We start from the raw sequence: 129,068 nt of genomic DNA on the forward strand, positions 1-129,068 counted from the left end.
ATCTTCAGCCAGGCTCACCACCCTCCCACATGGCTCATTTATTTCCAACTCAAGCTTTCCTTGTGTCCTTCCTCCTTGAACCTTCCTGTCCCCAAACCCCCAGGGTCTGGTTCTAGCTCTGCCTCCTCCAACCCTTCTTCTCTGTTTTTCTCTTATAGCATTGACTGCCTATCTCATATCTGCATTTCACATGTTCAATTATCTATTTCTATCCATTTCTGTTCCACAACATGGTATTTCCGCCCCCCCCCCTTTCCCATCTGATAAGATCCTAAGCTTCTGGAGGACTGCAGAATGTTCTATGTTTTTCCATCCTGCCCTCCCCTAGCACCCAGAACAATATTGTCTAAATAATAGTTTTTTCTCTTCCTTTTCTTCCTCTTCTCTTTTTTTCTCCTAACAATAACAATTAACATCCGTAAAACACTTCACATAGTGCTCTCATGGACATTATACTCCATAAACTGCACAATACCCTTGTATCAATTACCATAAATATTTAATGGATTAAGAGGTCAAAAAAGGAAGGCATTTCTCATGAAGGAAATAACACCAGCAAATGTACAAGGGAGTAATGATCCTGGCATGAATGGAAGGCAGCGTGGGAACACAGCCTTACTGGAAAGGGAAGGCTGAACCCTATAGAAAATTTGGAAAATGAAGAATGAAGATAACAAAAAAAAACAGAAGAATAAATCCTGCCTGAACACTAATATGATTAGTAGTTAGGTGTGTTTAAGGTATGTTTATTTCTAGCCTTTTGGAGAAACTTTATTTTTTTTTTTTTTGCAAAGCTGAAATAAGTGTCCATAAAATTTTGTGTCCTACTTTTTTTCACTTAACATTCTAAGCACAGTTCCCTGATGTGACATAAAGGCCACTTGTAAAGGCATAATATTCCAGAGTGGCTGCATCCGCAGGTACTTGTCCATTTCTTTTTTTATTGGACACATTGTTTCCCATTTTATGCTATTATTAATGTAAGAAGCACAAATCTCTTGTGCAGAGAGAAGAAATGGAAGGAGATGGGTCCTTGGTGAAACCTCAAACTGTTCTGTGAAGGCTCACTTGAGCCTAAAGAGTCTCTGGACTTTCTAGTCACCTGAGCTAATCAAACTGATCCTTTATTGCTTAACCCAATTGAGCTGCATTTTCTCTGATTTGCAACCCACCTAATGCAAGGACTCCAAGGGCAGGACGGTGCTTGTCTGGCTCACTGTCGTAACCCTACCTCAATCCTCAGTCCAAGGCACGGAGTAGGAGCCTCATAAGTATGTGCAGAGAAAAGAATATGAACTCTTGCATGAATTATCCATTCTAATCCTCACTGTTGATCTCTAAGGATCTTGGTACTTTTATCAGTTTGAGCTTATCAACAAAAACATTACCTCTTCATATTTGCCACTAATAATGCCTCACATTTTGGCCTTCTTTAGTTTTTTAATTTAGAACTCTTATGTTTTTATGAACTAAATTATTTTTCTTCATGGCCTTTATTTCTGTTTTTTTAACTGAGACGCAATTGACATATACCTTCTTGACCTTTAATACTAAAATGCTAAATAGATCTCTCAGAGTAGATATTCAGTTGTATTTTCTTCTAGTTTTCCTACAGTTAAGGTGTAATATTTAATTTCTTTAATTTACCTAGAACTTATTCAGGTGTACTGTTTAAGGTTAGAATTCTTTTTTTGTTTTTCAAATTCTTAACCAATTGTTCAAATACCTTTTCCCGACTGAGTTGCAATGCTTCTTTTATCCTTTTTTAATGCTTCTATAAAATTGGGTCTACTTCTGCCTTGCAAGCATGTTAAATTGATGTGTAAGCTATGTAATGTTTCAGTATCCCCAAGGCTAATAATCCCCTAATTAAACTGTCTTCAAAATTTCCTTTGCCATCTCCCCTGTTTATTTTTCCAGATGAATTTTTTTTAATTTTATTTAATTTTTAAACTTTACATAATTGTATTAGTTTTGCCAAATATCAAAATGAATCCACCACAGGTATACATGTGTTCCCCATCCTGAACCCTCCTCCCTCCCCATACCATCCCTCTGGGTTGTCCCAGTGCACTAGCCCCAAGCATCCAGTATTGTGCATCGAACCTGGACTGGCATCTCGTTTCATACATGATATTTTACATGTTTCAATGCCATTCTCTCAAATCTTCCCACCCTCTCCCTCTCCCACAGAGTCCATAAGACTGTTCTATACAATACTGTCTCTTTTGCTGTCTCGTACACAGGGTTATTGTTACCATCTTTCTAAATTCCATATATATGCGTTAGTATACTGTATTGGTGTTTTTCCTTCTGGCTTACTTCACTCCAGATGAATTTTTAAAATAATTATATCCAATTCTAAAAGGACTCTATTGGAATTTTCATTATAATTACACAAAGCCTAAAAGTAAATTAAGGAAGAAATGACATTTTTACAATTTTAACTTTGGCATCTGGGAAAATTTTTCTTCATTAAGTTTCCCATATTTCTCAACAAAATATGGTCATTTTTCTCACATAGATCACTGACACTTCAAATAAAGTTCATTTCTTGGTATATTGTATCGAATATTTGTTATTTTAGATTGCTTTCTAATTGGGAAAAATACTTGTGCATGTAGGGAAACTTGCTAACTTGTCAAGACAGTCCCATTGACACTCAAATTGTCAACTCATCCTTTTGTTTCTTAGCCATCTGCCTGCAGGTACCACCCACATGTCTGAGTTCTGCCCTCTGGAGCTAGATGGAGTAAAACTGCACCTCCTTCTATGGGACAGATTTTCATCTCTTTGGAGACTGCTATCATATTTCCATCAGCCTTCTTTTGTCCTGACTAAATAAACCCATCTAGTAGGATGAAAATAGTACCTGGGAAAAATTCAGATGACAGTGGTGAGGAGAGTAGATTTGGGGTAGGTTGGGCTAGAGGTGAGGGGCCAGTAAGGACTGGTTTCTGTGGTAATCCAGGCTTACAGAGATGGGCTACAGGGACTTCCCTGGCAGTCCAGTGGTTAAGGCTCTGAGTTTCCAATGCAGGGGGCACAGGTTTGACCCCTGGTCAGGGAAATACAGTATCAATAAGATCCTGCATGGCATGCAGCATGACCAAAAAAGAGAGAAAGAGAGAGATGGGTGCAATGAGACTGTAAACACGAGAAAGGGAAAGTCTGGGATATTTCTCAATAGAGGAAACATTAGGACGTGTTGACAAACTAGATATAAGAGATAAAGAAATGGAAATAAGAGTCGAAAGTGGCTTTAAATTTCTAGTTTGAATCACTGAAGACAGTGATTCTGTCTATTAAGAGGAAGTACGAGAGTTGAAAAGGGAAGTCTGTTTCAAAGGAAGTCAGTTTCATTTCTGTTGACCCTGAAATTACAACATATCCAGGGACTCCCCTGATGGTCCAGTGGTTAGGACGTGACGCTCCCAATGCTGGGGCATGGGTTCGATCCCTGGTCAGGGAACTAAGATCTCATACACCACGTGGAGTGGTCAAAAAAAAAAGTACAATATATCCTAGGAGACAGCTCTATAGACTAGTTGTCCAATAGAAGACATACATATTTGTCTGTGACCCAGTGTTCCTGGCACAGAGTTTCTAACACCTTCATAAATTCCTGAGTGATAAAAGTACTGGGATCATCTTTTGCTCTAATGAGGAGACTTTGGATGGATTTCTGATTGGGGGCTGGTCACTAGAGAGCCTGAGCCATGATTAGAAACTTGGAATTCTCAGCTCCATCCCCCACTTATCCAGAGAGGGGAGAGGAACTAGAAATGGAATTCATAATTAATCATGCCTAGGTGAGGAAGAGTCCATAAAATCCCAACAGTATGAGATTCGGAGAACTTCCAGGTATGTGAACACATCCTTATATTAGGGAGGTGATGTACCTCAACTTCACAAAAACAAAAGCTCCTGCACTCAGGACCCTCCCAGACTTCACCCTATGAATCTCTTCACCTGGCTATTAATCTGCATCCTTTATTATATCTTTTTACAACCTGGTAAAGGTAAGTAGGTGTTTCCCTGAGTTCTGTGAGTCTCTCTAGCAAATTAATTGAACCTAAGGAGAGGGTTGTGGGAATCTCTGGTTCCCAGTCAAGTCAGGCAAAAATCCAGCTAGGGACCTGCTACTTACCTTTGGCATCTGATTTAGGGAGGGGCAGCCTCTTGCAATTTAGCCCTTAACCTTATCTCCAGGTAGATGGTATCAGAATTGAGCTAAACCCAGCTGGTGGTTGCTAAGAATTGCCTGTTGTGGGGGGCAGAAAACCCCACACACTTGGTGACCACAAGTGAAGTGGTCTGTGTATGTTGTAAAGAAGACACACAGGTGGAAAACTGAGTTTTTCCTGGTGGTTCAGTGGTTCAGAATCCACCTTGCAATGCAGGGGTTGCAGGTTCATTCCTGGTCAGGAAACTAAGATCCCACGTGCTGAGAAGCAAGTAAGCCCAGGCACGCAACTAGCAAGTCCATGCACCACAATGAAAGAAAGTGTAATAAAGATCATGTGTGCCACCACTAAGACTCAACACAGCCAAACAATTATTATAAAAACTGATTATATTATTGTTACATTATTTTATAACTAATAAATTATTATAAAAACTAATATTTTTCCTAAATATTAGTATTTTTCTGATTTTCCTCCATAATTATATATTTTACACAGCAGGCCAGTTCGAACACATAGAAATAGATATAAAACAGACATAAGGGTGCCCCAACTCCTGCAGACATGCACGAGTCTGGCCTGGAATACTAGTGAGAGGGAGGAAATGTGAGATGCGTAATCAGCACTGAATTGATAGATAAAGTCATGAGGACAAATGACTTCCTTCCCCTCAGCTTGTGAGGTCCTGAGGTCTAAGACTTGGAGACCAACACCCGGTCAGGAAATTAATTATCCTGCCATCATCTATCCTCAAGCCCATGTCCCAGAGGGCTCCAGAGGAAGAGAGATTCCAGGAGAAAAGGCCCACACATTTGAGAGTTCAAAGTGTAGGTCTCACTGCCAACCTGTAAGAGCACACAGAGCTAGAAATTTCTCACCTTTTGGAAAAAAAAAAAAAAAGATCTTCTTTAGCTTTAGCCTGGATAAGGATTTTCCTTGGAGAAAGGGGAGCAAGAGAATATTTAGGTCTCCAACTTTTGAGTTTCAAGGCCATGGTGCTTAGAACTGGGACAGGGAAGATATGAAATGATTTCTCTTTGCAAAGCTAGAGTCCTAAATCGAAGCATGGAAAAGAGGCCAAGGGCCCTAGGCGAACATCTGCTGTTGGGTCAGAGCCTGAACAAACTCAGGCCTGCGCTCCGCAACGCTTGGCTCTGAGGAACGAGGGAGCCCAGGGGATTAGCAGAGGCTCCACAAAAACCAGCAACACACATCAAAGCGCTGATTAGAGACACAGTATTACCCTCCTCAGTCAAGTTAAGTCGCTTTAAGCCACCTCATGTCAAAGCATCTTTCCAGGTGACATCGTCGAACATTTCATAATGCAAAGTTTTTTAAAACAGAGATGATAAGTCAATCAATTTTTGGTTTCAGGTACTTAGTTTAAAAAAAAAAGGCCCAATACACCATTTGGTTGAAATACCAGGTCCCGATCAGGCTTTTTTCTACCCAGGGAGGGGACAAATAAGGAGGTGGGAAGACAGGGGCAGTTATTCAGGAGGCAGGGAGCACTCTTCCAAGCTTTTCCCATGTTGGGATGATGCTCCCAGTTTACAGGGTGCTGCTGATGACGGCTGCGTGTCCGGGCAGCTCTCAGCACCCAGCTCAAAGAAACAGGCCATCATGGCAAAGATCCCAGAGAGTCAGACTCAATCTTCTGTCTACAACACATTCAGGGAGCACAGAGGAGTGGCTTACACATGACATAACACAGGCAATAAACAGGCTGCTGAAGTCAGGAGCAGCTTCTCACCACGCCCTTTCTCAGGCCTGGGCCTCTACCCGTTCTCCAGTCCCCATTCTCCATCTCTAATTGAAAAGGCTGCCAGCATATAAACTATCTTTCCCTTGCCTATTTCTCTTCCCATAGAACCTCCTTAGCCCCTGTTCCTTTTGGCAGTGGTACAACTGAACTTGGGGAAATGTACACCAGAAGTACTTTTTGGTCCCAGGAATCTCTTGGAGCTCTCTTTTCTTTTTTCCAGACATGGTGTGTAGCTTGCGGGATCTTAATTCCCCAACCAGGGATTGAACCCAGGCCCATGGCAGTGAAAACACAGAGTCCTAAGCACCAAACCACCAGGGAACTCCCGTTAGAGCTCTGTCTAGTTCTATTCCCCAGAACATTTCCAGGCCATTTCATTATCTGCAAGTCTAATCTCTGCTTGTCTCACCAAGTCCTTGAGGTTCAGTCCAGAGCTTCTCTTTCCTGTATGGCGGGCTCACTCACTCCATCTTCTTCCTCACTCCATCTTCTTCCAGCTCTGCAAGTCATCCTGGCACCTTAGGCGACCCCACCCTGCTTCCACCCTCTTAATATTCTGAAAACAAGCACAGTCTAGATACACCCATGCCAGGCAAGACGGCCAAAGAAGGAAGAGAACTCAGACTGCTCAAAGACAAACCCAGGTCTGGAATGGAAGGAGGTTTCCAGTGCATTCTGAAGGCTGAATGTGAATTAGCTGAGAAGCAAAGAGGGAAGAAAAGTCACAAGGGGAAAAGATTACACTTTTCTGACTGAAGGAGAAAGGGACCGAGAGAGGAATTGGGGCCAGAGACGAAGGGGGTTTCTAGTTCCTTTGGCACAGGGAAGATTCCTGTAAATTTAGCTATGTCCCCATTGGACCCTGCAGTCAGCTACATTTTTTTGGCAGAAAGAAAAAGATGATCATTGGATTAACTGAATGCAATACCTAGGGATGCCAAAACCTAAAGCCTCAAACAGCTGCAGTCAGCTTTTCATTTCTGCGAAGGATGTGGCGTTAGTCACCTCTCTCCAGTGCTGATTGGTAAATCTCTGTTTTGAGATTGGTAAAACTCTAAGTAATCACAGGACCTCTGTCTGCAAATAAATCTCTAAGTTTTGAGATCAGTAAATCTCTGAATAATCATGAGACCTCTGTCTGCAAGCAGCTCTTTTCCAACTGGCCAAGCTTAGGGATCCCACAAGGCCACCACCCCAGACGGGTCAGAGCAAAAGTTAGGGGCTACCTCCTACAGCAAGGACTCAGACCATGGAGCTGAGCTGCTTAACAGAGGCACTCTAACTCCTCTGAATGCCTCTAAGTCCCCAAATCATAGTACTGGGGATGTCTCCACACCTTCCAGATATGGGCAACAGGGGGCCCACCTGCAAGAAGCATTAGAATTATGTTCTTTCATCCTCCCCGAAAAGTGAAAAGAAACCACACCAGGAGCTCAAAGAGACACATTAACATAATTTATTAAACTCACCATACAAAGAATATGCCATGGGAAAGAGTATCAGAACTGGAAGGACCCATGGAAATTATCTGGTGCAACCCCCTCATTGTACAAACGGGAATGGTGTGAAGAACACCAGAACACCACAATGAACAAAGCTAGCATGGGAGCTCAGCCCCAACGCACAGAAACCACAGACTTAAGGCTTCTGGTTTTGAGCCAAGTAGAACCTAAAGAGACTTTATGTTTATTTTTCATTTTTTCTGTGTCCTAGAGTACCACATTCTGCTGCTTAACTCCTTCTTAAAGCTGCAGGAAGAGCCCTAAAGAAAACACAGACGAGTGACAGGTTCATTCAGAGCCGGGATAACAAACTGATGGTGGAGCACCAGGGCACAGCAGGGTTAAGAGAGGGATTCAATCCCTCCTGACTGCTGTCTTCCCCCAAACAACAGACATGCAAACCCTGATGGCCTCAGGGTAAATATTCTTGCCTTCCTGAGGTTTGGAGGAGGAAGGGAAAGGCAGCAGGTAGAGGAAAGAGAGGAAAAGACTTATAACGTCATTCTGAAATCGATGAGTCCGTTGAAAATGCTCCTTTCCCTCTGTCAAGTAAATCCAAACACCGCAAGAGAAGACTGCAGAACTCTGGGATTAAATCAGTTGTGAGATGGAAGGAAAAACACCAATAACTTAGCAAAATAAATACCAGAAGAGTTTCTTCGCTGAGATTGATGTAACCCAGTGAAAACAGTTTTTAGGCTCTGAGTCAAGAAGAATGAGGTGTATCTTGCACCTCCACTTAGGGGGAAACCCTAAGAGGTTCTGGGAGACTTCACAGCAGAGAGAAGTTGCCCATAACTGTCCGTGGCCTCACAGAACCTTTCTGCTCACAGCTACGCCTTGAAGGACATTTCCCCTCCCCCAAAGACAAGACCACCCGGTCAAAGTTGAGGTTCACTGACTCTGACCAGGCGATGACAGGTAGCCCCATAGTCTGTCTGCAGGAGGCCCTGCTCAGCATGGGCTGAGGGTGGAGCAAGTAGAAAAACAAACAGTTTGTTGTTAAGAACTGAGCTATGTTTATGGAAGGAACTCTGTTCCCCCAGGACTCCAGCTCCTAGGGCAGATCTCATCACCTCTCCCGACCTGACCCGCGGAGGGCCTGCTTCTGGGGCAGCTGAACTCCAATCTACAACAGAAGGGAGGCTCTGCTACAGAGAGAAATAGTAATTACGGGAACAAGGCTACTGCCCTGGCTCCTGCAGGCAGGGTACCAGCCTTCAGAGGCCACAGTGTCCAGAGGGGCGCTAGTCCTCTGTCTGCCCAGCGTACAGAACCATGAAGCCCGAGCCTGAGCACAGCCAGGGAGCAGTTGGGAAGTCAAAGTCAGGGCTGGCGGCCTCCAGGGGTGGTGGGCTCCTCCGCAGGCCAGAGGCGGCAGCAACGTCCATCTCCTCGGGCTCATGTTTCAACCACTCGGATGAGAGGCATGGGCTTTGGGCTGGGGGGCTTGGATATCCTGATGCTGAAAAGAAAGTCAGAAATGCTGAGTGCCCTGTCATGGCCCAGCCTTCCCAGAGCCCCCCCTCCGGCTTGCCTCCAGGTCCCACCCTGCAGGGCCCACTGATCTCTTGGTTCTAATGTCCTGAAACCATCACTGTCAGTGCTAAGCGGCCAGGGGACTGGTGCTTTTATCTCATGACAGGGGTGGGGAACACAGAGGGTGCAGCTGAACACCTAAGGAGCGGGATGACTGTGATTCCTGATTTTTTTTTTTCAAAGTTTTAGACCTTTCTATGAATCTCTCAGAAACAAAAAGCCCTCTCCCTAGATATATGCCCTTGCTATGTATGTGGGTGCTCAATCACATCCGACTCTGTGACCCCACAGACTGTCCCCCACCAAGCTCCTTTGTCCATGGAATTTTCCAGGCAAGAATACTAGAGTGGGTTTCTATTTCCTACTCCAGGGGATCTTCTTAACCCAGGGATCGAACCTGCGTCTCCTTGCACCTCCTGCATTAGCAGGCGGGTTCTTTATCACTGAACCACCTGGGAAGCTCCATATGCCCTTGCTACACAGTCATAATTTTTGCATCCAATTTTAGGGGTTCATATGCCTCTAGTGTTGTTCATGGGCCTCCCTGGGGTTGTGGTATCAGGCTCTACTCTAACCTGGTTAGAAAGTGGTTCAGGTGGAGAATGGGTCAGATGAGAGACGGAGAGAACGAAACTGGACTTTGAAGAGCCTCGTCCTGGCCTTGGTACTAAAGGTGTATTTCGTGTGGCTCTGCCCCTCCTTCCTTCACTTCCTACTGGGGCCCCGCTCCATGTGCACTCACTCACCTGCCCAGGTTCTCGGTCTTGGCCCGGTTCTGGGTGCTGAAGTTGCCATGACTGATTTGTTTTTCTATCAGGTGTTCCATCCGGTCGTGCATCTCTAAATTCTGTAACACAAGTTTACGAGATTGGAATTGGTCCTTCCGGTTTGCCGTGGGCCACATTTAACCAGCTCATCCTGGTCTCCACCTCTGGGTGCTGCTGTCACCCCACCCCCATTGGGCCTGCCACCACCAGGAAGCCCTCATCGTCACCACTCCAGGTTGCCCTCTCCTCCCAGTACTTGCTCCAGCCTCCTCCCCTGAGGATGTGTTCTCTCAATAACTATTAAACACTGATCATCTCCTGTACTCCCCCTCTATACATTTCCTACATATAATCTCCTAGAATCTGTTGAGATATTTACTCGCATTTGCTAATATGCTTTTCTATAAAGTATCCTTAGGTATATTTTTAATGGATTTTATCTCTAAATCTAGACTGCAGACTCCCTGGAGATAAACAACTCTGTCTCCTATTTCTTTTGATCTCCCCCTCTATCTGAGTCATCCTCACACAATGGCTGCAAAGCAATCTCAGGGAGTCAGCCAATGGACAGGAAGCCCTCTGAAGTACGGTGGACATCAGACCAAGAAGAATTCCTTAGCCAGTCGAGCCCATCACCTTAGCCATGGAGAAGACTCCATCTATAGGATGTGTTCTCCTTCAAGGCTCAGCTCCACTGTCAGCTCCTCTGCTAAGCCCACAGAATCAGAATGAAGGGCTGGCCTTCATGCTGCTGTGGCACAGGGGTGGCACCACAAGGACTATCCCTTCAGAGGGGGGACAGGTCTTACCATTGCCCGCAGTCCCTGAAGAGTCTCAGAAAACGTTCAGCCAGCAGAAAAGCTCGAGATCAACCAAACACCTCAAATACTCACTTCTGAGCAGCAGCAAGACACGACCAAGTCCCCTCCAGAATCTCCCCCTCCCCGTGTCCAGTTTCTTCTTCAAGAGTCTGTTCCCTTCCCAGGGCTGCCCGGAACACACACCTCGGCTTCCAGGTAGGCAATCTTCTCCTTGAGCTCCTGGATGGTGGTATCCTTGGACTGGATCACAGCTTTTGAATTCTGGAGCTGCAAAGATGGGGGAGACACTAGGGCTCACTCTGAAATGACTCATGACACACTCATCCAACTTTGCCCGGCTGCTGGGGGAGCGAGCGGAGACAAAGGGCAGAGTACTGCACCTCTCACGTGACTTCCTTAGCTTTTCAGTAAACATTAAACGCTTGATTATCCTGATTTGCGTGAGGGGGGTGAGGGGGAACACCACCCTCATAATCCAAAATAATGAATGGCTCAAAAACCATTTCATTTGCCTTTGGGAAACACAAATGATGTATTGGTTCAAGAAAGGGATACTGAATGCCAGACTATATGACAGTCCCTATTTTAGACGATGGGAAACAGCAGTGAACAAGACGGAAGAAATCCTAGCGCACATGGAGCTGGGAGGCCACAGCTATGCCCCCCCAACTAGGGGCTCTGAAATTCTCGGAACAATTCCACAAAACAGCACATTCTGACCACCGAAAGCTCAGGCAAGGAAAAGCAGAAAATGCATCATGAGGTGCAAAGGTTGAAAATCTACACACAGATAAATGAGTTTATTGGGACTTGATTACTCATTTACCAGCACTTTTTAACGTGCAAGGAAGACTAACCTTTTCCTTCTTTTCCCATGGAAAACCACAAGGCAAGTGACAAAAAAAGTAGGGGAAAGATGGAAGAAAAGCAAATCCCAATCACCCTAATTTAATAGGCAGACTTAAGTGTTTCATGGGACACTCAAGAATATAAGACAAGACACCCGGGAGAATAAGTAAATAAAGGTGTAGGCTTGACAGGAAAACAGGGCTAGACACAACGCAGAGACTCCCAGAGTGGCCCCCGGAGCAGGGGTCACCCACGTACCTGCTCTATCATTTGCCGGACTTTGCGCTGCTGGCTCTTGAGCATGTCATCCAAGTGGTGGATCTTCTCCCGCAACCCAGCCACTTCCTTTTCCAGGTTAGCAGCCCTGGGAATTAAGACCGAAAGGCTGAGGTAAGAGGAAAAGATGCTTTCTCCACCTGATCACAGTAAGGACCTTGAGCTCAGGGGGTTCCAATCAGGTGTGCTTGCTTCCACCCCAGCTCTGCTGCAAAGAGGAGGCAGTGGGAACATACATCATCAGAGGCATCTCTAGAGATCACCCAGTCCAAACAAGGGAACTGAGGCTCAGAAAGGTTAGAAAGGATAAATCATTCTGGATAGTTTCACCAGTAAAACTACAGCCAATAGGTAGATGTACCAAGGTAGCAGTTCTTATGTTATTTAATAACATAGGAAAGACATTCTCAGTATTAAAGTTGTCAGAAAGTGGACTGCCTCATGTCTAATGAGCTCCTTATTCCTGGAAAGATTCATGTACAAGCTGGGATTATGATACCCAAGACCATCAAGCTGTTAGCAGGGATTTTATACCAACAGGGAGATAAGATTTGAGGACCCTTAACGTGTCTTCACAGAAGTCTGGTTTGGTTTTGTTTTTCAGCTGTGCCGGGCTGTATGTGGGATTTTAGTCCCCTGACCAGGGATCAAACCCATGCCCAGTGCAGAGCACTGGGAGTGAGAAGTCATAACCACTGGACCACGAGGGAAGTCCCAAGTCTAAGTCTCTTGACTCCCAGACACTGCTGATTCCTTTGCATCTTCTAAGCAAACTGGGTCAAGATCTCCAAAGGTCAGGCGGCTGGGGAGAGTGCCCAGGCGTTCAGGGCATTTAAGAATTGCTGATACCCATTATTCTCTGGGTCTGCCTGAGGAAGCAGACAAGAGCCCATTGCTAGAAGATGGACAGCTCTAGGAGTGGGGAACAATGCAATCTGAGCCCAACTCACTCTTCCTAAGTTCAAACATTCTAAGTTCCCACCCTCAGCTCTGCAGTGCTCTATTCCTTGGTCTCCTTTTATTTAGAAAATCAGTGTTTCTGATGTGCAACTGTCACTTGCCATCCCCAAATCTCGGTTATCTGGTCTTCTTTATCTCTCCTGCTCCTTCCACTCAGGCTCCTGCCTGTGAGCATCTCCACCACAGGAGTGGTGAGGGAGTGCTGAGTAATTTAAAGCAATTCTGCTATGAAGTCTGAAAGAAGGTTACAATAAGATGTCTGTATTTACCATGTCAGGCAGGCCTAGACCAAGGTTATCCCAAAGGAGAGAAGATGACCCTAGCAGACCGAGGGGGTCCAAGAAGGCAAGGATTGTGTCTGTTCATCTTGGAATGACTTAGAAGGCCCTTCAGGTAATATCTGTTGAGCTTAGAAAGGTCCAGGTTTTTAATTATTTATTTGACTGCATCAAGTCTCAGTTGCAGCACTTGGGATCTTCAATCTTCATTGCAGCATGCGGGATCTTTAGTTGTGGCATGTGAAATCTTAGTTGCAGAATGTGCAATCTAGTTCTCCAATCAGGGATTGAACCTGGGCCCCCTGCATTGGGAGCGTGGAGTCTTAGCCACTAGGCCACCAGGGAAGTCCCCCAATATGCTAATGTTAAATTTGATTTACCATTTGTGATCTTCCCAGGTGGCGCAAGTGGTAAAGAACCCATCTGCCAATGCAGGAGATGTAAGAGATGTGGGTTCGAACCCTGCATCAGGAAGATTCCCCTGGAGAAGGGCATGGCAACCCACTCCAGTATTCTTGCCTGGAGAATCTCATGGACAAAGGAGCCTGGTGGGCTACAGTCCATGGGGTCACAAAGAGTCAGACACGACTGAGCAACTAACACTTTGTTTAGGGAGGAGTAGGCTGTGGTGCAATCTAGTAACACATCCAGTGTAACAACCTCAGAATCTCAGAATGACATGCCGCAACGGTAGACACTTCACCAGCTCCCGCCTGCCCCTGTCCATACAACCACAGAAGCCTTTTCTTCAGGGTATTGGAAAATGAGCGCCTCAGACATGGCAGCCTCCCCACAGTATCTCCCTGGGCAGGGCCCCACCCCGAGCAGGCACACAGTGAGTCAGAGCTGGAAGACCTGACATCAGCACCAGCTTCCTCCCCAGGTTGGCACCCTCTCCTCCCCACACCCCAACCTCACGGTGAGCCAGGGCCCTTACTTTTCTTGTTCTGTTTGGCAGTCAACGTTCTTACTCCGAAGTTCCTCCAGGGCTGTCTCCCCTTCCCTGACCTTCGCCAGTATGGCCTGATACTCCTGGTGGGCCAAAGGAAAGAAAATCTACAATGAGGAAACGGTGACGGTGTCTGTGTTCGGGGTAAGATGGGCACCAAGGGCTGCGACTCAGCCCCTGCGGGGCCTGGGACAGCTGCCAGGGAGCAGCAGGTCAAGCTGGTTTGATGGGGTTCTCTCCCCTGACAGGGATAACCCTTCCCACCCTCAGCACATAGAAACTTCTCAGCGTCGCCCAGCTGCCCAAAGGGAGAATCTGGCCCTGCATCAGCTGGGTCCACCTGCCAGCTCTGGCTACCAATCCCCAGGAAACTAGGCTGAGTGGCTCCTGAAGAACTGTCTTCAAAGGCCAAAGGGCAGCTCTACCAGAACCCACCTAAAAGGGAAATCAGTTCAAGTCAAGTTACCAAGGGCTAAGTTAGATAAAGAAAGACCTTCTCTGGGACTTCCCTGGTGGCCCAGTGGCTAAGACTCTGTGCTCCCAATGTAGGAGATCCAGGTTCGATACCTGGTTGGGGAACTAGATCCTGCATGCCACAACTAAAGATCCCACACGTTGCAATTAAGACCCAGCACAGCCAAATACATAAATAAAAGATTAAAAAAAAAAAAACCTTCCCATTCCTTAAGGGCTAAACAGTACTCCAAACAAAGCTGTGAAATGCGCTTTTCTGGAACCACTCAGAAAAGGAAGGTCTCTGCAACCATCTTAGTCAGTCCACCTGCACCTTCCAGCCCAGGAGTATGGGTGCTAAAGAGCAAGACCCCAGCAGTTACCGTCTCCATTCCCTGCAAGCGCCTCTGCAGCTCCCCGACTTCTGCCTCCTTCTGCTCCGCTCTGTCCTCCGCTCTCTGAAGGGCCACCTGACTCTGCTTGGCTTCTCTCTGGTACTGGCTGAGTGTGACCTGGGACACAGGATGGGGACTGTGTGAACTGTGTGGAAGGACAAACATGGATAAAAAGGAAAAAAACCAGGAATGTGGGTGCAGGGATGGGAGGAGGAGGCAACCCTGATGGGCACACCGTCGTCTCCCCATCACTGTTCCAGGACCACTAAGGAGACCAGCAGATTAACTCCACTCCCAAGGATAACTGTCACATAATCAGAGTGACACCTGGAACCCACAAGCTCCGCTTTCCAGATAGCTGACGTCTTCAGCATCCCCACCAGCCCTCCAGGGTCACCCAAGCTTAAACCAGTATTATGACTTTCTTCCTAATACAAAGAATCCAATGGAGGAATCTCTGTGTCCCTCCTTCTGTCTCCCACTCTTCCTCATCCTCACTTCCAACAATCTGGAAAGGCCAAAACAGCACCCAGAAGCGTTACTAGCACCAGGAAGAATTTTCCAATATGGAAAGGACAGAAGTGGAATTTAGAGTGAAAAAGTAAAATAAGAACTTGCCTCCTTTCCTCCTGTGTGCAATTTTGCCAACTCCTGATCATCTTTCAGCTCTCAGCTTAGACATCCCTTCTTCCAGGGAGCTGGAGCTCAGATGAGGTGTGTGTCCTTTGTGTGTCTACAGAGGACACACAAACTTTCCCTCTTCTGCACTGAGCAGATTTTGCCTGGTCGCTTGTGCGCACCCCCCAGGAGACCATCAGCTTCATGACAGCAGAGACGCTGGGCATCACTGCCTTTCCAGAGCTTAGCACAGCACTGAGCACACAGCCAGTGCTCTGCAACATCATGAATGGACTGGATGATCATCTAATCCAACCCTCTCCCTTCACAACTAAAGGAAAAATGACCTATTCAAGATTACACAGCCAGTAAATGACAGTAAACTCAGTTGCTTCATCATCAATTTCAATGCTTTCCAGGTACCCCACTCTGACTCTCCAATGAGAGACTAAAAAAGAATCGGGTAACCTCTGGAAAGCCTGGTAAAACGAAACACCAGCAACCAGTTTGTCTGGCTCCTCCCGAAGTCAGAATCAAGGAGAAGAAAGCAAAGCAAAGGATGATGTGTGATGGGACTTGTCCACATTGTACACAGCCCCATCCAGAGTAAATCCTTCATGACAGCCAGGAGCCAGTAGAACGGGAAACCCACGCTTCATGACAGGTTATCTTCATGGCAATAGACAATCTTGCCCTTCTTGCCCGCCAGCTTCAGAAAAACAGACCAGAGAGTCTAATCCACCGGGAGAAACTGAGAAAAGCCTTCCAATGTCCCATAATAGCCTGAAACAGGCCAGCCCCTTGGGCAGAAGTGTAAAAAGAAGGCCTCTCATTTCTGTACACAAACATTGCACCCCAGTTGCTGTGTGCTCGGAGCACAGCACCAATGGGCCACAGATGATCCTCACACACAGCTGTAAAATCACAAAGCAAAAAAGCCACACTCTGCTACATCGGCCCCACAGTTCCAGCCAGCCCTGCCCTAAGGGAACCCCTTAATCCTGAGAGGGTGTGGGGACCTACCCCAGTAGTGGGAGTAACCCAAGGAGCATCTCCTACTGTAGATCTGTGCCACATGTCATGGGGTTAAAGGGCAGCCCCTTGTAAGAAGCCATGAGTGTGTGGTTAACAGCAGTCAGAGGCCTTACAGCCTTGGGCTTTTACTGAGGATACTTTTGCTCAAGTTTTGAAACCCAGGGTTAGCAGAGCTCTCCCGTTTGCTGCCAAAACCAACTAGTACTTCACAGTGTTTCTCAATGTAGAAATTTCTTTCCAACATTTACAGCCTGGTCAGTGCTACAGCCTCAACCTCCCCTTCCTCCTGTTCTATTCTAGGAAAGTAAGAAAGGGTCACTGAACTGATTCATTATCGACTGAATTATCCAAACTGTAGAATCTGAAATAGATTCAATAAACTCCTTTACCACACAGCTACTTTGTTCTGAGACCAAATTAATCTTAGTATTACCCTGTTGTTGTTGTCGTTATTTAGTCACTAAATCGTGCTCAACTCTTTGCGACCCCATGGACTATAGCCCTCAGCTCCTCTGTCCGTGGGATTTCCTAGACAGGAATACTGGAGTGGGTTGCCATTTCCATTTCCAGGGGATCTTTCCAACCCAGGGGCTGAACCCCCTTCTCTTGGATTGGCAAATGGATTCTTTATCACTGAGCCACTGGGGACCCTAAGTCTAATTTATTTAGGATAGGAAAACCCACCTGTTAAACTGATGACTAAGAAAAATGTGGAATATTTATTATTTCTAAAACTCTTTCAAGTAATAAATATATTTACAAATATTACCTCACTCAATCAATGCACCAAACTTGCGAGGTATATTTCATGACCCTTTAAAAAAAAAATATGTCCTTATATATATGTTTTAATATCTTCAGAATCTTATTTTTCTGCATTTACTCTTTAATCCAATTGAATTCTATTTTTGTAAACAGTGACGTATTAAAGATCTATGTTGTTTATTTTTAATACTAGTTAATTAATTCCATTTTCATTTATTGAATATTCTCATCTATCTCTGTTGGTTTAAAAGGACACCTCCATCATATACTATATTCCTAAATAATCACAACTCATGACCCCTTTTTACAAAAGTTGAAACTGATGGTTAGGGAGGTTAAATTACCCAGATAAGACTTTAACTACTCTTGAGGCAGTTAATCACTCTCACTACCTTAGGTCCACACCCTCAAAACATCTCTCAAAAATCCTCTCTCTTTAGTCCATGGAAGAGAAGAGTTCAGGCTGGGAGTTCTCCTTCCGTCAGCCCCAGGCAAGCCTGGGCAGGGCAGAATCCTATCATTACTTATTTATGACTGATACGGAATGGTTCCTCTCACCCAGAGCACTAGGAAAACTGCTCTGCGTTCGTCTTGCGTACCTCATCTTTTACCCCAGGAATTTTCTGGAAAGCATGGAACACCTCACACACTTTCAATAGTTGAGGAAGGGGTTTTATAAATATAGACTTCTGTATTTTTAAAATCTTCTATAATAACCTTTTATAACAATAATTGAGATACTCAAGGTTACAGAGCTCTGGGTGGGGAGAAGGATGAATTTGAGATTAACAGATACACACTAACTATATATAAAACAGATAAACAAGGGCCTACTATATAGCACAGGAACATTCAATATCTTATAATAACCTATAATAGAAAAGAAGCTGAAAAAGAATATATATATGTGTGTGTGTGTGTAACTGAATCACTTTGCTGTACACTTAAAACACTATTGGGGAGCTTCCCTGGTGACTCAGACAGTAAAATCGTCTGCTTGCAATGCTGGAGACCCGACTTCAATCCCTGGGTGGGGAAGATCTGCTGGAGAAGGAAATGACAACGTACTCCAGTATTCTTGCCTAGAAAATTCCATGGATGGAGGAACCTCATAGGCTACTATCCACGGGGTCACAAAGAGTCAGACACGACTGAGTGACTTCGCTTTCACTTAAAACACTGTTAATAAATTATACTTCAATTAAAAAAAAAAAATCACAGAGCTCTGTGTAGTAAAGCCAAGACCTGATCTAAAGTTTCCTGATTCCACAGGCACATTTCTTCTTAAGACCACACCAATCCATCCATGCATCCCATTCACACTTAAGAGGCACCCACCTGATGCCTAGAATTGTCCCAGACACTGGGGACGCAGTGGTGAACTTTACAGCAACAATCCTTGCCTGCATGGCACATCCAGCCCAGCAGTTCTTCCCACGGATTGACAGAAAGGACTTCTGAATTACCTGCTCTCCTAAATCAGTGCCATTTCTCCACTCCAGTAGAGCAGAGACTCAAAAGCTGACCTTCAAACTATGGGCTAGCTTCGGACAGCAAAAACTATAAATATCCAAGAAAGGGCAAAGCTGACAGGAAGTGCCCCGGGCCACCAAACCCAGCCTTTCCAGTTGATTGATGGCACGCCAGCCAGGAGGAAATTCATCTGCACCTGCAGCCAGTGGCCCTGCCCTCAGGGCACTTTCTCCTCAAATCCCAAATCTCACCTTAAAAGCCGAACAGTCTGACTGGTGCTGCCGCTCAGCTTCCTGCAGCTTGACAAGCAAGTCCTGAACCGTCTTCCTCAAGCTCTCAACATCTTCATTTATATGGGTGTCCACCTATAGCCAGGAGAGGGACGAGAAGGTGAAGCCACTATGTGACTTGGTAAGACAAGGTCGCCCCATAATAAACACTTGTTAGACCGACTGGCCCAGACCACCCTCATGAAGGAATTTACATCGCATAAGGGAGTAAAGTTAGTCAGTCTTAGGCACCCAAGCATTCTAAGTTATTCATATGAAAACACACTCGTACCCTAAAGAACTCAACTAGCTTCCAATCCGGAGAAGGCAATGGCACCCCACTCCAGTACTCTTGCCTGGAAAATCCCATGGATGGAGGAGCCTGGTAGGCTGCAGTCCATGGGGTCGCTAGGAGTCGGACACGACTGAGCAACTTCACTTTCACTTTTCACTTTCATGCACTGGAGAAGGAAATGGCAACCCACTCCAGTGTTCTTGCCTGGAGAATCCCAGGGACGGGGAAGCCTGGTGGGCTGCCGTCTTTGGGGTCGCACAGAGCCGGACACGACTGAAGCGACTTAGCAGCAGCAGCTTCCAGTCACCTCAGTATTTTAGGACACACTACAGTAGCTTTTATATACTTGTCAATGGACTGATGACCAGGTATGTTTATGCCATCTTCACGTGTGTGTCCTACTTTTCCACCAGACTAGAGCCCTCTGAGAGCAGGGACCATGATCCTCTTTAGACTTCAGTCCCCAAGGGCAAGGGCTGTGCCATGCTGGTCAAGAGGGGCACAGCCCAAGAGCCATATCTTTTGTGGTTCTCTGTGCTGAGCACAGAGATCAGCAGATTAAGGGTTACTGACAGATGGGCAGCTTAGGGCAAAAGACCCAATGAATCCAGGAATCAGATGCGGTGTAGGAAAAGGTGTCTCATTGAGGTTACTGTCTCCCCCAGACACACCCAAACTGGGGGTGGTTAGGGCTGAGTTGGCGTGTAGGAGCTCGTCTCCATTTCTGCCACACTTCAGTTACCAGCTCCCTCGAGTCTGGCAGAAGAATCTCTCCCTGCCTTGCACAGTGGGAGGCAGCAGCACCTTCAAACCAGAGCACAGAGCTCAGCGGGGGAAGAGAGGACAGTGTCCCAGGCGGTGTGTTATCACTGAGTCCTGTGGGCCTTGCTTCTCTAACTGGGAAATGGAGAAGACTCCTTACCACACCCTGCCTTCAAGGCTGCCTCAAAACTAAGTCAGATAATATCTTGGAGCTTGGAAGAAGAAAGGCTGAACAGATAGTGCCAGGTGTTACTATAACTTGTTGCTAACAGCATATTTGCCAAATATGGTGACTCAGGGGAAGGAAAAAATCCAAACTGCACATCTAAAGTGAGTGGCTAGAATCACAACATTCCCAATCCAGCCATGAGTGACTTCCCTGGTGGTCCAGTGGCTAAGACTCTGTGCTCCCAATGCAGGGGCCCAGGTTTAATCCCTGGTCAGGGAACTAGATCTCACATGTCACAAGTAAGAGTTTGCATGCAGCAAATAAAGATCAAGACTTGGGGCAGCTAAAACAATTCATTAAAAAAAAGATTCATCCAAATGTCATTCTTGTAAGACTCTTTGATGACATGGAAAAATTTCATGATACAGTATGAAGAGAATAAAAGGGAGTTATACAATTTTACATGTAGGAGCTAAAGACAAGAAAACTGATTTTAACACAGCAATGTAAACAGAGCCCTAAAACATATGGTGTTGGATGAAAAAGGAAAAAACAAATAGAGCGCAAGTCTATTCTGAAAATTAAAAACATACTTAATAGGCATATTTAAATTATATATTAAATATGTTAGAGTGAGCACCTTTCGGTCAGGTAGACCAAAAAAAAAAAAAAAGCTGAAGCAGTGAGAGGCCTCTGTGGGCCCAGTGATGATAACGAGCCCTGAACTGAAGGGAAGGTCTGAGTCAGCTCTGCACTTGAGGGCCAAACACACCCAACACAAAAAATAACCGCCCAAGAAACAAGAACAAAGAACTGCTACAGATGGTCTAATCTCAATATCGTAAATATATATTTGCACTGAAGGGAAAACAAAGGCAAGTTCACCAAACTGATTTTTCTCTGGGTAGATTACAGTTGATATCTTTTTCTTCTTTCAACTTTTTCTATGTTTCTGAATTTCCCTAATTTTCTACAGTATGCATGTCTTGTATTATTACATAATCACAAAAAATATAACAACAAAAGTCATTTTTAAAAAAAGTATAGCCATGTGTTTGTCAATTATACTTTAATAAAGCTGGGGGGAGATTAAAAATACTATGTTGTTATTGAAAAGAATGAGACAGATTTGTATATCGTTGTTGTTTACTTGCTCAGTCATGTCCAGCTCTTTGCAACCCCGCGGACTGTAGCCTGCCAGGCTCCACTGTCCATGGGGCTTCCCAGGCAAGAGTACTGGAGTAGGGTGCCTTTTCCTTCTCCAGGGGATCTTCCCAACCCAAGGATCAAACCTGTGTCTCCTGCATTGCAGGCAGATTCTTTACCTCTGAGTCATTAGGGAAGCCCTAGATTTACATGTACTAACATGGAAAGTAGGCTACACTCTTCAGTTAAAAAAAAATTAAAAAACAAGAAGAAATAATGTATTATTTATCACAATCCCGTATTTGTAAAAAGCATGTGCATATTATATACATATATTTATATATATATATATATGATGCATGTCTATATATTAGTGTATACACATACACACACACACAAACACATATAGCTCTTAAATATGGATGCCTATGTACAGAAAAACACTCTAGAACTTTAAACTAGAAATATTAGAACTAATAGAACAGGCTAAATATTAGAATCAAGTGAAGAGCTTTTGAAAGTCCTAATGTAGAACTTCCCTGGGGGTCCAATGGTTAAGATTCCCTGCTTCCACTGAGGGGGTGAAGTTTTGATCCCTGGTCAGGAACTAAGATCCTGCATGCTACGTGGCATGCATGGTCAAAAAAAAATTTTTTAAGTCCCGATGCATAGGCCACATCTCAGATCCATCAAATTACAGTCTCTAGGGACAGCACACAGGTACTGCATCCTTTAAAGCTCCCAAGGCCATCATAATAACAAACGGTGAGCACTGCTCTAAAGGGACCCACCCATGGGAATTCCCTGACGGTCCAATTAGGACTCTGCACTTTCACTGAGGAGGGCGCAGGTTTGATCCCTGGTCAGAGAACGAAGATCCCATAAGCCATGCAGTACAGCCAAAAAAATAAATAAATAAAAGGACCTACCCACTTCTGTTAACCATGGGTATTTACAAGGAGTGGAACTGGGGAAGCAGAATTTCTGCTTCATATGTTTCTCCTTTGTTTGCATTTTTACAGCCAGTAAACATCACTTTCATATTTAGTGAGACAGAGAGAGCAAGCAATAAACAAAAAGATAAGGAAGGTGTATTTCCTGCCTCTTGGCTAACCAGTAGTTGCCACTACTTTCTCTGTTACCTACCTCGGGTGGGCTGCTATACGTGGTCAGGGGACCTTCACTAAGGCCATTTGGCTTTTCTAGCACCACCTGTTCAAAGAAAAATCAAATTGGTAGTGAAAATAGCTGTTGTTGTTTAGTCACTCAGTTATGGCCAACTCTTTGCGACCCCATGGACTGCAGCCCAGCAGGCTCCTCTGTCTATGGGATTCTCCAGGCAAGAATACTGGAGTGGGTTGCCATGTCCTCCCCTCCAGGGATATAGAGTAGTGTGTATGTGTGTAATCCCAAACTTCTAATGTATCCCTCTTCTCCTTTCCCCTTTTGTAACCATAAGTTTGTTCTATATGTCTGTGGGTCTATTTCTATTTTGTATATAAGTTTATTTGTATCACTTTTTAAAGATTCCATATAAACCATATTACGTGATATCTTGAAATATTATTTTTCTAAGAGTTCAAATCTTAGAAAGATTAAAAGGGAAAAGGAGGAGTGGGGGGAGAGGAAGAGGGAAAGAAAAAGAAGGGAGGAAAGAAAAGAAAAGACGTCTAGTGCTCTGTAGGAAAATGGAGAAAAGAGGGAGTGGAGAAACACGCACAGCCTTGAGAGAAAATACCTGAGCCTCATCAGGAGGAGGAAGGAAACCCCAGGCTAAAACCTTTCAGCAGACTGGAAAATGTGCCGGCCCATTCCCCGAAGCCCAGGAAACACAAGCAGCTGCCTGCCATAAACAGAGTTTCCCTTGCCCCTCGGGGATCCAGACAAGGTTTGACAAAACATAAATCAAACGGGGAAGCGGAGTTTGCTGCCTTTCTTTCCAACCCAAAGCCTAATTAGTCATCATATGACTGCTGGTTTATATAAACAAGGGCCCTGGACTTCTGGGCTCTGCGCACATTAGGCTCTTCAATCACAAAACAAAGCACCTCCCACCAGCCAGATGTGAGCTCAGGCAGTGAAAGTCTTACCTGGAGCCAAAGCAAAGTGAATTAGGGGGTGTCCACCACACAAGCCTGGCACGTGCCCAAGGTGAAGGGTAACTGTGCTGGCTCTAGGTCACTTGTTCCCCTTAGGAGAACGAAGGCAGGGGCTACTGGAGAAGAACCACCCCACCCAAACTGAAAGCAGACGAAGGAGACACTGCCCGGAATCTAAGAGAGGATGAGGGTGAACTCATGGAAGAGACAGTTCTGCTCTCCTGGGGATATTTCTATCCTCAAATTTTTGAAGGACTAAAAAGCAGGATCCCAGGATCATCCATGCCAAGAAGGATTCTCCAATCAGTGTGGTCCAACGAACATTTACTGATGACCTTGTGCATCCCTGGTGGCTCAGCTGGCAAAGAATCCGCCTGCAATGTGGGAGACCTGGGTTTGATCCCTGGGTTGGGAAGATCCCCTCGAGAAGGGAACAGCTACCCGCTCCAGTATTCTGGGCTGGAGAATTCCATGGACTGTACAGGCCATGGGGTTGCAAAGAGTCAGACATGACTGAGCTGTTTTCACTTTGTGCATCCCAGACCCTGGACTGGGGTGTGGGCACAGAGACGAGGGTGCGAGAATGAACTCTCACCTGGAGAAGCTTCCTGTGCTAGGGTAGAGATAGCTCTAGACACACACAGTAACAGGCCAGGACCAAGACTTCCAATTTATACCACAAGCATCACCAAATTAAGCAAGATCAACTTACAAGAAGTTTGGATTTATAGGGGGAAGGGACAAGATGGCTTGCCATTAATTGAATGATAATTTTATTGATATAAATTCAATTTCTTTTGTACATATTTTAGGGACAGGTGTGCTTATATATAGGCTGACATGTGTGAATACAAGTGTCTATCTTCTGGAGAGCCCTAACAAGGTGTGAATGCTCAGAGAAGCCAGCATCACCTGTATTCTCAACTTTCCCAGTACTGGCATTAGATTTGGTAACCAATGGGTGACCGGTAAATGGCACAACTCCACCTCCTCAGTTTGGACCCGACTGTGAACCATTTCTTATTACCTGTATCTCCTGTTTATGGACAGAATCTCCTGGATCTCTGTCAAGTTTGCTACTTATATCCTCCCGGAGCTTCTGCAAGCAGTTCCTGGCCTGGGAGGAGAGGGCAAGAGGCTTTAGCTTCGGGAAAGAGAGCACAACAACTCACCCACCTCTGCGCCCTTTCCCAGCCCATACTCTGATGAGTCAAGTACTGTTCTCAGGGCTGGCTGGGAAAGCAGAGACTCTACTCAAGTGGGGCTGGAGTCCAGTCTCTCCTACAGAAGCAACAAAATAATAAAAAAATCCTGTCTTGGTGTATTTAACTTTCCAGTTGGGGAGACACACAACCCAATGTGATATGTTACGGCCACAAGTGCCAAGAAGAAATACGAGACAGGTTAAGGCTTAAGGAAAGTGAGGAAGCAAGGCTGGCACTTTAGATAGGATGACTGGGGGACAGCGCTAGGTGTATGGTGCTTAATAAGTATTTATTGATTAATGGAAGGGTCAGAAATGATATTAACACATGAGGGGGCATGGTGGCACTTTGGAGATATGAAGGAAGCAGAAGGGAGAAAATCAGAACCTATGAAAGAAGGGAGGCAAAAAATGTGAGGTTTAGAGAAACGACTTTGGTCATTTCCACAAAGGGAAAGGGTGCCCACCTCCTGGATATACTGGACCTCACTCTTCAGCTGGTTAATATTCTTCTCATGGATCATCTTATCTCCAGACCTCCCCTTCAAGTACACCTGAAATAAGGAAAACAACACTAATTAAGAAATCTCCAGTGGAAGTAACCTAAATGTCCATTGACAGATGAACAGATACAAAAGATGTGGTACAGGAGCTTCCCTGGTGGCTCAGTGGTAAAGAATCTGCCTGCTAATTCAGGAGACACAGGTTTAATTCCTGATCCAGGACGATCCCACATGCCACGGAGCAACTAAGCTCGTGTGCCACAACTACTGAGCCTGTGCCCTAGAGCCCACGTGCCACAACTACTGAAGCCCTCACATACTAGAGCCTGTGCTTCACGACAAGAGAAGACACCGCAGTGAGAATCCCACGAACCACAGCTAGAGAGTAGCCCCTGCCTGCCACGACTAGAGAAAAGCCCAAGTAGCAACAAAGACCCAGCACAGCCAAAACTAAATAAATACACAAAAACTGGGGGGAAAAGGAGGTGGTAGGTACATACACACACACAATAAAATATGACTCAGTCATAAAAAAGAATGAAATAATGCCATTTGCAACAACATGGATGAACCCAGAGATTATCATACTAAATGGAATAAGCCAGAAAAATATCACATGAGATCACTTACATGTGAAAATTAGAAAAATAAAATGATACAAATGAATTTATATACAATATAGAAATTGACCTGCAGACAGAAAACAAACTTATGGTTAGCAAAGGAGAAGGGGGGAAGGATAAACTAGGAGGTTGGGATTAACATATATACACTAGTATATATAAAATGGATAAACAACAAGGACCTACGATACAGCACAGGGAGCTATGCTCAATATTTTGTAATAATCTATAAGGGAAACGAATCTGAAAAAGATATCTGTAACTGAATCACTTTGCTGAAACTAACACATCATTGTAAATCAGCTATACTTCAATAAAAATTTTAGAAAAAGAAAAGAAACCTCCAGTTAAATTAACTCCACACAGGTAGCCTCATACACTGCTGTTCTGTTCAGTGGCTCAGACGTGTCCGACCCTTACACTGCTGGTGGGAGGGTAAATTGTCACCGCCTTTCTGGGTGGTAATTTGGTGGTTCTGATCAGAAGACTTAAAACTATATTTACTCTTTGACCTATCAAAGCTATTTCTGGAAATTTATCCTAATGAAATAAATTGAGCTAAAAACTAGTATAGATACTTACATATATACATGTAAACTCATGAAAAGGGAATTGTAAAGGGGATTTACACATTTTTCTCTGTACACCATGCTTGACTTTTTTACAACTGAGAAAATATTTCTTTATTATTTATACTATAAAACATACACAAGTTAGTAATATATATACTTGACAAAATATCATTTATGGCTGCAAAAAGTAGAAATAGACAAAATGTTCAACAATAGGGGATTAAAGAAATTATAGGGTATGTGTATATTAGAATACTATGAAGTCATTTATGGATACAGAAGATATTATAAACTACCATTAAAGGGAGGCAAGCAAATTGTAGTATAAATATACAATACAATTTTTTAAAAATACAAACGTATAGGAAAATGTCTGAGAGGATACACAATAAAATGTTAACAATGATTATATTAATAGAATTGGGGGTGGTAATGTAATGGCCACGTAAAGGCCATGTAATGACTTTGAATAAAAAAAATTAATTGAAAGTATACAGGTTGGATAGGGTAAAACTATTCATAAATAACAAGATCATGCATACAGAATAACCTAAGGAATTCAATAAGAAACTGTTAGAACAAATAAATGAATTCAGCAAGGTTGTAGGATACAAGTACAATATATGAAAAAAAGTTATATTTCTATACACTATTAATAGCAATGAACAATCCAAAAGAAAAAAAATCTAGAAATAAATTTAACAAAGTTCAAAACCTGCATTCTTAAAATTATAGAACATAACAGAGGCAAGAAATTACAGAACAGGAAATAAGAGAAGACCTTAAAAAGTGAACAAACATCCTATTTTCATGGATTAGAAAACTTAATATTGCTAAGATGGCAATACTCCCCAAACTGAACTACAAATTCAACACAATTCTTATGAAGATCCAAGCTGGTTTCTTTGCAGAAACTGACAAACTAATCCTAAAATTCGTATGGAAATTACTACAAAGCTACAGAAGTCAAGACAGCATGGGGCTGATATAGGATAAACACATAGATCAATGGTATACAAAATGTCCAGAAGTAATAATTACATACTTTGATTTTTGTCAACTGATTTTTGACAAGTGTGCCAAGTAACAGTCTTTTCAACAACCGAGGCTGGTAAAAACAGACATCATGTGCAAAAAAATGAAGTAGAGTTCGTGCGGGACTCCGGAGCCGAGCGGGAGCGTCTGGGGGACGCTCGACCGAGTAGCCGAGGCACCGCGCGCGTCCCGCCGCCGCTTCCCGGCGACTCCTGCGCCGCCCAGGAGAGCGAGCTCTGAGCATCTTGTAGTGCGGCCACTCTTCGGGGTCAGGAGCGGGGAAACCGAGTGCAAGAAACCCCCGGACCCGAACTCAACCTCTTCCCACCGCGCGAATCATCATGACCCACTTCAACAAGGGCCCTTCCTATGGGCTTTCGGCCGAGGTCAAGAACAAGATTGCTTCCAAGTATGATCATCAGGCAGAAGAAGATCTCCGCAATTGGATAGAAGAGGTGACAGGCATGAGCATTGGCGCCAACTTCCAGCTGGGCTTGAAAGATGGCATTATCCTCTGCGAACTCATAAACAAGCTACAGCCAGGCTCAGTGAAGAAAGTCAATGAGTCCTCATTAAACTGGCCTCAGTTGGAGAATATCGGCAACTTTATTAAAGCTATTCAGGCTTATGGCATGAAGCCACATGACATATTTGAAGCAAATGATCTTTTTGAGAATGGAAACATGATCCAGGTTCAGACTACGTTGGTGGCCCTAGCAGGTCTGGCCAAAACAAAAGGATTCCATACAACCATTGACATTGGAGTTAAGTATGCAGAAAAACAAACAAGACGTTTTGATGAAGGAAAATTAAAAGCTCGCCAGAGTGTAATTGGTTTGCAGATGGGAACCAACAAATGCGCCAGCCAAGCAGGTATGACAGCCTATGGGACGAGGAGGCACCTTTATGATCCCAAAATGCAAACTGACAAACCTTTTGATCAGACCACAATTAGCCTGCAAATGGGCACCAACAAAGGAGCCAGCCAGGCGGGAATGTTAGCACCGGGTACCCGAAGAGACATCTACGATCAGAAGCTAACATTACAACCCGTGGACAACTCGATGATTTCCCTACAGATGGGTACCAACAAAGTCGCTTCCCAGAAAGGAATGAGTGTGTATGGGCTTGGGCGGCAAGTGTATGATCCCAAATACTGTGCTGCTCCCACAGAACCTGTCATTCACAACGGAAGCCAAGGAACAGGAACCAATGGGTCAGAAATCAGTGATAGTGATTATCAGGCAGAATACCCCAATGAATATCATGGCGAGTACCAAGATGACTACCCCAGAGATTACCAGTATGGTGACCAAGGCATTGATTATTAGATTCACAGAGGAGCTCAGTATTTAGCCCATTGTTTTTATTCAGTGAGAACCAAGCTAGCCTTGAGTAATTTTTATCTTGTCTTCCTAAAACACTATTATGCTTATTGTACCTAAAGGAACTATTGCCTTACATACATTCCTTTTTCCTTTTCCTGCCTCTTCCCTAAATAGTTGCCTTTTAGTGCTGTGACAGTTAAATCCTACAGCATAACCAATAACTCACATATGAAGTAAAAAGGAATACTGTGAAAGGGGAGTACTCTTGTACGGTCAATTCTTTCATTAAAAATCTATGCATTTTTACAGTCCTCTACTTAAACTGGTATTTTCAAACAATAGGAAGCTTTTTTTTTTTTTACAGTTTAGTATCTTGTTTCTACATGGAAGACTAAACATGCTTATAGCTAAATGTGGTCTTTGCCAACTAAATTTAAGATGCAGCGTTTTAGAAATTTACATATCAATGTTTCTACAGTATTGTTTGCTAATTTTTAAATAAAGTCCTGATCAGTGTGCAAAAAAAAAAAAAAAAGAAGTCACATCATACACAAAAATTAACCCAAATGGATCATAGACCTATGCATAAGAGCTAAAACTATAACTCTCTGAAGAAAGTATGGGGATAAGTCTTTGTGACCTTTGGTTAGGCAAAGTCTTCTTAGATACAATACCAAAAGCACAGTAACAATGTTCATAGCAGCACTGTTTATAATAGCCAGGACATGGAAGCAACCTAGATGTCTATCGGCAGATGAATGGATAAGAAAGCTATAGTACATATACACAATGGAGTATTACTCAGCCATTAAAAAGAATACATTTGAATCAGTTCTAATGAGGTGGATGAAACTGGAGCCTATTATACAGAGTGAAGTAAGCCAGAAGGAAAAACACCAATACAGTATACTAACGCATATATATGGAATTTAGAAAGATGGTAACAATAACCCTGTGTACGAGACAGCAAAAGAGACACTGATGTATAGAACAGTCTTATGGACTCTGTGGGAGAGGGAGAGGATGGGAAGATTTGGGAGAATGGCATTGAAACATGTAAAATATCATGTATGAAACGAGATGCCAGTCCAGGTTCAATGCACGATACTGGATGCTTGGGGCTAGTGCACTGGGACGACCCAGAGGGATGGTATGGGGAGGGAGGAGGGAGGAGGGTTCAGGACGGGGAACACATGTATACCTGTGGCGGATTCATTTTGATATTTGGCAAAACTAATACAATTATGTAAAGTTTTAAAAATAAAATTAAATTAAAAAAAATTAAAAAAAAAAGATTAGAACAACGTAATTAACAGAGAAATAGTTACTTGCTGCAAGTAGCATCAGACTCTTGCATTCTTACTGGATTTTTTTTTTAATGTTGCTGGAAATGACTTGCTGGACGTTATTAGCTTCCAGCTAAAGAGGGTTACGCATGAAAGCTCCAAGAAAAGCCAAAAAGTGATTAGGTGGCACAAGAATAATAAAATAAACACATAAGTACACAAATGCATATATACGTGGATACATACATACATAAAGGGATCAGATACTTCTCTGCTCTGTCCTTTACGAAAAGGGAGGAAAAATTAAAAAGATCATGCTGTATGCTAGAAATTAACAAAACACTGTCAATCAACTATATATACTTCAATAAAATAATTTTTAAAAAAAGCACAGTAACAAAAGAAAAAATATATATAAATTGGATTTCAACAAATTAAAAATTTTTGTTTCAAAGGACATCATCAAGAAAGAAAAAAAAAAAAAAAAACCACAGAATGGGAAAAAATTTAAAATTTTTTCCAGAACATTTATCTGATAAGCACTTACTATCTGGAATATATAAAAGAACACTTACACTGTAACAATTAAAGCACAATTGGATTTTTAAAGAGCAAAGGATTTGAATAAATATTTTTCCAACGAAGATATACAAACAGGCAATAAGCATATGAAAAGATGTCATTAGGGAAATGCAAATTAAAACCACCATAGGACACTACTTCACATCCACTAGGATGGCAATAATCAAAAAAAATGGATAATAACAAGTGTTAATGAGGATATACAGAAATTGAAACCCACATATATAACTGGTGGGAATACAAAATAGAGCAAATGCTTTGGAAAAATGTCTGGTAGTTTCTCAAAAGATTAAATATAAATATAGAATTACCATATGACCTAGCAATTTCACTACTGCTAGGTATATACCAAGAGAATTGAAAACACATGTTCACCTAAAAACTTGTACATGAATATTCAAAGCAGCATCATTCATAAAAGCCAGAGAGTAGAAACAACCCAAATGCCCATCAATTGATGAATGGGTAACAAAATATAATATATTCATTCAAGGGAATATGATTCAGCCATTAAAAGCAGTGAGTACTGATGTATGTTACAATATGGCTGATCCCTGAAAATACTCTGCTAAATGAAAGAAGCCAGACACAAAAGGCCACATGCTGTGTTGTGAGTCCATTTATATAAAATGTCTGAAGTGAAGTGAAGTCACTCAGTTGTGTCCGACTCTTTGCAACCCCATGGACTGTAGCCCACCAGGCTCCTCCGTCCATGCGATTCTCCAGGCAAGAATACTGGAGTGGGTTGCCATTTCCTTCTCCAGCGGATCTTTCCGACCCAGGATTGAACCCAGGTCTCCCATATTGCAGGCAGATGCTTTAACCTCTGAGCCACCAGGGAAGCCCATATGAAATGTCTGCTGCTGCTAAGTCACTTCAGCTGTGTCCGACTCTGTGCGACCCCATTGACTGCAGCCCACCAGGCTTCTCCGTCCATGGGATTCTCCAGGCAAGAACACTGGAGTGGGTTGCCATTTCCTTCTCCATATAAAATGTCTAGAAAGGACAAATCCATAGAGACAGAAGGTACTGATAGAACTGTGGTGATCACCAGGGGCTAGAAGGAGTGACTGAAAAAGTTCTGAAATTAGTAGTGGTGATGGCTGCACAACTCTATGAATATATCAAAAACTACTGAATTGTACACTTTAACTGAGTTAATTGTATGGTATGTGAATTACATCTCAAAAAGTTGTTTTTAGAAAAGAAACTTTTAATTTTTTTAAATTGTTTTAATTGCCTTAATTAAACAAAAATTATTTCAATTAAAAAAAAAAAATAAGTTCCGTAAACACACTTTTTACCTGTCTCCACAGTTTTCAGCAGCTGACATGAATACAGACAGTAGACAAGCACCTGGAAAGGCCATCTCATCCATTCCCCTGCCGAGTGCCAGGTGGCACTAGAGCCACCATAGCCTGATTGTGATCTCCTGGTGTTAATTAAGATCTTTCCAGGAGACAGACAGCCAAGAACTAGTATCACAGATCTGGTTCTTCCCAGTCAAACCACAAGGCCCTTTGGTGAAGGCAGCCATTTCCTCTCCTGTGTCTGCAGGGAGAAAGAGAGGAGGGAGAAACCATGAAAGTGAACTAAGCCTACCTTAATGATCTCTTCGTGTCCATCATTGGACTCCACCAGTTCTGAGGCCAGAGAATGACTAGTTGAGCGGCTGGACACCATGGCATAGGTCTTCCTGCCCGCCTGCCAGAGAGAGGGAAAGAAAAGTGGATCAGAAACCATACGACCAGCACTGAACTTCTGCCCCTCAACCAATGCAGAACTGCTGCTCAAAAGACTTGAAGGGTTAGTCCAATGTTTCCCTGCAAAAATTCATTTCAGAACCTCAACCCGAAGCCACAGGATGAATGCAGCAGCAGCAAGAACACAGGATGGGAGAATTAGTTGAAATTGCAGGTTAGTTTTAATTGTAATGGGGGCCTCTACATCCCCAAAGCAAGGCACGATGCTGAGGTCGGCTGGCTTTGTCTGAAAGGAGATGCTCCCAGGCAGCAGAGGAGACGGTTCCAGCCAGCACTGGGCTGAGGGGTCAGCAGCAAGGAAGGAGAACTGGCGGAGACGAGGAGGCCTCGCTCCACCAGCAATCTCGATACCTTCTGGGCTATGCGTTCAAGTTCATCTCCTGTCAGTTCACTCTGGAGAGTCAGCCTGAGCACGTCCACGCTGCCCTAATAATGACAATCACAGCAACAATAATCTCTCACTTTACAGTCTACTATCAGTACACATGCACTTTTGCCAGTCCTGTAGAGTGGGTTTTATTATTGCCATTTCATAGACAAGAAAAGCTGAGGTCAGAGAGGTACATCAGCTTGCCCAAGGTCAGTTCACTCTTGGGTGATGAGGATGTCTCCAGGGACTCTGACAGTGTTCTTCACACAGCACATTGTGTGCGTTCTCCTTTCCCCACTGTTCAGAAGGCATCCCTGGATTGGTCATCCCCAGTTCAGAACTTCTGCACCTGACATCCACCCAGGAAGTTACTGATTCCCTTTACAAGACTAGGATATCTTTCCTGAACCAAATCATAGGAAGGTACCTGAATCCAAACCCCTATTTCTATGAGCCACACAGAAATTATCCAGAAGAAAGCAGGCGATACAGTAGATCAGCCTAATTTCAAAGGAAGAAGCAGGTGTTCTTTCATAACTTAAAGAAGGTTTAAAAACCTTCTTTTCATTGTGAGGAAAATAGAAAACCTGAGGGGGAAAACATGCAAGAAGAGGGAAAAGTGGGGGGCTGGAGATCTGGGGAGATAACAACATTGAGAGAGGATCAGCAAGGCAGAATGCACCAAACCCTGCCACTAACCCGTGTAACACGTACAGGTAGACAAGAGGCTTAGCAACTCTGGATCCGTGTATCTCACTAGAAAAATAAGGGTTGAACTAAGTATCTCTAAGGCTCCTTCCATATTTGATATTATAACAGCATAAAGAGGAGTACATGCCTCTCGCAGCTAATGATGGGAAGATGGGTGCTGAACTAGCCAAGACAAAAGTGACTTTCAGGTCATCTGGTCATACCCTGCCATGAGGTCCAGAAGTATAAATATCATCTTACTCTTAACAGTTTTGAGGAATCCTCCTAACCTTTCAAATATCTGATGGAGCGACAGGAGGAAGAAAGAATGGAGCAGCAGCGGCGCTTTGCTGGAGCAGCTGTGAAGAGACACCCCACGTCCAAGGTAAGAGAAACCCCAGTAAGACGGTAGGCGCTGAGAGAGCGCATCAGAGGGCAGACAGACTGAAACCACAATCACAGACAACTAGCCAATCTGATCACACGGACCACAGTTTGTCAAACTCAAGGAAATTAAGCCATGCTGTGTGGGGCCACCCAAGATGGATGGGTCATGGTGGAGAGGTCTGACAGAATGTGGTCCACTGGAGAAGGGAATGGCAAACCACTTCAGTATTCTTGCCTTGAGAACCCCATGAACTAAGTATGAAAAGGCAAAATGATAGGATACTGAAAGAGGAACTCCCCAGGTCAGTAGGAGCCCAATATGCTACTGGAGATCAGTGGAGAAATAACTCCAGAAAGAAGGAAGGGATGGAGCCAAAGCAAAAACAATACCCAGTTGTGGATGTGACTGGTGATAGAAGCAAGGTCCGATGCTGTAAAGAGCAATATTGCATAGGAACCTGGAATGTCAGGTCCATGAATCAAGGCAATATGGAAGTGGTCAAACAGGAGATGGCAAGAGTGAACATCGAAATTCTAGGAATCAGCAAACTAAGTTGGACTGGAAAGGGTGAATTTAACTCAGATGACCATTATATCTACTACTGTGGGCAGGAATCCCTTAGAAGAAATGGAGTAGCCATCATAGTCAAAAGAGTCCAAAATGCAGTACTTGGATGCAATCTCAAAAATGACAGAATGATCTCTGTTCATTTCCAAGGCAAACCATTCAATAACACGGTAATCCAAGTCTATGCCCCGATCAGTAATGCTGAAGAAGCTGAAGTTGAATGGTTCTATGAAGACTTACAAGACCTTTTAGAACTAACACCCAAAAAAGATGTCCTTTTCATTATAGGGGACTGGAATGCAAAAGTAGGAAGTCAAGAAATACCTGGGGTAACAGGCAAATTTGGCCTTGGAGTACAGAATGAAGCAGGGCAAAGGCTAATAAGAGTTTTGCCAAGAGAATGCACTGGTCATAGCAAACACCCTCTTCCAACAACACAAGAGAAGACGCTACACATGGACATCACCAGATGGTCAACACCGAAATCAGAGTGATTATATTCTTTGCAACCAAAGGTGGAGAGGCTCTATACACTCAGCAAAAATAAGATCAGGAGCTGACTGTGGCTCAGATCATGAACTCCTTATTGCCAAATTCAGACTTAAACTGAAGAAAGTGGGGAAAACCACTAGATCATTCAGGTATGACCTAAATCAAATCCCTTATGATTATACAGTGGAAGTGAGAAAAAGATTTAAGGGACTAGATCTCATAGACAGAGTGCCTGATGAACTACGGACAGAGATTCATGACATTGTACAGGAGACAGGGATCAAGACCATCCCCAAGAAAAAGAAATGAGAAACAGCAAAATGGTTGTCTGAGGAGGCCTTACAAATAGCTGTGAAAAGAAGAAAAGCGAAAAGCAAAGGAGAAAAGGAAAGAAATACCCATTTGATGGAGAAGGCAATGGCACCACACTCCAGTACTCTTGCCTGGAAAATCCCATGGACAGAGGAGCCTGGTGGGCTGCAGTCCATGGGGTCGTGAAGAGTCAGACATGACTGAGCGACTTCACTTTCACTCTTCACTTTCACGCATTGGAGAAGGCAATGGCGACCCACTCCAGTGTTCTTGCCTGGAGGATCTCAGGGACGGGGGAGCCTGATGGGCTGCCGTCTATGGGGTCACACAGAGTCGGACATAACTGAAGTGACTTAGCAGCAGCAGCAGCAGCATACCCATTTGAATACAGAGTTCCAAAGAATAGCAAGGAGAGATAAGAAAGCCTTCTTCAGTGATCAATGCAAAGAAATAGAGGAAAACAACAGACTAGGAAAGACTAGAGGTCTCTTCAAGAAAATTAGAGATAACAGGGGAACATTTCATGTAAAGATGGGCTCAATAAAGGACAGAAATGGTATGGACCTAACAGAAGCTGAAGATATTAAGAAGAGGTGGCAAGAATACACAGAAGAACTGTACAAAAAAGATCTTCATGATCCAGATAATCACGATGGTGTGATCACTCACCTAGAGCCAGACATCCTGGAATGTGAAGTCAAGTGGGCCTTAGGAAGCATCACTACAAAGATAGTGGAGGTGATGGAATTCCAGTTGAGCTATTTCAAATCCTAAAAGATGATGCTGTGAAAGTGCTGCACTCAATATGCCAGCAAATTTGGAAAACTCAGCAGTGACCACAGGACTGGAAAAGGTCAGTTTTCATTCCAATCCCAAAGAAAGGCAATGCCAAAGAATGCTCAAACTACCACACAATTGCACTAATTTTACACGCTAGTAAAGTAATGCTCAAAATTCTCCAAGTCAGGCTTCAGCAATATGTGAACCGTGAACTTCCTGATATTCAAGCTGGTTTGAGAAAAGGCAGAGGAACCAGAGATCAAACTGCCAACATCCACTGGATCATGGAAAACGCAAGTGAGTTCCAGAAAAACATCTATTTCTGCTTTATTGACTATGCCAAAGCCTTTGACTGTGTGGATCACAATAAACTGTGGAAAATTCTGAAAGAGATGGGAATACCAGACCACCTGACTTGCCTCTTGAGAAACCTATATGCAGGTCAGGAAGCAACAGTTAGAACTGGACATGGAACAACAGACTGGTTCCAAATAAGAAAAGGAGTACGTCAAGGCTGTATATTGTCACTCTGCTTATTTAACTTATATGCAGAGTACATCATGAGAAATGCTGGGCTGGAAGAAGCACAAGCTGGAATCAAGATTGCCAGGAGAAATATCAATAACCTCAGATATGCAGATGACACCACCGTTATGGCAGAAAGTGAAGAAGAACTAAAGAACCTCTTGATGAAAGTGAAAGAAGAGAGTGAAAAAGTTGGCTTAAAGCTCAACATTCAGAAAACTAAGATCATGGCATCTAGTCCCATCACTTCATGGGAAATAGATGGGGAAACAGTAGAAACCGTGGCTGACTTTATATTTTTGGGGCTCCAAAATCACTGCAGATGGTGATTGCAGCCATGAAATTAAAAGACGCTTACTCCTTGGAAGGAAAGTTATGATCAACCTAGACAACATATTAAAAAGCAGAGACTACTTTGTCAACAAAGGTCCATCTAGTCAAGGCTATGGTTTTTCCTCTAGTCATGTATGGATGTGAGAGTTGGACTATAAAGAAAGCTGAGCACCAAAGAATTGATGCTTTTGAACTGTGGTGTTGGAGAAGACTCTTGAGAGTCCCTTGGACTGCAAGGAGATCCACCCAGTTCATCCTAAAGGAAATCAGTCCTGGGTGTTCATTGGAAGGACTGATGTTGAAGCTGAAACTCCAATATTTTGGCCACCTGATGCAAAGAGCTGACTCATTTGAAAAGACCCTGATGTTGGGAAAGATTGAGGGCAGGAGGAGAAGGGGACGACTGAGGATGAGATTGTTAGATGGCATCACCAACTCAATGGACATGAGTTTGGGTAAATTCTGGGAGTTGGTGATGGACAGGGAAGCATGGTGTGCTGTGGTTCATGGGGTCACAAAGAGTCAGACATGACTGAGCAAATGAACTTAACTGAACTCTTAACAGTTTTGAGGAATCCTCCTAACCTTCCAAATATCTGATGGAGTGACAGGAGGAAGAAAGAATAGACTCTGCCCAGAAAGCTGGGAGAAGCTTCTCTGGGAGGCAACAGATCTTCCTCCACAAGAAAGAACAAATGGGTGGAGAAGTAATCAGCCTCTGTAATCAGATACCCTGTGTTCACCCTATAAAATGGAAACACTACCATCCAACTACTAGCTTTTTTGTTTAAGATTAACTGAAAATATATGGAGGTTGTTCTCTGCCACTTAAGAGTGTATGCTTAGTCACTCAGTCATGTCTGACTCCTTGAGACCCCATGGACTGTAGCCTGCTAGGCTCCTCTGTCCATGGGATTCTCCAGACAAGAATACTGGAGTGGGTTGCTAGTTCCTTCTCCAGGTACCTTGCTAAACCAGGGATGGAGCCCAAGTCTCTTGTGTCTGCTGTACTGCAGGTAGATTCTTTACCAGCAGAGCCATTGGGAAAGCCACATAAGAGGTAAGTATTCAAATATTAGCCTCTTCCCAGTTCTTGGAACAAGCCCAAATACAAGAAAGTTTGAAGACACTCCCATATGGCCCTTAAGACTTACCAAACCTGGCAATGTAGCTAGCTTTTACAAAAACACTTGAGTGAGTGAGTGAAGTCGCTCAGTCATGTCCGACTCTTTGCAACCCCATGGACTGTAGTCTATCAGGCTCCTCCGTCCATGGGATTTCCCAGGCAATAGTATTGGAGTGGGTTGCCATTTCCTTCTCCAGAGTATCTTCCTGACCCAGGGATCAAACCCGGATCTCCCTCATTGTAGACAGACGCTTTACCATCTAAGCCACCACGGAAGTCCTTAATTCCTATCAAATAAAACCCAGACCCTTAGTGTGGCTTTTAAGGCTCTCTACAATCTGAGTCAATTCGCCTCTGCTGTCACTGGTCTTCACTGCCCCTGGTCCAAAATGCCCCATGCTTTCCTACTTTAGTAACTTCATTCTCTTAATTTCCTTTGCCTAACTGTTCTTTCTTCTTATTTTCACCAGGGGCACCTGTGAGTCCCTCAAGAGTTTGCATTCAACTGCCACATCTTCCATGACACTTCCCTACATCCTGCGGGAAACACATACTCTCTTCCCTGTGCTCCCTCTGCTTCACAAGGCCTCTGGTGGCAAGTGCCTCTCACTTATTTGTGAGCCATGTGATCTTCTGTTAACTCCTTGTGGGCAGCTGTCTGCCACAGCCCCTAACAAAGGTAAGCCTTATCTGAATGCGTAGTGAGTGTTCCACGACATCTAGGTCAAGAGAACATTACAAAAAAAGAAGAAATGATTTCAAAATAGCCAAGTGAAAGTGAAAGTCACTCACTTGTGTCCAACTTTGTGACCCCAAGGAGTATACAGTCCATGGAATTCTCCAGGCCAGAATACTGGAGTGGGTAGCCATTCCCTTCTCCAGGGGATTTTCCCAACCCAGGGATCGAACCCAGGTATCCTGCATTGCAGGCGGATTCTTTACCAACTCAACCACCAGTGAAGCCCAAAATAGCCAAAGTGGCTGCTAACTCTTTTCCGCAGTACACAGGCATGCACTTTGATTAAAGCATAGTCTCTGATGGTCCAATGGTTAGGATTTGATGCTTTCACTGCCACATCCTGGGTTCAGCCATGGCATTTTAACTGGAAGAGCACAGACTAGTCTGGATTTGGGCCTTGAGAGGTCATCTCCTCTATTTGTGTCATCAGAATCTCAGTTGGAGACAAGAAAGAAAGTTGAAGAAGTACTCAACTTGCTGAAAGAAATAATGGCTGAAAGACAAAGAAAACAAACAACAAACAAAAATAAAATAGCAGGCTTACCATACCAATAATTACACTAAATGTACACAGTCTAAATACATCACTTAAATACAGATTGGCAGGAATTCCCTGCTGGTCCGATGGTTAGGACTCCATACTTTCCCCCAGGCTAGACCCCTGACTGGGAAACTAAGATCCAGTAAGCTGTACAACCACAACCAAAAAATAAAAAGCAGGTTGGCAGAATAGATTTTTTAAAATGACTCATTACATGCTGTCTATAAGAAACATATTCAATACTTTAAATATAAAAATATAGACTGGTTGAAGTAAAAGAATGGGAAAAGATATATCATGCAAATATTAATCAAAGGAAAGCAGGAGTGCTATGTTAATATCAGATGAAGTAGATAGAAGTAGACTTCAGAGCAAAGAGAATTACCATAAATAGAAAACGACGTTACGTAATGTAATCCACACAGAAGACAGAGCAATCCCAAATGTATATTCACCAAACACCAAGCTGCAAAATATGTGAAACAAAACCTAATAGAACAAATCCACAATTATAGTTAGAGACTTCAATACCTATCCCTCAACAACTGACAGAGCAATTGGGGCGGGGGAAATTATCGAGAATATATAAGAACTCAACAACACCATCAACCAGCAAGATCTAATCAACATTTACAGAATACTCCACCCAACAGCAGCAGAATACACATTGTTTTCATGGATCTATGGAACACATACTAAGACAGACCATAATCTGGACTATGAAAAAGCTCAACAAATTTGAAAGAACTGAAATCATACAGAGGACGTTATATGACCACAATGGATTCAAACCAGAAATAAATAGCAGAAGGATAATGGGAAATTTTCCAAACACTAGGCAACTGAACAACATACTTCTAAATAATCTTTGGGTCAAAAAGACACTGTCAAAGGAAATTTTTAAAAATCGCTGAACTGAATGAAAATGAAAAACCAAAACATCAACATTTGTGGGATATAGCTAAAGTAGTTCTTTAGAGAGGGAAAGCAAGAGAAACTCCCTTTAAAGAGAGGGAAATTCATAGCACTAAATGTATGTATTAGATGAAAAGAAAGTCTCAAATCAATAATTTAAGCTCCCACTACAAGAATTTAGGGAAAAAAAAAACAAAACTCAAAGCAAGCAGGGAAAAGGCCTTAATAAAAATAAGAGCATGGATAAATAATATTTAACACAGAACAACAATAGAGAAAAACCAATGAAACAAAGAGCTATTCTTTGAAAGGATCAATGAAATTCATAACTTCAAATAAGACTGACAAAGAAGAAAACAGAGAGACATAAATACCAATATCAGGAATGAAACACAATATTTCTACAGAACTTGAAGGTATTAAAAGTATAAGGTAATACTATGAACAACTCTATGAGCATAAATTTGACAATTTAGAAAAATGAATCAATTATTCAAAAAAATATGAACTACTGAAGTTCTTCATCTAATATGATATAGGTAATATGAATAGCCTTATAACTATTAAGGAAATTTAAATCATAATTTTAAAATTCTCAGAGGAGCTCCATGGTGACCTAGTCATTAGGATTCCAGGCTTTCACTGCCATGGCCTGGGTTCAGTCCCTGGCTGGGGAACTGACATCCCACAAGCCATGTGGCAGAGCCAAAAAAAAAAAAAAATTCCCTAAGAAGAAATATCCAGGCCCAGATGACTCCACTGGAGAATTCTATGAAGTATTTTAAAAATTAGCACCAATACTATTTCTACATAATCTCATCCAGAAAATAAGAGGAAGGACACTTTCAAATTCATTTATGAAAGCTATTCTTATTGTGGCACCAAGACCAAAGACAATTTTGAAAAGAAAACAAAACCCAAAAAACTACAAACTAATATCTCTCATAAATACAAAGATTTTATTCCCTAACGTTTTGTTAGAACATGGGTAAAAGACATGAAAAGATATTTCACTGAAGAAAATATACGGGTGGCAAATAAGCATGTAAAAAGATGTTCAACATCATTAGTCATTAAAGAAAGGCAAATTAAAACCACAGTGAGATATCATTACACACCTATTAGAATGGCTAAAACAAAGACCACAGCACCAAATGCTGGCAAGGATGCAGAGAAACTGGATCACTCACACGTTGCTGGTGGGAATATAAAGTGACACAGCCACTCTGAAAAATAGTTTGGAATTTCTTTAAAAACTAAACATACAATCACCATATGACCCAGCAATTATACTCCTGGGCATTTATCACAAAGAAACGTAGACTTACGTTCACACAAAAAATTGCACACTTGAGGTGGAAGGTGGGAGGAAGGTTCAAGAGGCAGGGGACATATGTATACCAATGGCTGATTCATGTTATGTATGGCAGAAACCAACACAGTATTGTAAAGCAATTATCCTCCACTTAAAAATACATAAACATTTTTTAAAAACTTGCACGCTAATGCTTATAGCAGCTTTACTTGTAATACCCCAAAACCAGAAACAACCTGGATGCCCTTCAGTAAGTGAATGATTAAACATGGAATGCTTACTATTCAGCAATAAAAAGGAACTAATTACTGACGCATGCAACATCAATTTCCCAAGAATTAAGCTTAATGAAAGAAGCCAATCACAAAAGGTTACATACTATATGATTCCATGTATCTAATAGTCTTGAAAGGACAAAATTACAGAAACAGAGCACAGGCAAAGGGGTTCGAGAGTTAGGGAGAAGAAGGAGGTGGAAAGGAAGAGGGTGTGACTCTAAAATGGGAAGCTGAAGAATCTTTGTAGTGATGGAAACAGTCTATATCTTGGCTGTATTGATGTCACTATCCTGGTTGTGACAGTGCATTATGGTTTTGTAAGATGTTACCACTGAGGAATGCTGCTGCTGCTGCTGCTGCTAAGTCGCTTCAGTCGTGTCCAACTCTGTGCGACCCCATAGACGGCAGCCCACCAGGCTCCCCCATCCCTGGGATTCTCCAGGCAAGAACGCTGGAGTGGGCTGCCATTTCCTTCTCCAATGCATGAAAGTGAAAAGTCAAAGTGAAATGCTAAGTAAATGCAAAAGATCTCTATTATTTCTTTTAACTGCATGTGAATCTACAACTGTGTTAAAAAAATACCTACAGAGATAAAAATTAAAGAAATAATAAAGGAAATAAGTAATTATTATCCTACTACTCTAAAATAGCCACTATAAAATGCATTCCTTACAATTTTTTCTATGCACATTTTTGAAAGGCATACTACTATATACACTTATATACTTGCTTTCCCCCTTTAATATTTCATCATTAATTTTCATCACATTAAGCATCCACTCCAGTACTCTTGCCTGGAAAATCCCATGGATGGAGGAGCCTGGTAGCTGCAGTCCATGGGGTTGCAAAGAGTCGGACACGACTGAGCGACTTCACTTTCACTTTCATGCATTGGAGGAGGAAACGGCAACCCACTCCAGTGTTCTTGCCTGGAGAACCCCAGGGACGGTGGGGCCTGGTGGGCTGCCGCCTATGGGGTCATGCAGAGTCGGACACTATTGAAGTCGGACTTAGCAGCAGCAGCAGCAGTACTAATACTCCATGAATAGATCAGACTAATTTATTCAGCCTAACTGACCCACAACTTCAGTGTAGGATATGATCAACTTCTTTCATGTTATTTTTCATATACTTATTTTTTATTTTAGAAAGCATATTTTATTTCCATAGAATGAGATGATACATAACAAGGAGTACCCAAATCACCACCAGGTCTGTTGCCTGGTCCATTATCCCTCAAGCCCAGACTGATTTTCTACCTTCTTTGCAGAAAAAGAACAGCATTTAGAACAGTTAGACCTTGGCCCAAACATTAGCTCTGACTTTCATTTGTTGTGTGTATTAATTTTACTCTCCCTCAGCCTTACTTTACTAGCTGGTAAGATGGACAGTACAACATTTCAGTGAGAACACAGTGACTAATACACACAGACATACAAAAATGCCAGTTCCTCAAAATTTGACAATGCTCCTCTTTAAAATATTTTCCATAAGCATACAGGTTAAAATAAACATGCCTTGTTATGGGAGAAAATACATATTAATTCCTACTTCATACTATATATAAGCATTAATTCTGAGTGGATTGCAGATGTAAATGTGAAAAGCAGAAAAATAAAGGTTTTTAATTTTTTTTTGGCTGTGTTGGGTCTTAGTTGTGAAACATGGGATCTAGTTTCCTGACCAGGGATCAAACCCAGGCCCCCTGTATAGAGAGCAGTCTTAGCCACTGAACCATCAGGGAATTCCCAGAAAAATAAGGGTTTTTATAGAATATTTTTTTTGGATTCCCTAGTGGCTCAGATGATAAAGAGTCTGCCTGCAATGAGGGAGACCTGGGCTGGATCCTTGGGTCAGGAAGATCTCCTGGAGAAGGAAATGGCAACCCACTCCAGTATTCTTACCTGGAAAATCCCATGGACGGCAGGCTGTAGTCTATGGGGTCACAAAGAGTTGGACACAACTGAGCAACTTCACTTTCTATCTTTCAGAACATTTTTACGGCCTTGACAAAGGCAAAATTTTTCTTAAACACATCATAAAGTCCTTCTCGTAAAAAATTGATAAATTGGACTATATTAAAATTTTGAACTTTCATTCATCAGAAGGCACCATTAAGAGAGTGCATGACAACCCACAGAGTAGAAGATATCCATTCTATGAATATCTGACAAAGGATATTCAGAATACATTAAGAATTTCTGTAAGACAAAAAACAACATGATATCCTGGACTGAATCCTGGATCAGAAAAAGGATATTAGTGAAAAATCTGGTGAAATCCAATTAAAGTCTACAATTTAGTTAACCAGTATTATATCCATTAAAAATTTCTTAGTTATGACAAATGTGCCATGGTTATATAAGATGCTAGCATTGGAGAAAATTGAGTGAAGAGTATATGAGTATTAGCTTTGCAACTTTTCTGTAAACCTAAAATTATTTCAAAATAAAGAGCATATTTAAAGGAAGAAAGAAGGGAAGGGAGGGAACATGAGAGGGAGAGAGAGTGGTGCCCAACAGAAAAATGAGCAAAACACTTCAATAGAATCATCACATAAGAGGATATTCACATAGCCAATAAAACATATGAAAAGGGTTCTATTTCATTAGCCATGTCATCAAAGAACTAGGAACTAACCCCATAAGGCAATACCACAAAATACCCATCAGAATGAAGGGTTAAAAAAAAACAACCAAGTGTTAGGGGCTGTAGAACAATCAGAACTCTCATACACTGATGGAGGGTTTACTCATTATCACAATCAATCACAGTCACTTTGGAAGTATGTACCACAGATGAACACATGAGTGACACCCTCAGTCCAGTAGCTCAGTCGTGTCCGACTCTCTGCAACCCCGTGGACTGCAGCATGCCAGGCCTCCCTGTCCATCACCAACTCCCAGAGCTCACTCAAACTCACATCCATCGAGTCGGTGATGCCATCCAATCATCTTATCCTCTGTCGTCCCCTTCTCCTGCCTTCAATCCTATAAGCATCCTGCTGCTGCTGCTGCTAAGTTGCTTCAGTCATGTTCGACTCTGTGCGACCCCATAGACGGCAGCCCACCAGGCTCCCCCAGAATCTTGCCTGGGATTTTCCAGGCAAGAACACTGGAGTGGGTTGCCATTTCCTTCTCCAATGCATGAAAGTGAAAAGTGAAAGTGAAGTCACTCAGTCGTGTCTGACTCTTCGGGACCCCGTGGACTGCAGCCTACCAGGCTCCTCCATCCATGGGATTTTCCAGGCAAGAGTACTGGAGTGAGATGCCATTGCCTTCTCCGTATAAGCATCTTATAACACAGCAATTCTACCCCTGGTTATCTACTCGATAGAAATGCATATATATTTCCCCCATAAAAAACACACACCAGTATGTTCATAGTAGCATTTTTCACAATAGCCAAAATTAGCAATGTTTTGGAGTAGAATGGATTAATTGTGATATAGCCATCCACATAAGAGAACACTGTACAACAATGGAAAAGAATGAACTAGGGGACATGCAACATGGATATGTCATGAATATGTTTTTAGATAGGTTAAGCAAAAGAAGTCAGACAATGAAGCATACCATATGATTCCATTTCTACAAAAAGTATAAAAACAAGCAAAATAAAGAATGCTTTCAGAAGTCAGGATTGTGGTTACCCGTGAGGATAGAGGGTAGATAATAACTAGAAGGGGACAAAAGGGGACTCCCTGATACTGGTAATGATTTGTTTCTTGATCTGGGTGATGGTTAGTGTCCAGTGTGTGAAAATTACTTGATTGTACATTTATGAATGTATGTTACTGCATACATACATAAATGTATGCCTTTTTTTAAAGCAAAAAAAAAAAATTAAAAACTGTTTATCATAGCATTAAAATTCCCTTATGATCAGACCTATTATCACTGTCCGGATCACATAATGTCTTGACTCCCACCAGGACCTCACCTGTACCCGACACGAGCTATTCCAAACTTTCCTGATCCAACTGTAGCAAAGCACCCAAATCCAAATTTCTGTTGATGAGCCTTCCAATGCAATACACGTTTCCACCTCCCCAAAGGTGTGCCCGTTGTTCTCTCCTCTGAGATTCCCTTCCCCTCCCTTGCCTCCTTGGAGAATTGCACTCAACCTTAAGGCTCTGCTCGAACAGTCCTACGCCAGCACCCCTCTGTCAGAGCCTGCTCCTGCACCCACTGCATCCTACATACCCTAACTGTAACACAGGCCCCATTCCTTCATAACTACTTATTCGCTCTTCTCCCCGATAAAATCATAAGCTCCTGAAGACTTGATGGCTTATTTAGCACGGTGCCTTGCTTAGAGTAGGCATGTCAAAGAATATGTGTTGCGTGAATTCCAGGTAATGTCATCTGGGATCTTCCCAATTCCTTTTCTTTTGAGAACATTAGACTCCTCAGTTTAGAGAAGCGGTATAGAACACTGGAAAAAAGCAGACATGAAAAGGGGGGAAACAAGAAAAAAAATGAGCAAAGACCAAGAAAGGCAACACTAAGAAAAACTACAGGGACTACTCTTGTGGTCTAATGGTTAAGAATCAGCCTGCCAATGCAGAAGACATGGGTTCAATCCCTAGTCCGGGAAGATTCCACATGTTGCAGAGCAACTTAGCCCGTGCACCACAACTACTGAGCCCGTGCTCTAGAGCCCACGAACCACAACTCCTGAAGCTTGTGTACGGCAACTACTGAGCCCAGGCACCCAAGAGCCTGTGCTCTGCCACAGGAGAAGCCACTGCAAGGAGAAGCCACGCACACAACTGAAGAGTAGCCCCTGCTTGCCGCAACCAGAGAAAGCCCACAGGCAGCAATGAAGACCCGGCACAGCCAATAAAGGAATGAATGAATGAATGAATTTAAAACAGAAATACAAATGGCTAAAAAACATATAAAAGATGCCCAACATTACCAGTAATAAAGGAAATGCAAAAATTAAAATAATAATGAGTTATCATTTGGGGGAATTTCATTAAATTTTGATTTGAAAAGTGTCAGATAAGACACGTAGAAGTACGCTCACGGCAGCACTGCTTGCAGTGGGAAAACACTGGGAACAACCCGAATGGTGCACTGACAAGGAAACGGGTGAATAAACTCTGTCACAGTAATACAATGAACCAGTATATTCAGCTGTGAAAATAAATGAACTACAGCTACATGCATCGACATGAAAGAATCTCAAAATTAATATTATGAAAAAAAGTAAGCAGTAGAATACAGATGACGCCATGTACACAAAGTTCAAAACACGTCAGACTAAGCAATACATTACTTGAGTATGTAGTAAAAGTATAATAAAAAACAAAAAAAATAAAAACACAAAATTCCAAAGTTCTGTGGAGGAAGCAGAAGGGTTATGATCCATAAGGGACCCCAGGGAGCTTCAAAGTATTGCTAATGTTCTGTTTCTTAAGGTGGCTGTTCAGTACACAGGTGACCATTTTATTTGCTATGTTTTCAAACTTCCCGTATAGGGACTTTTCTGGTGAACTAGTGATGAAGACTCTGTGCTTCCACTGCAGGGGCACGGGCATGGGTTCGATCCCTGGGCATCAGGGAATTAAAATCCCGCATGCCACATGGTGTGACAGGAAAAAAAAAACAACTTCCCATATACAAAGGTATCCTTCCTTGCTTTTCAGTAAAGTGAGTGAGTTACTTCATGTAAATCCTGCAGAAATATCATTTTTAGATCAAGTGAATGGCAAATTTTAAAGATACTGATAATACCTAGGATTGGTGAGGATGCAGGAAAAAAGACTAATTTCAAATGCGTATCATCAGAGATTACACACGTATTTTTAGAAGTCAATTTGGCCAATATTAAGAGTGCATACTTTTTTAAACCCTTTGACTAATTCCACTTTTAGGAATATGCCCTATGAAAATCCATGCACATTTACCCAAAGATATACGTGTAAAAATGTTAACTGCAATCCTCTTAACAATACTTAAAGGCCTGGAAACAGCATAAGTAGTCTCAAGGGAGTGAATTAAGTATAGTAATATCCATGCTATGAGATACTACACTGCTGATAAGTAAACCTCTGCAAGTTGACAGGAAAAGACCTCCAAGATATATTAAGTGAGGGATTTCCCTGGTGGTCCAGTAGCTAAGAATCCACCTTGCAAAGCAGACGATGCAGGTTAGATCCCTGGTCGGGGAACTAAGATCCCATGCCGTGAAGCAACCAAGTCTGTACACTGCAACTATTGAAGCCCATGTGCTCTGGAGCCCAAGTGCCACAACTAGAAAGGCTGCATGCCACACACAGAGACTGCACGCGCTGCAATAGAGAGGCTGTGCACCAAAGATCCCACATGATGCAGCGAAGATCCCGCGCTATGACTAAGACCAGATGCAGCCACATAAATATTAAAAAGGTATATTAAGTGAAAAACGCAAGTCACAATTTAATTCATAAAATATGACCTCTTATTTATTTAAGTGCATATATATGTTCAGAGAATTAGTAATTGTCAGCTCCTAAATAAAGCGAATACTACGTGCTGAGCCCTACGGGTCCTGTTCTAAGTGCTTTATATGTATTAACTCATTTAATCCTCACAAGACAACTATATGCTAGGTATAAATCCCCATTTTACAGATGAGAAAACTGAGTCATATAAGTATCTTGCCCAAGGTCACATAATTAATAAGGAGAGGAGTCAGGATTCAAACCCAGGCCCTGTGATTCCAGAGTCTATACTCCTAACCACCATGCCACACTGGCATTTCTTGAAAGTAACCACAACAGAAAAGCACTGAACTCATACACACTAAGCTAGAAAAAGTCTACTCAGCAGTAAAGAATCTGCCTGCAACACAGGAGATTCGGGTTTGATCTCTGGGTTGGGAAGATCCCCTGGAGGAGGAAATGGCAACCGTCTCCAATATTCTTGCTTGAAAACTCCCATGGACAGAGGAACCTGGCAGGCCACAGTCCGTGGGGTCGCAAAGAGTTGGACACGACTGAACACACAGAAGAAATCAGAGGAGTAAAGGGACTTTCAGGTCATATATCAATATTTCTACAGTGTTTGAAATGTCTGCAACAAAAATGCATTTGTGTGACACTCCTATATAAAATATATAAAAGAAAGAGACGGAAAGAAAAAGTACTAAACTTCGAGACAAAGGTGGGGTTTGAGTACAAATGGCACCTACTAATCCTTGAGCAAATCATTTTATCTCTCTGGGCAATTTCCCATCTGCAAAATAGGGGGTAATAATACCTACCTTGCCTGTACTTTAGGCAAGTAGGCAGTAGATATTTAGGAACAGTGTGAAAGCACTTTGCAAACCATAAATCACTTCCCAAAAGTTAGGGAGCATTGACTTTCCCAAGGAGCTCTAGGAAAACTTCAAGGGAGGGGAGTATGTGAAACCAACTGTCTAAAAGGAGCCTGTGAGGGCTTCCCTGGTGGCTCAATGGTAAAGAATCCGCCTGCCAATGCAGGAGACTCGGGTTCTACCCCTGGTCCAGGAAGATCGCACACGCCATGGAGCAACTAAGCCCGTGCACCTTCAATACATAAAAAAATAAAAGGAGCCTATGAATAAATCTAGGGTTCTTTCTGGTACTTCATCCTCCAGAACCAGAGGATCCAGTCTGTAAGCCCACAGACTTCACCCCATAACCTCAAACCATAGCCAAGGAGGAAAACCCAGGCCCCTCTCTATTTGGTGCCACTGGTTTCTGGGGCTGGAGGGACCCCAGGGCTGTGAGCGGGCTTCAGGGAGCTTTAGGAATACTCCAAAATATCCAGCAGGGGGGTCCCCTCTGGGGACTCTCTGAATGGCAAGATAGGAAGGGGAGCCATCTTCTCTAGGGAAAAAGGAACAGAGCTAATCACAAGGTAAGCAGCCTCTAACCTCATAAACATTCCTGGGGAGAAGCCCAGCCACCTCTAAATTATAGGCAGCCTCTCCACTCTGTTCAAACAAATCTCCAGCTGTGACTCACTCCTCAGAGCGGGGATGGGGTAAACACATAGCTAAGGGCTTAGAGATCAAGACGCTAAGGAACAGTGATAGGGAGATAAACAGGGAGGCCCCAGAGGTTCCCACACCTCAGGCTCACGTGAATAGTGGAAAGATCCATAGGAAAATATGTCTCCCCAGCTCCCACTCCCCAGGCTGCTATGAGGGCCATGAGGACTGAATGGCAGATGAGAGTCAAGGGCCTCTGAGTAAGATTGCCCCTCAGCTGAAAACCAGCATCCTTAATTTATCCGTACCCTAAAATACACTCCTCCACCATCTTGTCCCTTGATCCTGTTCCCTGTTTCCACTTGGAATGTCTGTGGTCTCTGAAGCAGCCACCTCAATTTTTCCCTTCTGAGAAATGGAAATAGCCAGCCTCTTGAAACAACGGTTCCCAAGAGGTCAGGTCGAGGAAAGCCCCAGAAAAGTCAAAGAGGCTAGGTGCAGTGATTGGGGGACAACTGTCTCTTGGCTGAGACTCCTAACCCACTGGGCTCACAGGTCTCACAGGGCACTCTTGGTCCTGCCTCTTGCAGGGCTCTCTCGGTCAGAGCTGGCCCTTTGTTGCATTCCTGCTCCTCCCCACAGAGTAACCAACAAAACAGGTGTTTGCTTTTTGTCTGGTTCCCTGCCCAAAGGCATGGGCTGGACAAGCTCTACGCAGAGAGCTAACCAAGGTGATTAGGAGGTGAAATGAGAAAAAGGGATTTAGGGTGGCACCCTAAATTGGGGCAGCTGTTCTCATTCTCTGGACCGCTGGCACAGCAAAACACAGGGGCCAGCAGTGAGAGGGAGGTGGGCTCCAGAACTCTCAACTCTGAGGAAGACACCCTTTTGTTTGGCCAATCTTCATTTAGGAAACCCACCTCGTGCCCAGCCAGCCTGGAATCCCCAGTTCCCGGGCACCCCTTCCCCTTCTCCAGTCTCTGATTACCTTGCTTTGTGATTTTTGCTTTCTTTACCCCCAAGCCCTAGAAAACCATTTCCTTTTCCTTCCTCTCTATTTTCTTTTCCTCTTCCTGCCCCTGTTGGCCAGGCTTCAATCTGGGCCAAGCGTCTCCCCAGCACATACCTGTTCCCTCCACTAAACCTCCCCACCCCTAGGAGACAAAGGTATTTCACAAGACTGAATCGTGACCCAAAGAGGCACATACCATAATTATCAGCAGGCGAGGAAGCTTGTCCCACCTGCTCTGAGTACACATGTATGGAACCGAAACCATCTGGGTGCACACTCCACCCCACCACTCCCACCTGCGAGAAGTATGGGCAAACGCTGGCGCCCAATGCCTGGTGGCTCCGTAAGCCTCCCCTCTCAAATCCTCCCACAGAGCCCAGCATTCCCCAAATTCCAGGCAGGCTTGGAGACATCATCAGCCGTAGTGCTCCTAAAGGTGAGAACCTGGCAACGAATGGGGGACACAGAATGATGTGGGGAGGAATTTACGGGCTGAGCTTGTGGCAGAGCTCATGAGTGAAAGGAACAGGCAGTCACAGAACTTGAGTGGTTCCTCTGCCCCGGAGTTTCTTTCCCCACCCAGGTGTCACAGAGCCAGGGCTGCCACCGGCTTAGAATTCATTCATTCCTTTGGAGTGAATGGCTCCAGAAGAATCCTCTTTTAAAATGCAAATATTCTGACCCAGCAATTCCAAACCTAGGTATTTCTTGCCAAGAGATATTAAAACATAAGTCCACATAAAATGTTAAATATCATGTAGGAAACGAGTTGCCAGTCCAGGTTCGATGCATGATGCTGGATGCTTGGGGCTGGTGCACTGGGACGGCCCAGAGGGATGGTGTGGGGAGGGAGGAGGGAGGAGGGTTCGGGATGGGGAACACATGTATACCTGTGGTGGATTCATTTTGATATTTGGCAAAACTAATACAATTATGTAAAGTTTAAAAATAAAATAAAATTAGAGGAAAAAAAAAAAAACTTGTCAACAAATGTTCATAAGAGCATTATTCATAAAAAAAAGAAAAGAAGAAACAACCAACCCAATAAGAAGCTACTGTGTCATACAGGGAACTCCACTCGATACTCTGTTATGGCCTATATAGGAAAAGATTCTAAAAAAGAGTGATTCTAAAAAATCGCTTATATATGTATAAGCGATTTGCTTTGCCATACACCTGAAACAAACACAGCACTGTAAATCAACTATACTCCAATTTCAAAACATTTTTTTTTAAAGAAACAACCCAAAAGCCCATTGACATTTATCCATGATGAACATGTCAAAATATTTTCGTACAATGTAATATTTATTATTCAGTCATAAAAAGGAATGAAATGCTGATTCACATTGCAACATGGGTCAAAAACATGCTAACTAGAGGAAGCCAGTCACAAAGGATCACATATTATATGATTACATTTAGATAAAGTATCTAGAATAGGCAAATCATAGAGAAAGAAAGTAGACTGCTAGTTGGGGTCAGGGACTACTGGAGGAAAATGGGGAGTGATTGCTAATGGGTCAGGATTTCTTTATGGGGTGATGAAATATGTTCTGAAATCAGCTGTGTTGATGACTGTACAACTCTGTCATTACACTAAAACCCATTGAATTGTATATGGAATGAGTGATATGTATGGCATGTGAATTATACCTCAATAAAGCTATTATAAAAAGAAAATGAAAATGAGGCCTATAGTGAGCCTTCAGTAAATCAGAACTTTATGGAAAAAAAAAAAAGTCTAAGTTAGGAAAGACTTGGCATTAAACTAATGCAGATTCTGAAGTCCTAAAGGAATGACACCAATTTCAGGGTAAAGACAAAGGTTCAGACTGCAGCTGATGTAAAATTTCAAATCCACTTAGATATTGAGAAAACCTCTTTAGCTAGACTGACCAATATAAAAAATGTAGAGAGGACTGGGTGCTGGTGGAGGGGAGTGTTAGTTGCTCAATCCTGGCCAACTGTCTGCAACCCCACAGACTATAGCCTCTGTCCATGGAATTCTCTAGGCAAGAATTGTGGAGTGGGTAGCCATTCCCTTCTCCAAGGGATCTTCCCAACCCAGGGACTGAACTTGGGTCTCCCACATTGCAGGCAGATTCTTTACCATCTGAGCCACCAGGGAAGTCCGGGGGTGGAGGTGGGGAGAAAATATTCTAAGGAAGGGTAACACTGATAGGATGCTTAAAGGGACCTTATCAGAGTCCAGAGCATCAGGGGACACCAGCTGCCTTGGCCATGATTTCGGAAAAAGGAGAAGGAGGAAAAGAGCCCAGAACAGGATGCTAAAACATGAACCCTGACTATCACTCTAAGACAGTCCCAGCTAAGTTGAGACTAGACAAGCTTATTCAGGTCTTCACTCTGGGTCTATCTAGACGTCCTTTTTGACCCTCAAGATCCTCCACTGGCAGAGGAAAGGGGAAAGGAACAGGTAAGACCAGACATCAACATAATGAGAAGGAGCAAAACTTAACCAGACCAGAGTGTTCTTTCTCCATCCCTTGACCAGGGGGAGTTAAAACAGTCTCGCTGTAAGTAACAAAGAGAAAATAATGACTAACATCTCAGCACTTACCATGCGCCAGGCATTGTACTTCATATTTCATATGCATTCTTCACAACCTTATGAAAACGATGTAATTATTATCCCCATTTTACAAATGAGGAAACTGAGACTAAAGAGATAAAATAGTCTATCAAAGTGATCTTGGGCAAAGCAAACACTGAAGCTCTGACTTAGTCCAATGGATCAGACTCCCAGAACCAGGCTCTTAACTGCAATGTTATGAATAGAACCACAATTTAGTCAAAAACTGTGATATAATTTCGTTGGGAAGAAGGGAGAAGGGAAAGGAAGCATGTAAGAGGTGCCAGTATAAACCTTCCTATAATTCCTACAACAGGAAGTCAACAATGTCTAAAACTGATAAATGATAAGCAAACTATTTAGAAACATGGCTATAAACACTAGACAGAACTAAGAGTTAAGAGTGGTAACTTCCACTTTGGGTGGTTTTGGGTGGCTGTTGTTTTAGTCGCTAAGTATAAGTCGTGTCTGACTCTTTGTGACCCCATGGACTGTAGCCTACCAGGCTCCTCTGTCCATGGGATTTCCCAGGCAAGAATACTGCAGTGGGTTGCCATTTCCTTCTCCAGGGGATCTTCTCTACCCAGGGATACAATCTGCATCTCCTGCCTCAGCAGGCAGATTTTTTACTGCTCAGCCAGCCTTAGGTAGGGAATTGCTCACTATTTTTTTTAAAGGCCTTTTATATTACTAGATCTTTTTAAAATCATACACATACATTCCTTTGATTAAAAATGATTTAAAAAGGAAAAGAAAGACAATCAGAGATCATTTAAATTAAGTCTATTGCTGCTCTTGTTACCAATTTTCATCCTCCTCCACTGATAACAGCACTTGGGTTTTGTTTCAGAGAATCTCCCTCCTTTACTGGGTAATTTGGTGGGCCTGTTAATCAAGGAACCCCAAGCCCTGGCCAAGTGGGGAAGGGGCCAATGACACTATGGCAAAAAGACCTAACACAGCTGGAAACAGTGCACCCAGAACTAGAAACCCTCCATTCTCTCCTTTCATTTACCCAGCCCCCAGGACTCCCTTGGTTTAGACTTTTTAAGCTTAAATTCTGTGAGCTGCCTATTTCCTTCTAATAAATTCCTCTTTTGCTTAAGTTAGTTGAAGCCACTTTCTGTTGTTTATAATAAGAGAACTTATTGGAAATGTCTTTTAAAAAATCAATATGAAGTTAATCTGTGCTTTTATTTGCCAGTACAATTTAGTACAGTGGCTTGCAAAGCTTTTTGGCCTTAAAAAACACATTTTACATCACAATCAAATAAATACACATACACATATGTAATATGTAAACAAAGATATAACTGAAACAAAAGTTTCACCAAAAATGTCTACCCTAACACTCTGAGCCTGTTAACTCTTATCTCTTATTTTAAGAAATAAGAAGTTTGTTGTTTTTTAGAGCAGTTTTAGGTTTGTAACAAAATTGACAGGAAGATATAGAAATTTCCCATATACCCCCTCCCCACACACATGCATAGCCATTATCAGCATCATTCACCAGAATGGTACTTTTTAACCAAAGATGAACGTATATTGATACATCATAACCACCCAGGATCCACAGATCATCTTAAGATTCACTCTATGTCAAGTGAGTATGTTACACCTTCCATGGGTTTGGACAAATGTATAATGACATATATCCATCATTATACTATCAAAGTATTTTCACTGCCCTAAAAAACTTCTGTATTCTGTGTATTCATCTGCACTCTCCTCCCAAATTCCTGGCATCCATTGATCTTTTTATTGTCTCTATGGTTTTACCATTTCCAGAAGAGCATACAGTTGGAATTTCTTTCTTTTTTCCTGAAAAGAGAGGTTCAAAGCTTTTATGACTATAAGACCATTCATGGCTCACCCATGCACGGGCTAGACAGGCTGTAGGTAGCAAGCTCTTCCACTAAATACTGCAACTTTTCTTCCAATACTGAGCCCTGTCCCACTGTCCCTGCCCAGTGGAGGTGCAGGCGGACATGTGTAAGGTATTTATTCACAGGAAGGCCACAAGTTTTGCGCCTCTTGTTACAATGAACCCAGATCCCTGTTAGGGTGTGTTACAAATACAGGGGCCATTTCTTCAGGCCTCCTGCTCTGAGCACATCTATTTCTTTTTTAAGGCTGGTTCTGACCCATTAAGTTGATTTTTAGTGACTATGTGATTACGATCAGCAGTTGGAAAGCACTGGCTCCTTGTACCTACTGCAACTGCCTCCAACAATAAAAACAACCCAGAGAATGCAGCAGCCGTATTTCCAGTGACCATGTGTGGTGCACTGAGGCACATGGCCTGGTTGTTGGAGAAACACCAACACAGTCCCAGGGTCCTGACACTCAGCAGGACACACCAGAAAATTAAATTGTCTGCACTGCTGACACCAAAAGAAACAACTTCTTCATTCATTTATTCACTCACTCACTTTGCACATGCACTGAGCACTCATTCAACAATGTGAATATATGAGAGGTTCCTGGGGACTGTCCAGAGCCATAAATTCTGTCTTCAAGATGGCTCAGAGGAAAGGAATCCAGGACAAAGCCTGTCTCCTGACTGATTGATTGTTTACCATCTCCTCTTCCGTAAGAGCTCAGGAATGTCTCCAACACCAGATATGGGCAATAGTGATTTCATTCCCACCTTTGAAGTCAAATAACTTTCAAGTTCAGCCTGGTAAGAAGGAATAAAAGAGAATTTCTGTCTCTCTCTTGTTCTAGAGGCCTCTGATTAGCTTCAAACTAATCTACGGCTGGAGACTGTCTGAATTTCTTGCTATTTTCCAATCCACTCTTTCTGCCCCACCAGACAAGCAGCAAAACATCAAGGGATAGAGTGTCAATTCATTCTCAACACTGCCAATGCCTTAGATTTAAGACTTCTCTGAATCTCTTTTCTACAACAAGCAAAAACTCTAGTCATCCCTCTCCTTTATTTCCCTCATATCCTGTTCCTTGCCTCAGCCATTCCAAAACAGTGAGCAAGCATGTGGAAAAGGACTTGGGTCTAACACAATAGAGGATGGATTTTTCTTCTCATCTCTTCTGTGTCCCAGAGCTGGGGGAGTGGCAAATAACAGAAGACAGGGATGGGGGTATTGGGGTTGGGCAGTAGCAATACTTGAATTGTAATGTGATAGACACTCACAGCCTGGACAGAAATGGAGAGGGGACTGTGAGCCGAATTAAGTGATCATCTATACCCTCAACTTGAAATATACTTTGAAAAGCCATAATCCAGGTGCAGATGGATTAGCTCTATCTCAAGAGCATGCTGAGACAGGAAGACAGAATGGAATCAGAGTGCAGTGGGGGAAAGGGAGGGATACAAACTCCCTATCACCTTAGCTCCCGTTTCATTCTCCTCCAGAATAGCTTGAAAACTGATGAAATAGTACACATTCATTCTGGGTTAGGTTTCCCAGCAGAGCCACAAGCTACCCTCCTCTGAGGGTACGAGGAAAAATCATACGGTCTACTGTGGTGGGGAGGAGACCAAGGGAGTGAGGGGAGCTGGGCAGATCGCTTAGCACTGGAGCAGATGGGAAGGGGTCCTCGCTCCCCCACTCTCACTCCGTCTAGAAACTCGTGCAGGTCACTTCCCTCCCCTTCTCAGCCCAGGTTCTGGCATCCCTTCCATCTGCTTGCTCCGTGCTTGAAGACGGAAGCAAAACCAACCAAAAGTCCCAGGAAGCTATCGGCTGACCGATGGGAGGAGGGGAGCAGGAAAACCTGCATGGGGGAAAGAGCAGAAATCATAGCAGAGAGGTGACCCCAAGCAGACAGCCTCCTAGCAAAAGGTAAGAGTCCTTGGCCAATCTCCGCGTACTTGGAGTTCTACCACCCCACCCTCCAGTCCGAGCCCTAGAATTTCACTTTGTATCCTTTGTCTTGCTACTGCTCGCCCAAAGCACTACGAAGTTCTTTGAAGAGCCCCTGAAGTCACCAGAACCCACAGAAAGGCCTAATCCCCCTCGATAGGAACCGAAGTCCAAAAGAGCACAGGGATCCAGTCCCTGGAGCTCATTCTCCTACGACACAACCTAACAGCCCATAGGACCCCTGAGCAGCGCGCACCGGCGACCAGCGCCGAGGCCCGGGCAGGAGCCGCAGTGTCCTCCCAAAGGGCAGGGAAGCCCTGTGTCCTCGAGCCTCAGAAGAGTCTTTATCCTGCTGACCCCACTACCCGCCGCAAAGTGGTAGAAGAAAGAGAAGCACTGCGAGGAGCTGACCACACCGAGCGCGGCATCAGGTGATGTCAGCGAACTCCTCGCGGGGCACTGGAAATGAAGAATTCGAAAACGAGAATACCAAGCTAGGTAGGCAGCGCGAACGCTTTTACTTACCGCGGTCTGCCCCTCCGGGTGAACGTCCACCAAGGTACACCAGTTATGCGTCCCGTTCATCTTCTCCTGCGGGGGTCGCAGCACAAAGCCCAACCCTCAGCCCTGCAGTCCGGCTCCTACTAAACGGGCGCGCGCCGAACCGCCCCACCTTGTATTGTTGCGTCAGGGCGGGAGCAAGACAGGACACGCCCCTAAGACGCCATTGGCCAACGAGTGGGCGAAACTGTGCAATAGGCGTGGTCTAGATGTATCAGGACACGCCCATCTGAGCTCGCTCTGATTTACGTAGAGGTGGGGATTATGGTTTGGGAGCAACTTATTTGCTTAACTGAAGTTTTGCATAGCATTTTATGCCTATATGAAGAAATGGCAACCCACTGCAGTATTCTTGCCTGAAAAATCCCATGGACAGAGGAGCCTGACGGGTTACAGTCCAGAGTGTCGCAAAGAGCAGGACATGACTGAGCGACTAAGCACATATGCGTGTATGGGCTGTACCTCAAACATTAGTCTTGGCTTCACCTTTCAATTCCAAGACCAGTGTTTGTAAGATAGAATCACCCTGCCAGCCCCTAGCGGATGAGGAGTTGGAAAAGTCTTCCATTCTCCTGTTCCTACATATAGGCCAGCCTGTAGGGTTTGTGGAGCTGAGCAAACCTTACAGACTTCCAGGACCAGCTCACTCAGACTGGCCTAAGCCAGTCTGGCAAGTGCCCTTCCCTGGCAGGAAGCCCAGGCCAAAGTCAATGCCAGCTTGGCTATGGGTGGGGCTTGTTTGGCAGAAGCTATTATATCGAAGCTGCCCTTATATAGAAGGGAGAGGCGGGACACATTGCCTTAAAAGGAATTTGTATTCTTGGGAAGGGATAAATCTCAATTTTTCCAGTGGCATTTGCTCCCTAAGCCCCAGGTTAGCATCTTAAGGGCCCATAAGAGAGGTTGGTCAAGCAGGACCTTGGAGCTTCTTCCAGCCCAACCGCTCTTGGCAGGTGGCTTCTCAATGGGGCTATGATCTTCATGGACATCAGACAGGAGGAGGTCTGACCCATTCTTGAGTGGGCAGAACTTCTGAATCTGGCAATAGACTTTGGTGAACACCTCACCCCCTCTTCAAGGGAACACAAGAGCAGGGATGACAAACTTCCCAGGTAGGAACTAGGTCACATGCAATGTAGGAATGGGTGGTATCTTTGCACCTGGAAGGCAAATATTTAGGGTATCCTTATGCCCCATAGGAATAAAACTCAGTTCTCACCTGTCTTCTTTAATTCTCAAAGAAGGCATTTACTGGTCTTGCTATTCCCAGGAAAGAATGGAGCTGCTATAAACTTCTAGTCTCTCTAGACCCCATCTGATCTGTTGTAAAAGACCTCTAAAAGTAAGGTAAGAAAACTCCAGTTTCAGCCTCTAAGTTGCACAGTAATATGGCTTCTTCATATAATTTAGATCTCCAAACAAATCAGGAAAATGAATGAGAAGTCAAGGATTTCAGTATAGATATATAATTTTTATTTAATTTAAAATAAAAATTCAATGCTCGATTGGATTGGGAGAGAATATATGATTTTCAGAATAGAGGAATTTTTCTAAATCATGAAATTACAAGTCATTGATGAGAACAGGCTTCTCCCTCCTCTAGGCTCCTTACAGAGCCTGCTTAGGAAATAAGAGAGGTGGATCATCTTCCTCACCTCCTCCCCACCAGAACTTGGCTCTCCCCAAATCCCAAAAGAGGAACAAATCCTCCATTGCCTCTTCCCATTTCTACCAAGAGTCAGCTTCTAGCCTCTCTGTATCAGGTCCAGGGTCCTGAGATAATGAGGGTCCCTCAGTTCCCTACAGGGCTTGGGCACCTCTGATAAGAGAAACCACAAGTATGGCCATAGAGACCAAAATTGTTTGCTTTTCAAACTTGTGTAGACAGTTGTCAGGGTTCCCAGGTCCAACCATCTTATAAACACATCATAGTCCAGAGAGAGAGGAGGAAGGATGGAAACCCTGAGCAGAAGCAGGCTCCACCACTTTATTACAGCCCTACCTAAGCCCCTCTCACAGGGGCTCATAGGCAGAGAAGCCGGCAAATCTCTTGACCAGTCACTGGGGCAGCAGGGAAGGCAGAGGGCCCCAGCTGGGGAAAAGGTGATCTTTGGAGAGGTATGAATGTGCAGGTAATAAAAGGCAAGAAGAGCATCCATATCTCCTCACCCTGGCTAAGGCACCAAGAAGGAACATAGAAATGGTAAAGATGGGAAGAGAAGGAGAAAGGGTCCCTTGGATCCTAGCCTAGGGAAGACAAAAAATATGTAATGGAGACAGGTGGGGACTACCGCATGGGCCCCATGACTGTGCAAAGAAGAGCATGTGAGAAGTGGGCAGAGTCACGCCAGCATGTCCATTACCCATAATGCTCCCCTAACCCCACTCCAGAATAGGAAGGAAATGAATTGCAGGAGTCAAGGGGGCAGAATCACATAGGGTATTTCCCTGAGCCTAGGGTTAAGAGCTAAAGAAAGCAAGCTTTATATACATGGCAATTTCTATCCCTTCCTAGCCCACTCAATCCCCCTGACCAGCCTGCTCTTATGAGGGAGCAGAGGAGGGGGTTATCGGCACTTAAGGAGGGGGCTCAATTGGCCTAAAGAGCCCACTCCCCCCAGAGGAAGGGGAATGTCCCTCTACTGGTTTAGCGCAGATGCATTTTTTTTTATCACCATCACTCAAACCCCTCCCCATCTTAGGTCTTTAATAACTGGATCCCTGCCAGAGATGAGGAATCTGAAGCTGGGCAGAGCAGAGCAGAACTGACCAGGCCTCAGGTGTGGTTTATGGGCCCTTGTGAACCACAAGCTAACAAGAGCTAGTCTGCAGGTTGCTCTCTGTAAGCAGTGAGGCGATGGAGGAAGGATCGTAGACACTGTCAAATTCCTCATCTGAGCTCAGTCCTTCGTGCTGGAGGGTTGACTCAGCAGCTGAGCGGGAAGCTTTGCGCCTGAGTCAAAGAGAGGAATACCAGTCAGGGGAGATGACAGAAAGATTAAAACAGCCTCCCTTCTCATGCTAAGGAAACTCAGTTCTCCTAAAGCCTAAAACTACCCATAAGATTCCCCTAAGAAGTAGGGGAGATGGGGTACAGGATGGATACTGAGGTACTAAAAGACAACCATCCTGGCTTTCATCCAGGAATGAATGCCCACGAAGTCCCCTTTTCCCCACCCAGCTCAGGAGAGCTCATTCCCAACAGAGCAGGGGGCAGAAGAGCAGCCCATACCAGGAGTCCTTCTCCAGGGCTTTGATCCGGGCCTGGAGCTGTTCATTGACCTCATGCTGTTCCTCCAGCTCACGCTGGGCTTTCTTCCTCAGGCTGTCCAGTCGCTCAATTTCCTCTTCGGCTTCATCCACCTGCCGCTTCAAAGCCTTCACCCTCAGGCTTAGCTAGGCAGGATATCAAGTCCCCCCATTAGAAATGCATCTGCTGCTACCAAGGCCTGAGACCCTCCCCTGTAGCAATCTTGACAAGGTATATGTAGTTGCCCCTAGAAAAATGTTGTGACCATAGGCAAGTTCCCTAACCTCATAGGTTTGTCTTGGGGATTAAATGAGTTAATACATCACTTAGAAAAGGTACCCAGTGTATCGTAAGTACTCAGTACCTATGCTTACTATGCACTAATCTAGTCCTTTTGCTCTAATTTCTCTGTCCTTATAGAAAAAAAGTCTAAGATAGAACACATAAGAGGTAGGCCCTCCCCTGGCCTTCAAGAAAATGCATAGTATATACTTGCCCTATGGTTGACTGGCCCTAGCTGCCATCCTTACCTGGTCTTTCTGGTCATTCACATGCTGCCTTTCATCATCAATCTGGATGGACAGCTCTTTAACTCTCCGCTCCAGTTTTCGGTTGGTAGACTGCAGAACTGTCTTCTCCCTGAAAGGGCGGGGTAGGGGGATGTCTAGGCTGTTGCCATTTCTAAAGAAGTTGCTACTTGGCCCCGTACTGCCTCCAAGGACTCTAAGGGCTCAGCCACAAGCCCCACCATTAGGCTGGGGAGGATCCAGGGCAGATCCAAAGAACTGGGTAGACAGAGGCCATTCACATTTCAGAATTTCCATAATTCTCTCTTCTCCCTATCAAGAGAAGAGGGCTCCCGAAAGATCAAGCCAGATTGCCATGACTGAGACAGAAGATCGGGGTGGCGGGGGGGTGGGGGCAGAGGAGAAAAGTCCAAAGGGAGAGAGAAAGGATGGCTCATGTCACCTCTCTTCTGCCTGCAGCCGCTCCTGCAACTCCCGATTCTGGGACTCAAGCTGCGAGAGGCTGGCGCTGGGCTTCTGGAAGCCTTCTGAGCTGGCCAACCGGCTCTTCAAGTCCTTGTTCTGAGAGGGGACAGGAAGCCTCCTTGATTTGCACTCTACTTCCAATAGCTTTCATGGTCATTCTATCCACCTCCCAAGGTCTCTCCCTGAGATTGCCCACCCCACCCCCTCACCTGTCTCTCCAAGGAGATTTTGTCACACTCCAGGTCTTGCCGGGCTGACCTCTCCTGCATGAGCTCTGTCCTCAGCTGGTCCACCTAGCAGGGATAGGCCAGAGGAACTGGACTTGGGGAGGACTGATGATGAACCAGCAAGCTGAAACCAAGCTGGGCAGAGTAAATGGAGGGTGCTCTCTGAATCCCCCAAATTCCCAGGCAACTAAGAAATCACAGCCTACTCAAATGAGAGGAGCCATAAAGATTGAAACAAGGCCTCCTCAGTCTCACCAGGAACCAGAATCCCTTCTGAATGGAGATGGCCCAGACTCAGGTCAGTAACCCAGGCCACCAGGATTCCTTCCTCCATTCAATTCCTGGCTTCTTTCCACTTGAGGAAACCTGCCAACCCCTCCCGAAAGCAGATGAGACTCTGCAGTAGAACTAGTCACGCACCAATTCTGCAGCCAGATCTCTCCAGACATGAAAGATGGGAAGGTAGGGTTGTTTTTGAAAGGGCTGAGAGGCTCTGTCGTCAGGCATAAACATAGATGAGGGGTCAGGAAGGGGCTACCTGATCTCGGCCACGATTCATCCGGTCGGTCAGCAGCTCCACCGTGCTCTTCTCCTCATCTAACTCTGCCTCCAGCCGTGAGACTTTTTCCTGTGGCAGAGGGACAACAATTTGGGTTAATTCTGTCCCAAATGCTGGACACCACAATGCCACTCTCACCTGGACGCTCTCAGACCCCAGCCTCCAGAGATTCTTGTCTCTCCCCATCCCACAATCCGTTGGTCCCTCCCCCTGCCCAGAGCCACCATGGAGCTAGCGCCCTCTGCTGCCCAAGTGAGGCATCAAGAGGAAGGAGCGGGCCCACTTTGATCCTGACCCCTTGGCAGGAGGACAAACCCCAGAATCTGTTTCTCACTGGGGCAGCCCTATTTCCCTAATGGGAAAATAGAAACCAAAGCTTCTAAACTCAAGCCAGGCAGTACCACATAGAGACTAAGAGTGTGGGCACCAGAGCCAGACTGCCTGGGTTTAAAAATCAGATCTACCACTTCCTTCCCTGGTAGTTCAGCGGGTAAAGAATCCGCCTGCAATGCTGGAAACCCCAGTTCAATCCCTCGGTTGGGAAGATCCCTTGGAGAAGGGAAAGGCTGCCCACTCCAGTATTCTGGCCTGGAGAATTCCATAAACTGTATAGTCCATGGGGTTGCAAAGACTCGGACATGATGAGCGACTTTCACTTCATTTCACTTCACCACTTCCTAGCACAGGGGCCAAGGACAAGTGGCTTAGCCTCTCCGCATCTGTTTTCCACATCTGTAAAATGGACAAAACAAAACTACCCATTCCAAAGGGCTATTCTCAGGACTGAGTGAATGAATGAATGTTAGCTGATCAGTCATATCTGACTCTTTGTGACCCCATGGACCGTAGCCCACCAGGTTCCTCTGTCCCTGGGATTCTCCAGGCAAGAATGCTGGAGTGGGTTGCCATTCACTTCTCCATTGGATCTTCCAGGCCCAGGGATCAAACCCGGGTCTCCTGCGTTGCTCAGGTTTACATGATTCTTAAATACTTGGCACATAGCACAATATATTAAGCATTTGCTGCTATTATTACTGTTGTCGTTATTGCCAAACACAGCAAACTGAAGATCACTGTTGACTCTAAAGGGGAGAAGCTGCTGCTCAGCTCCAGCCAACGATTACCATGCAGAAAACTCGGGACTCAAAGCCCCTTGTTGTTATATTTTTCAAAGGTAAACAAGAGGCCAGAAATCCAAAATTTTATTTGACATCTTTAAATTTCTAAACAGTGGCAATTAATTCAAAGTTGCTTAAAGCACTGTAGTCAAACAAAACCCATCAGCTGTGGGCTGCCAGTTTTCTACCCCTAATACAGAAAGAGGCTGGGAGTGCCCTGGCTTTTCCCACAGAAGTCCCACCTGTGCCAGGATCCAGACCTCCCCCCACCTTCCCCCACCCTGCCTCTACACGTCAACCCCTCACCTCAAGGCTCTTGAGTTGCCGGCTCTTGTCATCCTGAGAGCGTTTTTTGTTCTCTGCCTCTTGTTCCAGCCCCTGCAGTCGCTGGACCAGCAGCTCTTTGTCCAGCCGGGCTGTGTCCCGATCAGCCTGGGATGCCTGCAGGGCCTGCCGCAGCCTCTGAGTCTGGTCAGAAGAGAAAAATGCAACAGCTCAGATAAAGTGAGGTGGAGGCGGGGTGGGAGCAGTCCACCCTGCCGGGGAAAATTCTTCAACACTTTAAATCACCTGAGTTTTTAGACAACTGATACTGAAACCAAGCCTCAGGGTGTATGATTTAAGTGGACAGGATGCATCCTGGGTAATGAGATTTTTAAAAATCTCCCCAGGTGCCCCTAATGTGCAGCAGGGTTTGAAAACGCATCAGTAGAGGATGTGTTGTCTGTACAGGAGTGACGTAAGTGCACCACTACAGTGTACAGCCCCACCTAAGTGCATGCGTGCTCAGCTGATTCAGTCATGTCTGATTCTTTATGACCCTATGGACTACAGCCCGCCAGGCTCCTCAGTCCATGCGATTCTCCAGGCAAGAACACTGGAGTGAGTGGCCATTTCCTCCTCCAGGGGATCTTCCCAATTTAGGGATCTAACTTGCATCTCCTATGTCTCCTGCATTGTAGGCGGATTCTCTACTGCTGAGCCACTGGGGAATGCATCCTCTGTCTGCATCCAGGGTGGACAACTCCCTCCATCCTCCCCCGCCTAAATGATTAGACCTAAACGCAGATCCTAGGATCCTCTGGCAACAGCTTTAATTAAGAGGTAGGCTTCCCTCATGGCTCAGCTGGTAAAGAATCCGCCTACAATGTGGGAGACCTGGGTTCAATCCCTGGATTGGGAAGATCCCCTGGAGAAGGGAACAGCTACCCACTCCAGTATTCTAGCCTGGAGAATTCCATGGACTGTGTAGTCCATGGGGTCTCAAAGAGTCAGACACACTTAATTAAGAAGCAATGAATGACCTTCAATATAAGAATACTGGGAGGGTTCCCAGTATCCTGCCATTTAGGCTTCTACCTCATCCTGAAGCCGGCTTAGCCCCCCAGAGGTCTTCTCAGCTTCACTGGCCCACTCCTTGGCCTGGCGCTGGGCATCTGCCACCTCCCGCCGAGCCTTTTCCTTGTAATCCTCCAGCTGGGCCTGGAGCTGCTGCAGGGCTTGCTTTGAGTCGTTCCCAATCTGTTCCAGCTGAGACACAGAGAGAAGAGCTTTTTCAACCCTGCAACTCTTTAACAGTTGCCTCTGTCCCTTCTCTAGGCCCAGACTCCCAAGGTTCTCCCAGAGCCTCCTTCCTGCCCCAACAGCCCTCTCTTGCTCTCCTGGACCTAGGTCCCTAGTATGGCTGGGAGTAATATACAGACCTCCTGGATTCAAATCCTGCTCTACCACTTAGCTGTGCAACCACAGGCAAGTTACTTATCCTCTCTGTCTCAGTTCCCTATCTGTAAAATGGGATAATAATAGTACATCACACGGTTGTTGTGAGAATTATGTTAATTAATTATATACGTACTCACAGCAGTGCCTGATACAAAGTAAGCCTGAAATGACCATATTTTACCAAACCCATGATACCAATGATTATTATAAGGTATACCACTGAAAGAAAAAGTTGCCAACTGAACTATAACATACCATCAATTATAAGACAAATCAATTCCAGAGATGATACAATGTACATTTTAGAACTGATGAAATAGGTGTTTGCTCCAGTTTTATAAATAAGAGTCTAGGTGGATGACCTTACTCGAAAAAAAAGCAATTTATTTCCTTTTCTTCCTTTCTCCTTCCCTCCCCTGAATATGAAATTCTACCAATGAAAATTCCTGTTTTAAGGTCTTACAGATGTCTAAGGAGGGACCATAGGCCTTTTTTTCCCCTTCCTCTAAATATAAAGTTCTGTCAATGAAGATTCCTATGTTTAGGTCTTATAGACTTCTAAAAGGAACTCCAGGAGACAGACGGTCTCCAAGGATTAGACCGTAAAGGAATGGGATGGAAGGGGTGAGCAAAAACACTCAGGGGACACAGGAAGGATGCCACTCTGCCTCTTTGGCCTTGGCTTCCCCAACAATGAACTTGAGGAAAGCAAACACCACACGCTGTGACCCCATTCCCTCCCCTGTCCACTGCTCCAGGCAAGCTTCTGTATGAGCTGAGCCTCTTCCTGAGCCTGGGCCAGCCCGTGCCTACCTCCTTGTTCAGCCGGTCCACAGTCCTGTCCAGTAAGCGCTTCTGCTCCTCCAGCTCGGCCTTGCTGCGCCTGAGCACCTCCCGCTGCTTCCCCTCCTCCTCCAGCGCCCGGTTCAGCGCCTGCTGCTCCTGCCCCAGGCGGGTCAGCCCCCGCTGGGCCTCCTCTAGCCGTGCCTCCAGTGCCCGCTTGGCTGCTGCCAGGCTCCCCTCCTCTTCCTGAGCTGCATTTAAGGCCTCCTGTAGCCGCTGTTTCTCTGCCTGGGAGAGGAGAAGGTGAGTGATGTTGGACCAAGAGGATGCAAAGCTCAGGCTCAAGCCATTTGGAGGTGAGCAGCTGGGAGGGAGGAGGAAGAGATATTTCTGAAAAAGGTGGACAATGAAAACAGGCTCCAAGATCAGAGACCATGTAGAGTGGGAGATGGACAAAAACACTAGGGCAAAGGCTAAGACATTCACACCAAAGCACACTCCAGATACAAACCCAAGGTTAACAGAGGGCTAGGGAGGCAAATAGAAACACATTACAGGCAAAATAAAAGTGATGGCTGAGTATTCCCATGTTCATGTTAGTCGCTCAGTTATGTCTGACTCTTTGTGACCCCGTGGGCTATAGCCCACCAGGCTCCTCTGTCCATGGGATTCTCCAGGCAAGAATACTGGAGTGAGCTGCCATTCCCTTCTCCAGAGGATCTTCCCGACCCCAGGATCAAACCCAGGTCTCCTGCATTACAGGCAGATTCTTTACCATCTGAGCCATGAGAGTAACAGTATTAGTCTCTCAGTCGTGTCTGACTCGTCGCGACCCATGGACTATACCTCTATCCATGGAATTTTCCAGGCAAGAATACTGGAGTGGGTGCCATTTCCTTCTCCAGGGCATCTTCCTGACCCAGGGACTGAACTCAGGTCTCCTGCATTGCAGGCAGTTTCTTTACCGTCTAAGCTACCAGTATGTAGCCAGGGATGAGAGGACAGAGGACAGGGAGGAAGCCAAAGATGTTAGCGAAAGCACTAACCTCTAGCCGCTGCACCTTGTCCCGAAGCCGAGCCTCCGCCACTTCCCCACCCTCCGCCAAGCCTCGTGCCTCCTTCAGCTGCTGCTCCAGACCCAGGATGCGCCGTCGGAATTCGTCGTTTTCTTCCTGGGTCTCCCGAAGCGTCGTCTCCACTGCTGTTCGACGCTGCCCCAGCACTGCCGCTTCTGTCTCTGCTGCCATCTGAGCCTGAGGCCGGTTCAGAGAGGTGGCTCAGACCCCGGGGCTCAAGATCGCCGACGACTCCCAGGAAAACCACCCCACAGAGAGCGACTGAAAGAGGGGTGGTACCGCCAGCCAGAGGCTTCCCTGAGAACCCCACCCTACAGAGAAGCAGTGGGTGTCACAAGGTACAGCCCGGCCTCCCCAGCCACATCCTGGCTACGTTTAAGCACACACCTAGGACCGTGGTATTTGGTCTATACATACCCATGATAGGTAATTTTCCATGCCCTCTGGCTCCTCAGCCCTCCAGACCCCTCAGCCTCCACCTCCTAAGCCCTATGCCCACTCCCCTTGCCTTGGAAGCCTCTTCACAGTCTTGTCTCAGTTGCTGTAGGGTCTTTTGTAGCTGGAGGTTCTGCTCTTCCAGCCCCCGGCTCCGTTCAGCCTCGACCCTCAGCTGCTTCTCCAACTCCCGCTCCCGGTGCCGCCCTGCCACCTCCTGGCTCTGCTGCTCTTCCTGCAGCTCCTTAAGTTCCTCCTGTGTCCGACGCAGCTCCTAGAAGGAAGAGAAATGGTGACAGGGCAGAGAGAACCAGCTTGGGATACCAGAGAGTGGAGAAACGGAAACTCTGATACATTGCTGGTGAGAGTGTGAAATGGTATGGCCACTTTGGAAAATAATTTGGCAATGTCTCAAAGAGTTCTTGGGCTTCTCTTGTGGCTCAGCAGGTAAAGAATCTGTCTACAACGGGGGAGACCTGTGTTCGATCCCTGGATTGGGCAGATTCCCTGGAGAAGGGAATGGCTCCCCACTCCAGTATTCTGGCCTGGAGAATTCCATGGACTGTATAGTCCATGAAGTCACAAAGAGTCAGACACGAATGAATGACTTCCACTTTCAAAGAGTTAACCATAAAGTGACCATATGACCCAGCAATTCCACTCCTAGGTATATACCCAAGAGAACTATATAAGCATATGATCACAAAAAAACCTGTAAGTAAAAGTTCATAGTGGCATTATTCATTATAGCTAAATATAGAAATGACCCAAGTGTCCATCAGCTGATGAACAGATAAGACTTCCCTGGTGGCACAGTGGCTGAGAATCCACCTGCCAGTGCAGGGGACACAGGTTCAATTCCTGGTCCAGGAAGATTCCACATGCCACAGAGTAATTAAGCCCATGCATCACAAGTGCTAAGCTCGTGTGCTTCAACTACCGAAGCCCACTTGCCTAGAGCCAATGTTCCACAATAAGAGAAGCCACCGCAATGAGAAGCCTACACACCACAACAAAGAGTAGCCCCCACTTGCCACAACTAGAGAAAGACCAAGGAAAGCAATGAAGATCCAGCACAGCCATAAATAAATTTTAAAATGTTTAAAAACTGATGAAGAGAAACAAATGTGGTATATCCATACAGTGGAATATTATTCAGCCATAAAAAGTAACGAAATACTGTTACTTGGTACAACACAGATAAACCTTGAGAAACATATTAGATGAAAGAAGCCAGACACACAAAAGGCTCGATATAATAGGAGTCCGATTATATGAAATGTCCAGAATAGGCAAATCCATAGAGAGAGAAGAGTGACTGCTAATGGATACAGGGTTCTTTTTTGGGGTAATTAGAATATCCTATAATTAGATAGTGGTGATGGTTGTAAAACTCTGTGAGTGTACAAAACCCCACTAAACTGTATTCTTTAAAAGGGTGACTTTTATGGTACATGAACTAAATCTCTACTTTAAAAAAACTATGTGGAATAAGAACAGATGAGTGTATGAATAAAATTAAAATAGCTATTTTTTTTCAAATGCTAAAAACCAAAGTATGTGACACAATAAATATTAGTGTGATTTGCTGATCTGATTTTTTTTTTAATATTAAAATATGATTTCTGGTTCTAATTATCTAGTAGCTACTTCTGAAATTCAGAAAGTATCATAATTAGGCTGAAAGGTTATTTATATATATAGAGTGAGTCTTCTATATAAGACATTAACTACAAAGAAAAAGAAAACTACCACAGTGTGTGGCTTACAGTGGACTGAGTTAGTCTGTTTTCCTAATGTATATGCTATGCTATGCTATGCTAAGTCACTTCAGTCGTGTCCGACTCTGTGCGACCCCATAGACGACAGCCCACCAGGCTCCCCCGTCCCTGGGATTCTCCAGGCAAGAACACTGGAGTGGGTTGCCATTTCCTTCTCCAATGCATGGAAGTGAAAAGTGAAGTTGCTCAGTCCTGTCCGACTCTTAGCGACCCCATGGACTGCAGCCTACCAGGCTCCTCCATCCATGGGATTTTCCAGGCAAGAGTACTGGAGTGGGGTGCCATTGCCTTCTCCGTGTATATGTTATAGGCTGATTAAATATTTAATAAAATGTACTTAATATATGAGATAAATGAAACAGTAGTTATTACTTTTTAGCTTTACCTAGCATAATAAATCAATTGAGATTGTCCAGAGGAATGTCCAAGTTGCCTATGTCAGCTAATATAATGAACAAACTTCAGACTATCTTTATTTGTTAACTTAATAACAATACAGTAAAAACTAGGAGTACTTCTGATTTGACAACTACCAAAGTATATTTGGTTAACACTTATTATCTTTTTCTCCACCAAAAATTTTTTTATAAGCTCAAGCTTTTATTTATCTGGGAAATCATCATTCAGAGGTATATTTCTTTACTCATTTAAAAATACAATGCTTACTGATTACAGTTAGGTAGCCTTATAGTAAATGCATGATCAATAAGCATTGATTAATTAATACTTGTTAACTGATTACCTACTACATACCAAGCATAGACAATCAAAGAAATGTAGACCCAGAAGGATTCTCAAGAGGCTGTAAATGCCAATTCTCCATAATTATAATTAATGAAAATATTTTCTAACTTTCAAATCATTTGAAATAAAGCACTGCTTTCTTGTCCTTCATAAACTAATACCAGGAATATGAAGAAATTATTTGTGTTCATTTCAATTTTATGAGATTGTTTATAAAATATCCACGCATGATAAAAACATTTAGTTCCCTGGGTCTAGATTCTGCAGTAGCCTTCAAATTACAATTTGGCTTCCCATGTAGGTCAGCTGGCCATGTACTGCAAGTGTTCTAATCCATGTGACAACACGGCTCATTGTAAGTTAATAAACCAGTGTTCTAATTGTAAATGTTGGTTTCATAAGTGTAGTTAATGAGTCCCCTCTAAAAGATGAAGTAACCCTTGCTATGATGACCAAATGAGGTTTCCAAGCTTGCAAAAATGAGCCTGGAGTTTCACAAATTCACCTCAATGTTGCTACCCATGAGGTCTCTTGGGAGGCAGCCAGCAGCCTCTGGCTATAACCCAAGCTGGCCATGGCGAATTCTTTCCATTAGAAATGTCTACAGTGAATGAGGAGACCAGTCCTGCCGGAGTGTGTGCTGCGAAGAGATAAGGCTGAGCAGGCAGGAGGAAGTCTGAAAACAAAGCAGTGGGAGACAGCACGAAGGCCCTCGTGGATGGGTGAGGCATGTGCCCATCACCCCAACCTGCCCTTCTGCCCCCCAGCTTCCAAGTACCTTCTTGAGCTCCTCCACCTGGCGAGTATCTCCAGCACCAGTTCGGGCCTGCCCTAGTTCCCTCTGCAAGGCCTCTATCTTCTCCCCAAGTTCCTCTTCCAGCTCGTCCTTCTCCATACGCAGCTGCAGGAGTCTGAGCCCAGCAAGGTGAGATAAAAGGGAAGGGGAACAGAGTGAGGCCACCTGCTGGGGAGAGGCTAGAAGAACAATGAAAACCACCTCCCTGGAGGTTAATACGCTGGGCCCCCGCCCTCAGGAGGGAGGAAGGTGGATACGGAGGGCACTTTGAGGGCAGTCTGAGAAACGGGAGAGGGAAGAGCACAGCGCTGATGGAGAAGAGCAGGGATAGAAGAATCCTGGACAAGCTTCCTGGGGGGGACTATCCTTACTGCTGCTTGGTGGCTCTAAGCTCCTCCTTGTTCTTCTGAAACATGTTCTGCCAATGCCCTGTCTCCTCTGAGGTCTCCTCCAGCTCCTTCTGCAGCCCCCGCACCAGGGCTGACATCTTCTGCTTCTCAGCTTCTAACGCTGCGTGGTCCTAGTGAAGAGGAGAGTCAGGGGCCAGGAGGTTCAGAGGCGAGAGCTAACTCCAGAGCATGGTGTGAGAGTGCAGATGATAAGGCTCAGATCCAGAGGCACTGTGCCAGCTGCACACCCTGACACCCAGGGAGCCTGGCGCAGTGCTAGTACAAGGCTCTCTTCCTAAGACACAGTCTGCCTGTCATCTAGAGGGAGTCTCCTCCATTATTTCAATCACACACGCTCATGGGACTTCTGGCCCGTACTCCTTCTCTCCACCCTTACAGGTTTCCTGACGAAGGTTTTCATTACATCTCACACGTGTCTTTTAGCAGGAGTTCCAGTGATGACCAGGAAAAAAAATCCCCAGACACCAAGACCTCAAGGCAGCCCTCTTCCCTGGGATGCCCTCTTTTCCCAGCCCTGCTCTTGTCACATGCCTGGGTCGCGTCCTGCATGCTCCGGCGAAGCTGTTCGGTGTCCCGCTGGTACTGCTGCCTCACGTGCTCCACCTCCTGGTCCCGGGAGGCCACCTCCTCCTTCAGGGCGCCCTTCAGGGCCGTCAGCTCCCGCTCCCGCAGCCTCAGCTGCTCCTCCACCCGCTGTTTCCCCTCCAAGACCTCCTCCAAAAGCTCCCGGGTCTCTATCAGGTCCTGGGGAAAGTGAAGGTGGAAGTACAGAGGTGACCATATTAGAATCCACCTGTCTGTTAATTCATTCATTCATTAATCCAGTCAGTCAAAAAATATGTATTGAGCACGTCTGATCTGTTAGGCACGTGAACAGATGCTTTCTGCCCTCTACAATGCCTAGTTAGGCTAAAGGAAATCCACCATTCTGTCTCTGGGATCACCCCACCACTGAGCCTGCCTGAAAGCACCCTAAAGAGACAGTCAGATACCTCCTCCCCATACTTTGGGGAAACAATAGATGAGCAGACTTGAGGATGCTCTTGCTGAAAGGGAGCAGAGATGAGAGTACCCCACCCTACTCCCTGGGCTTTCCCTGGGGTTTGATCCCTGGGTTGGGAAGATTCCCCTGGAGAAGGGAATGGCAACCCACTCCAGTATTCTTGACTGGAGAATTCCATGGACAGAGGAGCCTGGCGGGGGCTACAGTCCATAGGGCCGCAGAGTTGGACATGACTGAAGCAATTAATACACACACCCCCCTCCCTACCTTCATTAGCACCTCCTTAGCAGCTTCAGGACCGTGGGCCTGTTTCAGCTTGTCCTGCAGCTCCATCACCTGGGTCTCCAGCCCATGCCGTACCCTTTCACCCTGGTCCAGGAGAAGCTTCATGTTCTGGAGCCTAATAATCAATCACAGACAACATTATTGAGCATTAAGTGTCAGTCCATTTTCTAAACACTTTACTTATAGTAATTCCTTCAAACTTCCTTCAAGCATTTGTTCAAATCTAAACAATGTCTCCCCTGTTTGATTTAATACTATAACCTGCTCCCCTACAACCCAGCCCTCCTAAGGTTCTTTAACCTACTCTACTTACCACCTTCTCACGTGTTACACATTTACTTACATAATATGCTTATTGTTTACTGTCTGTTTTTCCTCACTAGAAACTTTGCTTTATGGTTCACTGATGAACCATAGGAATCTAGATCAGTACCTACTATATAATACTGATCACAAAACTTCTGCTACATGAATGATTGAATCCTCACAACAATCTGGTGAGGCAGGTATTATTATTAAGCCCATTTTACAGATTAAGAACTTGATGCACAGAGGCAAACCCAGGCAGCCTAACTCATGCACTATGAGCATATCTGATAGAAAAGGTAAAGAGAAAGGTCCCATGTTTAACCATCTCTGTCTGCCCCTTTCAGCTTCTGGAGATTTCCCTGTCTCCCCCAGCGCTGGGGGAGTCTCTGAATATGGCTGAGGTCCCCACATGGCCCTGCGTGCACTAGCAGCTGCACTCACTCCTTGGTACTCTGCTGGGCCTCCCCCTTCCTCCTCTCCAGCAGCTCCTGCAATCGGCTGCACTCTTCTGCCTTCTCCTCCAGCTGCCGTTCCAGCCCCACCTGGGACGGCTCTAGCTTCTGCCGTTTCTGGAAAAGGAAAGGAGAATGAAACAGGTGAAGGGTAGGTCAAGCCTCTCAGAAAGACCAGGAATAATGGAAATGTCTAACACCTATTGATATTCACTATGTGACAGGCACTGAACTAGGAATCTTATGTATATTATCTGCATTTAAGCCTCAGATGAAACCTTGTAATGGTACTTATACTTGTAATGGTTTAAAATATGTCCACAGATTCTTTGCCTTTCCTTTCAAAAGGTGAAACCTCTCCCCTTGTGCAGAGGCTGGACTTAGTATAGACTCCCCTGGAGTACAGGCCATCTCTTCTAACAAACAGAAAAAGGAGGAAGTGATGTGTCACTTTTAAGACTAGGTCATAAAAAGGCACTGCAGCTTCCTTCTAAGCTTCTCTCTTGAATCACTCACTCTGAGGGAAGGTAGTCACCACACTGTGAAGACACTCAAGCAGCCCTATGAAGAGGTCCATGTAGCAAGGAACTGAGGCCTCCAGCTAACCACCATTGAGTAAGCCATGCTAGAAGTAAATCCTGCAACTCCGGTCAAGTATCCTAATGACGAGACCCCCAGCCAACATCTTGACTGGAAGCTTATTACAGGCCCTGAGCCACAACTACCCAGTTAAGTGGCTCCCAGACCTTGGACACTCTGATACTGGGCGATGTTTGTTTTGAGGTAATTTATTACACAGTAATAACTGTGTGTATGTGCTCAGTTGTGTCTGACTCTTTGTGACCCATGGACTGTAGACTACCAGGCTCCTCTGTCTACGGAATTTTCCAGACACGAATACTGGAGTGGGTTGCCATTTCCTACTCCAAGGGATCTTCCCAACCCAGGGATCAAACCCCCACCTCCTGCACCGCCTGTGCTGGCAGGCGGACTCTTTACCACTGTGCCAAGGTAGAAGCAGTGTTTAAAAAAAAAAAGGAGTACAAAGCCTTGAGCATAAGACTGACCTGAATTTTAAAATTCCTCTACAACTTACCACCTTGGGCAATTCACTTCATCTTTCTGATCTTCAACTTTCTTATCATACAAGGGTCCAGGATACCTACTTTATAGGGTCACTATAATCATTACATATTACTCAGGATAGTACCTACTACAATAATTCAGCTCAATAAATGGCAGCTACTATTACTGCCATCATTATGATAATGATGAAAAGAACTGAGGTAAATAATTTGCTCAAGATTTATACAGTCAGTAAGTGGTAGAGCTGGGCTTCCCTGGTGGCTCAGATGGTAAAGAATCTGCCTGCATTGTGGGAGACCTGAGTTCAATCCTTGGGTTGGGAAGATCCCCTGGAGGAGGGCATGGCAACCCACTCCAGTATTCTTGTCTGGAGAATCCCATGGACAGAGGAGCCTGGCGGGCTACAGTCCATGGGGTTGCAAAGAGTCGGACACAGCTGAGCGACTAAGCACAGCACAAGGGGCAGAGCTAGGACAGGACTGTCCAGAGGAACAGAATGAAAAGTAGTTGGACCCCTGATGAATGTGTTCTTCCTCTCCAGGCTCTGGAGAACCCCCAAAGTCCTTCCTGGGACTAGCACACACTCTTGTCTCATCTCACAGGACACACAAGCGCTCTTCCCACTGCTTGGAAGGGCCCATCCAGGCCAAGTTTCTTCTCCCATGTGATCCTTCACCCCTCCTGCACCTCTGATCCTCTCCTCACCTTCACCTCTTCATCCAGCTTTTTCTGTAGCTCCTCCACTTTTTGGGTGAGTTCAGCCTGCCCTACCTTAGCAGAACCAGGAGAAGCCATCTGCCAGAGACACAGTGGGGAAAGAAGTGAGTCCACATCCAGATTCTGAGGCGCATGAGGCCCTAAGCCTGTCCCCTCACTCCACCATGAGAAGGCCACTCACCACCAGAGGCTGCAACTGCTCCAGCACCAAACTGACCTTCCTCCTCACAGAGGTTTCACTTTCTGAGCTTCTGGAGGATGAAAGGACAGATGCAAAGGTAAGGGGAGGCAAGGGATGGAAGAGATGAGGGAAGGGAGGGTTATGAGCAGGGAAGATGGGGAACAAAGCTAGAACAAGAAAGTGACTCTGCTGTTGGGAGGGGTCCCCACTCACCCCTCTCTCAGGATGCCATAGATGGTGGCCTTCACGTGATCCATACTGCCTGGTGGGGCGGCCTCCTGCTGGTCTCGGAGAAGGTCTGGAGTTGATTTGAACTACACAAGAAGTAAACCCAAAGAAATCGGGAGGTTGAGAAGATAAAGCCAGAAGCGTGTATGGGGTGCAGGTAGAAGAGAAGTGGCAGTTGGGAGATGAGGCCCTTCAAGCATGAAGAACGAGCCTGAAAAGGGGGTACAGAGGCAATACTTCTGAGGCCAGAGCAACAGGCCAGGAAGGATCCACCTCTCACTATTGCTGCAAACCAGATTTTGCTCGACAGGCAGCTCTCAACCAGTTGTGAGCTGTGTCACAGGCTATTTGTCACTAATAGCAGTTAATGTACTAGAATGTGTAAATGATTTACTTTTAGAATAGATTTAACTTTGTCTCAGAGTAACGTCACTCCCCTACTCACTCACATTCCTGAGTGGGAGACAAAGATGGGAGTTTTGGCCAGAGCAGCAGAGAGCCACTCATATCCTCCAAGCCTGCTTCACATCTGTGGCAGCCCTAGCAAATGCCAGTGACTGAGGCACACACAGTGGTCTGGCAAGAACGAGTTAGCTCTCCAGGCTTGTGAATGGTGATTTCACAGTTACTTCCACTTCCTTTAGAATTCTGCCCATGGAAGTATCTTGTACACGTGAATATCATCTGTTAAGCAGATGGATAAAGTGGAAGACAACATGTAGACTCTGCTATAGACCATCTGAGTCCACTAGGGGGCCCAGGGCTGGTGGGTTGGGGCTGATGAGAAGGGGCCAGGGGTTGGAAGCCACAGAAGGATGGGGTCTGACCTGTAGCACTGCAGGGTCCTGTACTCTCCCCCGTGGCTCCTCAAAACTCTGAAGGACCCAGTCCTGGGTCTGACGGGCACGGCTAAAGCTGCCTAGAGAGCTCTGGGCTGATGGTTTCGATCTGCCCGTGCGCTGGTCATGCTTTGTGCCAGGGATCCAGTGATCAGGGGACTGGCGCTCCCGTTCCTGGAGGGTGGCCCGTGGCAGCCGGTTGTCCAGGCTCTGGCTCCGCTTGCGCTGTTCAGGGGGCAGCATCCGCGTGCGGCGGCCAGTCCGGCCCCGGGTCTGGCCCCCATGGTGACTGTCAAACTTGTTGATGAGTGAGTCCACCGAAGACAGGGGGGCAGTGTCAATGGTGTTGCCCGGGGAAGTCCTCTGCGGGGCCAGCTCCAGCAGGCTGGTGCTCCTATTGTCTGGATCCATCAGGGAAGGGCCTGCCAGGGAGGCCTGGGACTGGGAGCGGAGTAGCCTTCCGTTCCAGTGGGCCCCGGGCTCCTCATCTGAGGTGCTGCCCTGCGAGGGGGCAGGCAACTCCCTGGCCTGAGAGTAGGGGCTCTCAGCAAGTTCCGAGTCAGAGCTCAGAGCTCCTGGCGCCCCTCGGTTGTTGGCCCCCTTGATCTGGACCCCAAAGGAGTCACCGCCTTTCTCTCCACTGTTAAGCACTACAAAGGGCTGCCCAGCGATGCCCTGCACGCGCACAGCAACCCCGTAAGTACTGGCTCTTGCATCCTTAGCTGGCCGTCGCCCACCACGACGTAGGGTGCCTATCTCTGCCTCACCCACTGGCTCTGTGATGAAGCGAATCTGGACTCCATGGTCAACAGGGCCCCGGGGCTCGGCCATGGTGGACGCCTGCTCCATGGATAGGAGGGGTCCTGGAAGATGAAGGAAAGAGCTTAAGCTGAGAGATTAGAAATAGAAACCCAGAAACCTCCACTTGCCCGGCTTCTACGAGGCTGACTGCCTGCCAGTTCCCTCTATATAAAATAGTGGTCCTCATACTTCATCTGAGCAGCAGCATCTGAAGGACTTGTTAAAACACAGACTCCACCCCCTCCCCACCCCGACCCTCTGCAGAGTATCAGACTCAGGAGGTAGTCCCCAAGCGTGGATTTACATTTCTAACAAGTTCCCAGGAAATGCTGATGCCGTATCCAGATTCCACACTTTGAGACCCACTGACCCAGAAGGACTTCTTTCCTCTAATACAGTCCTGAGGAGCTTGGCTTTGCCAAAAGTTTAAAGACTTTTCTTCATCTTCACACATACACATATAGCACTACCGTATGCTTCCCCCAACCCCAAGGAAGGCACAAGCCCCACATGCAGATGCCTCCAGCCCAGTGGAGAACTGAGGCCTCCGCTCCCAGAGCTCATTTTAAATACAGCAGACCCCAGGGTATGTCATCCCATTTCTGGGAGGATACTCAAAGAAACCGACAGCAGTGATGGCATCAGGGGTGGGGGAACTGAGGATAGGGGACAGGGCTGGGAGAATGACTGGCTCTCTCCTAGACATCTTTTTGTCCCTTTGGGGTTTTTTGTTTGTTTATATTATTTACTCATTTACTGGGCTGTGCCGGGTCTAGTTGTGGCATGCAGGATCTGAGCTGTGGCACATGAGATCTAGTTCCCTGACCAGGAATCGAACCCAGTCCCCTACATTAGGAAGGTAGTCTTAGCCACTGGACCACCAGGGAAGTACCTTTTGGTCCCTTTTGAATCTGCTACCTTTTGAATCTGGTCCCTTTTGAGTATTGCCTACTCAAGAAAAAAGTAAGTGTTAGTCACCCAGTCAAGTCCAACTCTTTGCAACCCCATGGACTGTAGCCAGCCAGGCTCCTCTGTCCATGGGATTCTCCAGGCAAGAATACTGGAGTGGGTTGTCATTTCCTTCTCCAGGGGATCTTCCTGACCCAGGGATGGAACCCAGGTCTCCCACACTGCAGGAGGATTCTTTACTATCTGAGCCACCAGGGAAGCCCACTCAAGAAAAGATTTAAATAACATTTAAGAGTACCAGTCCAGGGAGTTCCCCGGTGGTCCAGTAGTTAGAAGTTCATGCTTTCACTGCCGGGGCCAGGGTTCAGTCCCTGGTTGGGGAACTGAGATCCCGCAGGCCATGTGGGATGAGTCCAAGAGGCCCCAGGGCAGGCAGACTTGTCCATCTGAGGGCCAGAGCCAAGACCACCTGCAGGTCGCCTCCCTGGTCCATACTGCCTAAGCCCAGAGTCAGCAGATGGAATGTAGTCCAGGTATGTGCTGGCTCCAGGAACTTGGGGAGGAGAGTTTCTCCTCTAAGCAAATAAAAAACCAGCTTCCCCCGCCCCTTCTGCTAACCTCCACCAGGGCCTAGCACCAAACTGGAGGAGGAGCCTCTGAAGTGCCAGAGACACAAACATACCTAACTCAACCCTCCAGAAGAGCTCTGGGCCAAGGAAACTTGGCAAGGCCCCTTTCAGGCAGGGACTGTAGAAGGGCTAAGCAGCCCATGAACCAGCGGGAGCAAGGAAAGGAGGGGCAGAACTCTAGGTGAGACAGGGCTTGGAGTAAGAGCATTCCTAACATTCCCAGTCCCTCCCCTCCAGAGGAAGATACAGTGGGGAGGAACCCCTTATCAGCAATGGTTCTTCACCTTTTTGGTATTTGAGAAAACATGAAAGCAATGCACCCTTCCCCCAGGTGACAGCTCACCCAGACTTTTAGCACAGCATCTCAAAAGGTCCTCAAAGCCCACCTGTGAACCCGAGGACCCCATCCTTCCACTGTGCAGACAATGAGGAGGACCAACCTCTCTGGACCAACCAACCTCTGACTCAGATACCCAAGACAGCAAGATACTTAGTTGGTAGGACCCTATGCTGGAATTCAAGTAAGAAATAGGACCAGAGGGATTCCCTGGTGACTCAATGATAAACAATCCACCTGCCAAGGCAGGAGACACAGATTCAGAGATCTGGGAAGATCCCACATGCTGTGGAGCAACTAAGCCCATGTGCTACAACTACTTAGCCTGTGCTCTAGAGCCTGGGAGCCACAATTACTAAAGCCCAGGCACCCTGGAGCCCATCCTCCACAACAAGGGAATGAGAAAGCCAATGAGAAGCCCATGCCCCACTAATAGAAAAAAGCTCAAGAAGCAATGAAGACACAGCACGGCCAAAAATAAATAAATAATTCTTTTTTAAAAAGAAAAGAAATGGGACCAGAAAAGAAGCTACAAGGCAAAGGTATAAGTTCTCCAAGCCACTCATCCGATAGAAAAGGCTCCGGACTAGACTCCGGATCTGACCTGGAATCCTTGTTTCTGCTCTTCACTTAATGTATATTACCTTGGACAAATCACAACTTTTCTAAGCCTGTTTCCTCATCTGTAAGATGGGCATAATGATACTACCTCACAAGGTAGGTAATTGCCCAAGAGAATTAGATAATAACAATTATATGGGTATACGCAACTATAAAAATTTATTAAGTTATACACAAGATTTTTGCCCTTTATTTACTTAGATTCTACTTCAATAAAAAGAGGGCAAATGACAAGATAGTAAACATGAACACACCTAGCAGCAAAAGCCTGTCACAAAGTTGTCAACAAATGTTATCCTGCACATATGCTGCTCCTTTCAAGGGGGCCTTCTTGGCTTCATTTGGTTTACAGAAGGATGTCACTTCCTCAGAGAAGCCTTTCCTGATCCTTCCCTCCCACAGACTAGATCAGATGCACATTATATACTCCACAGATGGCCTCATGAGTTTGCCTCAGTTTTTTTTTAATTTATTTTTAATTGGAGAATGATTGCTTTACAATGTTGTGTTGCTTTCTGCCATACAACAACATGAATCAGCCGTTAAGTATATACATGTCCCCTCCCTCTTGACCCTACCTCCCACCCCCTACCCCATCCCACTCCCCTAGGTTGCCATAGAGGACCAGGTTGAGCTCCCTGAGTTATACAGCAACTTCCCATGAGCGATCTGTTTTACATATGGTAACATGTGTTTCCATGCTACGCTCTCAATTCATCCCACTCTCCTCTTCCCCAGCCATGTCCCTAAGTCTGTTCTCTACATCCATGTCTGTTCCTGCCCTGCAAATAGGTCCATCAGTTCCATTTTTCCAGATTCCACATGTGTGCATTAATATACAATATCTATTTTTCCCTGACTTACTTCACTCCATATAACTGGCTCTAGGTTTATCCACCTCACTAGAACCGATTCAAATTCATTCCCTTTCATGGCTGAGTAATATTCCATTGTATACATGTACCACAATTATATAGTTATCGAGGGACAATTTGTTTCCTGTTTCCTCCACTCGATTATAAGCTCCTGGAGGGGAAACAAACATTGCTCTCAGCTGACTCCTGTGTCCCCAGGGCCTAGCAGATAGTAGACATCAACATGAATCTATTAAAAGTTGTATCCTGAACCAAGGAGAACTCACACAGCCGTGGGGAGATTTCCCAAGGATCCCACACAGCCATTTCTTGTTTGCCCTAGTAACAGAACCTCTTCCTGGCCTGGACTCCCTGCCCTCTTCAGTCATAATTTTGGAACCAAATGTGCCTAGACTGCGATCTAGGCATCAGATGTCATGATGTGGCTCTACCATGATAGTATATCAACTGATCTTCCAGATTCAGGTCAAGGAGTTCTCAGCCTAGTCCCAGAGAATACATAGCCCCTTGCCCACCCAGGAGCATCAAGTTGCTCAGAGGCGGAACCAAGCCTACCCCTAGGTCCCAGGGACTCCCATACCTCAATCTTCTTCAGCCCCAGAACATGTGAATCCAGGGCCAGGAGGGCTGAAGGGATCTTTGGAGTGGGTCAGAAAGCAGGGCTCTAAATGATTCAACATGGAAAACCCGAAACCTATCCGCCTTCAGTTACAGAGGACAGCGGGGCGGGGTCCAGGGAGTAGGGCAGCTCCAAGGTCTTGCGTAAGCGCCAGAGGCAGGTAAACAGTGATCGAGTGCCAGGCAACAGAGAGCCCAGAGCCTCTGCTCTCACCAGATGCCTGACCCTGCTTTTCCCACCACTGGCATGTGCCCAGGGCTCTTCACCAACTGGACTTGGGAAGAAGACTAGACCACAAGTTAATTCAGCTTCATCTGTCTGCCTGTCATTCCTGCCTGCGAGGAGGGGGCGGACACAGCACCTGTATCAGGCAGCCACTTCTCCCTGAGTTACTCATTAGCCTGCCCTGCCCCAATTCCATCATCTCTGGCCCAGCCATAAGCGTCTGGCTTCCAACTAGGAGTGACAGGGTCTCTGGACTCCTGGCAGAAGTGGGGTGGGGTGGTTTCGGGTGTGCCCAGGAAGAACTGGTATATAGAGGGCCTTGCAATATACTAGATGCTATATAATTGGCAGAGGCAGAAAATGGGTAGAGGTACACTGATTAGACTCCCCTTGGAGGTAACAAGGAAAACAAAATAGAAAAGGACCACTCAGTGACCTTGATCTTTTGGCTCCTATTTTCTCATACAGGTAATGAGATAAGGTTGACTGAGGATCCAAAAAGAACCCCCCAAGTGTACTCCTGGTTCAGTCCACTGAAACAGCCAAACCTGAGCGCCAGGCTAGAGCTGCTGGGCCAGTGGGGGCGGGTCGGGGGGGAACACAATGAGGAACTGGGCCCCTGCAAACTGGCTGGACAGGTTTGAGAGGCAAGAGGAAGGGGAGGGCCAGGGAGACTCCACTGGCAGTTTGTGAAGCAGATCAGAGAAATTCCACACCACAGAGGAGGCAGAGGGGCAAAACCAGGGGCAGGGACTCTGTCCAGCTTAGATGCCAAGGCAGAAGGTGGGAAAGGAACAGGCAGGAGGAACAGAGATACGAACAGATACACAATGAGCCTGGTGAGTGAGAGACAGCCCAGTGTGCGACAGGAAGACTGTCTCCCTCTACCCCTCCCTCTTGAGAGTTTCCAAGGCTGCATTTCAGATCCCTCATAACCTGGGCCACCTCCCTGGCTCTTAGTTCTCCCCTTGCCTAGCGTGAAGAAAACCAGCGGCCCTACTCTTCTCCTCACTTCCCACAGGGGTGGTGGCAAGCAGGTCAGCCTGGGGAAAGCAGGAAGGGTTCTAGGAAGCCAGAATCCTCTTAGGGTCAGGCAAATCTCTGGATTAGCAGTCCCCTAGGGCCAGCCCCCCATTCCCAAATACCCAGGATGAAAAAAGAGGTATGGAGGCATGTGTAAGCAGCCTGTCGACTACATAGCGGTTGCTAATTATTTCCCAATTATAACAACTCCTCAGGCAGGGCATCAAAGGGGCCAAGTTATGGCTGGCTCTGGTTCCCTCACCTGCCTAAGGCAAGGAAATCTGCCTCAGAAGTTTAGTCTAGGCCCTCATGTGCACCTCTCATCCAGCCTGAAGACTTAGAGGTGCTGAATCTCCTAGTCCTGGGGTCTCCTGAGGAGCCCTGCTTATTTCCTGCACCAGTGTCTTCTGCCAGTCTGACAGCCACCACAGTCCAGCTGTTAGGGATGCCTGGTGGGGTCTCAGCGAATAATGGAGAATTTCCAAGAGGCATTGAGAAATTTTGTTAGGCTCCCAAACCTCACCCAACAGCTTCATCTAGAACCCCAGAAGTATGTGTGCTTGGAGGGAGGGTTTGACATTAGCTCCCAGAAAGAGGCCTCATTAGAAAAAAGTATTTCTACATATTTTGTAAGCCTAGGGATCAGTGCTTACTCAAATCCCTCTCTCATAGAGCACTCTCTCAAGAGGAAGAAGGAAAAATCCTCTCTGGCAAAAAAGCAAAGGAGGACAAATGTTGAAAGCCTTAGTTTCACACCTAGCAAAGAGATGGGGGTATCCTCTCCTTTTACCTCTCAGTGTCTATTAATTGCACCTGTCTCCTCCCATAGGTGAAAGGTTAAAGACTCCACACCTCAGAGCCATCTCAAAGCCAGAAGAGAGGTATCAGGGACGGCTCAGACTGGCAGTCGGGGAAAGAACCTCAGAGAAACAGCACCTTTCCACGCCCTCTCCTTTCCGTCTCTGAACCATAGACAGCAAGTCCCCTTTGCCCTACCGAGACTGACTCCTTCCCCCTACCATTCCGGTCTCCAGGAGAAATTCTGCCCCAGGGACTGGCGTCTGACCTCCAGAGATATCTTGGCCCTGAAACGCTTTCATGCCCGGGGAATAGCCTCAGCCTCAGGTGCCCCTCACCTGGCACCTTCCCAAGCACCTGCGTCTGGCACCTTAGAGCAGAAGCCAGCTCTTTATCAGTAGTACTCCCACCCTACCTTGACCTCCCCTCCTCCTCTCGCCAACACAGCACCTGTGCCCTGGGTATCTCTGATCGCCTTGACTCCCGCCCCTCAAGGGTACACCTGAGAGCTCGCCAGCCTCTTGGGTGCCCTCGCCTCCCGCCCGGTTCACTCACCCTAGTCGGGCTCGGCGCTCCCGGGCTCGGGCTCGGGCTCGGGGAGAGCTGCACGATCGGCTCCCGGGCCCTCCCCTCTGTCCCTCCGCGCTCCCTCCTTCTTTCTCCCCCTCCCACCAACCTGTTACTCCCCTCCGGAGCTCCACCTTCATTGGCCGTCACCACCCGACCCGCCCTACCCTTCCTCCGGTTGGTCCGTTTCCCGCGAGGGGCGGGGCCGCCGCCTCAGGGACCGGGACCCGGGGTCGCCAGCCAGGGTGGGCGGGAGGGGCCGGCGGTCACGTGGGCCGGCTGGCGGTGAGGCGCGGGGGCGGGGGTGGGGCGGCGAGGGGCATTGGGAGGCCATTTTGGGGGCGTAGTGGCTGGCCGCCCTTGACCGGCCCCTGCCCGGGCGCTGGACTGGAAGCCGCCCGCCAGAGCATCTTCTCGCCTCAGCTGCTGAGCAGTGCCCCGCTGCCGGGTTCTCGGCCGGAACCTCTGTCCAGACTCCTTTCTGCCTTTCCCCTATCTCCGCATAAACCAGAATACTCTTCCGTGGCATCCTGCGGAAGATACCTTCCCGGTCCCCAGACGTCAGCAGCCCCTTCACTTCAGCTCCGTCTCCCTTTTTCCCAACCTGAGCCGGATCCCAATCTTGGATTCTCCTCCCTAATCTCCTGGCCTCCACAACAGGCCTCCATTCAGCCTGGCACCTTTTTCTTCATAGTATGTATCACCTTCCAGATTATATGATTTAATCTAAAATTCGTATTCGTCGTTTGTCTCTCGCCCTACTCTAAGCTCCACCAGAGCAAAAATCTCTTGTTTTGTTCTCTGGTTTATCCCAAATGCCTACAACAGGGACAGGCATCTGTTAGGCGCTTAGTAAATATTTGTCGAGTGAATGAATGGGAAGGGGCGGGGTGAATTTACATGGAATACGAATGACTTTCATTCTAAACAGAAGAGGATCTCAACCCCAGATTGTAAATCCATTTTAGACTTTAGCTTTTCAAGAAGAGGGGAAATTGATCCCAGAACCCTGAAGAGTAAAGTCGGGGTGCTCCGCAAACTGCAGACACGCCGGCTAATCAACTAGCTGCAGTTAAACAGCGAGAAAGCTAACTTCCGAGATTTCAATGGTTGAGATATATGAAAAAGAGATAGACTTAGTTTGCGTTGCTAGGTTCCGATATTCGCATTTATTCAACAAATATTGATTATGTACCTATTTGGCGTTGAAGAGGAATCCTGTATGCTGCTGACAGTCTAGTGCTTTCCAGGGAGCTCATTTCCCTCCCCTTCCCCCAAGCTTCGAAGGCTAGGTGTAGGTCCTGGACGGTAAAGTCCGTCTCCCGGTTCCTAGGCTGGGAAGCAAATCTGCATTCCAAGGGAAGCTTTAGGTAGGGATTAAAGTCGTCAAACTGGCCCATGCCCCAGGGTGGGACAGAAAAGAAAAGAAAAGCAAGGGGGTTGGGGATCAGAAAAGGAAGTGCCTCTTCAGGACCAAGTACCTTCAAACCCCTGGGGTGGTTTTTTAAGAGATTTTTTTTTTTTTAATATAAGATTGTTTAACTGACCTAAATATTGGGAAATGGAAATGCCTAAACTCTCCTAAGGTAACGCCTCAATCGTTAGGCTACTTAGTGTACTTGTAAAGTTAGAGTGACAAAGGAAACACCCACCCCAACCCTTTGAATACAGATTACAAGGAAAAACTGGGAGGCCTCTGAGTCATGGTGATAGTCACCTGTTCCTCAAGGAAGCACACAATCTCAGAGAGACACTTCCCAGACACAGGGGGCAAAGGTGACACTGAGGCCTTTGGAGTTGGTGATGGACAGGGAGGCCTGGCGTGCTGCGATTCACGGGGTCGCAAAGAGTCGGACACGACTGAGCGACTGATCTGATCTGATCTGATGTTCTCTCTCCTTAAGAAATGTTACACTTTGGCAGAATTTACCAGTTTATAAATACAGCAAAGGCAGAAAATTAGAGCAAAACATAGAATCCAGGAAGAAGAAATGAATTACATTGGTATAGTCAAGAGGGTAATTTTACTTTTGTGACATGGAATAGAAGAGAATGATATAGGTAAACTGGAGAAGGCTTCATGAAAGAAAAGTGAATTTGGAGCCAAATTCTTATCCTACAATTCTTTCCTCAGTTCTTGAGTTATCCAAGACTGTCACCACTACCACTAACAACTCTACTGAAATCGTTGTCCCGGGGATCACCTATTATTCTATGCCCAGTTCCTAAATGGAGCAGCAGGAAGGCTACACAGGAGGAGTAATTAAAGATAAGTAAATAACTGAAACTCCAGTACTTTGGCCACCTCTGTGAAGAGCTGACTCATTGGAAAAGACTCTGATGCTGGGAGGGATTGGGGGCAGGAGGAGAAGGGGACGCCAGAGGATGAGATGGCTGGATGGCATCACTGACTCGATGGACATGAGTCTGAGTAAACTCCAGGAGTTGGTGATGGACAGGGAGGCCTAGCGTGCTGTGATTCATGGGGTCGCAAAGAGTCGGACACGACTGAGCGACTGAACTGAACTGAACTAAAATAACTGAAAAGGAGTGATGCCACTGGCTGAGCTTAAAAGGACAGGAGACAGAAGGGATTTGGGGATAACCTAAAAGAGGAAGAATAAAATAAATTAGCTTTCGAAATTCCATCTTGGGAGGTGGGACACACACACCATAAGGTATAGTTCAGGCCAAGGCAGAAGAAGGAGAGACGACCTCAACGGAGGCAGGTTACCTTTATTTAGGCAAGGAGGGGCGACAGTTGGCCAAAGACCAGACTGAGTGCAAAAGAGGGATCAGGGAGGCTTCATATTTAAAGGGAGGTTTGTGGAAGCAACAAGGGAAACGTTAGGCGGGATGTTTTGGGTATTCTTTAATTGAGATGGCATTTGTAGTTGGGCAGGGGGTGGTAAGTCCCTGACAAATGTAGGAGGTGGAAGGTTTCTGGGCAGGGCTTGATAAGTCCCAGGTAGATACAACTGGCCTGGAGCATCAGGACGGGACCTAAAGGTTCAGCAAGGGCTTTTGAGACTGTTGTTTTCTTTTCTAGGCCCAAAGACTCCTTCACACACAAACGCAGTCTAGCAAACAACTAGAAATGAAGTTAAAGTTAGCGCTAGAGACCGGATCTAAGAATCATCCTCGTAGATGTGAAAGTTTCTAAACAGGACCAAAGAACAAACCTTTAGAAGTATGGAGTAGGTGGATAAAAGCAAAAATAAAAACCAGTGATGGAGTAGGCAGAGAGGTAGATGAAAAAGTCCATAGAAGAGCGTTGTTTAAGTAGAAGAGACTGAAATTTGGGATTTAGAAATTATGGTTGATCTTCTAGTTGTTGGTTTCAGCAGAGTGGCAGACCCTTAGGGCAAACTGCAATAACAAGTATATCAAGAAAAGAGGGAAATGTACCTTGGCTTAAAGAAAAACAGGGTAAAGAAAGGGGAAGTTTTATGTTGGTTTTGTTTTCAGGAAAGAGAGACTTGGTTGTATTTTAAGAATAAGCCAGAAGAGTGAGCAAGATTCAAGAAACAGCAGTGAAAGCCTGGACATAGAAGAAAAGGTAAATTTTGTGTTCTGGAACTTAAATTGGAAGGCCAGACATGAAGGGGTAAGAAGTTGCAGAAGTTGAGTCAGATAACTTTAGCCCACCAGATTGATGGAGAAATTAAATTATTTATTGTTATTATTATTTTCGTATTTATTTGTTTATTTATTTGCTGTGCTGGGTCTTAGTTGAGGCACGCAGGATCTGTTAGCTGAGGAACATGAACTGCCAGTTGTGGCACGTGGGATACGGTTCCCCCATCAGGGACTGAACCTGCTCCTCTACACTGGGGGCACGGAGTCCTAGCCACTGGACCACCAGGGAAGTCCCAAGGAGAGTGATTCTGAGGGCTGGAGACTTTGTAAATAAGTTTTGAAGCTGTTGGAATTGCCCATAAGCCTAAGGAAGAGTATGAAAAGTGCCAAATGAATGGCACAAGTGAAATACTACTGAAAAGTCTTCCTTTCAACTAGAATGGGAAGGTATCTAATGTGGACCTTAAAAAAAAACAGGTAGGTGAAAGGGTAGGGAGAGCCCTTGGAGCAGGAAGGCACAGTGGTTATTGTGGACACTGGAAGGAGATCCTCCAGGCTGAGCAGAGAGACAGGCGAGTATTGAGAAACAGACCAGAAAGGTAAACTGTAGGGTAAATTATTCAAGGCCTTGCTTCCCTCATAGGTCAGTTGGTAAAGAATCTGCCTGCAATGCAGGAGACCCCAGTTTGATTCCTGGGTCAGGAAGATCTGCTGGAGAAGGGAAAGGCTACCCACTCCAGTATTCCTGGGTTTCCCTGGTGGCTCAGCTGGTAAAGAATCCACCTGCAATGCGGGAGATCTGGGTTTGGTGCCTGGGTTGGGAAGATCCCCAGGAGAAGGGAAAGGCTACCCACTCCAATATTCTGGCCTGGAGAGTTAGTCCATGGGGTCGCAAAGAGTCGGACACAGCTGAACAACTTTCACTTTCTTTATGAAAATCAAGGTAAGGAATGTGGGCTTTATTGATAGATCACAGAGAGCTACTGTAGATTTTTGAACAAGAAAGTGAAGGTGTACTTCAGAAGGTGAACCTAGGTTGGAATGATGAATGCAATGGCAAGTCTTGATTGAGGTGGTAAGCCCTGCGCTAGAGTAGTGACCAAGGGAGGAATGTCCTTTTAGCACATTATTCATCATTTCTTTACAAAGTTCATTACAAATATTTTGCTCTTCAACAGCAGTACCAACATGTCATTGCACTCATGCTTAGGGCTTTTCCTGGTTGAGTAAAATTTCTATTATGGGTGTTGTTAGGGAAGATAAGAAATGGCCACTTTATATACTCACTTGATACACTCTTCCAGTCTTGGGGTTCAGGATTGCCAAGAGTCCCCCAAAGATATTTCACTTCTTCTAACCCACATCTTCCACTCTGTCCACAGAGATTTTATTAGTGGACATCACTGAGGCAGAGCATGAGTCAGGAGTCAAGAGACCTGTATTCTAATTTTGAGTCTGAAAAAGCTATAATCCTAGCCAAATTTCCTAAATCTGGAGCTCAGTTTCTTCTGAGAAATTAAGATAATTCCAGATTCCTTAATTATATTGTTTCTTTTGCTCTCCTTGGGAGGAAAAAGTCATGTTGGTCTTGCAGCTCCTCCTTTTATTATCAGCTGGAAACATGAATATGTGTAACAATATCTGATATACAACAAGGTAACTGTTTGGGACAAAGAATTCCAAGCAACATTTTGGGTCTAATCAGAGTCACTTCCTGATAAGGGAAAGACTTCTCTCCCAGCTCCTGAGTTGACCCCTTAACCTCAAACCCTTTCATCAGTCCCGGCTTCCAATGCTCTGAGCAACGAAATTCCAGTATGTTCAGTCTTTGGCATATGTTCAAAATATGAGTATCATTTAAAAGAAAAATAGAGCAAGAAGGCTACATACTTGCAATTCCAATGGAAATTAAATGGAACAGATTCCTTCTGCATACTTTTTTTATTTTTTTTTTTCTGAGCTGGTAAATCACCATTCTGAGGAGAGAACCAGCTTTCTTCCACACACCCAAACAACAGCTGATTCCACCTCCCACCCTGCTTTCCTTTCCTCGTCAGTGAAGGAGGCAGAATCTAGACAGCTTAAACCTATACACACTTTCCCGAAGCCCCACTTTCTCTCACAGTCCACTGTGGACTGTGAGAATTTCAGCAGAGTCTCACGTTGATTTACTTAGGCTCTTTATCTGAATGATTTTCAAAGTATATGTCTCAAATAGAGGCGAGATGATACGCAGACAGAGCACTGGACTCGAAAACCAAACGCCTGATACAGCAGCCACAGAGAAATGTAACTCAGATCTCCCTTTAAGAAAAACATGCCATTCAACTGCCAGAGTGCTGTTAGCTGTCAGCCTTCAGTGACATAATCTTAGGATCTATCACCTTCCCAGGTGACTTAGACAGTAAAGAATCCACCTGCAATGCAGGAGACCTGGGTTCAGCCCCTGGGTTGGAAAGAACTCCTAGAGAAGGAAATGGCAACCCACTCCAGTATTCTTGCCTGGAAAATTACATGGACAGAGGAGAGTGGTGGGCTACAGCCCATGAGGTCGCAAAGAGTCTGACACAACCGAGCGACTGCACTCGCAGTGGTAGAGCTGGGGCCCCACTCCCCGTGAGCAGCTCTCAGCCTATGATTAGGCACCATGTGTGCATTAGGACTTGGCCGTTTCTGCTCACTGTTCTCTGCTCACTGCTCATTTCTGTTCAGTGTTCTCTAAGCCTTTCTCTAAGCCCTGGAACCTTCCATTGGGTCAACTGCAACTTTGGAGGATCTGTCTGCATCATGGTTTGAGATTCTCTTTCCCCAATTTTCCTTCCTACTTCCTTTTCTTTCAGTTATCACATCTGTATCACCACCCGAAAACTTTACTTACCCATTCGTGTTTCATTCCCCTATATCTTTCACAGGTATTGTGCCTTTGTGCAAAGTCACCTCTTTTCACAGCTATTCGTAAGGCTTCCTCAGATGGCCATTTTGCTTTTTTGCATTTCTTTTCCTTGGGGATGAATAGCTCTGAAAAGAGGAGAAGCAAAAAGCAAAGGAGAAAAGGAAAGATAAACCCATCTGAATGCAGAGTTCCAAAGAACAGCAGGGAGAGGTAAGAAAGCCTTCCTCAGTGATCAGGGCAAAGAAATAGAGGAAAACAATAGAATGGGAAAGACTAGAGATCTCTTCAAGAAAATGAGAGATACCAAGGCAATATTTCATGCAAAGATGGGCACAATAAAGGAAAGAAATGGTATGGACCTAACAGAAGCAGAAGATATTAAGATGAGGTGGCAAGAATACACAGAAGAACTGTATTAAAAAGATCTTCACAACCCATATAATCACAATGGTATGATCACTCACCTAGAGCCAGACATCCCAGAATGTGAAGTCAAGTGGGCCTTAGGAAGCATCACTATGAACAAAGCTAGTGGAGGTGATGGAATTCCAGTGGAGCTATTTCAAATCCTGGAAGATGATGCTGTGAAAGTGCTGCACTCAGTATGCCAGGAAATTTGGAAAACTCAGCAGTGGCCACAGGACTGGAAAAGGTCAGTTTTCATTCCAATCCCAAAGAATGCTCAAACTAGCACACAATTGCACTCATGTCACACGCTAGTACAGAGAAGGCAATGGCAACCCACTCCAGTGTTCTTGCCTGGAGAATCCCAGGGACGGTGGAGCCTGGTGGGCTGCCATCTATGCCGTCGCACAGAGTCGGACACAACTGAAGCGACTTAGCAGCAGCAGCAAACACGTATAGATAGCAGATTAAAAAGCAGAGATATTACTTTGCCAACAAAGATCCATTTAGTCAAAGGTATGGTTTTTCCAATAGTCATGTATGGATGTGAGAGTTGGACTATAAAGAAAGCTGTGTGCCAAACAATTGATGCTTTTGAACCGTGGTGTTGAACAAGACTCTTGGATCTTTGTTGGCAAAGTAATGTCTCTGCTTTTTAGTACGCTGTCTATGTTGGTTATAGCTTTTCTTCCAAGGGGTAAGTATCTTTTAATTTCATGGCTGCGGTCACCATCTGCAGTGATTTTGTAGCCCAAGAAAATAAAGTCTGTCACTGTTTCCACTGTTTCCCCATCTATTTGCTATGAAGTGATGAGACCGGATGGCCATGATCTTAGTTTTCTGAATGTTGAGTTTTAAGCGATCTTTTTCACTCTCCTCTTTCACTTTCATCAAGAGGCTCTTTAGTTCTTCTTCGCTTGCTGCCATACAGGTGGTGTCATCTGCATATCTGAGATTATTGGTATTTCTCCCGGCAATCTTGATTCCAGTTTGTACTTCATCCAGTCCAGCGTTTCTCATGATGTACTCTGCATATAAGATAAATAAGCAGGGTAAGAATAGACAGCCTTGACGTACTCCTTTCCCTATTTTGAACCAGTCTGTTGTTCCAAGTCCAGTTCTAACTGTTGCTTCCTGACCTGCATACAGATTTCTCAAGAGGCAGACCAGGTGGTCTGGTATTCCCATCTCTTGAATAATTTTCCACAGTTTGTTGTGATCCACACAGTCAAAGGCTTTGGCATAGTCAATAAAGCAGAAATAGATGTTTTTCTGGAACTCTCTTGCTTTTTCGATGACCCAGTGAATGTTGGCAATTTGATCTCTGGTTCCTCTGCCTTTTCTAAATCCAGCTTGAATATCTGGAAGTTCGCAGTTCACATATTGCTGAAGCCTGGCTTGGAGAATTTTGAGCATCACTTTACTAGCATGTGCTGCTGCTGCTGATGCTAAGTGGCTTCAGTTGTGTCCGACTCTGTGCGACGGCATAGATGGCAGCCCACCAGGCTCCACCGTCCCTGGGATTCTCCAGGCAAGAACACTGGAGTGGGTTGCCATTGCCTTCTCTGTACTAGCGTGTGACATGAGTGCAATTGTGTGCTAGTTTGAGCATTCTTTGGGATTGGAATGAAAACTGACCTTTTCCAGTCCTGTGGCCACTGCTGAGTTTTCCAAATTTCCTGGCATACTGAGTGCAGCACTTTCACAGCATCATCTTCCAGGATTTGAAATAGCTCCACTGGAATTCCATCACCTCCACTAGCTTTGTTCATAGTGATGCTTCCTAAGGCCCACTTGACTTCACATTCTGGGATGTCTGGCTCTAGGTGAGTGATCATACCATTGTGATTATATGGGTTGTGAAGATCTTTTTAATACAGTTCTTCTGTGTATTCTTGCCACCTCATCTTAATATCTTCTGCTTCTGTTAGGTCCATACCATTTCTTTCCTTTATTGTGCCTATCTTTGCATGAAATATTGCCTTGGTATCTCTCATTTTCTTGAAGAGATCTCTAGTCTTTCCCATTCTATTGTTTTCCTTTATTTCTTTGCCCTGATCACTGAGGAAGGCTTTCTTATCTCTCCTTGCTGTTCTTTGGAAGTCTGCATTCAGATGGGTTTATGTTTCCTTTTCTCCTTTGCCTTTGGCTTCTCTTCTTTTCTCAGTTATTTGTAAGGCCTCCTCAGACAACCATTTTGCCATTTTGCCTCACTGAACCTTAAAAAAACAACCCCTCCTGGATAGTTTGTAGGGGTACAGATAGATAGTCTCTGAGACAAGAGGGCGATCCAGTTGCTAAAACTTTCACTGATGGTGAAGCAGGAAAATATTCCTATGGTGCAACAATTCAGATATATGTGGTAGGCGGAGGGATAGCAGTGAATCCAAGGACAATGGAATGGGCTGACTGTTATTAAGTAGTGTTGAGCCCTGCCAAGAGATAATGAAAAGCTGAGAGCAGTTACCAAACATTGAAAATTGACTGTGAAGGCCAGAGAGCCTCTTTGATGGGTTACAAAGAGGCCCTTATCTATTGCATTGGGGGAGGAAAGAAAAAGAAAAAATGCTGAAGACCAAACTCAGGACTTGAGAATTCTGGGAGGCAGATCTGTACTCAAGGTCAGGATCCTAGTTAGGAAAACCCAGGACCCTGACACACTGAATGGAGGTATCTAGGGGGTTCCTTCAAAGATTTTTGACTCCCTACAATCTTCTGAACTCCTCAGTGCCTTAAGAGGGGGCCCACCCTTTCCTAACAGGACCTAGCATTCCCTCCATGTGGAAAGATACTGCAGAGGCCTCCCGCCACCCCCACCCCTACCCCCTCAGACTTTGTCTCCACCTCCTCTCCTGACTGCCAGGATCTTATTAGGGTTAAGTTACAGCATAGTCCAGTGAAAACATACTGGTCCTGATGAGAGAAGAAAAGGACATACCCCCAAAGTAGCTGTGACAACTGACCAATATGAACTGTAAGAGTTGGGGAATATCTATAGAATTGGATTTTTGATGGTGCTTAATCAAGGGGCTGAAATACAAGACTGGGTAAGGAAGAGTTTATTGACTGGGACACCCTCCACCCTCTTCTGGGGTAGAATTTAACTTCCTCTTAAGGACCTGCCTCAGTGGCTCCTAGGAACATGGAGGATGTAATAAACTTTGCTGAGTCAAGTTCAGTTGCCTGGATTGCCACAGCAATTGGGGGAAGAAAGGATTAAATGGCTCAGTGAAATGATCATGCCAGAGTCAATGATAAGAGGCCAGAAACCCTACCAAAGGATGTTCCATGGAAGGTCTACGTGGATGCTAATTCACTTCAGTCATGTCAGACTCTTTGTGACCCTGTGGACTGTAACCCACCAGGTTCCTCTGTCCATGGGATTATCCAGGCAAGAATACTGGAGTGGGCTAGAACAGTCCATTTACCAGTGCCATCAGGAATGTGCTGGTGAGAGGAGTGACGCATTACTAAGAAGCTCAATGTTGGTTTTCTTCTGCAAACCAGAGCTAGCAAGAGAAGATGCTGTCACAGCCTGGCTCTCCAACAGCAAAAGGGATAATGGGGTTCCAAAGCAATAGAGGCCAAGTGGCAACATTTAACTGCCAGTGGGTTGGGGGTTATAATGAATGATTAGCAAAGTCATAGTGACAGCCCAGTAGCTTGACACAAGGAGTTGTGTAGATGGGTAATAGAACATGGCATCCCTGCTGCTACTGCTAAGTCACTTTAGTCGTGTCCGACTCTGTGTGACCCCATACTCGTCATCCCACGGGGCTCCCTCGTCCCTGGGATTCTCCAGGCAAGAACACTGGAGTGGGTTGCCATTTCCTTCTCCAATGCAGGAAAGTGAAAAGTGAGAGTGAAGTCGCTCAGTCGTGTCCAACTCTTAGCGACCCCATGGACTGCAGCCCACCAGGCTCCTCCGTCCATGGGATTTTCCAGGCAAGAGTACTGGAGTGGGTTGCCATTGCCTTCTCCACGACATCCCTAGGGGCAGTCAAAACAAGGGTATTACTGAATATATGTAATGAAAAGAAAGCAAACATAGATGAGCAGAAACTCAAGATGGAGGTCCCAGTTAAAAAAAAAGAAATCATGATCTCTTATCTAGTTCCCCAGCCTCAGTCAGTTTCCAGACCCAGAATTCACTGATTAAAGAGATGTCCATGTCTCCAAGACTGGCAACACCACAGTAAGTATATATTGTAGTGATTCCCCAGTCTTTCCAGAAAGGGACTTATGACTATTTACTCAGGTGACTGTAAAGATAGGAAAGAACCCCCAGGTGTATTGAGGACTGTGGGACACAGAATCTCAGTTGACATCGACACCTGGAGACCCAAAGCATCATCCTTACCCCACTGCTGGGGTGGGACCCTGTGTGAGTCAGGTGGTAAGTAGAGTCCCAGTCAAAGTCCAGGGTCCTGTGGATCCACTCTGTCTAGTCAGAAGCAATGTGGACTGTGTGGACATCCTGCGGAGCACCCTTTGGTCTACTGCATTGATGACATCATGCTGATCGGTCAGAATGAGCAAGAAGAGCTGGCACACTAAAAGCCTCGGGAAGACACATGCACGCCAGAGCGCGGAAGATAATCCCTACAGAAATGCAGGGGCCTATGACATCAGTCAAGTTCTTAAGATTCCAGTGTTGAAGAGACATGCCAGGACATCCCTTCCAAAGGAAAAGACATACTACTTCATCTTCCATGCCTTATCGCAAAGAAGGGATCACAGACCTGGGAGGCCTCTTCAGCTTGTGAAGACAATACTTTCCACACTAGTAATAGTGCTCTGGCCCACATACTAGGTGACAAAAAACTGCCAGCTCTGAATGGGGCCCAGAGCAGGAAAAGAGTAGCCCCCAAATCTTAGCTCACCCTGTTATAACAAAATGCCACATATCAGGTAGCTAATAAACAACAAACATTTATTTCTCATGATTCAGAAGTCTGGGAAACCCAGGATCTCAGTATTTGGTAAGGGCTTCCTGATTCTTAGATGGCTGTCTTTTCACTGTGTCCTCACATGGCAGAAGCAGGGAGGCGTCTCTCTTGGACTTCTTTAATAAGGACACTTAATACCATTCATGAGGGCTCTACCCTCCTGACCTAATCACTTCCCAAAGACCCCTTCTCCTAACACCATCACACCGGGCATGAGGATTTCAACGTATGAATTTTGGAGGGACGAAAACATTCAGACAATAGCACCCACTCACCATCACTCTCAGTGACTCACCGGGGACTTTGCACTGACTGTTTCTACAACTCTGGGCTCTGCAGGGTTTGAAGTTCTAATCCCCAGAGGGTTATATTCTTCCTAGAAGGGTAACATTGAGTTTCATGCTATGGCTGCAGCCTGGTCACTTTGGATTCCTTATACACAGGGAGCAGCAGGCAAGAAGAGAAGTGATCATGTTGTCGGGGGTCATTGGCCCTGATTAGGGAAGAGGTAAACTGCTGCTACCCAGTTTGGGCAGGGAGGAATATGTACAGTGACCCACCCGGGCACATCTTGCCTAATTTTGACCTTGAATGGACAAATGTAGCAATTTTGACCTGAGAAGGTGCGTCACACTCCTCAGGGGCTAGGGGTTGGGCTGCGCCACTGGGTAAGCCACTGAGAACAGTAGAGGTGACGGCTGAGAACAAAGGGGATTTGGAGTGGAGGAAGGAAACAGTGAGCACAAGTTGCAGCCCTGAGACCAGCTGCAGCAATGGGACTGCACGTTACTGCACTAACGTCCCTTGTCTAAGTTTCTCCGGAGAAGGAGAGGTCCAGGGAACACTTACTCAATATGTAGGGAGAAGTGAATCCTCATGATGTAAGAGGTGGACTGTAGTAGCCCTGGAGCTGCCCCACTTGGATTCCTTTCAGGAAAGTCCTTGTGTTCACCTGCCAGAATGCAATGACCTCACAGCTTCCAGTTGCAGCACCTATAGGATTCATGATTATATTCAAGTTGAGACCAGATTCTTCCCAGGCAGCCCCCAGGAATGACTGAGCCCAATGTGGGTACCAGGACTGGCCATTTCTGCTCCATGTTGTTCAGTCGCTCAGTTGTGTCCGCATCTTTGCACCCCCATGGACTCCAGCACTCCAGGCTTCCCTGTCCTTCACCATCTCTTGGAGCTTGCTCAAACTCGTATCAGTAATGCCATCCAACCATCTCATCCTCTGTTATCCTCTTCTTCTCCTGCCTTCAATTTTTCCCAGCATCAGGGTCTTTTCCAATGAGTCAGCTCTTCACATCAGTTGGCCAAAGTATTAGAGCTTCAGCTTCATGGAGCTTCTGCTCCATAGACTCCTCTCACTGGCCATCTTTGTCCCAGATCTCCCTGCTGGGCCTGCTGAGATTGTCAGAGCTGCACCATGATTTGGAATTCTCCTTGCCCAATCCTGCTTCCTCGCTCTGTATCTTTCTCAGGTGTTACTCCCAATAAACTTCTTCTATTATTAACTTTGTCTTAGCATCTGTTTCCCAAAAGACCCAAACCAATACACCCAGGCAGTAAAATATATTAACAAGAAAAATTAAAACTACATATGTATATATCACATACTATAATTACAAAGATGTTTTACATTTACATAGATAAAACCTGGAAGAAAACATAGAAAAATAAAACTGATCTATTAGAGTAATAGGATTGCAAATTAATTTTTTAAAACCTGTCCTTTATTGTTAATATTGTTTATAGATCAGACAAAAATAAGGAGAAAATAAGAAGAATATTGAAAAAAAAAAAGAATATTGGTTCTGAATATACTTTCTGCCTCTTAAAACCTATGGGAACTTGGACAACTGAGTTTTAATTTCCCTGTCTGTAATATAAGAATAATAATTGTGAAAATAAAATGAATTTAGGATTATGAACACACTTGGCTGTTATACACCACCATGAAGTTTGTGAAGTGTTGTTTCTATTGCTCGCTGGGGCCTCATATATAAGGAAGTTAGTCAACCGATAAATGTTTATTAAAAGTCTGTTATGCATCAGGTATCATTTGTGTTAGTTTTCCATGGGTGCTGTAACAGATTAGCACAAATTTAACAGCTTGCTGCTGCTGCTGCTGCTAAGTTGCTTCAGTCGTGTCCGACTCTGTGTGACCCCATAGATGGCAGCCCACCAGGCTCCTCTGTCCCTAAGATTATCCAGGCAAGAACACTGGAGTGGGTTGCCATTTCCTTCTCCAATGCTGGAAAGTGAGAAGTGAAAGTGAAGTCGCTCAGTCGAGCCCAACTGTTAGTGACCCCATGGACTGCAGCCCACCAGGCTCCTCCGTCCATGGGATTTTCCAGGCAAGAGTACTGGAGTGGGTTGCCATTGCCTTCTCCAATTTAACAGCTTAAAACAATACAAATTTATCATCTTACAGTTCTAGAGATTAGAAATCCTAAAATCATGTTGTCACAGGGCTGTATTCCTTCTAAAGGCTAGTAGGGAATCTATTTCCCTGTCTTTTCCAGCATCTAGGAGCTGTCTACATTCTTTAGCTCGTGGCCCCTTCCTCCATCTTCAAAGCCAGCAGCACAGGACCTGCCAGTCCCTCTCCCACTTTCTGACAGCTACTTCTGTTGCCATATGTCCTCTGACACTGATCCTCTTTCCCTCTTATAAAGACCCTCGTGATTACACTGGGCCCACTTGGAAAATGCAGGATATTCTCCCTACTTTTATATCTCCATCCTTAAATCTGCAAAGTCCCTTTAATGACATGAGGTAGCATACTCAGGAGTTCCTAGAATTAGGATGTGGCCATCTTTTGTTTGTTGTTTAGTCACTAAGTTTGCATCAAACTCTTTTGTGACCCTTGGACTGCAGATATACAGTATTGAACAAGACAGGCAAGGAAAGAACCCTGCCCACCACTCCCCCTGGGACTTACGTGTGTGTGTGTGTGTGTGTGCGCGTGCACGTGCGCGCACTCAGTCATGGTTGACTCTTTTCGACCCCATGGACTGTAGCCCACCAGGTTCCTCTGTCCATGGGATTTTCCAGGCAAGAATACTGGAGTGGGTTGCCATTTCCTTTTCTAGGGGATCTTCCTGTAGGGAGACTGCATAATTTCCTCTGTTCAGTCTTGCCACAACAAAGATTTGAAACGAAGGACCAGGGTTACAGCTCAGAGTTTTATTTGGTAAACAAAGGATAATACACCCCGGAGGCATGAGGGCAGGCCAACCCTGGAAGGAAAGGCTCCAGCCTGTCTTGGCTCCCTCTTTTTATACCTTTTGTCTCCTCCCCCCAGCCTGCCCTTTGCAAATTAAGACTAGCATAACACCTATCAATGATCAGGAAGGGGGAGTGTTTATTTCACCTGAGATTCCCATTCTGGGTCCATAAATTTTTCCTTTGCTCCCTTTTCAAGGACTTTTTCCTCTTTTTGTCTTTTAGCCACCCCCATTTTGGACTCCTTTTTCCTATTCTAACAACCTAACATTCCCAACCAGGGATCAAACCTGCATCTCCTGCGTTGGTAGGCAGGTTTTTTACCACTGAGCCACAAGGGAAGCCCATTTTGGGGAAGCCATTATACTACATTATTGTAGCAATACAGTGTCGAAAACAGGAGGTAAGATCCCTGCTTCCATGGAGATTCTCTTCCAGTGTAGAAGAGACAGAAAATAAACAGATAAATTAATTGATGAAACACTGTTAAGTGCTATGAAGACAATTTTTAAAGGGCATCATGATGGTGACAAGTTTGGGGAGTGATCTGACCAAAAGCAGGAACTGGCTTTGGAGGCACAGCCTGAAGGACTAGAAAGCAATTACTAGCACACTTGGCTGTTATCCCTTTAGTCCTTTGGAGATTTTTGGTGAATTGGGGGGCCTGTTAGTTCAAGAAGTGAGTTGATATTTACCCTTCTCACTTATGAACGAGCTTTATTAAGCAGACCAGTTCCAACTCACAAAGTAAATATTGATTTGTTATCCCTACCCCAGGGATTTTTATTCTTTAGGCTTTCTGAATTTCAAGTTGAGATCAAGAACCAACCCTGCCTCTTTAGGGTTAAGAACAGCACCCAGCACTGTTTCATGCATATTGTCTGGCATAAAAACCCTAAGACTGCCAGGTGATGGCAGAGACCACAGTGGGAGTAATTTCAGTCCTTACCCGATTAAATTTAATTCCTTTGGAAATGATTTACAAAACCTCTTCAGAAAAGTTTAAAGTAAACCGGCCTCAGCCAGGATTTGGTTCACCGCTCAGGCCCCAGATCCATCTATGTGGTGAGTTGTACCAGTGTCTCTCGAGTTCTGTAGTGTATCAGGAGGATGAAGAAATGTGACCCTTGGCAGCAGCAGAATGGCAGAGCAACAGGCCTTCCTAGGAAAAAGCCATCTTTCTCTCCAGGCTGTGGAAGAGAGGGTCTTCTATAGGTTGAAGATTACAAGGACAGCATGACCTCAAGAAGAATTACAAAAAGTTTACAAAAAGAACACAACACTCTCACCACCAGCTAACCAAAAACTTTCTTTCTCCTCTTCAGTTTTCCCCCTGAGAGAAGGAATTCCTTAGTTTATCCTGGGATGTGGCTGGAAATCTTAGTGGTTCTCTTTGTATCTTGTCTCCCTAGATTGACCTTTATTTTCCCCTCAAATAATTTATTTCAAAATGACTTTCTCTTGGATTGTAAAGATAAATTAGATGAATTTATATATGCAAGTAAATATATATATATGTATGTATATATGTGTATGTGTGTGTGTGTGTGTTAGTTGCTCAGTCGTGTCTGACTCTTTGCGACTCTATGAATTGTAGCCTGCCAGGCTCCTTGGTCCGTGGGATTCTCCAGGCAAGAATATGGGAGTGGGTTGCCATTCTCTTCTCCAAGGGATCTTCCTGACCCAGGGATCAAACCTGGGTCTCCTACACTGCAGGCAGATTCTTTACCATCTGAGCCACCAGGGAAGCCCTATGTATATATGTGTGTATATATATTATATATAATCCAAACTGTGATTGAAATAATTTTACATGTAAGATTCTGTTTTCCTTTTTCTAAACAGCTTGATTGAGGTGTAATTGACACACAGTGAACTGCACACATATAAATATACAATTTGACTATGTATATACATATATATGTATATATACATACACACACACACGTCTGTGAAACCCTCATAATCAAGAAAGTGAGAGGGTGAACGTACCCATCCACCAAAAACTGGGCTGTGGGATAGGGTGGAGGTAGCTATGTTCTCCCTAGGTTTTAAACTCTTGTTATCAATTTGTGCTCTTGAGTAATGAGACAAGATGAATCATTCATAACAATTTTTTTCCATAGAAGCAAGCAGACAAAAACAACTTCCCACCCACTTGGCAGACGATCAGTAGTTCATTAACCTAAATCATGTCACTGCACTGTCAGTCCCCTTTCTTCATTGTGTAGGGTATTCGGCTGGAATGCAAGGGCTGGGAAGAGTGCCCAGCTGGTGTCCCAGGCCAGTTCTTGGCTTCCCTGCATGGGAGCAGAAAGGGATTGTTGCCCTCAGTTCCCTGCCAGATCTGCTTTCCTGCAGTCCATCATCATCAGGTACCTTATTATTCAGTTTAGGGCCTCGGGTATAAGTTCCTTCTTCCCCTCTGGCTCCTCAGTTTTCCTCATGGTCTCAGACGAAGATATATTTATTTATCGTTCATTCTAAAACCAGCCTCTCCTCTTAGTGTCTAGACTTAATAATTTCTGTTCCTTTCCACCATTCAGCAATATTTATTGAAAACCCACCAGGTACCAGACACTGTTTTAGGCTCCTGGAATATTAAAGAAGTCAAAACAGACAGAAACTCCTGCCTTCATGAGTTGACATCCTAAGTGAAGTAGGACAACTAAAAGCTAGAATCTTATTTCCACTAGCCTCCCTTTCTTCTCTATCATCTTCAATAATTCTTCCCTGTGATACCTTCCTTATGACCTGAAGATGTATAGGAGAAATTTAGCCCCATTCTTTTGAAGATTGAAGCTGTCTTATTTCTTTCCTTTCTGTTTACTATGTCTGAGTCAAGCACTTTATTTTATGCGAGGGTTCCAAGTCCTCTCGTCCCTCCTCTGCAGGTGAGTTCAGAAACTGAAGGCTTTTCTTAGTCCTCCCTACACTGAATGGCTTCCTGGTGTTCCATATTCCTTTCTCCCTGGGTTCCTACACCAATGCTCTGTCCATGATCTACTACTCCAGCTCCTCCCCTGCCTCCTACGTGGGAGTGTCTTCCCTGTCCCCTGACTGTGGACAAGGTTTTTTCCTCTCCCCCTACTCTTCTCTCTCACTCTCATGCTTCCTACTGACACCTCCAAAAGTAGACATCTCTCCAAGCTCTGTTTTAAACACTGACCTCTCATCAGCGTACGAAATCTGTACTTCTAACTTGCTCCAGGATTTCTGCACTTGTGCATCTCACCTTTGCTTAGGACACATACAAACCAGGTGCACTAAATTCCTTAGTAAACAGTTCTCCTTCCCAACTTCCCTGCCTCTGCTAATTATAGTCCTCCTTCTCTCCAGTATCAGGAGCAACTCCAGGCTTAGAACTGTACTAGAGACTAGCTGCTAAGAAAACTAGCCAGCTACCCTGATTCAGGGGATAAACAAACCATTATATAAATAAATAAAGCAAATTGATGGGAAGATGTGGGGGTTAATCCTAATCTTAGCAAAGGAATCTAGAAAACAGTCTTTGATTTCAAATGAAGACAACCAATACTAGGTTGAAGTCAGAGGACAAAGAAGGAATGTGCAGGGTACGGGAGTGAATGGAGAGGAAGTGGAGGGTGGCTCACAGCCTCAGAAAAGGGGGATTTAAAGCAGGAAGAGAGGGAAGATAGGAATCTAGAGTCAGTTATTTGCTGATCCTCTAACCTGGGACGGCTAGCTCAGATAGGATTTTGCTCCCATTAGTGAATTGATGTGGAATGACAGTGACAAAAATCAGGAAACTCAATTGTCACAGCCAATAAGAAGCTAAAAAAGACATTATCCTGGAATAGAAAAAAGATATGAAACTAAAAACCAAGGAAATCTGAAGAAAGTATGGACTTTGTCAATAGCAATGTGTCAATATTGGCTCATTAATTGCTATAAATACGCCATGTTAATGTAATACATTAATAATAGGAAAAATTGGGCATAAGGTATCTGAGAACCATCTCTTACTATCTTTGCAACTTTTCTGTAAATCTAAAATTAATCCTAAATCATTTATTAAAAAATAAAAGCAGTAAACTCTAATGAACTCTTGATTTTGAAAGTTCAGCTCCCTAAGCTCATGGTGAAGGACCTATCACTGAGAGAATCCCTGTCGGAGAAACCTGGTAAAGACACTATTATTATTCCCCAAACCTAGGAACACTGCTGTTGTCTTTGATGTCTTCCTCTCCCAGGCCCTTTACATCTGAGCTATCATCAAGTAATATTGATTAAGAAAGGTTTGTTTTTGGTTATACCACTCAGCTTGCAGGATCTTAGCTCCCTCCAGACCCCAGCAGTGAAAGCACAGAGTCCTAATCAGTGGACCACCACGGAATTCGCTGTTTGAAATTTAAAATATCTCTCATCTAGAAGTTTCAGTGTATAACACAAAAATCTTCATTTCTGTTTTGGAAAAAACAATGCTGCAAATAAAAGCAAAAGACTCATAAGTCAGGATTATTTATAATTCATATAACAAGCAAAGGGTTAATTTCTTTAATTTATATAAAGTACAAAGACAACCGAATAGGAAAATGAACAAAGGATAGCAACAGGAGATGCAAAAACAGAGAAAAAATGGTTAATAAATAAACATGAGAAAAAATGTTCAGCTTCACACATGATTAAATACATGCAAATTAAAATAACTACAAAACACCTCTTTAGTATGTTAGCTGCTCGGTCATGTCTCTTTGCAACCCCACGGACTGTAGCCAGCCAGGCTCCTCTGTTCATGGAATTCTCCAGGCAAGAATACTGGAGTGGGTTGCCATTTCCTTCGCCAGGAGATCTTCTCAACCCAGGGATTGAACTCAGGTCTCCTGCATTGCAGGCAGATTCTTTACCACTGAGCCACCAGGGAAGCTCAAAATACCTCTTCAGCTGATCAGATTGGCAAATATTTTTTCCACTATTTTTTTTTTTTAGAATGATACTGTTGCTGTTTGGTCAATAAGTTGTATCCAACTCTTTTGCGACTCCATGGACTGTAACCCACCAGGCTTCTCTGTCCATGGGATTTCCCAGGCAAGAATACTGGAGTGGGTTGCCATTTCCTTCTCCAGGGGATCTTCCATTCTCTACCACTGAGCCACCAGGAAAGCCCAGATTGACAACTTTTTTTAAGTTTGGAAATTTGTGAAGTTGGCAAGCTATATTTAAGAACATAAATTCTCAAATTTTCTTGGTATGAGTGAGAACTGGTACAAACTTTTTAGAGAGCAACAAGGCAATAATGATCATTATTTGAAATACAAATATACTTCAATGTAGCAGCAATTCTACTGCTAGTGTAGTGTATGAATATAATTGGATGATATGCCAAAGCGTGTGTGTGTGTGTGTAACAAGGGTAGTTCTTTTGGCATAATTCCTAAAAGTAAAAATTCATAAACAAAGTATTGTCCAAAGTAATTGGAGACTTGAAAAATAAATCATGATACATCTATACCACAGACGTTAAAAGGATGAAAGTAGATTTATATATGTCTATATAAAAATACCACCAAAGATTGAATTTTTAAAAAAGGAAACTATAAGAAAGAAAAAAGGAAGGGTATTTATAATATGATCTCAATTATGCAATTAAATATGCATACACAAACATAAAGACACGACCAGCGACAAGACCAGCTACAAGACCAGCAAAGTGAAAATGACATGAGGCCTCTTGTTTAAAAGTTAAGAATTTCAAGGTGGGGGGAAGGGATAAATTAGGAGTATGGGATTAACAGATACACATTACTATATATAAAATAGATAAAAACAAGCAACAAGGGTTTACTGTATAGCACAGGGAACTATATTTTATATCTAATAATAACCTATAATGGAAAATAATCTGTATTTTTATATAAAATAAACATTTTATTAATTTTATTTTATATAAAATTATGTATAGTATATATATAACCCAATCAGTTTGCTGTACATTTGAAACTAACACAATATTATAAATCAACTATAATTTTTTTTTTAAGTTAGGAATTTCAGGACAGTAACAACAGCAGAGCATTAAACCAAGCTCAAGGCCCTTCTGAATGCAATCTGTGACTGGACAAGTCACACAGTTGAGAAACTGGTCCTCTCTCTACATTTGGTTCATCCTCATGATTTGCAAGTTCTGTATTTGTCAATTTGCCTACTTACTAAAATTTATCTGTAATTCCCCAATCAGTACTCATAAGGTTTTCATGGTCAATCCCAGACAAGTCCAGAGCAACAACCAATCTGAGTCATGGGACAGTTACGTTCCCAGCTGAGGCCCAGCAGCAACACTCCGCCTCTTGTTTCAGCTCTCATCCTGCCAAGTGTCCCATTCACGGTCTACTTAGTGCTGTTTTTCAGGTTTGTTTTTGCGGGTGATTTCACTGTTTTCAGCGGCCCCCAACGGTAGTGCTTACGTGCTTCCAGGTGCAAGAAGGCTGAGCTGTGCCCTACAGAGAAAACAGGTGTTAAATAAGCTTCCTTCAGGCAGGATTTAGAAGGCTGTTAGTCACAAGTTAATGAAACAATAGTTATTAAAGAAGGTGTCTTTTGACAGAAACACAAAACAAAGTTATGAATTTATTAGTTGAAAATGTTCTGATCATAGGCTTGCAAGAACCTACCCTGTATTTCCCCCCAGGAGCAATGGTATTTGCTAATTCAACGTTGGAGGCAACATTATAGAAAGCAACCTCCTTGAAATAAAAGAGAGTCAACTGTTTATTGATAGCTATGTGCTTAAAACTCATCTGAGATACACAAGAAACTGTTAAAGAGTGGTTGCCTTTGTGAAGCTAGACTTGAGGTGAGGAAGAGACGGGAGATTTTGTTTTTCATTTTATGCCTTTATGTACTATTCGATTTTTTTAACTCTAAGTATGCTGTTCTGTGCTGTGCATAGTCGCTCAGTCATGTGTGAATCTTTGTGATCCCATGGACTGTAGCCCACCAGGCTCCTCTCCCCATGGGGATTCTCCAGGCAAGAATACTGGAGTGCCATGCCCTCCTCCAGGAAACCTTCCCAACCCAGGGATCAAACCCAGGTCTCCTGCATTGCAGCAGATTCTTTACCATCTGAGCCACCAGGGAAGCCCAAGAATACTGGAGTGGGTAGCCTATCCCTTCTCCAAGGGAACTTGCCTACCCAGGAATTGAACCGGGGTCTCCTGCATTGAACCGGGGTCTCAGGCAGATTCTTTACCAGCTGAGCTACCAGGGAAGCTCAACTTTAAGTATATCTTACCTTTATTTTTTTGAAAATAAATTAAAAACCATATATCTCAACCAACAAAGACTGACCATATAGCACAGGAACTCCACTGAATATTCTATAATAACCTAAATGGGAAAAAAATTGAAAAGGAATAGATACATGTATAACTGAATCACTTTGATATATACCTGAAACTAACACAACATTGTTAATCAACTATGCTTCAATATAAAATAAAAATTAAAAGAATAAATAAAACCATATATCTCAAAATGTCCCCTCATCTCCTCCATGTCTAATGTAATATTAAATTAGGTTCTCACTGCCTCAAGCCAGAATTTTTGTAACTGCCTCCTAATTGTCCTTCCTTCTAATTTTCTCTTCTCCAATCTTCATCTGCCAGATGAATCTTCCAAATAGGCCACATTCATCATGAAATGTTCCAACCATTCTTCATTGCCCATTAAAGCAAATCTAGCTTTCAGAGTCTTATGTAATCAGACCTCAACCTTATCTCTCCCTATTCCCCAGTTCTACTGTCTGACCATCCCTTCTCACCCCCACCTCTTCTGTAGCACTGACCATGCCAGTTTCTGCCTCCATACTTTTGCCTGGATCCAGCCCACATCTCTGTCCATTATTTGGTTCTACTAAAATAAGTGAAATTTCTTTTCTCCTATGATTTTTCCTGTTTTTGAATTTTTATGGCACTAAACTACAAAAGGAGTGTTTCATTTATATGTTATCTATAACTCTCGAATTGTATATATTTATTTAAACAACACATGTGTTTATGGACTTCCCTGGTGGCTCAACTGGTAAAGAATCCTCCCACAATGTGAGAGACCTGGGTTTGATCCCTGGGTTGGGAAGATCTCCTGGAGAAGGAAACAGCTTCCCACTTCAGTATTCTGACCTGGACAATTCCATGGACTGTGTAGTCCATGGGGTCATAAAGAGTCGGACACAACTGAGTGACTTTCACACTATGCATTTATTCTATATGTCAGACACTATTCTTTTACATATATTACCTCATTTAATCTTCACGATGATCTCATAAAGTAGGTGGTATTATGCGTGTGTGTTCCTTGTGGCCACCTGGACTGTAGCCCGCCAGGCTCCACTGTTTCTGGAATTTTTCAGGCAAGAATACTGGAGTGGGTTGAATTTCTTCCTCCAGGGGATCTTCCTGACCTAGGGATCCAACCTGGCCAACTGCATTGCAAGAGGATTCTTTACCACTAGCACCACCTAGGAAGCCCAGGTGGTATTATTGTTCAGTTGCTAAATTGTGTCTTGATTCTGCAACTACAGTGCACAAGCTTCCCTGTCCTTCACTATCTCCTGGAGTTTGCTCAGATTCATGTCCATTGAGGTGGTGGTGCTAACCATCTCATCTTTTGCTGCCCTCTTCTCCTTTTGCCTTCAATCTTTCCCAGCATCAGAGTCTTTTCCAATGAGTGGGCTCTTTGCATCATGTGGCCAAAGTATTGGAGCTTCAGCTTCAGCATAAGTCCTTCCAGTGAATATTCAGGGTTGATTTCCTTTAGGATTGACTGGTTTGATCTCCTTGCTATCCAAGGGACTCTCAAGAGTCTTCTCCAGCACCACAATTCGAAGTCATCAGTTCAGTGCTCAGCCTTTCTTTATAGTCCAACTTTTACAGCCATACATGACTACTGGAAAAGCCATGACTATATGGACTTTTGTCGGCAAAATGATATCTTTGCTTTTTAATACACTGTCTATGTTTGTCATAGTTTTCGTTCCAAGGAGCAAGCATCTTTTAATTTCATGGTTGCAGTCACTGTTTGCAGTGATTTTGGAGCCCAAGAAAATAAACTCTGTCACTGCTTCCACTTTTCCCCATCTATTTGCCATGAAGTGATGGGACTGGATGCCATGATCATGACCATCTCCTGCCCTCCACCCTGCAGCCTACCCACATTGGGTCCTTCCAAAGTGCATGGAGAAATGCATAGTTTTAAGATTCATGTAGGCCTGTGTTTGCAACTTGGCTCAACCACTTACTGTGTCACCTTAGACAGGCATCTGAATGTGATTATGTTATTGCTAATATGGCAATTGCTAAGAGTAGGCACCACCTTCCCTGGTGGCTCAGTGGTAAAGACGCCTGCTAACACAGGAGACGCAGGTTTTATCCCTGGGTCAGGAAGTTCCCCTGGAGAAGGAAATGGCAACCCAATTCAGTATTCTTACCTGGAAAATCCCATGGACAGAGAAGCCTGGTGGGCTACAGTCCATAGGGTCACAGAGTCGGATGTGATTGAGCATGCATGCAAGAGTAGGCACTGACTACACGCCAAGCACAATTTTAAGCGTTTTACATACAGGAACTGTCCAATCTTCATAACTCTATGAGGAGGTGCTATTATTGTGTTGTCTTCATCTTACAGATGAGGAAACAGAGGCGCAGAGAGGTGAAGTAACTTTCCCAATAACACACAGCTGGACAAGGAGCAGGCTGACCAACCTTTATAGCACTATCATGAAGCTATGAAGAGGTAACATGCATGAAATATCTGATGTATGCTGCTGCTGCTGCTGCGTCACTTCAGTCGTGTCCGACTCTGTGCAACCCCGTAGACGGCAGCCCACCAGGCTCCACCATCCCTGGGATTCTCCAGGCAAGAACACTGGAGTGGGTTGACTCTGTGAAAGTGAAAAGTGAAACCAAAGTCGCTCAGTCGCGACCCCATGGACTGCAGCCCACCAGGCTCCACCATCCATGGGATTTTCCAGGCAAGAGTACTGGAGTGGGTTGCCATTGCCTTCTCCATCTGATGTATGAGGACTCTGTAAATATCTCCTCTGTATCAGCTGGGATTAGTTTGGGCTTCCCTGGTGGCTCAGATGGTAAAGAATCTGCCTGCAATGCAGGAGACTCAGGTTTGATCCCTGGGTGGGGAAGATCCCCTGGAGAAGGGAATGGCAACCCACTCCAGTATTCTTGCCTGGAAAATTTGTGGACAGAGGAGCCTGGCAGGCTACAATCCATAGGGTCACAAAGAGTCAGACACAACTGAGCGAGTAACACTTTCACTTCACTTTCACATAAAACAGGAAATGTAAGAGTGATTTAAACAAATTGAAACTTTAGTTCTCTCTTATGGGGAAGTTCAAAATAGGCACAGCAGGCCCGGTAGGGTGACTCCATCCTATTAGGGACTCAGGCTCCTTCTACATCTCTATTCCGCTCTCCTTAGCCCATGGCTTCCATCCTCAGGGTTGTCTCCTGGTAACAAGATTTGCAGCTGCAGATACCACATCCATTCTAAGCAGCAGAAATGAGGCTGAGGCAAAGGGGAGACCTCCCAGTGAAGTCAACCATCTTTAAAGGTTGTTCCAAGAAACCCCCTCCAATAAGCTAGGAAATGGCAACCCACTCCAGTGTTCTTGCCTGGAGAATCCCAGGGGTGGGGGAGCCTGGTGGGCTGACGTCTATGGGGTCACACAGAGTCAGACATGACTGAAGTGACTTAGCAGCAGCATTGACACTTTGAATAATATAAGGGCTCTCTGTCAGTAAGGAGCCATGAAAGATTGGGTACTGACGACCAGTCTCCTCTCTCACAGCATTAAGATGCCCCATCCAACCCTACACACTGACATGTCAGAGTCCTCTCATTCAACAGTCTTCTGAGATCCAACTTTCATTTCTTCTGCTTTTGTGTCAACTTCCTGTCCTGTCTTCTTCAAACCCTTTATTCTTTTTTTTTTTCTTCTTCTTTTGGCTGTGCCAGGTCTTTGTTGTGGCATGTGTGATTTTCACCTGTGGCATATGGGATGTCCCTGACCAGGGACTGAACCAGAGTCCCCTGCATTGAGAGCACGAAGTCTTACTCACTGAATCATCAGGGAAGTTCCAAACCCTTTATTCTTAGGTGGGTGACAGACAAGAAAGAGCATCTTCATCCTTAAATGATCCAAGGGTTAAAAACCATTCATTCATTCACTTGACGAATCTTCACTGAATACCAGCTCTTCATCAGAAACCATATGAAGCACTTGAGATACACAATGAAAACACATGTTCTAGGGCCTCATTTAGCTTAGAGTCTAAAGGAGAAAAATACATTGTTTAGAGAGATAACTATTCTTTACCAATCAATTATGATTCTCTTGAAGAAGGGGTGCATCACCAAGCCGAGGAGAATCAAGAAAGGTTTCACCAATGGAGTGACATTAAAGAGAAAACTGATGGACAGGTGGGAGTGGGCCCAGGAAGGATGGCACATCCCAGGCAAGGAGGCATGTCAGTACATAGAGTATGCGGGGAAGACAAAGCTGGACACAGAATGCCCAGGGTGCAATGCCAGGAGATGAGGTCTAAGAGGTAGGAAGGGACTGGAATGTGAATTCAGTTTTTTTATCACGAAAGTTGACTCAAGCCTGTGAGTGACGAGGAACCATTGAAGCATAACACGGTGAGTCACATGTTAGATGGGGTTGAGGGTGCGAGAGGACAGAGGTAGGGGCCTCTGTTAGGAGGCTATTTACATAGTTTAAGAAATGATGGCACAGCTACAGGCTTTCTACTTAACTTCTGGGTTTGCTATTAAAAATGCTGTTTACCCTCGTACCCTTCCCCTTAGCCCTTCATATTTCTTTGCCTCTATTCTAATACTGCAGAATTTTCTCACCTATTGTACAAAGAAATTGCGATGTATATTTTCATGTAATTTGATTTTGGAATTCTGTCACCTTATGTAGTGAGTTCTTCCAAAATATAATTTTTTTCCAATAAAAAAAAAAAAAAAAAGAAATGATGAACTGGGGACTTCTCTGGTGGTCCAGTGGTTAAGACTCCAAGCTCTTAATGCAGGGAGCCTGGGTTCAATTCCTGGTCAAGAACTAGATTCCACATGTCGCAATTAAGAGTTTGCATGCCACAACTAAAAGATTGAGCGTGCTGCGGCTGAAGATCCCAATTGCTACAACAAAGATCAGAGATCCTGTGAGCGGTGGCTGAGACCAAATGCCCCCAAATACATGCATTTTTTTTTTTAAAAAGGAAATGATGAATTAAGACATAGTTGGGAGAATGGAAAGAAAAGTTTGAGTGTGAGAGATGAACACAGTCAATAAACACAACATTTTTCCTTCAGGCCTTAGCAGTCAAATCCTTCTGGATGGTAACTAATGCCAATGGCCGTCAGCAGTCTCCAGACTGATGAAAGTAGGATGGATATGCTCCACATGCTCACCCTCATCCTGGGGGCCCAGTCCTCTCTATATATGAAAATTTTCTTTGGCAACCCACTCCAGTATTCTTGCCTCAGAAATCCTGTGGACAAGAAGAGCCTGGTGGGCTACAGTCCATGGGGTCACCAAGTCAGACATGACTTAGCAAAAAAAAATGACAACAGCCCTACTTTTAGATTCATAAAAACCTCCTGTTTCCTCCATGCCTTTTGCAGGCTTTCATTAACCTGGGTTCCTAAATGGCTACATGGAGGAGTGCTGCTCTGCAACCCTCAGTTCAGTCGCTCAGTCGTGTCTGACCGAGACCCCATGGACTGCAGCATGCCAGGCTTCCCTGTCCATCACCAACTCCCAGAGCTTGCTCAAACTCATGTCCATCAAGCCGGTGATGCCATCCAACCATCTCATCCTCTGTTGTCTCCTTCTCCTGCCTTCAATATCTCCTAGCATCAGGGTCTTTTCCAATGAGCCAGTTCTTCGCATCAGGTGGCCAAAGTATTGGAGTTTCAGCTTCAGCATCAGACCTTCCAATGAATATTCAGGACTGATTTCCTTAAGGATTGACTGATTTGATCTCCTTGGAGTCCAAGGGACTCTCAAGAGTTGTCTCCAACACCACAGTTCAAAAGTTATACAACCCTAGAAGCAAGAAATAAACTATTGTATGTGAGCTATGTTCTTTACTTGGATCTTTCTATTATAGCAATTATCCTAACACAACATGCTTCTACTATTTCTTTTACGAGAGTAGCTCTGCTCAGAAAGAAATTCTCAGTAAATCTTTGGAGTGGGAGGTTAAGAACAAGCTGTTAATGTAGGATGTAGTATAGCCTCTGGATGCGCATGGAACAGTGGTCCAAGTTAGGAAAAATGTTTCAGGCTGTGGAGGTCCCTTAACACTAAAGTGTTTCTGTAGTTGCTCCTCACGCTGCAGGATCTCATTTCAAAATAAAATTCCACTTAGGAAAAAGTTGGAGGGTTTCTCTTAAGTTCAAATATTAAAAGGGTGTAGTAGAAAGAAGTACATGGAGCTGCCTTGTATGCAGTATCTGTCTATTCAACAAAAGCTTGCTGATTCTGACTCTGACCGCCCAAGCCCTTCCAAGAGTAGAGCCTCCCTCAAGTGAGGCTTGGGATGGGGGAGGGGGTGAGGTGGGGTATTTTCTATAACAGAAACATCTTTTCTCAGCTAAGATTCTCCCTCACTTGTTTTGTGGTGGTGTCTGTCATGCCTTGACAGCAGGAAGTCCTTTCTTTTTTTTACATTTTAATATCTGTTTATTTATGCCTGCTCTGAGTTTTTGTTGCTCCATGTGGGTTTCACTAGTTGTGGCGAGTGAGGGCTACTCTCTAGCTGTGGTGTGTGAACTTCTCGTTGCTGTGGCTTCTCATGGTGGAGCACAGGCTCTAGGGCGGGTGGGCTTTAGTAGTTGCGTCGTGTGGGGTCCTCCCGGACCAGCGATCGAGCCCTTGTCCCCTGCATTGCTAGGCAACTTCTTAACCACTGGACCACCAGGGAAGCCCAGGAAGTCCTTCTTGAATTATAACTTTCTTTCCTCCTTCTGTAGTGGCAGAATCTCTCCATGTTCTCAGTGGAGGTAGAAAGAGTGCTGGCAACTGGCAGAGTGGTCTATGTCAGAGACATAAACAGAGAGATGAGTACACAGACGGTCATAAATCCACTTTCTCAGAGGTAAAAGGGAAGAGCCCATATGCCTGGGTTGGCTGTTCCTTCATACAAGAGGACTAGTTCTCAAAAAAAAGTGTGTGGTTGAGGAAACTGCCAGCTTTTAGCACCCCGAAGGTTTATTTAATTAGGTAATTCATTTATTTATTTACCTCCTCTGACACTGAATAATTAACTTGCCTCACTGCCCTACTGCCAGAAGGCAGCAGCAATCTACCTAAGAAAGGCACAGCTATGGGCAGGTACCTGGGTTCTCCTTCTGACTTGTTTCAAATCACTAGAGGAGGATACTGTGTATATAGCTGCATCATTTTCTCCTCTACAAAACATGAAAGGGGATTGCTTTCCTCCCAGGAGAGAATACGTTTGCTTCTACAGAAGTTCTCTATAAGAAGAGTTAACTGAAGGCCATGCTGAAATAAAAAGCGTATTAATTTAATCCTGATACAAGGTCAATCTCTTCTAAGTTTTAAAATGAAGAACTTGGGACTTCCTTGATGGTCTAGTGGTTAAAACTCTACTTCCAGAGCAGGGGCGTAGGTTCATTGCCTGGTCAGGGAACTAAGACCTCACATGAGTACGTTTGTGCTAAGTCACTTCAGTCATGTCCAGCTTTTTGTGACCCTATGGACTGTACCCTGCCAGGCTCCTCTGTCCATGGGATTCTCCAGGGAGGAATATAGGAGTGGGTTGCCATGCCCTCCTCCAAGGGACCTTCCTGACCCAGGGATTGAACCTGTGTCTCTTATGTCTCCTGCACTGGCAGGCGGGTTCTTTACCACTAGTGCCACCCGGGAAGCCCAAGATCTCGCATGCCGAGTAGCAAATAAACAAAGAAAATGAAGAACTTGAAGTACATAACTACAGCACACATTTTTTTGTTTGTTTTTGTCAGTTGTGCTGTGACGCTTGCGTGATGGGATCTCAGTTCTCTGACCAGGGACTGATCCCAAGCCACGGTAGTGAAAGTCCAGAATCGCGACCAGAATCCTAACCACTAGGTCACCAGGGAACTCACTACAGCACTAAAATTTAAGCCTGTTTAAATTCTATATTGTAATAAACTAAAGCATGAGAGAGAGAAAAGGAAAGAGGAAAGCAAGAAAGAAAAAAGAAAATTCAGATGATAAGAGACTAAGAAGTAATAAGAGGAAGAAGGAAGTGAGAGGCAGATGGTTTTTCCAGAGCCAGAGAGGAAAATGACAGAAACAAGACAGGGAAAGGGAGATGCGGGGAGAACCAAAGAGTGAGCAGAAGCTTTGTGCCAGGCGTTTTATATGCATCATTCCACACTTGTTCAATGTGCATTCATCATACAGTTAAGGTTTGAAGCAGGGGAATGATATTATCAGATGGACATTTTTAAAAGGTACTTATTTATTTTTGCCCACACTGGGTCTTTCCTGCTGTGCATAGGCTTTCTCTAGCTGTGAGCAGGAGCTACTCTTCATTGCAGAGCACAGGCTGTAGGCGAGCAGGCTTCAATAGTTGCAGTGCATGGGCTTAGTCGCTCTGCAGCACGTGGTGTCTTCCCGGACCAGGGATCGAACACATGTCTCCTGCATTGGCGGTCAGATTCTTAGCCACTGGACCACCAGGGAAGTCCCACATGGTCATTTTTAAAAGACCACTGTAGCTGCAGGGAGGGCCATGGGTGAATGCAGGCAGACAATTTTGGAGGCTGTTGTGGAAATCAAGGAGAGAGATGATGCCAGCTTGGATTAGCATGGAGGCAGGAAGAATATAGAGGAGCAGAGAGAAGTATGGAAATTTCAGGTGGAAGAATAAATGAACTAAGCCCTTCTATGTGTTCTCATTGTACCTTACACTTCTCTCATCGTTGCCTTTATTACGTCTTACTGAAATTACCTTTTTACTCATCTGTGTTTCCTTCTAGACTTGGGCTGCCCAACATCACTAGTCATATGTGGAATCTGAGCAGTGCAATGTGAGATGAGCTCTAAGTGTAAAATACACACTGAATTATAACAATTCAAAATAAAAAATGCAAATATTAATAATTTCTATATTGCTGCATATTAAAATGTATATATATATATTTGGTGGACATAAAATACATTATTAAAATTAATGTTATTGGTTTCTTTTGAATGTCTTTATGGGGCTACCAGAAAATTTTAAATTACATATATGGCTCACCTTATGTTCCTACTGAACAGCACTATGAAAGAATATAAGAACTGAGGTATCTCCAAGGCCTACCACTTATTTAAATAAGCATTGAATGAGTAAATACATTTGGCCAGGTCACATTCAAATTCTGACTGCAGGTATGTATTACTGATGAAGGCTTTCAGTGTTGGTTCATATCGTTAACAATGTCGGCTTCACTGTTGGCTGAAAAAGAGTATGTTTTCTAAATCAGTTAGACCCAACATTGCCCAGAATTTGGCTAAAAATTTTAGAATACTTCTGCGAGCTATCTGCTTGTCTTAGATATTTGGCTACTAAAGAACACAGTTCACTTGTGGCTCAGTCCCTCTGGAGACCGTGTGGCACAGGCATGGTTCCATAACTGAGGACCATCTTAAAGCAGGCATTCTAAAGGCAATGACGCAAACGCGAAACAGAATACCTACACATCGCCATCTGTGAATCTCTTCTGAAGCTGTGACTTCATTTTCACTCAGTAGTTGAGCACCTTGCCAAATCTGTGCTTCTACAGAGCTCGGGTACTTGAGCCAAAGGAAACGAGCACAGTGTCCAGCTGACTCTGCGGTCACAGCCAATTCAAGTGGAACACTTACATGTCTTTTGAACACATCAGCACTACTCTTGTTTCATTCCCCTGCAGCTTTACATGCGCTGTGCTTAGCTGTCAAGTCACATCAATCAGAAAGAACAATTTTATGAGCCAGTAGGGGTCTGGCATGTTGTATCTCTCAGAACCCTTTTAATTAATTCACTAAAGTCTTTAAGGAAACAGCTTGGTAAATCTCTTCAGCAAGTTTCCACTGCTTAGCAGTCTGACAGCATTAAAATAAACTAGAGCTCCATGTTCTGTTTTAACCTTTTCCAAACATGCTTACTACTGAATATAGCTAAGGGCAGAAACACAAAAGAAAATTCAGCCTTAATTCCTCCATGGAATCATATGACTTGCAGAGCTCCCAGCCTCTCCCAATGAATGATGTAATGGAAGCTGGGGCCCACTAATCGCTTTTGACATGAATAACTTGAATAACTTGTAGAAACCTTTTTTCCCCCTGATTTGTGTCAAGTGAGCTTAGCTTTTCCACATTTAAGAAAACTGCTCAAGCTCCATACTAACAAGAGGCGAGGGCCTACTAGGTACACATTTTTTTCCCCCTAAAATTTTAAGTAATCCACATTCCAAGGTCAAGAGAGAGCCTGCATCTGGTGAAAGGTTTAGGGCAGACACCTCCACGCTAAGCGTCATTGATGACGTCATTGCGCTACTGGAGCCCCATCCTGGCGTTTTCCCTACGTGTATAGTAAGGAACACGCCATGTTCATTCATTCAACCAGTATTTACTGTTTGCCATGAGCAAAGCACTTTGGAGCATATCTAGATAAATAATAAATAGTTATCAGTTAATGAGTCCCTATTGTAATCTAGGTATCTTAAAATACACAACACTGCAATGAGATTAACTCCATTTCACTGCAAAATAAAACAAGGTCTCTAATTTGAGTTTACATTTCACAAAGATTTCTGGTGCATAGCATGGTATAGGCGTGTGTGTGTGTGTTCTGGTGTATAACGTGGTATAGATGTGTGAGTGTGTGTGTACTCAGTTGCATCTGACTCTTTTTGACCTCAAGGACTGTAGTCTTCCAGGCTCCTTTGTGCATGTAATTTTCCAGGCAAGAATACTGGAGTGGGTTGCCATTTCCTTCTCCAGGGATCTTCCTGACCCAAGTATCAAACTTGCATCTCTTGCATCTCCTGGACTGGCAGACGGATTCTTTACCACTATGCCACTTGGGAAGCCCGATATAGACTATGTGTATATACATAAATGCTGTTTCTGATGAAATTGACAGGTATATCAGATTATTTAATCCATAATACCCAACAGTATTCTGAACTAAACACTCCTCAAATGTTTGCTGACATACCAAGCAGGAAAGAGAGAGACTGTGTTCCATCCATACTAAGAACAGCATGGGAAAAGATAATTAGAAATGCATGCAGCAATAAAGCAAAATTTCCTAAATCTGAATGAGAAACTAGGTAAATTACCTACCCATCGAGATTTTTCAAAAATAATCTTAATTAAACCTGGGCTGAGTTATGATCGTACCACTTTTAGAAGGGCCATGTATTAGAACGAAGTAAAACAAAACCTCAAAGTCATAACCCATGGAAATGTTCATTACTTACCAGGGTGATGTTTTAGGGAGTCGGCCTCCATTGGCAAAATTACTATCGCACCGAAATCTTATTCTAAGTATCTGGTGAGGGTAAATGAGAGCCTTCGAGCCTGATCTTTCCAAATGTAATTTACATCTAAATTAATTTGAGAGAGAGAAAAGAAAGAAAAACTCTATGTTTAAAAGTCGCCTTTTAATTTTTCCTCCGGGTCACCTCTTCTGCACTCTTAATATGGCTCCCTTCACGGAGTCGGAGGCCAAAACAGCATCATGACAAAAAAGAAATTATCAAAAAAAAAAGACGAGTGGCTTGACAACCCAAGCCACTCACTGGGTTCGGGAGACCAAGGCCCCATCCTTAACTCCCCGGCCGCCAGCGCCCCCTCACGGGCAGCAGCTGCTCAACCGAGGAGAGCCGGCAGCCACTGCCCTTTGGGAGACTTCAGGGCTATCTTCTCCCCTGCGCCCCGCCCCGCTACCCCCGCCCCGCTACCCCCGCCCCGTCCCGCCCCCGCCGCTGGCGCCTCCGCACTCTTCTGCAGCCCAGCCCCCGGCGTTCGCCGCTCCCGCTGCTCATGCTGGCGCTTTCCGCACACCCACCCACACGTCAAACGCCCTCTTTTCCCCTGAAAAGTTTCTAGACGGTAGGGACTATTTTCTTCTAATGTAACCTTCCACCAAACTGGAGGGAAAAGTTACCCGAGGCCTGGGAGGGGTCGGGGCTCTGGGGCGGGGGATGGGACCTGGCTTTTAGAAAAGAGGTCTCTGCCGTGAAAATAAATGATTGGGCCTCCGAGCCAGAGCTTTGTTTGCTGGGTTAACTGTAAAAGGTGCTTGATGATGCTAAATATTTAAGATAAGAGTTTTTCTTAAATTAACATAAAATATATTGCACCAGATAAATGGTTCTTGTCTTCAGACCTTGCAGTTCTTTCTATTGATTCTCATCTGAACCCCTTCTTCCCCCAGGCTCCTAAATCCTTACCTTCAGCTATAAAGAAAACAAGATCCCCTGGGAATGACTTCTTAAATCCTAGAGACAAAAAAGTCAAACCTAGAAACGGCTGCCCTGGGAAGTTGGCTGAATTCTATCCATATTCTGGATGGGTAAACTCACCTGCAGAAATATATAGTGATTAGAAAAACCCACTAGGCCTGTATTTTTTCAGATTATAAGTGGCAAAAATCAGTTTGGCAAGGAGTTTTAGAGAGGAAGGGAGGGAGAAAGAAAGGGAAAGGAAGGAAGGAGCCGGAGTAAAAGAATAGAAAAACATTACATACTAAGAGTCAGTATTCTTTCATGAAACCAGTGTCATGTTTGCATGTACGGGATCAAGAAGTAGAATATATTTCTTGCCGTGTGTTGTGGTCAAAAAAATGTCTGAAAAACCACTGCAATAGACAATGGAATTATTTTAAGAGACCTAGAAAGGTTTGAAAAGTCCTCTACTTCATTCCTCTATACTTAGGCAGTGTTTCATTTAAAGAATGTGTGTGTTAGTCGCTTAGTCCTATCCAACTCTTTGAGACCCCATGGTCTGTAGCCTGCCAGGCTCCTCTGTCCATGGAATTCTCCAGGCAAGAATACTGGAGTGGGTTGCCATTCCCCTCTCCAGGGAATCTTCAAGGGATGGAACCTGGGTCTCTTGCATTGCAGGCATATTCTTCACTGTCTGAGCCACCAGGGAAGTCCCCATTTAAAGAACAGACCAGACTTAGTTATTCTTCTTGCTTATCCTCCCATCTCAATATATACTATTAATGGTTTGTGAACAATTTGTGTCTTGAAAGCTATTATTTCAGTAAAGAAAGCTGTAGCTTAAAATATGAAGGGAATTCTGCCAAGCTCCTCTTTTCTCTGTGGCTCTTCTATTACCGTGTGACCCCGGGGCCATGGACACGTTCCATGTCGGGAAGCACTGTCGGAAGTGCAGAGCTGAAAGCCTGGGTTACTAGAATATCGTGTGGTCACGTACTCCTGTGGGTCTGTTTTTTAATATATGTTTGCTTTAAACATTTTTCTCTTTTCCCTCATTGTTTATTAAAATATTTTTATTGCTCTATATAAGTCATATGAGAGCCTGAAGTGTTTGAATTTGACTTTGTCCCTTCTCAGTGGGGGAAGCTTGCTTTTGTGCTAATCAGGACTATGGTCTCCGACTGAAATTTCTGTTTTTGCCCCCATTACACACACTCACTTCATTCCTGCCATTTTCATTAGTTCAACGTTTGGATCAAAAGGCTCACATGTATGTGTGGGTAAAGGTGCTGAAGGCAGGGAAACACTTCCATCATCAATAGTGGGCCACTGGCCCAATAATAACAATAAAATAATAATGATGATTATCATTAAGACATATTTCTCAACACTTTGCTGTGCTAAGCAAATTACGTGCATTGGGTCAGTGAATTCTTCTAATAACCCTATCTCATAATTGAAGAAACTGAGCTTAGATGAGGGTAAGTAATGTGCTGCTTTGTGATTGGCAGGACTCCTTACCTGGTCTCTCCTTTCATTTTTTTTTCACTGACTGAATACGGAATCTGAGTGTTTTCCTCCAAAGACCTCTTGCCTAAAAGGCAATTGTGATACCAATGAGATAGATTATGTAAGTCAGGCCTTGTTAACTGGCATCTGAAGTGCACCACAGATTTTATTTACCAGGCAAGAAGGGGTCATTGCAAATGTGGATGGAGGAAGGGGAGCCCCTGGGTAAATTGTTTACAAAGCTGTACACAGATGTGTTTTGGGAGAGAAGAAAAGCAAACACTGTGAACTTACTTAACTGGTTTTATTTCCTGTACATGTTCGTCATGGGTCAGGGTTGCTATTCAGCTAGTTGTTCAACATTTTGAGGCCAATCCTGCCAGTAAATCTTGGTGTTTGAAATTTAAGGGTCATGAGAGTTGTTGGAGCTCTTTGAGGGAGAGCAACAGGGGATGGGGAGAATTTTTGTGCAATTAGAAAAGTAATCTTTTGAAGAATAACATGCTTTCCTTTTTCCCTTTCTGAGAAAATGACTTGATCCTCAGTTGGCCCTTGACATTCATCTGCCTAGGGGAAATAAGGATTTGTTACAGAAGGCATGAGGGGGAAATAACTGAGATATTTGGCTTCTGACAGTCAACATGGGATTTTATAGCAAGACAAGAACTTTATAAGCCAGGTTAGTGGCTTGAAAGAGGATTTCCTAAATTCCCTTTTAAAAAGAGAATTCCTGTGCCTCCTTGAAGAGCCCCGCTTGGGGAACTTAATTCAGGAAGTTCTCCCAGAGGGTATGACTGCCAGGCCCAATGCCTGCTGCTCAGTGGCAGAAGGACATGAAGCCAAGGAAGGCAGGCAGGCCTATGCTTTTGATCCTGGGGGAATGGTGGAAAGATGGGAACAAGAAATAAGCACAAGGGGGGAACTGTCAGATGTGTGTCCCAATTTCTCCCCTCCAGGCTTCTGTGTAGAGACGGCAGGGGCGCATCATAGAATCGGAGGGAATGGCCGAGACTGGTCCTAGTTGGGCCCTCGTCAGGAGGCCCAGGATGCCCTGTTCCCCTCTGTCACACCGTGTAGAAGTGTGGTCAGGCAGGAGGCCTGGAGATCTAGCTTTCCTGGGAAAGCCACAGTGACTGACTATCTGGCTGGTGGCTGGAGGGGTGAACTTTCGGGGCAAGGTGACCCTGGAGTGAACACTGCAGAGGGAACCACCCCCTTCCGCTACCCTGGGCCAGGGTGCCATGGGCCTCATAGACCCACAGTCAGAGAGCTAAGAAGAGGTTGAGGGAGGGCCACAGGGCCTGAGCACCCCGAGGAAGGCCACCTCACAGATCATAGCCGTATGGTCTCCAACCACGAATTTCAGCTGCAAACACCAACAGGGCAAGGTGTGGCCAGGCGGAGGGGGGACGTGGCCCCCAAGGCCAGAGGAGTCAATGGACACTACGCTTGAGGGCTCTCCGGGTTCTCTCCTTTGTCATATGGTTGATAAGCCCTGCTGGTACATTTGGAGAAATGCTGGGAAAGAGGGTGAAGGTGTGAGAATGCTGAGAAAAATGTGAGATTGCTGAGAAATGTTATTTTCATCCAGAGAATAAGTGTTACCTAAAGGAATTATTTAAATTATTTGATGAGACTTTCTTTTTTTTTTGCTTTTCTTTTAATTATTTTAATAATTGTGAAATATTTAAGAAAGAAGAAGTCATGTAAAGAACTTATTATATATCTACTACCACTCAGTACAAAAGACAGAAACATTACCAATACAGTTGAAACTTCCAGTATACCACTCCACAAATGTCACTTTTATTAGGTTGAACAATATGAAATTGCCCATATTTGACTGTTTTTTACCTTCCAAAAAACCCAATAATTTTATATGATTTAACCTGATATTTAACCTTCATGAGTTTGATCAGTACCTTGATCATTCTATTGCCCACTTGGAATGTTTTTCTTCCTTTCCTTCACTTATCTACATCCTACCTATGCTTTAAGACAAGATCTGAGCCCTAATTCTTTCAAGTTTTCACTGAAGACTTGAGCCTGCATAGAGCTATCCTCCCCGCCAACCCAGAGTGTACTGTCTCCAGCAGCATTACTTTATTTTTTAAAAATTCTTTATTTCGGCTGTGCCGTGTCTTAGTTGCAGCATGCAGGATCTAGTCCCCTGACCAGGGATCAAACCTGGGCCCGCTGCACTGAGAGTATGGAGCCTTAGCCACTGGACCACCAAGAAAGTCCCTCATGTAGCATTATTTTATACGTCATATTCTTTCATTGTCTGGACTACAAGAAGTAGCACCTAGAGATATTATTTTGCCTGTTATGCTGTTTTGTTAGTTAACATGTGGAAGAAATAACAGGATTTGACTCTATTGGATTAAAGACAGTATACAGTTTATTTCTTGGAAGTTATGATTTGCAGTAATCTTATAAAAGATGCTTGAGCCCCACACCCAAACTAGTTAGGAGAGATACCCTAAAGGGAAGAAATCTGAGAAAGAATCAGAATATGGAGCCTATCATCCATGAGTGTAGTCAAGTTTTATCATGTCCCATTAAATACTTATGGGATAGGATATCTTAAGAACTAACAATAAAAGCCACCATTTAGAGAGTAACTAACATAACCCAGATGCCATCCTAGGCATTCTATATACTGTCATATCTACAATACAATAACCCTGCGATGTAGGGAATATCAAGCTCTATCAAGTTAACCATACTTATTTCCGTTCCATAAAAATGTTCTGGGGTAATTTCTTTCTTCTTTTTTTAATCCAATTTCTTTATACCAATGTATTTATCAGTATAGTTAGGCCATGCTGAATTAGCAAATTAATCGAATCGCAAAGGCTAAGCACAATAAAGGTTTGTGGTTGTTCTGGTAAAACCCAATGTATTTTGAAAAGCTCAGTAGTTCAGGTCTTCTCCCTGGGGTGACTTAGGAATCCTGGCTGTTTCTATATTATGTTTCTACCATTCCTCTAAGTAGGAAGAGGAGAGCCACACCAGTCTTTAAGTGGGCTGGGAGTCACCCATCACCTAACACCTGTATTCCCATTTGCCAGGACTCAATCTCGAGGCCCTACCTAACATTTGCAAGGGAGCCTGAGAAATGCAGAGAGAACATGAATATTCAATAAGCCACAGCCAATGAATCAGGTGGAGTGGGGCCAGGCATACCAAGAGGGTCACTTTATTTGTGGGATTGGTGAATCAGAGATAACCTCCTCAGTTCCAGTGGTATCAAGTTCAGCTGGCTGAGATAGTTAGACTATCTGATCATCTTTCAGGTTTTAGAGGTGCTTGGACTTTCACAGATACAGAAGAACATTTGGGGCAAAGGTAAAGGAAGACATAAAATCACAGTAACAACAACAATAATAATAAGCCACTTAGAATAAGAAGGAACTCTATAATAGTTCTTTGGGCACACGTGTTCATATAATTATCGAGAGGCTATCATTTCTCTGGGAAGATAGGACGTGAAGCATCTTGTCCAATGAACCCTGGACCTGAGGTGCTTTCCCTGGGGACCATGTACAGACATGGGAATGGGCTTTAAACCTCAAAGTGTTTGCAGAATTTTGTGTATATGCACAAATGTGTGTTTTTCTGGTAGAGATTATCCATAGCTTTCATAGAGATTTTCAATAGTTTCATAATACATAAAGCATTAACATTTACTTTTCTAGACTAGGAATAGGATTTCTAAATAGGAGAAGCAGAGATCAGAGGCTGTCAGGAAGCAGGTGCATAGGAAAAAGGAAATTCATATTCCCACCTGACTCATAGTACTAACACACCAATGCATTTACATGCAAACCTAGAAGTGAGAATTATTTCCTGGCTGAATGAAGGTTAAATAATTTTCCTCCTTTAAAATGATTTTAAATTGGTGAATCTTGGCACTTTCACATTTTCAAATTTTATTACCTTTATGTTTCAGGCAATGGGAAAGGCATTAAAAATGCCTCTTTGGCTATCACAGGAGATGGTCTCCTTGCTATCTCTAACTCTTACTGTATATAACCAACAACTAGAAGATACCCAAAAAAATCTGACCACTTATCTACACCAGAAAATTTTTAAACTTAATTCTGGAGGCTACCTCAGTCTCCTCAACTGTAAAACAATGATTTTAATCCTCATGTCAAAAAAAAAAAAAAATCCTCATGTCCTTCAAAAGGATGACTCAAGTTTTTTTTTAACATCCACAGTTGTGTCTGGAAATTATTACAACTATAATAAAAAACATACACTGCTAAATTAGAAAAATAATGTATCTTAGACCAAAAACATTTTTAAATTAAATTTTGCTTTGCAACCTTTTATAATGAACAAGCCACATAACAAGTGTGTCCATAAAGTGGAGAAGGAGATGGCAACCCACTCCAGTATTCTTGCCTGGGAAAGCCCACGGACAGAGGAGCCTGGCGGGTTGCAGTCCATGGGGTTACATGACTGAGCATGTGTGCATGAGGGTGGAGGGAGATGGGTTGGTAGCAATAAACTGGTAAAACTAAAAAAACAAACAAAAAAAACCAAGTGTGTCCATAAAGTAATCCAATTCATTTTGCCATGAAGTTTTATAGAATCAGTTTAATTACTCAATTCTTATACCTGCTCACCTCCATGAAGTTTTATAGAATCAGTTTAATTACTCAATTCTTATACCTGCTCACCTCCATGAAGTTTTATAGAATCAGTTTAGTTACTCAATTCTTATACCTGCTCACCTCCATAGCAACAACCTAGATGCAACAAGTATAGGTTTGCTTCTTGGTATCTCTTAACTAATGTTAATTTAATTCTAAATTTAACTAAGTTATTATCTTCCATGAAATCATATAGCAGCTCACAGAGAAGTCTTCATGACTGATGCAGTTACTGCTCATGCATGTCTTGAGAACTATATTTTGAAGACAGAGACATTCCATTGCTTCTTGTTGGAAGAGAATGAGGAATTCTGCTTTGAGAAACCCAATATGAAAACTTCCTCCAGCTATTTCTCACCTCCTGAGAATTTTCTGAGCCCCTAGGAAAGACCTCAGAGCCTATAAACATAAGGAATTACCAAACAATATTCATAAGTACAATCTATAGCAGCCTCCAAGTTCCCCATTTTTTATTTGACACCGGTCAGATATAGCTCTTCACTTGCCCTTTATTTCACGATGATTTCCCTGTCAAGCTAGACATTTCGTGTCTCCTTCTCCTCCTACATGTTGACTTCTTTAGACTTCCAGGTTCAGTGCAATCAGTTGTCAATCTTTTCAAGCTGGGAGATGCTCTGCTGCTGCTGCTGCTAAGTCGCTTCAGTCGTGTCCGATTCTGTGCGACCCCATAGATGACAGCCTACCAGGCTCCTCCGTCCATGGGATTTTCCAAGCAAGAGTACTGGAGTGGGGTGCCATTGCCTTCTCCGGGGAGATGCTCAGATGGTGAAAAATGTTGCTACTGTTTTCCAAAATGAGGCGCTCCCTTTGAGTTCTTGGCTTTGACGACCCTGAGTGTGTTCTATAAGAATGGTATGCTCATTTTTAAGGAAACCTAGCATTGGTCCCCACGAAGCTGCTTTCTGCCTGGACTGACCTCACAGTCCTCTCCAATCCCCACCCTGACACGTACCGGTCACCCACACACTGAACCTGAGCAGTCAGTACATTAACAGAATGACAGCAGAGGGGCACCAAGGCTCACTACTTCTGAAGACATGTTGAAATCATTTGTATCTCTGCCTTGACACGCTCCAAGTTACAGGTGTTTCCAATTTTCAACTCGTGGCAGAAACCATAAGCCAAGGAAGCAAATAAGTGTTTCCAAAAACTGTTGAAAAGAAACACCCTCCTGCTACCTAACTGTGAAATGCCCAACTTGGGACTTCCATTAACTTTTGACCTTCTTTCTTAGAAACCCATATGGAGAGGATTCAATTTTTCTAAGTTGGTTACTGAAGACTGGGATAGCTTTTTAGCAGCAGTATTAGGGTCCCAATTTCTTCAATACAGAAAACTGGGCTGGCTTTCAGACCCATCCCCAATATGTTATAGAGGCCTACGTGAATTCATTCTTAAGGATTTGATCCAGGCTATTTGTTCTGCTGCTTTGGTTTTTCCCTTAATCATCAAGATGGTTCAAATATAGGAGAATGATAAGTATCAATTATATTATTAATATTTCACTCTAGAAACTTGTGTGTTAGCTGATGACACAATGTTCCAAGACTGTCCAAATTAATACAGGTTTTCCCTCTTTAGCTAGGGGAATACATTTCTGGAAATGGAAATGCTTACTATATAGTTTTTTTCGAGATGCTGCTCTGCTGTTGCAAGGTTTAGAGTTTTCTTCAAATGCTCTGAGGTTATAGATGCCTCTACCTCTGATTTCTTCCAACTATAAGTCATTCAACTGTTGATCAATCCCCCCAGGCTGTGGCAGAGCTAGAATATCTTTTCCGGTGTCAAAGAACTTACTCCATCCTATGATGATCTGTTGATCTTTATCCTTGTTTCCTGAATTCTTTCCTCAAAGGTGTCCCCAGCCCCTGCAAAACTCCCATTTTATCATTCAGCAGAATGTTCTTCCTTTATTTCTTTGTGGCAGGCATAGTACCATCACTCACACACATTTTGTTAGCCATTATGGGTCAAAACTGTCTCCCAGGGCGCAAACTAAATTACAGAAAAATAGGTCACTGAGAAGTAAACAACATACTCCAGAACTCACTCAACTGAAGTGCAGCTCCACAGTTCCACCCTGATCCAGGCCACCATCATCTCTTACCTGCAAATTGCAATAGCTCGCTAACCTTGCCCCTACCAGTTATTCTCTCCAAGTGGCCAGAGTGGTCCTTTAAAAATGTTAGTCAGGCCATGTCACTCTTTGGCTCAAAATCCTCCCATGACTTCACTTTCACTAAGAATAAAACCTGAACTTGAATTCACCTTCTTCAGGTCTGTGCTCAAATGTCACTTTAATGACGAAGCCTCCTCCAACCACCCCTACCGTTGCACTACACCCCCAGTTCCTTGTCTTCCTTTTTCCTCACCCCTAGCACTTACACCATATCACTATTATATATTCATTTATTTGTGTGGTAGATTGTATTCTTCAAGATGACCACAACAAGATTTCACATTCCACACACTTTTCTTACAATGTGATGCTTCTACTACTTCCTTTGAGAGACGTTTCCCATCCCTCTTGAACCAAGGTGGGTCTGTAACCGTGATGGAAGTGATGCTAGCCTCAGTGACCTCTGAGGCTAGGTCACAAAAACCCATACACCTTCTGCCTGGTCCTCTTGGGACCCTCAATCTTGGAACTCAGCCATTATGATATGAGGAAGCCTAGGCCACGTGGAGAGGCCAACTGGTGACTGTTCTGACCAACAACCCTACATGCAGTCCAAGCCAACAGTCATTACCAACTTCTGAACTTTTGAGGAAGCTTTTGGGATGACTTCAGCCTCAGCCACTGCATGAGACTCCAAGTGAGAACTGTTTAGCTTAGTCTAATGACCTCCCAGAACTGTGAGGGATAATAATAAAACTGTTGTGCTAAGCCACCAAGTTTTGCAACCATTTGTTATTCTATAATAGATATTGGAACAATTTACATGTATATTGTATGTCTCTCCTCACTAAAGTTTCATGAATTCAAGGATTTTCTTTGTTATTGCATTCCCAGCACCTAGAACAGTGCCTGGCATATAGCAGGTACTCAATAAATATTTGCTGAATAAATGAATGGATGCATAGATGCATTTTCAGTAAGGTGCTCTAATGGTTATTGATCAGTGGGAGAGGGTACAATCTGCTGGGTTAGACCTCATTGGCATAGATCATAAGTTGGCACTTGAAAGCATGGCAAAATATTTTTCAGCAAGAATATTTCAGAGGCAAATGACATTATAATGAATTATAATAATTTTTGGAGGAAAACATAAAATAGGATTAGAGCTTCATGCAGAATCTCTTTTGACAGTTCATTCCATAATCCCACCATGGGCCTTTCCAGATCGGGTCTGGAAAAGCTTCAGAAGCATTTTGAGAAGGCTCAGTGATTCTTACAATTCAAAGAATAAAATTCTTCCTATGAATGACTAGTTGAAATCACTCACATGTTTCTGGTGTGAAATGGGTGATGAAAATGGGTGGTGGTGCACACATGTGCATGGGTGCACAATCTGGGATGCTTCCTTCCACTGCCTATTTTCATAGTCTGGTGGTTTGGAGTGTGTACAAGAGAAGGAATAAATATGGTTCTGCATCCTCCAGTCTTGCACCAAGTACTTTGATTTAGCATTTGGTTTGGAGCAAATATTTGTGTATTGCTTAAAGAGCAATAATATCCTCAAATATCCAAGGGAAATACTAAAATCTTATCACCTCAGGAGGTCATAAAGGAAAAAATCTCTTAAGTTACTTGGGAAAGAGGTTAAGCTTTTGTTTGAGCTAGAATAACAGGAGGATAATCTTGAATGGACAAAACAATGTCTTTAGGCCAATCCATCTCAGCCTTGATTGGAGCAAAAAGCTATTGGGGAGTCTACAGTTTCTTTGAAGATCTACGACGAGTCTTCATTTCAAAGTACTTTCCATACATGAATCACCTTGATAAGCAATCACGTGTGGCTTCCACAATCTATAAAGGTTTAGGGTAAAAATAGCTTTTAAAAGCTTTTCACTTAATGCTACTTGACTGAAATGTCTCTTGAGGTACAGTGAGTGCCATTTTGATGCCTTTGTTCCAATGACAGTCGTTGGTGCCATTGGGCCTCACCATCTGGCCTATAGAATGAGGTTATCCTCTTGATTAGGTGTAAGCCTTGGGTGGAAAGTGTGGAGACTCTCAAAATTTTCCCAGGAAGTCCAGGAAAGTATTTCCTTTGGAAACCCCATCGTTCTCACCAAAATTTAGAGATTGCTTCTAAAGCTAATTATTTTTCATTTCATTTTTTAAATTATTTATTTATTTGCAGGCCCAGACAAACTTGACTAGAAAAGAAGCCCGGGCAAGAGTTAGGATGAGTCCATG

General features: G+C 44.4%; 2 protein-coding genes, 2 non-coding genes and 1 pseudogene across 9 annotated transcripts; 2 read left to right on the forward strand and 3 right to left on the reverse strand.

The window, feature by feature from the left end:
- Positions 1–7,385: 7,385 nt before the first annotated feature.
- TUFT1 (tuftelin 1) lies at positions 7,386–57,702 on the reverse strand. Of its 5 annotated transcripts, XM_070367084.1 has the most exons (14): positions 57,547–57,643; positions 38,644–39,083; positions 32,620–32,694; positions 32,108–32,209; positions 25,044–25,130; positions 24,400–24,489; positions 22,420–22,485; positions 18,884–18,997; positions 14,730–14,858; positions 13,882–13,976; positions 11,689–11,794; positions 10,765–10,848; positions 9,740–9,840; positions 7,386–8,919 (listed from the first exon to the last, which is right to left on the reverse strand). In XM_070367084.1, exons 2-14 carry the CDS (start codon positions 38,773–38,775, stop codon positions 8,856–8,858), a joined length of 1,245 nt encoding a protein of 414 aa, XP_070223185.1. In that variant the 5' UTR covers positions 38,776–39,083; positions 57,547–57,643; the 3' UTR covers positions 7,386–8,855. The 5 variants fall into 5 exon arrangements, with proteins under 5 accessions (XP_070223185.1, XP_005895022.2, XP_070223187.1 ...); XM_005894960.3 differs by lacking the exon at positions 38,644–39,083 and having other exon boundaries at positions 57,547–57,702; XM_070367086.1 differs by lacking the exon at positions 24,400–24,489 and having other exon boundaries at positions 57,547–57,646.
- Positions 20,335–20,406, forward strand: TRNAG-CCC (transfer RNA glycine (anticodon CCC)). The gene has a single exon. It is a non-coding gene; the product is annotated as a tRNA-Gly (tRNA).
- LOC138987189 (calponin-3 pseudogene) lies at positions 27,411–29,175 on the forward strand (annotated as a pseudogene).
- On the reverse strand, positions 55,183–55,313 carry LOC138987356 (small nucleolar RNA SNORA11). Its single transcript, XR_011463840.1, has one exon. It is a non-coding gene; the product is annotated as a small nucleolar RNA SNORA11 (small nucleolar RNA).
- A 1,336-nt stretch (positions 57,703–59,038) lies between the features above and the next one.
- Positions 59,039–84,103, reverse strand: CGN (cingulin). 2 transcript variants are annotated; one of them, XM_005894959.3, is made up of 21 exons: positions 83,968–84,103; positions 76,564–77,438; positions 75,722–75,822; positions 75,509–75,578; positions 75,316–75,405; positions 73,514–73,641; positions 72,746–72,878; positions 72,007–72,219; positions 71,437–71,585; positions 71,048–71,180; positions 67,818–68,018; positions 67,280–67,486; positions 66,264–66,521; positions 65,088–65,258; positions 64,035–64,196; positions 62,590–62,679; positions 62,034–62,117; positions 61,802–61,920; positions 61,363–61,471; positions 60,815–60,978; positions 59,039–60,535 (listed from the first exon to the last, which is right to left on the reverse strand). In XM_005894959.3, the coding sequence occupies exons 2-21, from the start codon at positions 77,422–77,424 to the stop codon at positions 60,394–60,396; spliced, it is 3,585 nt and encodes a 1,194-aa protein (XP_005895021.1). In that variant the 5' UTR covers positions 77,425–77,438; positions 83,968–84,103; the 3' UTR covers positions 59,039–60,393. The 2 variants fall into 2 exon arrangements, with proteins under 2 accessions (XP_005895021.1, XP_070223189.1); XM_070367088.1 differs by lacking the exon at positions 83,968–84,103 and adding an exon at positions 81,328–81,460.
- Between the last annotated feature and the right edge of the window lie 44,965 nt (positions 84,104–129,068).

Source organism: Bos mutus, chromosome 3, assembly GCF_027580195.1.
Source record: "Bos mutus isolate GX-2022 chromosome 3, NWIPB_WYAK_1.1, whole genome shotgun sequence".
In the NCBI taxonomy this organism is placed as follows: domain Eukaryota; kingdom Metazoa; phylum Chordata; class Mammalia; order Artiodactyla; family Bovidae; genus Bos; species Bos mutus.

Coding starts and splice junctions, on each gene's coding strand:
- TUFT1 (XM_070367084.1), bottom strand. CDS start 38,775: ATGCAGGATACCTGGGTTCGATCCCTGGGTTGGGAAAATCCCCTGGAG. Junction 22,486..24,399: donor TCCATAAACAGGAGATACAG/GTAATAAGAAAT, acceptor TTCTTTGAACAG/GTGGTGCTAGAAAAGCCAAA. Junction 9,841..10,764: donor TTGCCTACCTGGAAGCCGAG/GTGTGTGTTCCG, acceptor CTTGTGTTACAG/AATTTAGAGATGCACGACCG.
- CGN (XM_005894959.3), bottom strand. CDS start 77,424: ATGGAGCAGGCGTCCACCATGGCCGAGCCCCGGGGCCCTGTTGACCAT. Junction 65,259..66,263: donor TGGACCGGCTGAACAAGGAG/GTAGGCACGGGC, acceptor TCTGTGTCTCAG/CTGGAACAGATTGGGAACGA. Junction 61,921..62,033: donor AAATCTCCTTGGAGAGACAG/GTGAGGGGGTGG, acceptor GTCCCCTCTCAG/AACAAGGACTTGAAGAGCCG.